The sequence below is a fragment of the Erigeron canadensis genome, chromosome 5 (assembly GCF_010389155.1).
Source record: "Erigeron canadensis isolate Cc75 chromosome 5, C_canadensis_v1, whole genome shotgun sequence".
NCBI lineage: Eukaryota > Viridiplantae > Streptophyta > Magnoliopsida > Asterales > Asteraceae > Erigeron > Erigeron canadensis.
In genome coordinates, this window is record NC_057765.1 from 26,992,229 (window position 1) to 27,134,575 (window position 142,347).

General features: G+C 31.8%; 10 protein-coding genes across 11 annotated transcripts; 6 read left to right on the forward strand and 4 right to left on the reverse strand.

The window, feature by feature from the left end:
* The first annotated feature begins 5,251 nt into the window (after nucleotides 1–5,251).
* LOC122601462 lies at nucleotides 5,252–5,844 on the forward strand. The gene is made up of 2 exons (XM_043774220.1): nucleotides 5,252–5,654; nucleotides 5,738–5,844. The coding sequence occupies exons 1-2, from the start codon at nucleotides 5,252–5,254 to the stop codon at nucleotides 5,842–5,844; spliced, it is 510 nt and encodes a 169-aa protein (XP_043630155.1).
* Nucleotides 5,845–17,838: 11,994 nt separating this feature from the next.
* Nucleotides 17,839–25,557, forward strand: LOC122600932 (ceramide synthase LOH2). Its single transcript, XM_043773710.1, has 6 exons — nucleotides 17,839–18,163; nucleotides 19,500–19,708; nucleotides 19,790–19,945; nucleotides 24,513–24,698; nucleotides 24,779–24,957; nucleotides 25,342–25,557. Exons 1-6 carry the CDS (start codon nucleotides 18,047–18,049, stop codon nucleotides 25,359–25,361), a joined length of 867 nt encoding a protein of 288 aa, XP_043629645.1. The 5' UTR covers nucleotides 17,839–18,046; the 3' UTR covers nucleotides 25,362–25,557.
* Nucleotides 25,558–70,926: 45,369 nt separating this feature from the next.
* Nucleotides 70,927–71,939, forward strand: LOC122601978 (ethylene-responsive transcription factor ERF109-like). Its single transcript, XM_043774710.1, has one exon. The coding sequence runs from the start codon at nucleotides 70,958–70,960 to the stop codon at nucleotides 71,810–71,812; it is 855 nt and encodes a 284-aa protein (XP_043630645.1). The 5' UTR covers nucleotides 70,927–70,957; the 3' UTR covers nucleotides 71,813–71,939.
* A 10,093-nt stretch (nucleotides 71,940–82,032) lies between these two features.
* On the forward strand, nucleotides 82,033–83,501 carry LOC122601463 (pentatricopeptide repeat-containing protein At2g15690, mitochondrial-like). Its single transcript, XM_043774221.1, is given in 3 exon segments — nucleotides 82,033–82,063; nucleotides 82,275–82,769; nucleotides 82,772–83,501. Coding segments are annotated over 3 exon segments (1,119 nt in total). The 3' UTR covers nucleotides 83,365–83,501.
* A 936-nt stretch (nucleotides 83,502–84,437) lies between these two features.
* On the reverse strand, nucleotides 84,438–85,982 carry LOC122602169 (protein disulfide-isomerase SCO2). The gene is made up of 3 exons (XM_043774890.1): nucleotides 85,431–85,982; nucleotides 85,185–85,311; nucleotides 84,438–84,756 (listed from the first exon to the last, which is right to left on the reverse strand). The coding sequence occupies exons 1-3, from the start codon at nucleotides 85,803–85,805 to the stop codon at nucleotides 84,683–84,685; spliced, it is 576 nt and encodes a 191-aa protein (XP_043630825.1). The 5' UTR covers nucleotides 85,806–85,982; the 3' UTR covers nucleotides 84,438–84,682.
* An 8,705-nt stretch (nucleotides 85,983–94,687) lies between these two features.
* Nucleotides 94,688–96,947, forward strand: LOC122601464 (GDSL esterase/lipase At5g45960-like). Its single transcript, XM_043774222.1, has 3 exons — nucleotides 94,688–94,963; nucleotides 96,437–96,567; nucleotides 96,933–96,947. Exons 1-3 carry the CDS (start codon nucleotides 94,717–94,719, stop codon nucleotides 96,945–96,947), a joined length of 393 nt encoding a protein of 130 aa, XP_043630157.1. The 5' UTR covers nucleotides 94,688–94,716.
* A 169-nt stretch (nucleotides 96,948–97,116) lies between these two features.
* On the forward strand, nucleotides 97,117–98,583 carry LOC122601465 (GDSL esterase/lipase At5g45960-like). The gene is made up of 4 exons (XM_043774223.1): nucleotides 97,117–97,123; nucleotides 97,525–97,775; nucleotides 97,870–98,128; nucleotides 98,293–98,583. The coding sequence occupies exons 1-4, from the start codon at nucleotides 97,117–97,119 to the stop codon at nucleotides 98,481–98,483; spliced, it is 708 nt and encodes a 235-aa protein (XP_043630158.1). The 3' UTR covers nucleotides 98,484–98,583.
* A 1,005-nt stretch (nucleotides 98,584–99,588) lies between these two features.
* LOC122601466 (protein disulfide-isomerase SCO2-like) lies at nucleotides 99,589–99,957 on the reverse strand. The gene has a single exon (XM_043774224.1). It carries the CDS (start codon nucleotides 99,955–99,957, stop codon nucleotides 99,589–99,591), a length of 369 nt encoding a protein of 122 aa, XP_043630159.1.
* Nucleotides 99,958–110,213: 10,256 nt separating this feature from the next.
* On the reverse strand, nucleotides 110,214–112,376 carry LOC122599720 (pentatricopeptide repeat-containing protein At2g15690, mitochondrial-like). Its single transcript, XM_043772272.1, has one exon. The coding sequence runs from the start codon at nucleotides 112,294–112,296 to the stop codon at nucleotides 110,560–110,562; it is 1,737 nt and encodes a 578-aa protein (XP_043628207.1). The 5' UTR covers nucleotides 112,297–112,376; the 3' UTR covers nucleotides 110,214–110,559.
* A 20,306-nt stretch (nucleotides 112,377–132,682) lies between these two features.
* LOC122599079 (autophagy-related protein 2) lies at nucleotides 132,683–140,859 on the reverse strand. Of its 2 annotated transcripts, XM_043771534.1 has the most exons (13): nucleotides 140,530–140,851; nucleotides 138,677–139,740; nucleotides 138,439–138,587; nucleotides 138,193–138,338; nucleotides 135,342–138,113; nucleotides 135,128–135,240; nucleotides 134,837–135,032; nucleotides 134,639–134,752; nucleotides 134,419–134,526; nucleotides 134,207–134,339; nucleotides 133,929–134,125; nucleotides 133,627–133,823; nucleotides 132,683–133,154 (listed from the first exon to the last, which is right to left on the reverse strand). In XM_043771534.1, exons 1-13 carry the CDS (start codon nucleotides 140,731–140,733, stop codon nucleotides 133,085–133,087), a joined length of 5,463 nt encoding a protein of 1,820 aa, XP_043627469.1. In that variant the 5' UTR covers nucleotides 140,734–140,851; the 3' UTR covers nucleotides 132,683–133,084. The 2 variants fall into 2 exon arrangements, with proteins under 2 accessions (XP_043627469.1, XP_043627470.1); XM_043771535.1 differs by lacking the exon at nucleotides 133,627–133,823 and having other exon boundaries at nucleotides 133,069–133,154; nucleotides 140,530–140,859.
* Between the last annotated feature and the right edge of the window lie 1,488 nt (nucleotides 140,860–142,347).

Here is a 142,347-nt window from a genome sequence, read left to right on the forward strand (position 1 = left end):
TTGCAAGTGAGTGAAGAAAATGTAGATTTTGTTTATGTTTCTATATTTTTACCCTATAGTTATTAAAGTGTTTTACTTTTAGCCTTTGAGTAAAACAATTATATGGTTAAAATGAAAATCTAATCATCTACAAAAATCTTAATTAAAACCAAACATCACACTGCATAAAAAAGAGGTTTATATTTTTTTTTATCTAATAAAAGTTATAAGTGAATGATAATTTATACAACAATTAATAAATTTTTACATCAAAATGTATATGTTAACAATTGCAAAAATATACATTTGGGATAATGTGTAATTAAATGGGGTAAAAATAATAATCGAAAATTCAAAAACGCTATATATAAGTAAAAGAAAATATCTTTTTTCTAAAAGATGTGGATCATTTGCTCGCAACAGGGTATCTAGCTTACGTTGTCTTAACTGGGTCCGTGCTAGAGAGTCCCCTCATCTTCAATACCTTGTCAAGGGAGAAATCTCTCAATTAAACTGCTTAAAAACACAACTTTTTAATTGGGTAGTCATAGCAAATATGGACTTTGTAAAAATAGTTGTGGCAAAAGACATATTTGTTGACAACAAAGATATAGGAAGTAGAAATAAAATTGATTCTACAATAGTGTCGGTTTATGTTTTTATGTTTGTATTTGTGACTTTATTGGTTGACCCAACCCATACTTTTTTTTTTTTTTGTCAACTAAGTTATCAGATTCAAGTATTAAAGACCCACATAAGTTATAATCCTGGATCTGTCACTGTCTAAAAATGTTCTTATAGCAGATAACAAAATTTGGATTTCATCAAATTATTGTTAGATTATGAAATAATCTAAATTGAAATACATATTGGAATTCAGTTATAAATATAAAGTCCTTTCCTATCAATTTAAAAATTGTAAGCTTCATTTAACAGCAAAAACCCACACCTCTTTAATATTCACAAACCTATGCGACTTTAACAAAGCCCATATACTACTGCCCACCCATTAATTCGAACTAACAAAGCCCATATACTACTATATATATCCACCATCCACCCCTTTATAAAGACTTCTGTCACATGAACTACTGATAAAATAATTTTTGTGAAATATCCAAATACATATAAACTAATACGGCGGACAGCAACTGATGGTAATGGTGGTGGCTAAATTGTGTATGTAATTGATATGAAGATTTTTTATTTAAATGGGGTAGTAGATGTATTTTACATTATAAGATACTGATGATGTAATATAATATTAAGGTTGGTAGTAATTTAATTCATTAAAGGTAGTTTGGTCAATTTTTATGTCCCATTTTTTTTAATTTTTAACATGTGGCTATAACTTCTATATAGTAGTGTAGATGTATAGTTTAGTATACCGGTCTCCGATGGACGGGTGATTCTAGTCGAATAACTTATAGATTTGGTTTCATTATATTTATATAAAAGCGAAGAAGTAAACTTAAAGACCAAATGATGATTTTTAATAGTAAATGACAAATACTTATAGTCTTAAGACATAATCAACTAATTTATTTTTTTACATATATAGATAATCTGAAACAAAAGCTACATATAAGCATAATATACCATAACTTGTTTAACACCTCCAATTAACTAGGAATTTGAAATGATGATATTAAGAAACACTACTAGAAAACTGGACTTCATTGATGGTAAAATCCCTCGGTAAAAACTATTTCCGACGTAATAAATCCATAGGTAAAAAACTCGTAGGTAATATTTTCCTATAGAATTAGCGACAGAACTCAAATGTTGAAAGGAAACATAGACATCTTCTTAATGTTGTTAGGTCTCTTATATTTTCTGGGAAGAATTCCTTTATATTTATAGAGTAAATGCATTCTAACTACTACTTATCTTATTAATAAAACTCCTTCATTTGTGTTACATGGTTTGACTCCTTATGAAAAATTGTTTGGTTTTGAACCTTCTTTGAAACACTTAAAGGTGTTTGGATGTTTAGGATTTGCAACTGTTTTGAATAGTGATGATAAATTCAGTTCTAGAGTTGAAAAATGTGTGTTTATTGGATATTCAAATATTAAAAAAGGTTATAAACTTTATAGTCTTGAAAGAAAGACATTTATTTTCTCAAGAGATGTCAAGTTTTATGAGAATATTTTTCCATTTAAAATGAACTCTGAAATTCATAATAAAAATATATCCTCTTTAAATCGATTAAAATTTTTTAACTTGTTTGATAATGAGGATAATACCATGTATCAAAGTCCCAATGATGAAGAGGAAGACAAGAATCATTCTTTTAACAAGTGAGGGTAACCCTCTTGTACAAACTGGCAGTCCAACAGTTTCTACCCTAGATTTATCTTCTGATGGTAGACCAAATGTGACTACTAGCAGTACAAGAGAGGATGCAACCTTGTTAGAAAACATGAATGAACATATAAACTCTGAGGGCACTTCTGATATTAATAATGATGGTCTAAGAAGGTATACTAGACATATAACTCTTTCAAAAAGACTTGTTGATTATGAATTGGAAGTAAAGGTTAAATATCCTCTTAATATAGCGGTTAACTATGCTCATCTTACACCTGATCTATTCTGTTTTGCTACAAATTTGAACAAAAGTGTCGAACCTAAAACCTGTTTTGAAGCTGTGAAAGATATAAACTGGGTAAATGCATGCAATGAATGAAGAAATGAAGGCTTTAAATAGAAATAACACTTGGACTTTAACCACTTTAGCTCAAGATAGAGAACCCATAGGGTGTAAATGGATTTTTAAGATTAAGTATAAGGCTAATGGGGAAATAGAAAGATATAAGGCAAGATTGGTTGCCAAAGGGTTTAATCAAAGAGTTGGTATATATTTTGATGAGACTTTTTCACCTGTTGTGAAAATGGTGATTGTTAGATCTTTATTAACTATTGCAGTGAATAATAATTGGCTTTTGTATCAATTAGATGTGAATAATGCTTTCTTATATGGTGATTTGTGTGAAGATGTTTATATGGATATTCCACAAGGATATTCAAGTGGAAATAATTCTTTGGTTTGTAAGCTTAATAAGTCTTTATATGAGCTTAAGCAAGCTCCTAGAAAGTGGAACTCAAAACTGTCTAGTGCTTTTTTTGAATGTGGTTTTAATCAGACTATATCTGATTATTCTTTGTTTACTAGAATGGTTGATGGAAATTTTGTTGCTCTTTTAGTATATGTGGATGATATAATCATTATTGGAAATTGTGTTAAAGAAATTGAACAAGTAAAATCTTTTCTAAGTTCCAAATTCAAGATCAAAGATCTTGGTAAGTTCAAGTATTTTTTGGGTATTGAAGTTTTGAAAAATAACAGTGGTTTGTGTCTTTCTCAAAGAAAGTATTGCTTGGAATTATTAAATGATTTTGGTATGCTTGGATGTAAACCAATGCGTACTCCTCTTGAAATGAATAAAACTGTACAACCTTTTACTAAAGATGGTAAAATGATTGACAATATCAAACCATATCAAAAGTTGATTGGGAAATTGATCTATTTGACCTTAACCAAACTAGATATTAGTTATTCTGTTTAGTGTCTTTCTCAGTTTATGCATGCACCTTCACAAGAACATTTTATCTTGGTTTAAGGATTCTTAGATATCTAAAAAAAGGCACCAGGTAAGGGTTTGCATATACAGAAAGGTAATAACAGTCTACTTACTAGATTTGTTGAATCAGACTGGGCAAGGTGTGTTACTTCAAGGAAATCTATCTCAGGTTTATCTGTTTATTTTGGAAATACATTAGTGTCCTGGAAAAGCAAAAAACAATCCATTGTTGCCAAGTCCTCAGCAGAAGCTGAATATAGGGCTTTGGCAACAGTGACTTGTGAAATTATTTGGCTTAAAACTTGTTACTTGATTTTGGTATTACTTATTCTATTTCTGTTGATGCTCATTGTGATAGTAAGGCAACTATTCAAATATCACCAAACCCAACGTTTCATGAAAAAATCAAGCATTTTGAAATTGACTTCCATTTTGTGAGAGAAAAAATTTCTGCAGGTTTTTTAAATACTGTTAAGGTATAGTCTGAATTAAATGTGACTGATATCTTTACAAAAAGTTTAGGCTTAAATTAACATAATTTTTTATATGAAAAGTTGGGAATGATTGACATGTTTAAGAATAAATTTGAGGGGAGATGTTAAGTTATCAAATTTATACTTAAACATTTTCTTATTGTATGATTAGTATTTGTGTAGGATATGTCAAGTTATAAAGATGGAGGACTAAATCTGTACATTTAGAAAGATGAAAGTTTTGGGAAGAAATTGTCAAAGGTGAAAGTTGAATGTTCATTCTGCATTTAAAGATTCATATATAAAAAAGATGATGGAGAGGATTAGGGTTAAGAAACCCTATTATTTCACACACTTATTCTGTTTTCTCTCTCGATCGATATATAATTTCTGTATATATATATATTGTGCATCACTTTGATATACAACATTATTTTCTATTACTAATCATCATCTGGCTGATTATTCTGTTCGTTTAATCATTCAATTTGGTTGTAATAATTTGAAAAATAATTCTGAATAATAATTCACTTTTGGATAATATTTGTGTTGATTGTTGGTAATCTTTCATATTGGAATGTAAACATTTCATTAAATGATGGAATCTCCATTCCTTGGGGTTATTGGATGGATTTTCATTTTTTCCTTCTCTTGAAATTAAAAAAAAAAAAAAAAACATTCCATCAATTTCCATTCATTTAGCATCTAATTCCGTTGACAGATTTCATTCCTTACAAAAACATTCTGTGAATTAAATTTGCCCTTAGAGTTTATTTGAAAGCTAGTCTGAGTTTAGTTTTAAACATTTGAGGTACTTTAAAAGTATGAGAAATATAGTTAATCGTTAAAAATAGGCGAAATAAAAAACGAAGCCCTAAGGGCTTTCGTTAAGGTGCATTAATTAGTTGTACACTTACCATAAAATTCAGGGGTGAACTTTTAATATAAAAATGTATAATCTTTTTATACATGTTAAGTAAAACCCTAAAAGCTTTGTTTAATATTTTCCTAAAATGAAACCTATAAATTGTCAAACAGTAAAAAAACGTACCAAAAATAGTAGGAAGCTCAATAAAAGAATGACCCACACTACCACATTATTATACTCCGTATGAGGTTTCAATGTTTATTACTTGTTCATTTAGGCCCACTCACTCTAGCCAAAACTCTATATCATTCGATCGTCCTTCTCAACAGGTGGTTTGCACGATCATGGCTAACTCAAAGAACATAAAAACATTTCCAATTATGTTCAAGAACCACTCATGGTCACCATATATCGACCACGATAAAGAATGGGAAAAACTTAAGGTGAAACAGAACCGCAGACACCACTTGCATGGTTGTAGCAAGAGCTTAGATCACGGTGATCATTATGAATTTGATGTCACTAGTGATGATATCAAAGAGCTACGAGGTTGCTTTGATTTAGGTTTCGGGTTTGATCCATGTAACGAATTGGATCCAAAGCTATCAAGTGTTTTTCCTGCACTTGAGTTGTACAATACTATTGTGAATCGACAAATTAATAACCGTGATCTATCTAGTTCTTCTTTCATTGAATCTAATTTTTCTGTTGCCTCCCTTGCTTCTTTGATCTTCGTTACTGATACAAGTAGGTTTTTTTTTAATAATGTCTTTTGAAGTTGGTTTAATAATACGAGTATAATTGTTAAATTTGTATGTGTTTTTTCATAGATGACGAACCAAATGTCACGAAGATGAGACTGAGGCAATGGGCGCAAGTTGTTGCGTATTCTAGTCATGAAGCTTGTAGGCAACCTAAAACAAAAGTTGCAAAATAGAAATGGAATGAGTTCGGAACTTAGAGTGGAGAGATATCAACTTTAGATTCCATCACATTTTAGAATTTAGCCTAATCAATAGTTACATATAATTATATAAAATTGTTGTCCCCCAAAAGTTCAAGTAGTCTAGCAATAATTGTACGTGTTTTTGTTTCTTGAAATATTTGAAATCACTTCGATCGATCGATTGTTATCAAAACCTAAATGATGTACGGAGTAATACTCTTCCATTTTTATGCCCCTATTGCCCCCCTGTGTCACTGTGTGTGATGCATTTCTTTCATAGTTTTTCCGTGCTCGATTGGTTTGAAATCAAGAGATGTTTCTTTGAGAGAGATATTGACTTTGTATTTAACTACATCATGTCGTCGCAAAGAATATATTTGATGTTTTGCAAGAGGTTTTTGGGAGGCTTAGAGCCCAATTATTGGGCCCAAAAAACGTTATTAATTGTGAAATTTTTAAGGGAAATATTCATAAAAAGGTAACTTTTTTACTGAAAATTTTTAAAAATGAGAACCTATTTAGTTTTCGTCTATTAAAAGGATCTCATTTTTTAAAATTTCACAATAAAAATAACATCGATAATTTTTAACACCAGACCTTCATTAAAAGCCACATCACCTTGACAGGTCACTTAAAAAAGCTGACTTGTATATCTACCAGCGATAATACCCCTTTTTATACCACCTCAAAAAACAAAACAAACACACCCAACCATCATAACCCTCTCTCTCGTCTCTTCTTTTGAATAATCCGGCCACCGCCGCCGCCGCCCTGTTGCCGCCGCCTGTTCATTGCCGGAAAATCTTCATAACAGTACCAACAGCCGTCATCTTCGACCTCTCTCTCTCTAAAAACTCTAAAGAACAACACTCTCTTTTCCTTTTTCTTTCCTATTCGCGACGGCCACCACCCACCGCCGTCGTTGCCCTCTCACCGGAGCACAACCTAAGACATCCCTTCCCCGCCACCAGTCACTACCATCAGTAACCATCAATAACCATCAGTAAACCTAGATGAGATTTTCGGACCTTAATGAACCAAGAAAACCCTCAGTTACGTTTTTTTCCGATGGCCCTCTTTCACCGTTTTTGTTGGCGAACGGCTGGTGGGTTTGTCTATTTCCCGATGAACCAGAATAGAAAGAAAGAAGAAAAGGGTTCGAGAGATGCTTTTCCATTTCCCGGCGAGATATTGCCAGTTGTCTATTTTCCGGCGAGATATTTGCCGGTTCGAGAGATGCTTTTCCATTTTATGACCTATCACCCAGATCATCTCACCGCCGCAAAGCGCGAGCACTTACTCTCGTATATCAATTACTCTTGTACTGTTGGGTTATTAATTGTACAAGTTTTTAAAGTTCAAACTATTATTACTTTTGGTTGGTAGATTAGTTATATATGTGTTTATATATTTTGGTTACAGTTCTTAGACCAAAAAGTAAGGTGGGTTTGGGCAGATTTAAAGATGAAGGATTGTGGTTGACCGGATGTGCGACGGACTGATCTGTAAATATATCTATTTTGAGGTGGTGAAACATTATTCATTTTTTATTTGTTTGTATTTTGAGGTGGTGAAAAATAAATAAAGGGTATTATCTGGTTAGATGTCCAAGTCAACCTTTGTTTAGTGACATGACAAGCTGATGTGGTATTTAACGGAGTTCTGATGTTAAAAGTTAACGATATTACCTTTTTAATTTGAGAAATTTTAAAAAATGAAATCCTTTTAATAGACGAAAACTAAATAGGTTCTTCCTTTTTAGGAGTTTCCAGTAAAAATATTACTTTTTTATGAATTTTTCTAATTTTTAAAAATAAACTCCTTTAAAAATAATAATAAAATGTCCTATTGTGTTTTTTCTTGTAGTGGTTAGGAAAAAACGTTACTAATTATGAATTGTAATAAATACTTTCATATAATTACGAATCTTATAATCGCAACCTTTGTATTTTTAACAACAATGTCAAATAATCTTTTCTTTTGTTAAATAAAGGTCATCGAAGAAGTTGAAACAAGAATGGAATAGAAGGGTTTTTCAAAAAAAGTTGACTTGAAGCATTTCCAGGGATTATGAGATTGTAGTTAGGGTGTCAATGTGAGAAGCGTTATGGTGCGTTGGGTGTTAAATTGCAAAGTGTAAGGAGTGTTTGGGGGTAAGTGTGTGTTTTGGTTTTTATTTTGATTCTTTGATGTTATGAATTGTCGAGAGAATTGATACAGACCGGAAGTTAGAGTGGGAATAATTTTTCAATTATGATGATTGAATAACATAAGATAAGGGTACGTTCTATATATATTTATACTCACTGTATAAACAAACTATTTCTCTTCAAATTAAACACTCTATTTTTAAATTCTGTACTAGATTTTAGACCCGTGTCAAATACATGGGTTATATATAATCAATATAAAATTTAGCATATGAAATAAAAAAAAATATATTTATATGTTAAATGTAAACATATAGTTAAAAAGAATTGAGATATTTATATATAAATACTGAATGCTAAATCATATGAAGGTTGATAGTATAGCTGGGTTTGTTTTATACATACTCATCCAGGGAAGCAATATCTTTACTTGATTATACAATTGTCCGAGTTCTCATTGATGTCTTACAAAAAAATAATTCTATTTTCATTAGTCAGAGTTGTTAAAGAACAATAAAATATTTTTAGCTATATATTTTTATTAGACAGACATTATACAATAAAATATTAATTATTTTTAAATTGGGTTAACGTGTAAATTGGTAATGAAAAACTAATTAGTGTAAATTAATTTAGACATTTGTTAATTTAATTAATTTTAAAAAATTAAGGGTTGTGATTGGTTAATTGAGGACAGCTTTAGACTCGTATCAAATACAGGGAACACATATTAGAGATAATATTTTAGTACATTTAAAAAAAAAAAAACCCTAGTAATATAAATTGTAAAAATATATGAAGAAGCTGAACATTAAGAAAATTTATATAATTATTATGGTTTCATGTGTTTCGCCTCCTTTCGTGTATTTTGACTATTGTGTTTTCTAGTAATTTGTTAATTATATGCTACATTTATATAAAATTTGAACTGAACTATAACAAAATTCCGGGAATAAAAGTTTGATTTAGATTTAGCTTTGCAATAAAAAAAGAAAAAAAGGATTTTGCAATTAGATAAGACCCGTAATTTTATTATCGAGTATGTATGGATATATTATAATTTTTATATTTATATCTATTTTATATGCATATCTTTGAGTCTTTGATTGATTATATATTACTTAATTACTATTTATTTTGATTAAAATATCGTTTTTGATTACATATAATATTACATCCATTGATTTTATTTTACTTAAATAATATATATCCTCAAATTTAGTTCTAGCATGCATATGATCGACATTATTATTAATAATTAATTTATTTTAGTAGACATAAAAAACAGCTTAATATTTGAGTTTAATATTTTAGTCACATGTTTAATTGCAAAAATTAAAAAAATTGAGAGTAATGATTGGTCAATTGAAGTTTGGTCAGTTGCCTTTTAGTATATATTAAGATTAAGATTAAGATAAGATTAAGATTTTACTCTTTTAATTTACACTACCACCAACCACTTTAATCCTGAAATATCGAAAATACCCTTAAGAAAACCTTACGCCCAATTTGTCTTCCTTCCCTTCCCCTGAAGCAAACACACTCATACATCCCCCCCCCCCCCCCAAAGAACAAAAGATACACATACATCCCCTCATAACAGCCTCCTTTTAAAACACATTAGCCACCGCCCCCCAAAACCGTTGTCGTCTGCGCCGTCTAAAACACACATAGCCATAGGTACGGTGATCTGGTAATCGCGTGGGTACCGCTAATTAACCAGCTTTTTTTTCTATGCGCCGCCGCATCGCGCGGGTACAAAGCTAGTATATATTCTAAGAACAATTTCAATGAAAATAATTACACGTTAACCTCCATAACTTAAATGCTTTTAAACACAATTACTAGAAACAAATGGTATATAGGTGCAACGAGACAACCATACATACAATAAATGTAACTAGAAATTTGACCCGCGCTTCGCTGCGGGGTATTGTGCGGAGGGGTGCGTTAAATTAGGGACTTTTTATTTTAGGGACTGTTAGAGACCCGATTTAGACCGTTCATTTTCATCAGATCTAATCACAACTGATTATCTCCGGCCACATTCATCTCCGGCGAGATTTACACATGTATAAGTACAACTTCCACATGTGTAAGTTGAATAAAAATTATGATTCGGAGCGGGCTTCGCCTTTAAGCATGTTCATAAACCAAAGCTGGTGGGGGTGATAGGTCATTGAGGGTGATAGGTCATAGTGTGATAGGTCATACAGGGTGATAGTTCATATGGGCTGACCGGTGATGGGTGATCTACCTAAAAAAAATTGTACTTAAAACATGTGTAAGTTACTTACATATGTGTAAGTCTCGCCAGAGGATCATGGTGGTGGTCGGAGATGATCATGGTGGTGGTGGTCAGAGATGATGGTGGTGGTGGTCGGAGAAGGAGTTAGAAGGAGTCTCTAACAGTCCCTAATATAAGGAGTCTCTAATTTAACTTTTCCCATTGTGTGGATTCATTAATACGGAGTAACATTTTATATAACGTTTGTCTTAGACATATTTTCATCGAAAAACCAATCTAAAAATTGTTTCGTTTTTGATGTGTCATAAACCAAATGAAAAGTAAAAGTTAAGTGAAATCATGACCCAAAAAAAAGTCAATAAAAATATGGAAAAAACAATGACTAAAAAGCTACAGTTATATACATAAACGATTATTGTTATCATATGCTTGCGACGGGATTTAATTTATTTTTTGTAAAATATGTAATATATATTTGTACAAAATGTTCGGTACATGTTTTGAAAAAGAGAATTTTCATTATCTAATAGTGATTCGTCAATATTATGTAAGATAAATTACGTCGATTATTAATAAAAAGTATTTGCATCTTAAAAAAAAATAATAATAATAATAATAAAATAAAATATTTCACACCATGCAAGACTTTCAATCTTGAATACCCTCATTTTCAATATGTAGAGTGACATATGTCCATACGTGTCCTAAATTACCTGTTTCATATTACAGTATCTTTTTACTATCTAAACATCTCCTACACCACATACTCTCGTAGTCTCACCCACAAGACCGGCCACCAACTACATACGAGTAGTATTTTACATTATATATGTGTATCTATATATTTTCCTAGTTCTTGTACTAACAAAATCTTCAAACGGAAGGTGTGTTGTTGGGTTGGTGATTACAAAGGTGATTATGAAATGTCATTGTTGCTCTTGTTTGTTAATAAACGGAAGATGACGGTGGTTAATGGCTGCTGCTTTTCCCGACCATTTTATCCGACGATGGTCAAATCGTAGTTGTTATTTTTAGATTTGCTGTTCTGTAAAAATTTTTGTATATCAGTATATGAATATTTTTTGTATAGCAGTAGTATGTTTATATGTTTTCTAGCTTTCTATTTGGGCATAGATATCATGCTAATTACACTACTGCCATCATGAGTAAGAGAAATATAAAGAAAAATTAGAAGAGGAGAGAGGAAAACAAAACGTCAAATGTTAGGGGTCCCACAAAAATATTAAAATAAAAAAAGAATGTGAGAAGGCGCACAAACCATCGCACGGTTTTTAATCTATATATAGGAATTTATTTTTTAAGTGGTATGTCACATAACCATTGTCTATCACCAAGTTGAACTTTTTGGAATGAAACATTTCGAGCACTGTCGATAAATAAAGGTTAAAAGATAATCATAGAAAAATCTTAATCAAAATATATACATTCAAGCTAATAAGTTGGTGGCTCATTGGTAATATTTTTGACCTTGAAAAAATCCAGCAGGATTCGAATCTCAGTTCTTACATTTGTAGGACTAGATTAGCATACAGTACGTTAAATGTCATTATGGTGTCTCAAATGCTAACTACTGACTACTAATGCATTGGTATTAAGTCTAGTTTCACAAATAAAACACAAATTTGATATTATATAGTGTGTGACAATTCCATTACAAACGAATGCATTCTTCCTCTTTATATCATTTTACCATGTATTCAAATTCTGTGAAAACTTTATCTGCTACTGAGGTAACCAATCTTGAGTCCAGTTTCTCCATGGAAGAAATTAAAGAAGCTATATGGAGTTGTGGGGGTGATAAAGCCCCTGGTCCTTACGGATTTTCCTTTGCTTTTGTGAAAAAACATTGGAATACGCTGAAGGATGATGTCGTCAACATGGTTTCAGAATTCCATACCTGAGCTTTTATTCCTGTTGGGTGCAATTCTTCCTTTATTACTCTCATTCCTAAGGTTAGTAACCCGGTTCTCATGTCTGATTATAGACCTATCAGCCTCATCGGTATTCAATACAAAATCATTGCCAAACTCCTTGCTAACCGCCTTGCTAAGGTTATTAATTCTATTGTTAGTATTGAACAAATGACATTCATTAAAGGTAGACAAATTTTGGATGGTCCCTATTTGCTTAATGAGGTGGTTGATTGGTACAAAGGAAAAAATAAGAAAATGATGTTGTTCAAGATTGATTTTGCTAAAGCTTATGATTCCTTATCTTGGGATTTTCTTTTATATATGCTTGAAGTTGTGGGTTTTGGTAATAAATGGGTTTCTTGGATAAAGGCCTGCCTTTTCTCGGCTAGATCTTCAGTATTAGTTAATGGGAGCCCCACGGAAGAGTTCCTTATTCAACGTGGTTTACGTCAAGGAGACCCCATGGCACCATTTCTCTTCATTATTGCTATGGAAAGGCTTCACATTGCTATTGATAATTTAGTCAGAAATGGCCTGTTCTCTGGTGTTACCATTAATCAAGTCTCGCTCTCTCACTTATTCTATGTCGATGATGTTATTGTCCTGGGTGAATGGTCTGAAGTCAAGTTGATTAATATCTCTGATGCTTTAAGAGTCTTCTATGGTATCTCAAGTCTTAATATTAATTTTCAAAAATCTTCGATTATCGGTGTGGGAGTGTCCAAGGAGGCGGTCGATCAACTTGCTAGTAGGATTGGTTGCAAAGCTGAAAGTCTTTCTTTTAAATACCTGGGAATACCTATGGGTGGTAGTCCTAAGCGGATCTCATTCTGGGAGCCCATCGTCAATAAATTCAAAAACCGTCTATCGGGCTGGAAAGCTAATATTCTTTCCATTGGAGGCAGGACTACATTAATTAAAGCGGTTCTTGGTTCATTAGGTAACTATTTCTTGTCTATCTTTCATATGCCTAAAACTGTTAATAAGATTCTTGAAGCTTTAAGATCTTCGTTTTTTTGGGGAGGCTCTATGGAGAAAAGGAAAATACATTGGGTAAAATGGGGTTCGGTGTTGGCTGATTTAGAGTATGGTGGGATTGGTATTGGCAGTTTGAAAGCGATAAACCCGTCTCTTTTGTATAAATGGAGATGGCGCGCCCTTAATAATCAACATAGTCTTTGGGCCCGAGTTGTTGCTGATATTCACGGTAGTGAGTGTTTCATTAACATGTCTGCTAAAACTAAGGGTACATGGAATAAGATTATTTCGGCTGCAAAAAGTGTACACGAATTATTCTCTTTCCCTAATGATGTGATCACTCAAAAGGTTGGTGATGGTCGGAATACGAGGTTCTGGAAGGACATGTGGTGTGGGAAGCAAACCCTTGCTGCTAGATTTACACGTCTTTATGCTCTTGAACTAGATAAAGATTGTACAGTGTTTGATAGATACTCCAACTCGATTTGGATTTCGAACTGGCGCAGGGATATAAGAGAAGGGAACAAGCAGGTACAACTTGACAACATGCTGACTCTCTTACCTAATGACAACTCAAATGGTGATGATTCTTGGACATGGAACCTTAATGGTAATGGTCATTTTTCTGTTGCTTGCGTTCGAAAATTCATAGACCACAAAATTCTACCAATTATTGATGCTCAATATAAATGGAATAAATGGGTTCCTAAAAAGATTAATATCTTTGTGTGACGCCTTCTGCGTAATAACCTTCCCACGCTTGTCAACCTGTTTGGTCGTGGGATTGATGTAACAACGGTACGCTGCAATTTATGTGATAATGGCATTGACGACATTAGTCATGCTTTTCATACCTGTTCATTTATGAGTGAAATTAGAGGCATGATTAGTCAATCGGTGCAACTCACCATTCCTGGAGATAACCCTTCTGAGATGGCAAAGTGGTATAAAAATCTGCAGCTCACAAGTTATAAAAGAGGGGTGCTTGAAGCTATCATATTTGCATGGTGGTGGCACATTTGGAAGGAGAGGAACAACGCCCTCCATAATGGCAATCATACGTCCCCAACCAAATGTTACTTTTAATTCGATTGTTTCTCTTGATTTTATTTGGATATCTAACCGTGATAGGAAGCATACATACTTATGGAATGCGTGGCTAGTGAATCCCTTGGAGGTTGGATGATTTAGTGCATTTGTTTTTGGACTGCAAGCAGCTACAGGCACACTAGGCTTGTACTTTGTTTCTCCAACATCATAGTTTTAGCTAAATTTGTTATAGCGCTGCTTAAAATTATAGTTTTTGACATGTTATCGATTGGATAGTACCCCGTGACATGGTTGGGATCCCATCAAAAACACCACGAGGTAAAAACCGGTGGCTTGGCCCTCGTTGGTTGGGAGCTTTTCTCGGGTCTTAATTGACACGAGTTTTTTTCACTCCTCTTGGAATCCTCGCAGTTAATGTCTCGGGACGAGTCTAGAGTTAGTTGTTTTGTTTTATTTCTAGATTGTAACTAAAATTGTATTTGTATCCTTGGCAACTAGCACCTTGCTAGTTTGCTCTTTTGTTTAATAAAATCATATTTTTGCCGTTCAAAAAAAAAAATTATCTATCTTTATAAAAATTAAAATAATCTAAAGTTATTAAATTTTGATATGCTAAATACCTGTTTTACCCTTTTAACTTTGCCTACGAATTGAACATCTCTCAAGTCTAAGTACCAATCCAGTATCCTTTTTTAGTTTTTAGGTAACAAATTAACATATTTTATTATCAATGCATATTTACTATATAATCTAATTCAATGTTTTGTTATTTTTACAATATAATCTTAATCTTAATCTTAATATATACTATAAGACAGTTGAACTAATGACTTATTAACTAATCACATCACTCAATTTCATCAAATTAACTTTTGATGATGTCATCATTTAGATAAACTACAAATTAAAAATCTCGATAATCATTATCCAAATATATTATTATATTGATATTTATATTAATTTGTAGAAAAAGTCTCATTAATTTACACTTTTTTGTTTTTCATCAATAATTTACACTTTTAGCCCTGAATACTTAATCTATATATATTTTTAGCCATCAACTTGAGAGAATTCTTTAAAATTTGCAATCATTTAATTAATTAAAAAAAGTTCAACATATGAAATATTGTCTACAAAAATTTATTTCAAAACCTAATGACTTATTAACAAATATTAAATTAGACTTTTATAAATTATAAATATTAATATTTAGTTTAATATTTAATATAAACATAAATTAAACTCTAGATTAGGGATGGTTTTTGGTACGGAACCGTACTGAAACCGACTAATACCGATACCAAAACTAACCCAAGGTGAAAACCGAATACCGTACCGATTATATAGGTACGGTACCGGTTCCGGTTTTTCGGTACCAAAACCGTATAATACTGAAATTCTAGAAACTAATTCGCAAAAATAGTAAATAGTATGACAAATCTGAATTAAAAGTGTATTGATTAAATAAATTTTAGTCTTTTATCAAATGTGGCCGACTATAGCAAAATAATTGATATTTAGCATAAATATCAAAAGTTCAAGATATGTTATGAGGCATGTTGGAGATAAACCTCCTCTGTTTTCAAGTTAAGTACTAAAACCGTCCAAATAATTGCAAAACGATTTATACTTCATTTAAGATTAGATTAGTTTTAAAATTGAGAGATGTATATAATAACCACTTTTATGACATTAGAGAATAGATGTTTTTGAATATATGCTGGGAAACTATCTTTCAAATAGCATCATATATAACAATAGCAGAGTCAAAACTCATGCCATGATGAGGCAGCAACGCCAAAACAACAGAATATGGTGTTTTTGAAAGGCTATAACCAATTTGTGTGTAAGGAATGTGTGGAGTATAATAAGACAGTAACATGTTTTAAAGAAACTATATTTTCGGTACTAATAACCGGTTTCCCCGTAATGAACCGGTACCGAACCGATTAGTACCGAAACCGATTTAACCAAATCTTTAAAACCGATACTGAAACCGAATCCCTATTGGTACCGGTTTGGTTTCGGTATTTCGGTAATCTTGCTCATCCCTACTCTAGATACATATCCTAAACATAATAACAGATGACGATATATAACGTCATCATTTTAAACACAATAGGAATTACAAAACATTTGACGATCACAGAACAAAACACGATTTAGAACAGAGCGTTACTTGAATACTAAATCCAAATCAATATGAACTCCATTCAAGATTTATTTTATCTCTCAATCGAGAATGTACATAATTTTCTCCTTTTTTATATATTAGTTTTGCGTATTCATGTTTAAAGTTACAATTGTCACTCAAATCAAGAGTCCTAATTGTAATCAAAGAATATAAAAAACAATTCTAATTGTTATGGAGTTATTATAGGACATGTGATTGAAAATAAACCTATGCGTGTTATGGGTCCGCATCATGATCAAATACATATATGAATGTCAAATACAGAATCACAAGTATGTTTATATTTTAATTCTTAAATATTTTTCATAATAATATCACATTATGAGTACACATGGTTTCAAAATATTTTATAATAGAGAAATTATTATATATAACATGTGCCTTGTGGAATGACTACGGCAAACATATCAATCAATATGTCTAGGCTAATAATGACAGTGACGAACCTATAACTATTGTACTGCAACTTGCAAAATATAACACTTAAAACCGTATTCCTACAAAATTATAATTTATGACTTAAACGTATGAAGATTTAATATTGATAATATTGTAAATCCCGAGTCCAGTGTTGGATACGGGTCTAAAATCTAGTACGTTTCTGTAAATCATCTAATAATATTGTCTTTATAAATTAATCATATGTTAGAAAAATAAAACGATTCACGACTATCATCATCCATTATTAACCCAAGCTGTTCAGTATGTTATATTGTGCAGTTACATGAAATCCAAATCAAATCTTTGTAAAAGAAGCTATCGTATTCATTCAAATCGAATGTCTTTCTCGTCAACGGAGCTGGTGGCCCATTGTTAAGGTCTTTGACCCTGGGAGGATCCATCTAGGTTCGAGTCTTACTTCCTACATTTATGGGGTGGATTAATAAGGGTTTTCAAGAGTCCTTATTTCTAGGCATATGTGTAATTTAGAAGGAAAAATAGGATAAAATGTCGTTAAAAAAATTCGAATGTTTCTTTGTAATATTGTATCCCATTGTGATACCGGGGCTAGGGTTTCCTCATTAAACTCTTTTTTTTTTTTTTTCTTCATGCTACCTAGTCTATGTCTTTAGAAAGTGAGCTATCTTATTAGTTCAAGCTGAAAGTTTACATTATACGGTTACATGCTATCTAATTTAAGCATCTATGAAAATGTGCTACTTATTAGTTCAAGTCGAATGTCTATATGTTTTATTGAGAGTGGGCTGCCTTATTTATTCGAAGCCGAATGTCTAAAGTCTATATCTATACAATAATAATACATCACTTTCAAGTCGAATGTCTAAAGTCTATATCTATACAATAATAACACATCACTTTCCTGATTACCATCAATTAATTTTCATATTCTTTTTTCTCCCTATATAAAAAAACTATACAATTCCTCATTCATTTTATCTAAACAATCCACACATCACCATCTTCTTCTATATAATCAAACTTAACAAATTTACCTCCCAATTTCAAACCTAATATTAATAATAATCATAATAATAACAACATTTTCTCACTTTTTATTCAAATTCATTTTATCAATTAGTATTTTATTTTGTTAATATATAAGTATAAATAATAAATATAAATATAAACACATAAATGCATGGTTTAGCATTGAGGAACTTAGATTAAAAAAACCAAAATGGAGTCGATCTGGAATCAAAATGTGTTTCCGACTCCTGCTCGCTTTACTTACGTTCTTTACTTCGCTTTTACTTCTTTTTTCGCCAGGTTTTTGCTCGATAGATATATATTTCAAGTAAGTATAAGTATCATTATCATTATCATTATTATTAATTACTCTTATTATTAACTAATTACTATTATGTGTTTGTGTTTATTATAATTGTTGTTATTATCATTATTATTTGAATTAGTTATTGTAGTGTAGTTGTAAGTAGTGTGTGTGCAGGTTAGGTTTTTAGATATTTGATTACTAATGTACAGTAACATTTTGGATTTGAACTGTATAGAGTGATTATACGCGTTTTTCGGTGCGGAAAGTGTATTTGTGTGTGTAGGATGTGAAATTGGATGAACATAAGATTTATGAGTTAATGTACAAAATGATAGAAAGAAATGTTATGTGAGGAATTTTAGATTGATATGATGCCCTAGCGTTTGGATATCCGATAAGAGGATGTTATACTCGAGGTCTAGGATTTTGATCGGTTGAATGGGCGTTAGATAAGGTAGGAATAACGATGTCAATTGCAAAGGCATTTTTCTGTAGTGTTATTTGTCGCACCGTAAGGAACTTAGGAGTGATATGTAGTTTTGAACATAAATACCGGTGATTATTAATTTGTTTTTCATAGTAGTGATTTAACTAATTGAACCAAGAATAATTGGATCATAAATTGGCACTCGTATGTGATACTTGTTTGTTAGTCTTCTTTTGGACTAATATGTGGGTGGATAAGCGTTGTTCAACTTTATTACGTATCCAACTTATAAGGTTTATATTGTCTGTATTGAACTTTCAAGTATTTATCCTTCTTTTTCATAAACTGAAAATATATGTGGAGTTTTCCGGATAATATGGCAAATACTACTTTTTTGTGTATCAATTGGTATTTCTGTTGACGACTTGACGCGACTTTCATATAGTTTGCCACGTATACAAAAAATTACTACGGAATACAATAACAGTTTTTGAAAGTTGGATACACACAATAGCAACATTTAAAGTTGGATACATATTGCATAGTTTTTGAAAGTTGGATACTATATACATGTTGTTATCATTGACTTCATATTTCTTTATTTCATGACATAATGATCTTAATGCAATTGGAATGCCAGAGTAGAGCTGACATATGTGTCTAAAATGTCAAAGGTTTATGTAATTAAAAACAGTTACTAGGAAAGCATGGTTTCCATAGTATATATGCTATAGACCCACTTTTTCTCTGTTTGATTTCCAACCATACTCTTATTAAGCGAACAGTATGTGAATATTCTATTCGGGTTTGTAATAAAGATTGAACAGAAGAATTGTTTTTTGTAAGACGGTCCTTATAAATAAAATTTCACTTGATTATGAGTACACAACATTTGGAGTTCCAGTTGATCTGAATTTTATGTTTTGTCAGAAAGTGTCAATATGGTTGCTAAGGAAACGGGATAGTCCCATGAAGATAAATAAAGCTACAAAAGCAAAGATTGCCAAGATCACAGAATCCATGTGGAAGCTTACGTATTATGCGACTGTGGAATTTTGTGTTCTGGCGATTACTTATCGTGAGCCCTGGTTTAGAGACATAACAAAATGTTTTAAAGGCTGGCCAAATCAAGAGCTAAAGTGAGTATTTTATTTTGGAATCTGCAGAGATGTTTTTGTGGACTCTCCCTTTTATGTAGTCTTACAAATTTCTTGTTTCAGGTTTTCTTTAGAGCTTGTGTATATGTGCCAATGTGGGTTTTACATCTATAGCATTGCTGCTCTGCTTCTGTGGGAAACTCGAAGAAAAGATTTTGCTGTGATGATGTCTCATCATATAATCACTGTTTTCTTAATTGGTCACTCCTACATCACAAGGTATCTTTGTACTCATGAATATTATTTGATGGGTATATGCTGCCATGTCGTTATAGATGCATATATTTTGGTTACTTATGGTCCAACCTAGCTCGTGTTTTCTTTTTTATTCAAGACTAGGCTGGCTTTTAATTCAAGCATCCCCTCCATGACAAGAGCTTTGCTCCTTTATGAGCCCACTAGCAGTAATCTTAATTTGGCCCTCCTGTTTTGTTACGAAGTTGCAAGTCATTATATCTATGTGTGGGTGTTTGCTGCACTGAGATGTGTAGCATAAGGGTATATAATTGCTTTGATTGAGACAACTAGTGCCTATGAAAGATAAAACTGTTCAAAATTAGGTGATCAATATGTAATGCTATCATCATTCGAGTTATAGGAGAGATTTCATATCCGTTATAATGCTTATGCCTACCCATATTAGGGATCTCATCCAAGATGTTATAAAAGAAGGGAGTTCTACGATAAGTGCTGATAGATCTATTTGAAGTGGATGCTATTTCTAGCTATATTAAATTATAGTAGTTCGTTTTTTGTTTCCTTTGATCATTTTTTGATGTATTCAATAGAGGAGTAACAAGGACATGCAGTGATGCAGAATGCCGGAACCCTAAAAATGATTGGAGAGTTGTGTAATTTGTGAACCCGGTGAATGTCGCAAATCCAAATATTACTTTCATGACCAATAAGAACGATTGACCAAGTTGCAACAACGCATAGAGTCTGGGATGCATTTAAATGCTTACATTATGAAATCTGATCTATATATGGCTGTTCAATGAAGATGTTGTTAAAATTAATTATCTTCTTTACCTGCCAACAAGGTGATGACTGATTCCAACAGAAAGAAGTCACTTTCTGGTAGTCCCCATCCATGATAGCTTCACTGAGTGTTGCTTGTATCCAGTGCTAGTTAGAACCTGCATATGTCCCGAGACTCCTGTAGAATAAGGAATGGAATGTCGAGACATAAGAACTTGCTTAGTTAGCATGTCCCATAACCAATTCTCTCTCTCTCTCTCTCTATTCTTTTTTTTTTGGAACAGCAGCCATAACCAATTCTTAGAGTAGAAGACATTTAAGCCAATCTCTCATTGACCACATTTTAGAGGCTTTTGCATACTTGCATGTTATTGGCATTCGACAGTTCTTATTTGGTTTATTCAAACACAAGTTTGTAGAGGTACATTGCTTAATGTGTATGTGGGTGGTAAAGGTACTCGAGACTGAATCATATACTCTGGTGTGAGTGACTGTTAGTCTGTTAGTAATGAATTTAGCCGTTTACCCACTAAGCTCAGTGGTCAGTGTCTCTCACAGCGCTGCAGTGTGATGGTATATGAAACTTGTAATTGTTATTGTATTGTAATTAAGAAGGTTTACAAGAGGCTATATTTATAAAGTAACCTAAGCTAATATATGGAAACTAATATATGGTAACTAAATATATAGATGCTAATATATGTCTAATAGAATACCACAAAAAAAGATCTGGTTTAGGGGACGAGGGTCTCTAAGATCAAATTGGCATCTTGAATCCTTTACGTTTTCAGTAATTTTCAGATGCTGGTGTACATTTAGTAAAGTTTATCCTAGATTGGCCTGTGGTTGTTCATATGTTTTAAGTAAAGATAAAGAAAGCATATATAATGACAAATATCAGAGCCAGTTACTGATTAATAATCCAAGTATTCAGGCAACGGTGAAAATCTTGAAGTACTGACTTACAAGTATTCAAGGTTGCTGATTAAGTCTTTATCTCTTTGTATTCAGTTCTTTTGTATTTGATTAATGTATAGTGTCTCACTAGGTTTTGGTTGTTGCACTTAGTGCATGGTTTGTAAAAGTCAATCTAGTACTCAACTAGATTGCCTGCACTTTATTTGATATATATATATATATATATATTATAGCCAGGGGTGACGGCCTTTTACTGAAAAAAGGTTGCGGAAGTTGCTAGACGCTCCCAGGTCGGCTAACTAGTACGTTGTGAGTACTCGGGTCAATGCGGTGAGTACTCGGGAGGTCAAAGCGGCCAATCGGGGAGTACTCTGGTCGACTCGGCGCCTTGCCTTGTAGCGAGTACTCGGATTGACTCGGTGAGTTTTACAATAGTGCAAGTAGCCAAGTATTACATGAAAGCGTATTTTAAATAAAAGGCAAGGAAGTACATAACAGCCTGGATTTGCTACATGACTTGGTCTACCTTTACAAAATAACTCTAAGGTACTTGCGCACCTTTCTGGGTCTTTGGAGGATTGTATTCACATCAGCAAAACGGTTGCAACTTGTTTGACAAGCTGCTTACTGGAATCAGTCCTGTTCCAGTCTTCACTTTGAATGTTGATCTTCACTTTGGCAAGCAAGTGATGGTAAAGAAAGAACAAGTGTGTTTCTAGTTTCTTAGTCTGGTCCTTAGACTAATTAAGGAGTCGGTGTTGGAGTTGAGGATGGTTGATAGTAACCAAATAATGGTGATGATTTTTTCTATTTGGAGTGCATGAGAGGTCTTGGTCTCTGAGGGTCTTAACTTGTTCTTGAGTTAAGACTTCTGAACATATTCATGAGGCTCAATCAAGCTGAGAGTGTTGAAGTGAAGCAAAAGGCAGGGTGACAGGGAAGAAACATAGGAAATTGCTGCCTCATGGAATCCCCAGGGTAGGGTTCTGAAATAAACACTAGGCATGAAGTGATACTTGGAGCAGGTAGTACAAATACATAACAAGGAATACCTGGACGGGGGATTGTGAATGGATTAGACACTTTAAACTTGTCTCTTTCGGGGACAGAGGAAAACTACATAATGCATTGGTCAAGTAAAAGAAGCTTATTCTTGAGATGGTTTGGTTACCTTTCATCCTTTCCCATGATGAGCTGAGGTTTCGGGATTCTCTGTCTTACTGTTAAAATAGAGGGGCGGGGTTGCAAACTAAGCAAGTTAATCATAATGAAAGACCGATAGCTCTTGTTTTTTTGCCTTTTGGTTCATGAAATTTCTGAGATGAAAAGGGGTCAATTTTGGAACAGTAAAATTTGACGAACTTTTAAGCTAAATTTTATCCTGTCGTTCATATAAAGGTGTTTAGGTTTTCCGTAAGACATATTTTGTACCATCAAATAGGTGATGATGAGTGGTTTACACGAAACCTCTTATCCATCAATGGAGACGCTATTCTAATGGTCATACCTTAGGATTCCAACTTACTAACCTTTTAGGACAAAAGTTTGGATGAAACACTTATGCTGTCCTTGGCAGTGGGAGCCTTTTGCTCTTATTGGAATCAGTGAACTGACTAGTAGGCTCCGACTTGAGGTAGTACAACAAGCTCATCCCGTCAGTGATATCTTGGTGGGTTTGGTTTGAAATTCGAAATGGTTCTTTAACTTCTTGGATTATATAAAAGTCGGAAACTACGTGTTAATCTCAGAATGCGGCCTCACCATAATGGGCAGCCTATATGGTTACTTTCAGGCAGATTACATACACTAGAAAAGCATGGCTGGTCTTTCTATTATTGTTCTTTTATGGTTAGGAAAGTAAGAGATGAGGAAGGAGTAAGCTTTCCTCTGTTGGAGATTTGCCAGAGTCAGAACAGAATGCTTCTAGAACATTTCAAAGAGTAGTGGATGTAACTTGGGCAACATGAACAACACAAGTAACCGGGAATGAATGTGATCAGAATTTAGAAACAAAAGATATTTTATTTGAATCTGACAGTTTTTACATATATATTTGTCAAAATTTTTACACACTACACTATAAGTTGTAGTCAAAGCTATTCAAAAAAAAAAAAAAACAAATCATAGTAAAAAAAGTTTACACTTCTATACTTGCATGGTAGCCTTGTAGGATATAAAGACCAACTAACTGTACGGTGGCATTATATGAAAGAACTTTAGAGTAGAGCAATATCAGTAGTGTTAGTAGCATTATCAAAACTAGTAGTTCATCTTTTTAATTTTTAATCATGTATGTTTGAAGTGATTAATTGATAAGTTACCGTTTGACATTTCTAAATTTTAAGTGTGAAACAACCCATTCACAGATGCTACAAATATAAGAAAGACTAAATACTACTCATACTTGCCTTCAGAGCGCTGAAATTCATTCTTGATGACTCCTAGCTTTCATGATGCAATTCTACTTGCCCTTCGATATTTCAATTTCAAGTCTTGTTCAATGTCATATGTCATCATTTCCTCACGTCAAAGGTGTTGAAAGAAAGCCCTTCATTTGCAAATGCTGGGCCAATAGAGCTTGACGTGTGTTCCCACATGTCATGACTTATAATGTAGAATCATTACGAGTTACTAGAAGCTTATTATAGCTGTGAAATTCCTTTTAATTTATATACACCTTCCTTGAAACCACCAGTTTTACCTATCCTTAATTGTAGTTGTCCCATGTACCACCCACTATACCTTGATGATATTCTTCACTAAGAATCTTTTGCGGGATGGATGAAAATTATAAAACTCATGGAGGGACTATTTTGCTGACGGTTTTGCTTCATTATCTTTTTGGCAGTGCATTCAAATTTTAATCATAATGTCTTGATTTTGACAGGTTTTTCCGAATTGGGTCCTTGGTACTTGCAGTACATGATGCAAGTGATGTATTTCTTGAAGGAGCAAAAATTTTGAAATACTCTGGCAAGGAACTTGGTGCAAGTGTGTTGTTTGGAATGTTTGCTTTGTCATGGCTTATACTTAGACTTATTATCTTTCCATTTTGGATCATAAGAGCCACGAGGTTAGCTTTGTTTCCATATTTTCAGAATTTCATATCTTTTCATCAACAACAATAATATACGTTGGGTTTCGTGCTGGCAGCAACCATCTTCTGGATGCTTTAAATCCATCAGAAATATATGATATGACCTTATACTACATATACAATGCTATGTTGTTGAATCTACTCGTCTTCCATATCTACTGGTGGATTCTGATCTTCAACATGATTATGAGACAACTCAAGAATAGAGGACAGCTTGGAGAAGATATCCGATCTGGTAATTCCTTGCTTTTTTAACCTTTATCATTTTGGGCCTTTTCTTGCATACGATCCAATTCACTTCTGTAAATGCAAATAAGAAAAGGAAAAGAAGTTATTTGTGTATATGTATATATATATATATATATATATAGAGAGAGAGAGAGAGAGAGGGAGTACTACAGTATACATTTGCATTTAGGCAAATAACTAAGATCATTTGCAAATGCCTTTTTTTTTTCTAAGTAATTAGCTTTTTGTTACACAAAAAGGTTTGTGCATTAAATCAATCCTTCTTGCATACCCACATCTTTTTTTATGCAAATTTCAACACCTAATATTCTTATATGATTTTATTATGCACCACATTTTAACTGTATTGTTTGAACTAAACGGAGTACAGATTCTGAAGATGACGATTAGTTTGGAAGATTTTGATGAAACAAGGCTAAAGTTTAGAAGGTTATAGTTTTATAGAGCAGTGCAGCTATGATGTATGTACTTGAGGTCTTTGAAAATAGGGGGTTTGATCCATATATCCTTCCAAATCAAAGATTAGTTTCTTCTATTCTTTCAACTCTTTTGGTAATAGAAAAAGGCTACAAACTAAATTTTTACACTTCTTTCATCATCATTTTCCTTTTTATCTTAGTTTTAATATGTATTAAAAAGTCACCAGTGTCGGAGTATCTTGTCCTGTAATGGAGGCGAGACATATTTCCTGTCTTTTAATTCCCTATGGGGCATGGGATTTGCAATGCGGTTCACGTGGCTGCTTTCGTATTATTAAGGCATGGTTTTCACTTTTCTAACGATTCATTGTAATTGTATTGTAATATATATATATATAATATCATTAACGGTGGTGCTAATGAACAGTGTCACCACCACGTGGCACTGTTCTATTAACCCACGTATACTACGCGTTAATATTCGGATTTTGTCGCATCGGATCCTGTTTGATTTTTTTTTTTTTCGGTATTTTTTGGTTTCTTGCAAAAAAAAGTTTGCTTTTGTGCTTTTTTCTATTCATCCGTCTTATAACCCAACATCATCATTTGGATTTTGCCATATCAGATCCTGTTTGTAGTTTTTTCCTTTCGGATTGATATTTTTTCTTTTCGGTTTTCTTGGTTTCTTGCAAAAAAAAATTTTTTTTTGCTTTTGTGTGCTTCTCTATTGGTTCGTCTTATAACCCTACATTATTATTTAGATTTTTTCTTTCAGTTTCGGACTTTGTCATATCTGATCCCGTTCGGGTTTTTTTCCTCGTTTTTCTTGGTTTCATGCATAAATTTTTTGTCTTTTGTGTTCTTTTTTATTGAGTTATTTTATATCCCGCATCACTATTTGGATTTTGTCATATTGGATTCCGTTTAGTTTTTTTTTTTTCCTTTTTGTTTTTTCTTCATTTTTTTCATAGTTTTTTTTTTCCTTTTTGTTCTCAACCACCGCTAAGTTACATTTTTCTACACACTCCGCGTTACTACTCAAATTTTGCCATATCGGATCCCGTTCATTTTTTTTCTTTCGGTTTTGCTTAATTTGTTGTACAATTTTTTTGCTTTTGTGTTCTATTCTGTTGTTTCATCATATATTTCACATCACTGTCATATCGGATTCCATTTGGGGTTTTTTTCATTCGGTTTTTTCTTGGTTTTTTACATAGTTTTCTTACTTTTGTGTTCTCAGGTAGACTATAAATATAAACCCGCGTTAACACTACAATTGAAGCCCCGCAAAGCGGGGCAAACCTCACTAGTTGAAAACAAAAAAGAAAGATGATCATAATGATAAACAGATTAACAATCTGAGAACGTAGTTTTTAGTAGTCTTGATCTGATTAGTGGACATGTCAATTTGAACTTGTTAGAACACATTAATCAGGGTCATATTTTATTTGATAACATGTAAAACAGTAAAAATATCTTATTAAAAATATTAGTTTGGCGAGATAACTTTGACAAACTAATTAACTGTTGGTTTTTTGTTTGATGGATTCCACAATTTGATTAAATGATCATTAAATTACTCTCCCATCATTTTCATTTCTTCCGTGTCTTTAACAGCGGTCACTAAATCCCACACTTAAATTGTAGGATCAAACTTCACGTGAATTAGATAATTATAATTCATATATGATTAGCGACTTTTCTGGATTATATACATGAGTAAAATAGAATTAGAGCTTGATTTCAAGAAAAAACATTAATCTGAGATATGATTGCAAAGAATTTTTTTATGCAACTCAATTCTCTATGTTTCTCTTTCCTCTTCTTAATAGGGGCACATGAGGCCGTTGATTCCTTTCATAAACAAAATCTATTCACAATTGTACATGCTTATGACTTAAATAAATGTTTATATCACATAAGAGCATTCACAGTTGTAGACACTCATCCTCCAAGAACTAGTCTTTGTTAGCACCATATCAGCTCCATATCAGCCCAAGGACTAACCAAAGACTAATCCCTCAAAATACTCACAATGCAAGGACTAGTCTAAGACCCACCATTCATTTATTTTTAAACAACTAAAAATACAATATATACATATACATATATATATATAAACTTAGAAAAATCATTCAATTAATTAAAAAAACATACTTCATTCATAAAATTTAAACAAAATATATAAAAAAAACTTAGAAAAAAAAATTACAACACACATTAAACTAGAAAATTAAAACGAAATTGTTCGATACATAATAATAATTAAAACCACATATTAAACCAACTAAAAAACCATCTAAACACCGCGGGGACCTCGGACTAACGGTGTATACTCTGCCATGAGCTTCTTCTTTGCGTCCTTGATGAACATCTTCTCCTCTTCGTCCAACTCGGTCGTTCCCATGAAAGAAAGTGCCGAATACATCGCCCTTTTTGTTTCTTCCTCGCGTATCCAAGCTAGTGACTCCTTCTAGGACTCCATAATCTCCTGTCGGGTGCTACAATGCCTCTCTAGTCGTGCTACGATGTCTGATGCTGATGAGCGAGCTGAACCTGCATCGGAAGAGGCGCAAGTGCGGGGAGTCTTTGATTTAGCTGGACGCGCATACGGCTGGGGCCCAAAGAGTTCGTTTTCTGTTCCAAGATCGACGGGTTCATAGGCAGGAACATCCTCTTCACTTTCAACATCCACAACTCCCGGTCTTCGGTTTTTCATGTTACGACCCAAAACATCCACGGCGGAAGGCGTGAGAATCAACGTCTTATCCTTCAAAAGTAACCAACAATCATACATGTTAAACGGGGCTCCAACTTCGTCTTTGTAGTCTTGTCGCGCCTCTTCCATCACTTGGGCATTGTTTTCTCCGCTAATTCGGTTATCATCAAATGGCATTGAACTTGGCAACTTGGGCTCGAATCTTCCTCCATTTCGACGTCATTTGATTCTTGTTTCTTTGATATTCCACTTGTGCATTGTAGTTCTCAATCACTGTGTCCCAAAAAATATCACCCTTTCTATCGGTCCCAAAATCTGGATCTTCAGACGCATCGAGCCAACACTCGGTCAAAATCTTCATCTCCAACTCGGTCCAAGCTTTCTTCGTCTCGGGTGGGTCGACTACAGCTCCCTTTTTGCGACTCGCCATGCGTTTAACTTTCCTTTTTGGGATGGATGACTCTGGTATATCAACTGGTGGTGGCTGTGGTGCGACTGGTGGTGGCTGTGGTTGTGGTTGGACCGCGACTTGCGGTGGAAGTTGGGGGTTGAGGGTTGTTGTTGTTGGGATAACCATTGTTGATAGTGTAGCCATTGTTGGTATTGATAATCGTTTGGTGATGGTATGTAGGGTGGATATTGTGGTGTGGATAGTGAGTTGTGAGATACTTGAGATGGAGCGGAGGAGTTGATGGGCGAGAAGTTAAGCGCCGCGTTATAGAAGTCGTCACCCCTTTGGTTGCTAAAGTTTCTAGACATTTTGATGGGTGTTGTTTTGGAAAAATGGGTGTTGTTGGTTGCTAAATGATGGCCGGCGTGTATGGTTTATATGTATATATATGTGTTTGGGGAAGACAATGTATATATGGCCGTTGTTGCATGCATGGGTCGGTCAACATGACCGTTGCTTTTCTAACGTATAATTTTTTTGAATTTAGCTTTCAATTAAAAAAAAAAACAACTAGAAATCCATTCGTCTCTGTGGGAACAAGCTGTTCTAGAACGAACCATGGACGAGTGAAACCTAACGGTGTGTACTCGTCCTAGTTGTAAGAACGAGCGTGGAACGAGGTGGAACGTATCCACTGTGAATGCTCTAACCGCTTTTTAACTGAAACATTATATGGATATGGCGAGTAAGTATGCCAATATCGTATATTCTGCCTCTAGCGCCTTGCTAGTGGCCTATATATAATATCTGTCTATTACGCCCTTAGAAAAAAAAAAGTTATCCCAATATATCATGAAAAGGTAATTCGGTCACCCGCTGTCAAGTCTAGTCAAGTTTTCAAGTTTGGGTGACTTTGCCCAATAAACCATCTACCAATAAACTAAAACACGATTGAGATGTTCTTAAAACGACACGTGTCGTAATCTTTGATCGACATGTGTCCTTTTAATTTATCTATTTTTTTTAATTAGTTTTTTTAATTGTATACAGATTCAATTTTTTACTAAATTTAGAATTAAAAACTAACTTTTAACTTATATATACAAGTTACATTATAACCTTCTTTGATTGATCGTTTTCACATTAATAAAATTATTTTATTAAATTAGTTTTTTTTTTATTGTATATAGATTCAATTTCTTTATTAAATTTAGAATTAAAAACTAACTCTTAGCTTATATATACAAGATACATTATAACTTTCTTTGATTGATCGTTTTCACATTAATAAAATTGTCTATTTTCCTTTCCCAATTCATCAACTTCTATTACTTATAATAGAAATTATAAGTTAATAAGATGAAGATTTAAAAAAAAATGAGTTTAAGATCCGAAATCACAAGGCTATTTGTCGTCATCCTCTATGCTTACAATTTTCGATTTTGATGTGATTTTATAAATTTAAGGTAAATCTATATATTATATTTATCATTACTGTTTATTATAACTTAGCTTCAATCACCGGCTAACTTTAACCACAATTTATTTCATACTCACAAATCATGTATGAGTCATATTCGAATTTCTTTCAAATACAATATATATAGCTACCATACATTGTACGGGTAGCAGGACTAGTTGGGTTTATATACAAGTTATGCCCGTAATATCATGCAAGGATTCGGTCACCTCAAGTCCTCCAACTCTAGCAAAGTATGGTAACTTTACCCAATTATGCTTGGCAAAATTATTTGAATGTTGATAACTATTAGCTAAGAACTAGTCACAATTATATTTGATAAAACCAACTAAAAGCTGATAACTATTAGCTAATAATTGATAGTTGAAAGCTAGTGGCAACTTGGTACAGTTCATCCTATAGTTTACTTCATATAAAAAAAAATGGTAATTGGAAGGGAACCACTTAGCCCCTTGTACCCTTTGGTACCATGTCACACTACCGTATATTGGCATCCCGGTGACTTCCCCAGAGAATAGGTGGAAATAACGAATAGTAGGTTGCGCCAAGATTCGAACATGTGCCTTACAAACTCCTAGATCCCTTGTGAAGGGGACGGTGGCCACTGGGCTATCAACCCAGTGGTTAGTTTACTTCATATATGATCATAATAATAAGGATCTTAAAGTGTTGGCAATTTCAACTTATTAGAAGTTAGAACACCTTGATTTAAATTTGGGTTATATACTTATATATTATAGATCACATGTTAAGAGCAAAATATTTTAATTGGACGATGTTCGTTTGAAGGCAACAATATATTCACAATATAATTTTGTCATTTATAACAAGTATGATCGTGTTATCGCACAATAAAAAAACATATTAAGATGTTTGGTTTAAAGCTAGAATTCACAACCATTTTAAATAATTTTCTAAATAGAAATGTATTTCGTATACCTATCAAAAGGTGGAGGATTTTAAGTTTTACTAATATAGTGGATTTGATTTTTAACTCCTAGCGAAATATGTGTGTGTGGGGGGTGGGGTGGGGTGGGGAGAGGGATTCGAGGCCCCTTGGACTTAGGGTGAGGGAGTGATTCACCGTCTCTCCTTGCTTTTTCTCTTCCTCTCCGCCGACTCCCTAAATGCACGAAATATTTCTCCGCCCCTCCCCACCCTTTTATATCAAATTTATTTTCTATTTGTTTTAACCAACTAAATAAATTAAAACTTTTAACTAAATTAAAAATACAACTAAAACACATACTTTTTTATTCAAACATACAAAACAACTAAAACATACAACTTAAACATATAAAATGAGGCATCGGCCATCCGTGTTTCTCATAAATGGCGCGTTTCTGCACCAACACCGTCTCCAACATCGACTCGGTGAGGTGATCGTGCGGCCTAATGATGAAGTCCATATCGTTGTGCAACTATTGACTTTGAGCCATACGTGTCATCTCTTCCTCCCGTGCTTTCCTAGCCTCATCCGCCGCCATATAACTATCCATCATCGTTTTCTGAATCTGAAGCTTCTCCTCCTAAGCTCATTTTTTATCCTCATTGTTGCATTCTAACTTGGTGACCATCTTTAAGAACTCTTCAGATGTAGTGGAGGCGGATGTAGCAGCCTGCTTAACTCTAGGTCTACGTCGGGGAGGCCACACGGGTCTAGTAAGCCGTGGTGGTGCATCAACGTCGTTCCCAGCTACATCTTCTTCATCACCCTGTTCCTCGTTCAAGTCAATATAGATCGACGCCTCCCCGGATGAACGGACATTCACATTTAACCCTTCCGTTCGTGCCATTTTGCTACCCGAATCCTCCATCCCCTCCAAGGTAAGAACTTCCGCCCATTTGGGCGCGTTTCTCAAAACTTGCCATGCCACATGTGGAAACCCGGACATGTTATTGTATTTTCGCATGTACACCGCCACTACCGCCTTAAACACATCCTCATCGTTTTGGCCACTCTACATCTTACTCTTCTTAGCATTATAAATACCACAAAACCTCGGAACCTTATGCTTCAAATCCTTCCATTTCGACCGAATCATTTCCACTCCATGGTTCGAATCACGCTTCAAGTGTTTTTCCATCTCATGCTTAACCTTCCTCCAAAACAAGTTGCCCGTTTGGGCGTTTCTGGTGTACAGATCCTCAGAAACGTTTAACCAAGCTTTTGCCAAACACGTCTCCTCATCTTTCCCCCAATTTTAACATTCTCTTTTTCCTTTAACCGGGACTTGTGTTTCCGATATTGCTTCTTCTTCCTCCTATTCGGCTTCTTCTTCTTCTTCTTCTTCTTCTTCGACATCATCGTATTGTTGTTGTTATGAACAACCACCCACAATTTGTGAAAACCCGGGTAGACTTTCATTCGCATATTGTGAAAACCCGGGTGTTTCGAAAAACGCGGGATCCATCTGACTTAAGAAATCATCAGCGTGTTGCGGTTTGTAAACATTTTCAGTGGTGTTTTGTGGCGGAGGAGGAGGTGGCATTGAATCACGATTGTTTGGGGGCGGTGGGTTTTGTGACGTTTGGAAAGTTGAGAGAACAGTGGATCTTTTCGTTTTTGATTACCCAGTCCTCGATTCATTTTTTGTGATTTATGTAATTTTGTTGTTTGGTTGTTTAATTGGAAACAAAGAAAAAGAAAGAAAAAAAATGGCAGAATCGGCTGAAGAAGAAGAAAAGAATAAAGAAAAAGAAAAAAAAAAAAGAAACGGGGGAGAGGAGAGAGAGAGAGAGTCGCACGTTAGGTGGGCCCTGCTTCTGCTTTTTTTTTTTAATGTAACAGTCATATTTTACGAGACCGGGCTTGTGACCACACTCTCGATTTCACCCACGGCCCAACCGGTACCGATACCTCGGGGCGGTGTTCCCTCCGGTGCCGGACCAGTACCGGTTGGTGCCTAAACGACTCCGTCCACCCTTAAAGAAGATTTGCCCATGCTTAACAACATGGTATTCACTTTCTTCTAATATATACATCATCGGTTCCACTAAGTATGATATTTTTTAAATGTTCAAAGTCTAACTTTTTCAACTTTGACTTCCAATAATTTTCTTTATATTAAATAGTACTTGATGAAAGTTATATAAATTGATTTAAATGGCAAATTTGGATCACTGACGGGTCAATGGATATGAGAAAACTCAATAAATATGAGAAAACATCGTTACACCAAAGTACCATCCGATCATATCTCAATTATGCAATAATGTCAATACATCAGTTTAGAAAGAAACTTAATAAATTTAAAAATGAAAAAAAAAAAAAAAAAAAACCTTTTGTGGGATTCAAATCCATAACCTTATGGTCTCTCGGTTTTATCCCATCATTATAATGTCAGTATGTCACTAGTCTATTAAGCAATTGATAATTGGTTGTGTTTTAGAAGTTTTTCATTGGTATATTTTTTATTAAATTTTTTATAGCAAAAGAATATATATTTAATATTAGAGTTGAAAATTAAAAATTAAAAATATTAAAATAAAACAAACGGAGGATTTTTTTGAAAAAGTACACCGACCGGAAATGAATAAATCAAAGCCGTGGACATACCGTAGTCCGTAGACACCAAGACAGTTCAGTTCTACAGCTGTGGCCCTTATTTTCCTTGACCTTCTAAATGATACGTATTTAAATTGATTGGCTACTGTTTGACTTTCTTCCTTTGACCTTTAAAAGACTTGTTATATATACAAACTTTGTGCATCATGTACACACAAGCACGTCACTTATTATATCATCACATTATTGCATCTGCAAACGAGCTGATGTCCATGCAAGTATCTTTCGAATTAATTACTTTATACCTATATTTTTGGGGACCGTTTCTTGTTTTCGGAGGTTTCATACAATAATACAAAATTTATACTTTAAAGTCTCTAAAAATGTATGAAATAAGCTTTAAAATTTGTCTTTTTTCTTTTATAAAAAATGTTCAAGATCTTTATTAGATTACTTAGATTTTAGATACACACAATATCTAATATACCCTTCAAATGTATATTAATCTTTTATTAAGTGTTCATCTTTTCATCATTAAAAAAAACACAATCACAATTAGTATTATTATTTGGAATATTCTTACTTGATTTTTGGCCTCAAAAAAGTGAAAGTGTTGTGCGATTACTTCGATCACTTGCATATCCTCTAATACGGCCATGCATGCCCGTATGACATCTTTTGACGTTTTATATCATTATCATTATATAGATATGATTATATAGTGTATTTTGTTTCTTTTTAAGTGTACATTTTAGTAACTAGCGTCTTGCTAGCTTACTTGTCTTAGTAAAATTATGTCGTTCCAAAAAATAAAAAATGATTATATAAATAATATTTAGAAACTTAGGTAGAATTTGATATCTCGTGTAATAGTTTTATTATATTTTAGGGATCAATTATGGGAAGATCAATGTACTTTTCTATTTGTACACGGTTGCCCATTATACATTTTTATTGATGAGATTTACTCACAAACTTTTTTTTTGTACACTGCTGTTGACCGATAGTTGACCGGTGTACCGGTTATAGTCGGTTAATGAAGCTGACATGGATTCACAACAACAGGTTTAATCTTTGGATGACTAATGTACTTTTCTTTTTGTACATGCTTGGTCATTGAACTTTTTTAATTGATGTGTATAACCAACAAATTCTTAAATTTATACATGGTTAACCCAAATCTTCAAAACTGATTCTTTCTCATACTCAAATCTTCAAAACTGATTTTCTCTCTAAAAAGAAAACCCATAAATTTTAATTAAAAAAAAACAAAAAGATTTTCTAAAAATAATTCCAACAATTATATACATGTAGTAGAAAACGTTTGATTAGAAATTTGTCCCATTTGGTTGACAATCTGGTTGGATAATCAGAGATTTGTCAAACGAATAGTTGACTAATTCGACATTTACATTATCAATTTCAAACTCACATTCATAAGTCAGATAAAAAATATCTTATACACTCACCTTTGTTAGCCTGCAAAAATTCAAACATCTCGCCAGAAAACTCAAAACCGACATTTTCTCTCTCGTTTCTTCGAATTGAAACTCGAAATTTGTACCAAAACACTCGAAATTAAAATCCGCACAAACCCTAACCAACAGAAATACGAATTAAAATTTTTCGGTGACTGAGCGATTAGCGGTTGGAATTTTTTTTAGAAAAATCCTTTGTTGTTTTTATTAAAATTTATGATTTTTCTTTTTAGAGAAAGAAACAATTTTGAAGATTTAAGTATGAGAGAGAACCAGCTTTGAATATTTGGGTCAACCATGTACAAATTTTAAGAGTTTGTTGGTAATACACATCAATAAAAAAAAAGTTCAATGAGAAATCATGTACAAAAGGAAAAATACATTAGTCATTCAGTGATTAAACTTGTCATTGTGAATCCATGTTATCTTCATTAAACGTCCACGTGGTTGTCACGTCATTAAAAAGAGTGATTACCGGTAATATGGGTGAACCGTGTACAAAAAAAAAAGTTTGTGGGTAAACCTCATCAATAAAAAAGTATACTAGACAACCATGTACAAATGAGAAAGTACGTTGGTTTTTCCGTGATTAATCCCTATATTTTAAGACTTATTTTTTTTTCTAGTTAATATAAACATGGTGATTGGTGATTGGTGGGTGCTACAAACAAAAGTACAAAACTTTTTTTTTTTTTTTTATTCATTTGCTGTCCCCCGCCAGTTGTGTAATTACAACAAATAAGCTTTAAAGAAATGGCTTAAAGCTCTAATTAAAAAAATGCTCTAATCGTTTTATGTATGCATACGCTTTTGGATAATCTATTTTATATTCATGAATTTTGATTTCAACATAAAAACAACGTTAAAGTTAAACGTCATACCTTTCATTAAAAAATGACTTCAATTCTTCAAAGATTTAAAGAACAAACTTAAGATAAAGATTAAAAAAATGTCTACACGTGTGAACTTGTTTTTAAGATAAATTATTTTGAGTGGAATATTAAAAATTAGGTATTACAATATGATCAAGTGAGGAGCAAGGGTGTAGTGGCAAGAAATTGACAGGCAAGTTTTTGATTTTAACTTGACACTACAAAAAGTACAAGGATTTTAACTTACGTAGGTCCTTGATTTTAACTTGACAACTTAGTTCAAGCAGCGAAAATAAATTAAATAAGGTTGAGGCAACTTATCTGCTCACAAATACATATATAAACATGAATTCGATTTAGGGGCGCTATTATATTGTTAATTATGCATACATACATAGCTGTTAAACTCTTGCGAATCACGAGTTGACTCTTACGAGTCGAGTCAATTTACACCGAAAAGAGTCAACTCGTTAGGTGACTCATTTTGTCCAGACTTTTACGAGTTGCTATGTAAATTTGGACCGAGTCACGAGTCGCAAATTTATAATTATTTTAAACTTATATAAACTTATCGTGTCACACAATTTTTCTTTTACATTTTTACTTTAAAATATGCCAAAAAAAGAAGTTATATTGCATATATTATTGTAAAACGAAAGAAACAGAAAAATAAAGAAGACAAGAGAAGTAGAGACAATGGAAAATCTATTATTAACATCACCAATACATATGTTTATATAGATACAAATGAAGAGTCTTCTCCAAGAAACAAATCTCTAAATACAATACAAATATCTAGTTACCATATATGGACATCCATATAATATTTATTCATAATACTCTCTTTTGGACGTCCATCGACTAAAGACATTATGCCTCGTTAAAACCTTACTAGATAAAACCCAATAAGACAAAATTCTAGTGAAGGGAAAAGAGTACATAATTCTTTTGATACGTTTGGGGATGTTGCCTCGTTAAAAACCTTGACAGGAAAACCCAGTGGGACAAAGCCTTGCTCAAGGAAAAAAGAGTGCAACGCGTATCTTCTCCCCCTCATGATCACATCGCTTAAAAAATCTCATTATTACCAAATGTTTTCAATGCTTGACATATGAAGTATCTTAACAATATAAATTTAATTGCTTCTCGTACAAATGAAATCCTCAAATATTATTCTCTTCACATATATTCACATACCATGTTTGAGGATTAGTAATACATCATGCATCTCATTTAAGTACATCCTCGTACTTCACAAGTTACACATTGCCAATAAACTTAATGTAAATGATGTATAATCCATGTTTGAACTGCGAGAATAATTAGTGTTTCAATGACACTTCTAAACCAATAATGTGATCATTATCTAAAAAGTCATAAAAGGGGCATTTTAAGCATCATGTGACCTCATATTCATGAGCGTCATTCATTATCAATATCAAGTATATTTATTATCTTTCTCTCTTATTTGTCATAATGCACATTGATTCATTCTTAAGATATTAAAATTCATAAATCAAGACAAATCTTGTCTTTCATCTCCCATTCACTCATTCAATCACCATTGGACACTCCATCAGAGTTCCATCAAAATTGCATGAAATTTATATCATATCCAAATACGTATTTCTTTATAAATTTCAACCATAACAATTTCATCGACAGACAATATTCTTGAGAATTTTCCACACGCGTTTCAATCATTTTTAATCACGAGACATGCTTCATGCATTTTATATCCCTCATGGAATCTCAATATCAAATGAGCTCTAATTTTATACTCTAGACGCGAATCAATACTTTCTCATTTTTGCCAGACTTTTAATTTAGTTGCTTCCACCATATAATTTATGCACTTTCAAGTGCTTGGACTCCATGTCCCAAACTACTAGCGTCTTTTCATCTTGGTCAATCATTCAAACATATCAATTTATGTGCATGCATGCTTTCAAGATCCTCACCATTATACATACTCTTAGCGCTATCATATTCAATCAATCTCGATGTCGTTTTTATTTATATTTCGATTCCACAATTCTCTAGACATGATACACTCATTGAGATCTCATTATTTCCGGGTACCCAGGGTTTATCAAAAACCTCCATGTCTAGTTTCTCATCATCAATATCTTTTGGGGACTTTCTACCTCGACTTTGACCATCTAAATTTTATGCTCCTTTTATTTCGAGGCTTTATTTTGGAATCGACTTTTCTATCACTCATTATCAATCGGAGCATAAGCAGCTTTTTTGGTCAGTTAACATTGCTGGCAATTACTAAATATTTTGAATGAATTATCCCACAAATTTTAAGTTTATATTCATTGGTGTGAGGATCTTTGATAATTCATTCTTATTTCATTAGCTACTTTCCACTTTCCCTAATGTTGGGAACATCCCCCCTATTGTTGGGAAAACTAAATTTTGTCAATGAAAAACTTAAGCCATAAACAAATATTACAATGATGGCTTTATTGAATACGTACACCTCTTTCATGTTTCAACTCATACCCAAAACAGTCATACTAATGTCTAGTGTAATCAAACCATTTCGAACTGAATCAAAGCATGAGCCTAAACACTTCCAAGGCACGTCTATTTTCCCAACATTATTTCCAACATTCTTCGAAGTCTCATCTTTGTGCATTGTGGTGGAACAACTTAATCATATATTGCACATTCAAAAAATTTATGAGACATATGTGGTTTCTGACCATAAACCAATTTTAATGGGGATGAACACTATTGGCATGATGCGAGTTCATATTATTGCATGTTAAATAACATGACCCCAATCTATAGTCATTCATTTGCTCTCAATAATCATTATTGCCAATATAATATGGAACATGCTCCAAATTTTACAAGATGAACAATTAATTACGCAAACATCATGTTGCGACTTTGGTGACCCATTTTGACGATGCATCGATTTCAAAACACTAAATGGTCAATATGGACGATGTATAGGCCTACTTAAATCTCCTTTGCATGTGTTCCATTAATTTAAAATGATTTAATCATTATCTTTTCCTGGCATATACTTTCTTATGGAGCAAATGACCTCAATTCAAATAATCACTTTGAAACATCTTTTCACTTTACAATATATTTCGCATCATTATTGACCCAGGATGGTCCAACCGGTCATGTCAATCAATCAAACAATGACTTTCAACTTTCGTTTTAAGCTCACGTGAGCTTTTTACACGCCATATGTGTTATCAAATCTCTAAGGCATATCTTTCTCATGAGAGATATATGTTATCTTCAATAGATCATTTATATAGAATGATATATTCACATACAGTATCCATCTTGGCATATAACACATTATGAAATTACACATACAAAAACAATCTTAAAATAACAGATTATAAATGCATATAATGTATTTTATCTAATCTTCTTTTTAATGAACATATATTCTCATGCAAAAATATCATTATTTATATTGCCAAATTTGCAAAAATATATATATATCTATATATATATTCAGATAATATAAGATTCATGCTCATATACATGTTTCAGTTAAACAAAATAACAATTTGTATATCAATTTTCATCGAACTAATATAACTCCAAATTCATGTTATATACTCGAAAGTCTAAACAAAGCATTGATTTGTATGCAATCACAACTAGTAGTATATATTAAGAGAAATGTATTAGTACCACACTTTTTAATTAATATACCATTAAATATAATATATGTAGCATACTGTACAAGTCAGTAATGCAATGTTGTGATAAAAACATCAAAACAATTGGTACGATTATCACTCGCCATATATTAAGCATAAATAGGATGAACTATAACTGCACCTATTAGTATAGTTTTAAACCATCATAAAACTCTACAAATTAAAGTACAAACTCCATAAAAAAAAAATAATGGAACACTTACTGTTTAGCTGACTTTCCTTGCGTCATCATAACAACGTACAACCCAATCGACTTAAAGTGATGATTAATCCATCTTACACATCTCTTTCTCGGTTTCAAGCTTTAATAAATTTGATAATATTTCCTTATTCATATCAACTACTAATGCATATACATATATGATATAACTTAATATATAATTAATATAATGGATCAGAAGTTTTCTTCAAAGTTACTGAGATCGAAACAATATATAAAAATTATCGTACCCAATTAAATCATAGTTAATCTCTCTTTAAACTAAGAAGATAACATATATATCGGAATTTTGTCACAAAAATACCAATATTAAAGATTCGATGTGGTTGTGGTATATCCCGTAAACCTCAGAGCAAAATCAGACATCTCCTCGTCTCGAAGATATATATCTGCATATTTGATATATGGAACTTTTTCTCTCTTTGCAATTTATAAAATTGAAACAGAAAGCTAAAAAAAAAACATAATATAATTGATCAATCTATCATCATAATAATAAACCGTAAATATTAAAGACAATATGTATGATCAAGTTTAAATATTATTACTAATACATGATGGCTCATCAATTAGATAACAAAATTGTTTTCCAAAAAATTTAAATCATGATCGAGTTTAAATCTGATTTGGCCGTATAAATATTGTAATTAACAATTAATATAACACGTAAGAACCGAAAAATTGAATCTTAAAATCAATAGAATCTAATCGGTTGAGTGACGGTGTAACACAAGTGTGCATAGAATTTTTTTTCAAAGATTTAAATACATAGACAATAAACCATGAGGTGTTACACATGTTGAATTTGTAGTATAATAGATAAAACTGTTAGAACGCCGAAAAGGATAGTAATCAAAATAAATTTTCGACCGGAAAAAAAATTGTTTCAGGGTTAGAGACTCGTGCTGATAACGTGTTGTAAAACGAAAGAAACAGAAAAATAAAGAAGACAAGAGAAGTAGAGACAATAGAAAATCTATTATTAACATCACCAATACATATGTTTATATAGATACAAAGGAAGAGTCTTCTCCAAGAAACAAATCTCTAAATACAATACAAATATCTAGTTACCATATATGGACATCCATATAATATTTATTCATAATATATATATATATATTGAAACACTTTGAATGATATATATTCTGGTTATATTTTTAAAAAATAAGTTTGTGCTCAATGAAAATCTATGTTTTGAAAGAATTTATAAAGGATTCATATCCCACCCAAGTTATTTTGGTATTTAGACCACACCTATTATTTGCAGCGATAGTCGCTGCAAATAGTGCAGCCCCCCCTGTCTGTAATGGTAAATCTGGCAAAAATAGCGGCCCCCTGTCAGTAATCGCTGCAAATAGTAGGATATAGACAAAAACACTACTATTTGTAGCGATAATCGCTGCAAATAGTCTGGTTTAATTACTAAAAAAGTGGTTGGGATACCAACCGACAATTTATATAGTTGCTTGAATTATTAATGGTCAAATGTTATCCAAAATAGAAAAACAAATCTTGTTTCATACGAAGTATTTAATCAGACTTGTTCAAATAAGACTTGTACTTTTTGTTAAGAAACATATACATTACAAGTTGTTAAGCAAATGGATAAAAAAGCATTGGATGGACAATTTTACATTTTAATTAATTTTAATTAAAAAAAAAGAAAATGTTAAATGAAACCCTTAGGGGTTCACTTAACGTGCATAAAAAGGTTGTACGTTTCTATATCAAAATCCCACTTCCTGATTTTTATGGTAAATATACAACTATTTAATGCACTTTAACGAAAGCCCTTAGGACTTCGTTTAGCAAAACCCAAAAATAAAAAGGTATGATAGTACTCTTGGTTTTTGGAGTGACAAGTGCTTCACTAGCATTAAATAAATACTTAGGGTGTGTATAATTACACAGAATGATTTAGCGCTGAATGATTTCAAAATCTGAATGGTTCGTTAACTCTGAATGAATATAAAATATTATGTTTGATACATACTTTAAATCAGTAATCTGAATGGTATACAATTACTATTTTACCCTTGTGGATAAAGGGTAAAATATCAAGTATTTTACAATAATTGAATCTTGCAGCCTTATAGGCACTATCATCTTGTAAAACAAACTGTAAACCAACATCAAATTAAAAAAAAACCCACATCAAATATTCCACTTTCTAAGAACAATCTTTACTCCCAAAAAGATTACTCGATCGGTTATCTTTAAACAAGGATTGTCACCGATTATATAGGAGAAAAGAAAACATAAATTAATCTTAAAAAAAACAGATTAATGAATTCATAAACATATATATTTTATACAGTATATATTATATATATATATTCTCCACTTCCTCCTGATAAAGCCAAAATATTGATCTAGATGTTGACCCATTTGTTTTCAATAACTACATATATGCCTTCGTATTAAAGAAACAAATAAGAGAAGGAGTAATTAAAGAATGCACAAGCTTTCAAGTTACAATGAGAAACAAAGAAGAAGAAGAATTATAAAGAAAAATAGGATGAATGTTTTCTTGTTTACATGGGTAAAGAAGCGGGGAAAAGAGGGATCTGAGATTATGCGGGAAAAAAAAAATGTGTGTAAGGAGGGCTATTAAGGTAAAAGTTTAGATGCTGAATGGTTAAGGAAGGCTTTTGAGGTTAAATGGTTCAGAATTTTTTTTTGCTCATTCAGTGTTCAGTTTTACAAATCAAAAACATAGAATGCTGACCGATTCAATATCCAGTGCTGAACAACTACATTCAGATGCAATCAAACATAGCCTTAGTTCCAAAAAGTATTTCATCTTCCTCTTTAGACACTTTTACAATCGCCGGAAATTAATTTTTTTTTTATCCTTTTCTCACCATTAAGTCTGAATGTTTATACAAAAATAAGATGTCAAGGTAGGTCCTGACCAGATTTGTTGGTAGATCCTTGAACAAATTATCACATAACCTCTAAACTTTTTTCAAAACTTAGGTAGGTCCTAGGACCCACCTTCTTGTATGTTGCGTCTGCCCTTGGAGATAGCCAATAAGAGGGAGCCACATGTTTTAGTCAATACTAGCCAAAATATAGCCAATTTTGATGGTGTAGTGCCTCATTTTGTCAATTGAAAAAGTTTCAAAAACAACCCTAAAGTTTCATTGAAATTAAAAACACGATACAAATACAAACTAAAAACATTACAACTAAAACAAATTATTACATGGCCACCCGTATTTTTCCGCGATGTCGCTTTTGCGTTGCACTTCAATCATAGGTACTTCAATCTTTCGAAGAGCATCGACAGTAGCCGTCCACCCATTAGGCCACTTCCAGCGAGTTTCCTTCAACTCATCCTATCAGCTACGTACAACCCCATCTAATGGTCCCTCTTTGCACCATTTATCATACCATACCAAAATCATATCTTACTGTAATTAGTTGTTTTTTGTTTCTTGATCAAATGTTATTCATATACTTAACAAAATCTTAGAATTTCATGTTTAATATTGGACTCTTTGTTTCAAGGTTGAATGATCATCACTGGTAGTGGTAGAAATGAAATCTTAATAAAATCATCACTAATTCTCGGCGTATTGATTTTAGGTCTCAAATTGAAGAAAACTCATCCAGTTTATTGTAAATTGACTAACTTACCTCGCCGGATTATCCATCACTCAAGGTTTATTGTAAATTGACTAACTAAACTAAATTATCCATCACTTGTAGTTCTTTTTTTGTTTCTTTTTATTTTTTTACTGTAATTTGAATTAAGCGCATCTTTCTTCCCGTGTTTTGTCCCGCTCGTAGCCTTTTATCAAATCGTAGGCCAAACAATCATACGACTCCGTCCCAATTTAAATATCATAGTTTGACATTTTGTTTTTTTTTTTTTTGCTTAACTTTGACCGTCTAGATTTTTATTAGTATTATGTAATACTTTATGTAAAATATATTAATCGATTGAGTTTTAAATGTATTTTACAATGATATAACTTTCATCAAGTATTATAAAACACAAACAATAATATTTATAGTCAAAGTTGCGAAATAATAACTTGGACAATCAAACTTTAAATTTTAAATTGGGACGGAGGGAGCCAATGAGGTTGGTGACTCATTGGTAAGGTGTTTGACCTTGGGGGAATCCACCTGGGTTCGAGTCTCACCATCCACATTTGTGGGGATGGATTAATAGGGATTTTTCGAAAGTCCTGGTTTCATCCTAGGCATGCGTATAATTTAGGAGTACGAGTAGATTAAAATGTTGTTCTAAAAAAAAATGAGACGGAGGGAGTATGAACTTACACTAGTGGTTTAAAGGTAAAGAAAATAAAGCAAGGGCTTTAGGCCCTCAAATTTTAAAGACCTCTTATTTTTATAATTTTATACATAAAATTGGATACAAACTAGAATTAAAAAAAGTTTTAAACAAACAAGAAACATAACATTATGTGTTACGTGATATGTTTACTTATATATATAGGAAAGTTATTTTTAGTACAAGGGTTTAAAAAAGTACAAAAAGTACAAGGTATTTCCTCCTTTTTCTTCCTTCTTCCTTCCATCTCCGACCACCACCACCACCACCATGATCATCTCCGACCACCACCATGATCCTCCGGCGACAGCGACCATCTCCGGCGAGAGTTACACATGTGTAACTAACTTACACATGTGTAAGTACAACTTTTTTTTAGCATTTTAGGGTCTAAAATTTCTAGGTTTTTTCCTTCGCGAGACAATCACCACCAGCCACCATCATCTCCGACCACCCCAACCACGGCGCCGGCGCCGGCATCAAGGGCTTAGCCCGTACCGTAGCAAACCGTCACCATCTCTTGAATCGCCGCCCATCAAATCCATACGATTCCCATATGCGTCCCTTGACGGTCAGCTTAGAACGGATGAGGGCCTCTGGCCCGTACCGTATCTACCCGAAAACGAACTTGATTCTCGCCGGAAAGTTAACTTACACATGTGTAAGTTGTAGTTACACATGTGTAAGTCTCGCCGGAGATGGTCGCCGTCGCCGGAGAATCATGGTGGTGGTCGAAGATGATCATGGTGGTGGTGGTGGTGGTCGGAGATGGAAGGAACAAGCATGTGTAAGTTAACTTAGACATGTACTTTTTGTACTTTTTTAAATGCTTGTACTATAAATAACCCACCCCTATATATATAAAAGTTATTTGTAGTATATTTACTTTTTATAGTACATGTGTAACCTAACTTACACACTTCTTCTTTCTTCTTCTTTCCATCTCCGACCACTCCCACCACCACCATGATCCTCCGGCGACGGCGACCATCTCCGGCGAGACTTACACATGTGTAAGTACAACTTCTTTTTAGCATTTTAGCGTTTAAAATTTTTAGGTTTTTTCCTTCGCGAGACAACCACCACTAGCCACCATCATCTCCGACCACCCAGCGATGGCGCCGGCGACTGCGCCTGCGCCGGCAGCAAGGGCGGAGCCCGTACCGTAACACACCGCCACTATCTCTTGGATCGCCGCCCATCAAATCCATACGATTCCCATATGCGTCCCTTGACGGTTAAGTTTAGAACGGATAAGGGCCTCTGGCCCGTACCGTAAACACCCTAAAAACGAACCTGATTCTCGCCGGAAAGTTAACTTACACATGTGTAACTCTCGCCGGAGATGGTCGCCGTCGCCGGAGTATCATGGCGGTAGTCGGAGATGATCATGGTGGTGGTCGAAGATGGAAGGAAGAAGGAAGAAGAAGTGTGTAAGTTAAGTTACACATGTTACACATGTACTATAAAAAGTACATGTACTACAAATAACCCACCCCTATATATTATATATATATATATATATATATGTGTGTGTGTGTGAATAAATCAAGAGTAATAGTTGAAAACTTGTTAATGCAATCGTAAAATCAATTATATAAAGTATGAAAAATTATTTAATCTGAAAGGCCCCAAATAAAAACTCATTTTAGGCCACTATTAGATTGAATTTTTTTTAAATCATGGATATATACATTGCAATCCCTCCGTTTGGAGTAGTTATTCACTTTACAATATCAAAGAATTAAGATACTCTAAAATAATGAATGGAAAATTATTTAAAACATTAGTAGAGTTAGTTGACAATTTAAACCGTTTAGAACACATCAGTTTGGGTTATATACAGAGAATTGTGGGATTATTAATTCGGAATAATTTTACGTGAATTGTCATAGTGTATAACTGTATATCCAATTTCATTTACGTGCATTGTGTGTAATAAACTTTCAAATTTTGTGCATTATATATATTCAACCATTAAAAAACTTATTTTTTTATAACGGCAAAATATATTAAATAAAAGCATCTAACAAAACACTAAATGCTTATAACTTTTTTTTTGAAAGGCAGTAGTATATATTAACAATAAACAAAGTGCTAGCAAGTTGCTAGAAAGATACAAATGCGCAGACAATAAATATAAGATTGGAGCTATCTACACTTACACGCCTTACACCTGACCATAACCACCATAAGACCTTATCTAAAACACCATAAATGACCGGATCTTAACTGCGAGAGAACTAAAATGGATGAAAAAAACCTGAGGTAACCCAGGAAAAAACCCCGAGACTAGGGGCCGAGCCACTGGTTTTCACCCTAGCTCGTTTTTGGTAATTCCCCAAACAGACCCGATCGACCATTACACCCCAATAAAAACTAAAAATAAAAAATGCTTATAATAGTACAAGGAAATACAATTACACATACAATATCTAGAAACTAAAATAACTCAGTTCCTAGAAACTTTTTTAGGCTTGAACTTATAATGGCACCTTATATAGAATATAGTTTTCACATATATTTAGATACATACAATGAATGGACATGTTTTAAAAATTTTTTATATAAAATACACAAGATTGAAGTAGTATACATTCAATGTCGTCTTTCACGGGTTTTAGATCTCAATACCCCGAAGGTACATGAGGAAGGTTAAGATGTAAACAGTCTTACCCTTATCACGACGTAGAGAGGTTCTTTTTACGAGAGATAAAGATAGAACTCTTGACTTTAAGGTAAGGATATCAATTACTTATCAACCTTTAACGATGTTAATTTCATAGAAACGTTTATTATATGTTCCAAAAGTTATGATAGTCGTGGACATACCCGTGGACATACCCGTGAAAATAATTAAATTGACTTTGTTTCTGTATGTTCCAAAAGTTATTATAATAAATAATTAAATGGACTTTAGTAGACTGACTGGAAATGAATAAATCAAACCCGTGGACATACCGTGGACAGTTTGATAGTCGTGGTCCCTATTTTCTCTTGTGATCAAGTATATTTATTGATAATTGGCTACTCTTTGACTTCCTTCCTTTGACATTGAAAATTCTTCTATATACTAAGTTTTGTGTATCTTTGTCACTCTGTGTGTACAAACACAAAGAAATTATGTTGGTTTAAATGGTTGATATGGTGAAATGTTTTCTGAAACCATTATTTTACTGGCAAAAAAAATACACACAAACACGTCATATATTATTATCTCATTATTGCATCTGCAAACAACTTGATGATCATACAAGTCTCTTTCGAATCAGTTTGTACCTATATCTTTCTGTACACTAAATCGAAATTTTATATTAACTTTTATTCTATTTAATTAAATTATTCGACCGGTATTAATGTATTGTGAACCGATTTAATCCCGTGACCATCACGGGATTGGTAAATAGCATAGGACCATAATGGGTATGTTCTTTTGCTCTTAGACTTCAAATAGATCATGTAACACCCCAACAAAGCGGAAGTACGAGGTATTAATAAAAAAGCTCAGCGTGACATAGAAATTATGTAGAGACAACTAAATGCATTAAAGGATTTGAGCAATCCATACATAATTCAAGCAATATTACTAGTATCAAATCAATAAATGCACAAGGAGCACAACACCATCAATAGTTTACAAAATAGATCAAATAATGTCTAACGATCCTAAGCATAACCCATGAACGGGTGCAATGAATCACGGATCCACAAAAGTCCAAGCTCAATCTTATCACATGCGATGCAATCATCCGTCACGTCTTTGATTCACTTGATTAGCTGAAAAGTGGACTAAAATGCATTAACAATAAAGTTGGTGAGTTCGTAGGTTTTGACTATAAGTAGTAAGTGTCGGGATAACAACCGTTTATTCTTGATTAACATCATAACGATCACATAACGTTGATTAGATCATTAATGATTATATAACCTTAAAACCTAGATTTGGATCAATAAACAATCCCAAAACCTTGAAACCTTGATTGAGTCATTAAATGATCTCATAGTATGGATCGATAAACGATCACAAAACCTTGAAACCTTGATTGGATCATTTAATGAACCTCATAACCTTGATACGAACATATAACTATCATACAACTTTTAACACTAATTAAATGAACATATGACCTTGATAAATAGCTAAATAATCATATAATCTTGATTACGCACATAAACAAACATATAACTTGATAAAATAGTCAATCGATCATATAACCTTGATTTCTTAAATAAACGAACGCATAATGATCAAACAACGAAGACACACGTTGTACACTTTTCACCCCAAAATCATGTAAGGAAAGGGGCTACGAACTCACCTTGGTGGGCAACGAAAAGCTATTATCGAGTTACAAATGATTTGTCAACGTCAAATGATCACCTCGTTCTCAATACCCATCATTATATGTTTAACACATATATCAATATACCTTTCACCTCACTTTTAATCTCATTTGAAACTCGAATTGAGTCCCCAACTTTAGACGATGATGGTGACGTAAGTATGACACTTGAAAAACCAAGGAAAAACTCAAAATATAGTTGGGCTCAATGCTAGAAAGGTAGAATTAAAGTTAGGAACAATTTGGAAAAACAGCCCCTTACACAGCACCGTAACCTATGGTTCCAACCACCGTAAGCTACGGTGGTCCAATTTAGTCCGGCGTAAGCTACGGCCAAACCACCGTAAGCTGTGGTGGCTTGGATCTTCAGGTTTTAGCGTCTCGACTTCAGTTTTTAACGTAAACAAAAGAAATGTGGCGTAAGATAAAAATGACACTTGTAGGGCACTGTACATTACGGCCAAGGGACCGTATGATACGCCGCCATGCAACAACCACTGTACCCTACGCCCCTTCCTAGCGTCCCATACGCCCAGCCAAGCACAACCCAGCATAGAAGACGCCAAAGCTGGCGTACTAGACGCCACATCTGGGCCAGTTTGGACAACAGCAGTTCAAGCAACAAGAAAACGACCCATTTCAATTTAAAACCCTAATTTGCGTCCCAAAACGTCTTGGAAAGGTTTATATTCAGTTTTGAAATATAAGTGACTATTGTTAAACATAAATACACGTAATTTGTTCCATCATTTCATTCCATAACATCAAAATCGTTGTTAAAATCGGCCAAGAACAATCAAGAACACCAAACCCTAGAATTTGACCTAAAAATTGTTTTTGTGAGTTTCCATGCTCATTTTGACCGTAAAAGACCATTACTAGCATGAACAAACATAACCCATATCATAATTTCTATCCATACCTCTAATTCCTTGCAAAAAACCGTTTTTGACCCATTTCACCTTTGACTCAAATTTGACCAATAAAGCTCTTGCAAGTTGACTTTAAAACATGTTTATTACATAAAGTGATGAATTTGAACAAATTTCACTTACCAAGCTCTTCCACCAAAGTGATGTACCCGCATTTGACTCGATTTGAGTGAATTTCCTTGCACTATGAAGCTCAACTTTTGATATGTTGAAGAAATGATGATGATAATGAAAAACCCTATGAAAATATTGCTTGAAACATTTAATTTGGTGTATTGATGTTAGAGAGTGAGTGAGAAGTAAGAAAACTCTTGCATTTAAGAGTGTGAGAGAGAAAGAGAAATGTAAGAATAAATGGGTGGATGAAGAGTGTAAGAATGTGAGTGGAGGATAAGGTTGGGTCAACCAAATGGGTCATGGATCAAGAACCATGCCCATGGATAGTCAATCTCCACAATTCTAATAAATTAATCACCACTACTTATCGAACGTTCAATTAAATCGATCACTTAACGTCAAGTAGCACACGAACATAATCAAAGTAAAACGGTCATCAAATCATATATGCACCTTGAACTAGATTAAATCACGAATAACTCAATCATATATTACTTAATTAACATTAATTAGTCAAACGTACATATAATTAACGGGTCAAATTAAGTCAAAATTTACAAATGTTACAGATCATGGGTTTAATAAAATACTTTTCCTAATATCACACGAGATGATAGGTTGATGACATATATAATTCATTAATTTGTTTTATCCTCATATCGATTGATGACTTATATAATTCATTAATTTGTTACAGATCATGGGTTTAATAAAATACTTTTCCTAATATATGATAACTTTTACAATATATATTAGTCTTACCATAATACGGTAGTTATTATATATGGTGCACAGCTCTCTAGCTAGTGTTTTATACTTTTATTAGATTAAAAACAAAAAAAAATTAAATAAATAATTAACCCATATATATATATATACTAGATCATTGTCCCGCGTAATACGCGAGAAAACCTATTTAATTAATGACATATTATAATCGTATCGTAAAGTGATATAGATAAAGAAATGTTAAAAATGGATTAGACTATTGCATTTATAATCAAAGTTAAGATAAAAACATAAAATTTCATGATTTTATATTTCTATAATAAAACTTAAAAGTAATGGATCAAGTGATAACTTGAAATTTAAAATAACAATATTTGTTTAGCTAAATATAATTAAGAACTAAATATGGATTTGACTTCTTCTCAAGTGATGTAACTATATTTTTTTTTTTTTACAATCTTTCACGTAGTTTAATGCCTTATATAAATATACACATAGAGGAAAATCAACAAAAATAAATAAACTTATATAAAATATCAAAGCATCATAGTAATATATAACCACTACACTAACATCTAATATTCATCTGATTATCGCTCAAGCGAGCTTATAAATACCATATACTCTGAATAGATAAATACCATGTTTTTGAAAGGCAGTAAACGTATATCAATTTTTTAATTAGAATTATATATATTTTTCAAATCTTTTTAAAAATTCAATTTTAAATGTTTGTTCTTAAGGTTTTAGCCTCCAAAAATTTATTATTTGTGTTTATAGTTACTTTTTTAAGAATTTTAATTTTACATCAATATATTAAGATTTTCAGATTATATATTTATAGTTAATGTTTTAGAATTTTTGAATTTTGAATGATACAAACAATTCTGTGGTAATATTCTTTTAACATATAATATAATTATTAAATATTTCATTTTAAACTATATTAATAAACTTGATAGATAGATACCAACAATTAAACTTTGAATTTTTATTAGACTATTATTTTAATACCCATGAAGATGATATCTAATAATATTATTATATATTTGGTATACTAAAAGGGTATTTAGAATTGCATTGTGTAAAGATTATATAATTAGTGTGTTTGCATAGCACAAATAATAATTAAAAAAAAAGGTATTTATGAAAAAAGATTAATTATTTGAATTTTCATATAGACAAAACACAGCTAATTAGAGTATTATAAAAGTCACACTTGGTACGCTAAAAACATGTTTGGTACTTCATATTGAAAAGATTATCAAATTATTGTATTTGCAAAACGCAAATAATGAAGAAAAAAAATGTGTTTAGTAAAACGTTGATTATTAGATTTTCCATATAGAAAAAACGCAGTTTTGGAAAAGTACGTTGAATATGTTCTTTCAGAATGCATTTTTTTATTCACAAAATCTATTTTACAAACACAACTCCAAACACCCGCTATATAAGTATTAGTTACGTTATAATGAAAACTAATGTTGCACTGTGTATTAGGCGGGAAAAGTTATTTATAGTTTAAAAATAAGACATTATTATCATTCATGTTTATCGAGATGATCCTATAAAATGAAGTTGCAAGATTGTTATCAAATTGCAATGTATTAAGGACATAAGACACTTTGTATAATATAGATAAATAAGGTCATATTTTGTCTAAATATATTAAGTAGAAGGACTAATTTGTTTTTTTTTTTTTGGAACGACATTCTCTTCTACTCCTACTACTAAATTATACGTATGCCTGGAAACCAGGACTCTCGAAAAACCCCAATTAATCCACCCCCACAAATGTGGGATGTGGGACTCAAACCCAGGTAGATCCTTCCAAGGTCAAAGACCTTACCAATGGGCCACCAACCCCATTGGCAGAAGAAGGACTAATTTGTGTTTACTACATTTGTCTATACGTTTGATATTAGTGGCGGAAGTACATGGTGGTCAAAAGTGGTTGTACCTAATAATGTTTATAAAAGTATGATTTTTTTTTTATTTACTAATTTTATGTATTACAGTAGTTTACCACGAGTACAAAATTAAATCGTCTTTACAAAACATATACCTAAAATCTCATAGGAGTACAACCCAACCCAACATTTCTGAAAATTACATCTTTTGTTCATAAATCTTGTAATTTAGTTTTACACTTTTAAAAGTGTCATTGACCTACCGTGTATTTGATATGAGACTAAGGCTTGTTTTATCTTTTATTTAATAGGCTTAATAATTAAGTAAGAACTTACATTCAGTCAAATCTTATGTTTCTATTTTGACTTAATAAACAAAAATAAACGTCAACTTACCTATTTTTTACTCAATATATATAAACATTATTTATATATCCAGCCACATAATACACTCAACATTTAATGACCATAAAAAAAAATTTTAAAAAAATCAAAGACTAAGACACTTTAAATACTTAAAATTTTAAGGTTTTATTTTGTCTAAATACATTAAGTAGAGGGACTAATGGTGTTTACTACATTTGTCTATAACTTTGATACAAATGTCGGCGCTACATAGTGGTCAAAAGTGGCTATATCTCATAATGTTTATAAAAATCTGAATTTTTTATACTATTTCATCACCCAACAAAACATATAACTAAAATCTCATACAACACAACCCAACTGTTCTGAATTAATTACATAGTCATTTGTTCCTAAATTTGTAATTTACTTTTATGCTTTTAAAAATGTCATTGACCTTCGGTGTATTTGATATAAATCTAAGGGCCTGTTTGTTTTTTAACCATTAAATGACTGAATTAATTAAGTGGATGAATGGATAAATAATGTCTGTATGGATTAAATCAATACAGTTTTTTGTTTGTTAAGTTAAGAAAACAAACACTTTTGATGACTTAATGGATTAAGTATTTTTGATTAAGTCATGACTTAATTCATGAAGTCGAAAACAAACACCACCTAAGGCTTGTTTCCTTTTTATTTAATAAACATAATTATTAAGAACTTTATATATCCAGCCAAATTTAATGTTTCTATTTTTTAATTACCTATTTTTTACTTAATATAAACAGACATTATCTATACATTTAACCATTTAATACACTTACTTAATGATTTAAAAAAGCCAAGACTTTAGGTATTTAAAAATTATACTATTAAATAAATTCTTATAGCTAGTCTTAAGATTTTTTTCTTTCTAACGTAGTAAGAAAAGTGAAAACCAAAAATATTGGTTTTCCTTTTGTGAAGTCGATGCCTCGCCGGTAAAAACAATACTAAATATTAAGTTAAATATATTAAGTTCAATGATATAAAATATAACGACTAATGTTGTGTTTTTTCAAAACTAAATTTGGTAATGATGTTATTATTTTGATCTAAAGGTTGTAATTAAAAGTTTAAACTCATCTAACGGTTTTTATTTTTTCATAAAAGAATTTAGAACCTTGTTATATATATATATTGGTAGATACTAGTGTTCAGACCCGTCAATTGAATGGGTAGTCTCAAGATATATAATTCTTATAATTGTGAAACAAAAAGTATATAGGTTGGTATTTTTTTAGTAAATAAATATTAAAAAAATTGAGAATTAATGAGGAGGGAATATTAGGCTAAAGGAGTGGGATTAGGGATGCCGAGTGTAAGATATATGAGACCCTTATTTTGAGAACCCATTTTTTTGTAAGAACCTTGAAAACTCTAAAATTTTGTATTGGATCACATGTTTTTTTTGTTCATTCACATGTGAAACATTATAAAAATATATGTTTCAGAAGAAAGTTTTTTTTCAAACCTTATATATACCCATTTGTTAACAAGTGAACGAAAACATGAACATATTTATTTATAAGTTCACAAGGTTATTTTGAAGGTTTTTAAAAAAAGTTTCTTTTATAACATACTTTTTTATATCATTTCACATGTGAATAAACAAAAAAAATCATGTGATCCAATACATAATTTGAGAGTTCTCACGATTTTTACAAAAAAAAATTGTTCTCAAAATAAGGAAAGTATATATATATATATATGGATGAAAATATAAGGCTGTCGAGTATCTAAGCTTAGGGTGGAACACTCACATATTGTTTTTTTAATCCATAAAAATCATGGGGGCCCATGCATTTATTCATTAAATAAGAAATAATAAAATATTAGTATGTGAGGGGTTACACGCCTAAGCTTAGGTGCCGGACAACCTTATAATCCCTTTTTCCTATTTATATATGTATATATATACGAGTATTAGTTATAAGTGGTGTGATATATACTGTGATTTTTGTTCATGGAAAACTATAAAGTTTTAGTACTTAATGTATACCGTTAATACATATATTCAGTAGCGGAGCCATAATTTTTATTCTGTGGTCGTCAAACAGTTTTCATTTTACTAATAAGTGTGAGTTTAAACTACAGAATTCAACTACACTAGTCTAGGGTTGTCAATTACCTTAAAACTGAAAAAATACTTAGAAAGAGTGCTAAAACTATAGAGTTTTACAAAAAGTGTGAGGTTGTTATGGCTACAACATAGCTCCTCCACTGCATATATTGGACAATCCTCGAAAGCATTTCAAATGACATACGCAATTGCGATCAAGAATTAAGATTATGCATGCATAGATGTAGAGGCGGTCTCAAGGAAAAAAAAAATTTCGAGGGGGCAAAATTAAAAAAATTATAAAAATTAATTTAAAAGGGGACAAAATGTAAAAAACTTATCGTGCATTTTTAAAAATCTATGAAAAATTTTAAAAGACATGTCAAAATCTAAACTTAGAAGGGAGCTGCCTCCCTTGCCCTCAGTTATCGTCTCTACATGGATGACATCTTTTGACGTTTTATTATTTATTATATTATTAACCAACTATTTGGAAACTCACGCAGCATTAGAGGTGTCATGTGTTATAGTTTTATTAACTTTTAATAAAAAATGATTAATTCTTTTAAAATGTTTTAGCTTAAAAATCGGTTTAAAACTTAACTATATAAATGTGACAAGTGGATTTTATTATTTAATCTCTCTCATAATTTTACACTTTAAAATTTCACATGTCACCACCTTATGAATTAAGAGAATTCTAGACTAATGAATTAAAAGGGTTAATCACTCTTTATTTTTAATTAATAAAAAAATAGCGAAGTGTGTACTACAAACAAAACATTATATTTGATGCTTTCATTTGCTGTCCCCCCACCGTTGTATAATAACAACCAATAAGCTTTAAGAAACTAAGCCAGTAAGCCGGCTTAAAGCTCTACTTAAAAAATTGCTCTACATGTAAAAGAATCGTTTTATGTCTACACACCCTTTTGGATAATCTAATTTATATATAATAAATTTGGTTGACAACATTAATATTTAGATTTCTTTTGCTTTACTATAGGAAAAAGCTTCAAAGGTTTAGAAAACAAGCTTTAAGTTGACATTAAAAAAATGTTTACACGTGTGAACTTGTTTTAATTAAAGTTTTTGGAAGAAGAAAAATAAGCTTAGTTGTTATATAAGTATCGCTAGCAGTAGAAATACTTCATTCATTTCTCTATACTACAATATAGCAATAGAACTAATATTTGTTGATCATGATCCTTTGAAGCTTTTTCAAATCTCAAAGTTTTATAATGTGCTTGCTTTTAGTATTTTTTCTTTTTTATATATACATTATCTATTTAGTGCTTAGTTCAAAGTGAGAAATGGGAAAGGGAATGCAATGAAATACTAGGAAATACTAACATTGTATTGATACTGCTTGATTGACATAAAAAAATTATTATCATTCCCATTGATATTGTTTGGTTCTAATAAAATACAATACAATAAAATATAAGCTTATTTTTCTTAACTCCTTAACAAAACACATATTCATAACATTTATACGAGTAGTATACATATAATTATAATTTATATTTATACAAGTAATATACATATTTTTACCAACAATTTCAGTTTCAGCCTAAAGAATATTGCATTTTTTTCCAATTCCAGTTTGAAAATCATCAATCAATTATATATAAAAAGTTTATATATAAGAACAAGTACAATATATGTAAAATATACAGAAAGTATGTAAACATAAAATATATATATATATATATGTATATTATTGTAACCGTGATTATAGTGGAAAATCAAATTCACTGTATGTAAAATATAAAATATTTATAAAAAAAGTAGTTAACCAAGCTTTTTAAAGCCCCCTTGCAATCTAAAACTATATTGAAAAAATGCCATATAGAATTTTATCCTATGTGTCAACTCCATATTTTTTTCAAAAATAAACTATATATTTAGAAAAAAAATGAACTTATATATATATATTAATTAATAAATAAATAAATAAATATATTGTAGAAATCTAAGATTTTCTCATTAGATAAAATGATATCTTCTCTTTAACTAAAAAATCACGTCTATACCTAATGATATTTCATTATCTTTTTTATTTAACATTACATAAAGTTCTTTTCCTTTTTTTCTTATGATGATTATATGGAAGTTTTCAAAACTATATGAATATACAAAAATAAAACAAATAAATAAAACAAATTAAGTGTAAAAAATAGATTTAATTAGTTAAAAGATAACATCGAAACTCATAAATCTTAACATTATATTAACTACACCTTGAATATATGTTTCAAATTTTAAATTTTTGTTTTAATAAATAATATCCGCTTTTAAGTATAAAAACTACCTTGGTGTATACCTTCTTCTTTGTCAATAGCCGGTAAGTACAAATAAGATGAGTTTTATGGTAAACGTACAACTAATCAATACACTTTAACAAAAACCCTTAGGGTTTCATTTAGCAAAACCAAAAAAAAAATTGAGTCATATAAATTCAAGTAATTGTAAATCACCCGGAGTCCGAAACCTACCCCACCTTTAAACCAAATTCTACATCCTAATTTTCTTTTTCTTCCTCTTTTGGAACAGCACGTTCTACCTCTTCTGGATTAGTCAATTAGATTAAACAAAAATTAAAACACCATAGTGTTGATAATCCATTTCTAAAAATCGCAGCAACACCTTCAAATGAATATAACTGTTTTACTTTTTGGATGTTAAGAAGAACATTCAACACATAAGGCATAGTCAAATTATCCTCTTTGATTTATATATCCAGCCAATTGTAATTTTTCATGTGACTTTTAACTTTTTTGGAGAGAATTGTAGTGGAATTGTCACTTTACATTAAGGATCAAATTGTATGTCTTTGAGTTCTGTTGTAACAAGACGACTACATGATACATGTTCTAGATGTAGATCATTTATTGGTAACAAAAGACAAATTACTAGAATTACTAGAAGAAAAACATATTACTAAATTCTTAATGATAATTTAAAGTATAGCTTAATAGCTTAAATCCTTCTATCTCTTTAAGGTCATATTTTGTCAAGCTTTTGGTTGAATCTATTTCTGTTCAACCATATGTTTATATGTTACTAAACTATTTATATAGTTCACATCACGTAATTCTAATGAAATATGTTCGCTATCGTTTCTTCATATATAAAATGTATTATATAGTTTTTTATACAGCTCGCGCATCGCGCGGGTCAAAAACCTAGTATAATATATATGTTTTAAGAATCAAGAAAGAAGAGACAACTATAACGTACCTTAATGTTGATATGTAGTTTTATATGTATATAATAATATATCATGGTAGTTCGTGTCTTATTTTGTTGATGAGGAAGCAAAAAAGAGAAAGAGTGATAACATAAAAGAAGAGAAGAGACCGTTGAGGCGTGGATCAGTAGATGATTATTGGGGTAGGAAAAAGTAGGTATTGATAATCATTCCCTCTAAATTACTCTATAATGGGCCATTACTCATTTTTAAGATTGATTAACCTCTTTTTATCTAACCAAGCATTGTTATTGATTACCTTACTCATTCCTCACCCCCAAATACATATAACCAGACACTCCCTTAGTTTTGAAATTTGGAATCAACTTAACTTGTTTATTAAATTTGTTTAGAACTATTTTTGGATATATTTATTTCAGTAGTCCGAAAAAGATCTCAACGAATATCAGGAAACAAAGGAGTGGTGGTAGTTTTGTAAACAAGGTCACTAGGTCAGTCACGTTGTAATATGAAAGCCAAAGTGTGGCTGTGGTTTCCACATATTATATCTTTACTTATGTATTAATTTAGTACCAAATAATTGATCATCTAATAAAATATGCACTTAAATAATAGATTATTAAAGTCTTAGAAAGTATTTGGTACAGTGAAATGAAAAAAAATAAAGATATAGAGAAAATTTTTATTCGTTTAATTGCACCAAGAAATTAAATTGAGAATGAAAAAATGGAATAATTTTCATTCACCCTATTCTTTACAAATGGTAGAAAATGAGTGAGAATGAATTATTATTATTTTAAGATTGTTATATGTGTTAATTTTAATTATTAATTAACATCTTCTATGCTTTTTATATTTATTCTTTGTTTAAATAATTTAAATTTTTTTTAAGACGGTGGTGGTGTGTTGGATTATGATATTTGTATGTGGATAAGTCAAAGCCGTGGAAATTATATACTGCTGTGTAGACAGTCTATTGTTTTATTTTTTTCTTTGGATCTAAGATAAATCTAAGTATTCTATTACTTTAACTGTCCACATCCCTTGACTTTCCTCTATTGACCCCTGAAAATATCATGTATCCACAATGTCGACGCCGACTCCTTCGGAGTTCGGACTGTATCATTATTACTACAATTAAAATATGCATAAAAGATATGATTTTTATTATTGTATAATCATAATATAAAATAATTTGATTTGATGTGTACTTGTTAAAAAAAAATATAAAAAAAATAAAAATTGATTTGATGTGTGTATATTACCATACCTTAAAAGGGACGAAATTCGCCCCTTTTGACTTGAAAATTCGCCCCTTCTGCTAGTAACAGTCAACCTTTATTCAACGTCATTAATTAATTTTGACTTTTACCTTGGGCAGAAGGGGCGAAATATCTTGAGCAGAAGGGATGAAATTCGCCCCTTTTGAGTATATATTTAAATTCCTAATCCAAACATGCTAGAGGTGCGCAAAAACCGATCCGAAAAACCAAAAACAGAAATAAAGATAAAACCGAACCAAGAAACCGAAAACCAAATAAAGGATTGGTTTGGTTTTGGTCTTCTAGAAACCGAAAGGATCGGTTCGGGTTTCGGTTTCATATATAAAACCGAAACGAACGGAAATCATATATGACTTAACTTATTATATATTTAGTACATGGTCTTATGGTTCATTCAAACATTAAAGAAGAAGATGTGGAAGTATCAATATACTCACTCATGATATACCCATACGGAGCTTTAGCTCCGTAACCGAAGCAGAATACGAAGTCATCTTCGTACAGGTAAAAACACTTATACCCATAACGGAGCTCGATCTCCGCTTAACATGACTACCCCGGAGCCCCAAAGGTAACGAATACCCAGCTCCGAGGAGATATACAAGAAAGATCGGATAAAGATCTTTCCCATGATAATCTTATTAAACATATATCGAAGCTCCGATATACTCGGACACAATTTGGTAACAAGATTACCACAAATCTCCTCAAGAAGGAAACAAGATATTCACAAAGGAGGAAAAGATTTACCCTAATTCTCTTACCATCCTCTCCAAGTAATTTACCTTCTATATAAATAGAGGATGAAGCCTCACGGCAAAAATATAATCAACAATACATTCGATATACAAAACCCTACAAATCATTCATAGTTTATTCGACCTTCGTATAAATCCTAAACAAAACCCACAAACCCTAAGTCGAACATAACGACTTAGGACCAATAAATCATTGGCGTAAAGCGGTCTTCGACCCTCTAACCGTAAGGGAATCGCCGATAAACACCAACAACCACACTCACACATCTGGTTGGACCATAGTGCGATTATTTGATCAAACACTCATTATGTTTGAAAACGAGAACATGATTATAATAACCTTATTCATGCAATCTTCTTTCACTGTTGTTAATATCTTTGAAAGTATATTCTGGTTGTTTAGATTAACGTAGCCATTATGGTTCTTTTATCATCAATACTCTTATTTATACTATCTCCGATTTGAAAAACCAAAAACTGAATCAACAGATTAGTTTGTTTTGGTCTTCTAGAAACCAAATGGATCGGTTCGGCTTCAATTTCATATATAAAAACCAATGGTAAAAACCAAACCGACTTAACTAATACTATGTCCTTACGTGTTCTTCTTCAGCCGGAGATGAACGTCTAGCAAACGCATGACCATTCACATCATCTGTGTCATAATTATGTCTTTGAATAATGACCATGCAACTTGAAAGGACAATTACATTTTTTCAATAAAACTTTTTTTGATGCTCGTCCTCCTCTTACGGTATACTCTACCACCATCACACATGAATAATACCATAGATATATCATCGGCTGCTTTTTTGTTTGATCTACCCTTGACTAGGAAATAAAACAACATTTTATATAGTTATGAGGTATGACACTATTACACAAATGTAAATAGGACACCCTAAATAAAATCCGTTATTCTTATTGACTGGAACATATTAAGGCCACCTAAATAGAACCCCCCAAATGGAGCCCGCTATCCTTATTAATTAGGTCATATTAAGGCCACCTAAATAGAACACCCTAAATAGAACCCGTTTTTCTTATTAACCGGGACATATTAAAGGCACCTAAACAATAACCCTAAATAAAACCTGCTTTTTTCAACACCGGTCATATTAAAAACACTTTTAGGAATCCTAATGAAACCCCAAGTTAAATAGAATTTGATTTTTGGTGTAAGACCATGGCCAACGTCCCAACCTAATTCTTCTTAAATTTTTTTAAACATTGATCTCCCTCCCTCAAATTAGATTTTCTCAAAATCAAAATCATGCCCTAAAAAAAATCAAAATCATACAGACTAGCTATCTCTATCTTCCTTGACTCCTTTTAACCCCATTGAATTAAAAGGTCTCGTTGAGCGTTCTCTCACAATCATGTATGTCTTTTTATCTTTTTCAAATTAGCCTCCACTAATTATTAGGGCTGATATTGTCAGATAAAAAAGACGAATCTGTGAATGTCTTTCGTCCTTTCTGCCCTTACATTGTCGGATAAAAGTGACATACAGGTATTAGGGGTATGAGAAAAATTGTTGAAATTGTGTGAAATTTCGTTGACCCGACTAACCATATGTCTTTGGATCTTTGAGCCTGTAGGGTCATACACAATTGAACATATATAATATTTAACCATAAAGCTACAAAATGATATTTGATCATTTACGCATTTAATTAAATAGTTTTAATTAATTTATACGTTTACAAATTAACGCGAGTTAATTGAGGATAAACGGATAAAACGACAACTGTTATTTATAGTACTCGATTAAAGTTAGTTTTAATTGATTGATAAATAACTTATTATTTAAATGAGTTTAATTAATTAATTGAGTTAACAGGTTGGATAATTAATAAATGTCCATATTTAATTAATAGTTAATTAATTAAATAAGGAAAGTCCGGTCCGACCCACATATCCCCATGGGGCGGTTCTAGATCAATCCTAGGAGGGGGAGGATGGAATTTGCAAGGGATTTTTAGGGTTTTTGGTTTCATAATTTGATTAGAATACTTCCCTATAAATACCTTAAGAAATCCCTAATTAATTCATTTATTCATAAATCCCTAACACACACATAAAGGTGAAAATCTCATTTCTCCCTTTTGTGTGTGTCAAACAAAACATCCCAAAATAAGAAGAAACCCCAAAATTGTTTTACCTATAGGGGTTCGAATTCCACTAGGTGGAATTGTAAGGGTTTCGTATGTTGCGGTCGTAAGCTTCAAGGTGTCTAGCAGATCCTTCGTTAAGACATTGTTCGTGTATGCACTTACGGAGGGTTCTACACTTGGAATCTCGTTTCCGAAATCTTCCACATCACGAAGGATCTTGTCTACCGCAACGAGGTCAGTTTTGTATTTATTAAGTCACTTATATTGCATTGCATGGTGATCTTGGTCCGAGATATTAGAACTATTAAATGTCTCTTAAGATATTACCACACGTTTTTAATAGCTGCTAACAGTTTATTAACACGCTTCCGCTTAGCAATTTGATTTGTATTTTAAAATTTGTTTTAAAACTGGGTCGTTACCCGACCCCATTTATGTTACCCGGTTAATGAAATCCCAACAACAGTGTGGGGTCAGATGGGGCAAATTTCGCCCCTTTTGCTTATAAATTCGCCCCTTCTGCTCAAAATTTTTCCCATTCTGCTCTGACATATCAGGTTGAAGTGACGTAAAGTTGACAACATTAAAATAAAAAATGTCAGGTCAGATGGGGCGAAATTCGCCCCTTCTGAGGGGTGTCAATAGATAAAAAAAGTGTGTCAATAGGAAGCCCCAACTTAAATTAATGTTATATCATGGGATGGTGTTTATATTGAACCAACCGAAACTATATAAATGTAAACATGATTAAAATAGAATCAACCAATCAAATACGAGTAAATAATAACCCACATACTACATTTTCTTTCTAAAAGTTATCAGTTATTTTTTTTAAGACTGCATAAAATAAATAGTTTGTTCTCCATGTGTTAAATAAGTATATGGTTTTTAAGACGCACTCAACACATTTACATGTGACATTTGTTATTCACTTTATTTATAAATTATTTGTAAATTAATTAATTTACAAATATGAATAAATGTAAACATGATTAAAATAGAATCAAGTAATCAATCAATCAAATAAATAATAACCCACGTCCTACATTTTTTTTCTAAAAAATTATCAGTTATTTTTTTAAAAGACAGTAGAAATTATGGTTTGCCCTCCATGTGTTAAATAAGTATAACGTTTTTAAAACCCACTCAACACATTTGCATGTGACATTTGTTATTCACTTTATTCGTAAATTATTTGTAAATTAATTAATTTGCAGTGGTTTGTTCTTCATGTGTTAGATGGGTATAACATTTTTAAATCCCACTAACCACATTTGCATGTGATATTTCTTTCTTTTTTTGAAAGGTTAATTTCGCTTGAAACTTCGTGTTACGATTCGACAACGAGAGGTCTAACATACGTTGTCTTAACTGGGTACGCACTAGAGAGCTCCCTCGAAGTAGAATTCTTATTTCAAATACCCAATGAGGGAAAACTCCATACTAATTCGCCCGAAAACACGATGATTTATAGAGGTAAACCCTAAGTCAAACTCTCATAGAAGGACTACCTATATCTCAAAGTAGACTGAATAAGGATTCGAACCGAAGACCTATAGGTCACCAACGGAACTCCAAACCATTACACCAACTCATTATCGATCATGTGATATTTGTTATTTACTTTTTTGTAAATTATTTGTAAATTAATTAATCTGCAAATACCTTCATCATAGAAACTATATATCTAGAATAATAGTGAACGCTAACTATTGTAAGATTTTTCATTTTTTTTTCTTTTAGTCTATTTGCACATTTCTGTACGTCTTAGCTAGAAACTGTATTCTGGTTCATATATGCATAATAGTTTTGTTCTTCAATACTTGTAGGGCCGGTCTACAACGGGGCAAAGTGGGCGACGGGCCGAGGCCCGGTTTTTTAGGGGGCCCGATTATTTTTATATTATATATATAATTAAAATTTATACCGGCTTTATAAATAAATAAAAAACTACGCAGTCAACTCAATTCGACAATTCTCAAGCAGTCAAATGGTGCTTTGTGCCCCTGTCAAAGTGATCACATCATCTGATCATCACACAAATTGTCTTTTGTCCCTACTTTGTTTTTAAGTTGCAAGTAATATTTGTATTTTATGGAGATAATAATTAATTAACCTTATTAATGTTTAACTTTATTAATTATTTAATATTTTATAAGAAAAAGGTTTAATATTTTATACAATTAGCCTATGGGCCTTTTTTGATGCTCGACCAATACCTATGAATCTTCAGTGACGGTATCAATACTCATTCACTAAAAATAATTATAGATAGTTTAAATTTACTACATCAGAAATCTGTTTAGAAGTTTGGGAGAATTTTGGTGAATATATAGATATTGTGACTATATATGTTTAACAAAAGTAAATAAGAATATTCTGGAATAAATTGCAATACCGGCCATTTCATAATTTTTCTTTACGTTACATTTAAATATATTAGTCTTTTCGAAAATGTATGTGATTTTAATAATTTCACATGTAAAACATTGGGTTAATAACTGAAAGTCCCTTTCCATATTGTGGTATAGAATTAGACAAGAGTACAAGACAAACAAATGAAAGCAAAAGGTTTTATTTGTTATTTGTTGGCACTTGGCAGCATATGTTCCATTATTAAAATTAAAATGTTTTTATGTATATAGGCATCAAAATAAAAGTAGCATATCATAAGAATAACGGCTTATAATAAATAATATATAATTTTTATTTAGTAGACATTTTAATCTACTCCTACTTTTAAATTTCACGCATACCAAGATAAAATATGTGGGAAATGGGACTCGAACCCAGATGGATCCCCCCAAGGTCAAAGATCTTACTAATGAGCCAACAACCCCATTGGCAAATAATATATACTTTTATATAGTTTAATCTCTTTTGGTTTATGATTATAATAATATGTTAAACCAATAATTGTAATCAATTAATAAGTTAGTTACATGCAATGAATTGCAATAGAGAAATGATATTCCTAAAACAAATTTTAGCCATATACAACAATACCTGCATCATGCAGTTGTGTTCTGTGCATAAAAATTTATACAATCTTTTATTATTACTCATTGCAATACAGTCCATAATATGACCTTTTATACAATAAAAAATATGAACTTTTAGAGAATCACACCATTTTTAGTGTGTATAAATTTTTACATATTTTTTGTTAAACATAACTTTAGACACACATAAAAGTGTGAATAAATTAAAAATTTGTTTATCAAAAATGTGGATAATTGTATTATTATTTGTAGTGTATCGGTTATATACTTACATGGCACGTGAGGTGTATATATGTGCTTATAATTAAACTCGAATGTCGCAAAGCATTATGGCAAAGAAGAATGTGCACACTTATTAGGCAAAACTTTTCTCATATTTATTCATTAACCTATCATTGATAAAAACATGAACCAAATCAATATTACCATTAGTAATCTCACAATCGACACCTTATAAGTTTATTGTAATTAAAAGTTCATAATTTTTATGACGTAATTTTGGAACGTTTGCTATCTTCGTCATCACTATTTTTGCTTCATCATTACTATATTTATGATTTTATCATTTGTCTTTTGTAAGTTTTAGGTAGTCGAGGAACACCTTCAAGGCTTACGATGACGATTATAGTTAATGATTGTAAGACCCAAACTCTTTTAATCGAAAACCGTAAAAAAAAATTTTTTTACAATGGATCCTCACTGTGACGCAGTGGGGTTAACACTTCCCACTGCAGCGCAGTGGAAAGTTGCGTCCCAGATCGACCAAAAGTCCCCACTGCAGCATAGTGAGAGAAATCTGCACAACACTTTTCTTCCAAAATCAGATTTCAACATATTCCTCAATTCTACATACATCAATACAACCTTTCATTTTTCAACCAAACATTTGACATCAAAATTTCTACTCATACACATCTTTGTTACCAAAATCATTGTATGACCCACTAATGGGTTAACCAAGTTACAACGAAATGAGTCGCTTACCCGAATCATTAATCTACTACTTATTTACATAACCATATATAATTCAAAGAACCCAAAAGCTGGACATTTACAAAATTTTTATACCAAATTGACTTGTTTATCAAAAAAGTAAGTATCAAGAACCAACATGGTTAAGAAGGGATCATCTATCACAATTATCCAAGATGCCTACCTTTTGAGAGCTAAACCTTCAACTCTAACTTCTTTCAATCACCTCCTTGCTTTTGCTACTACCATTTCCTATAAAATTAAAACAACTAAAATATAAGCGATTGTTTAGTGAATACATATATGTATGATCAATATAGCTATATCATTTTAAATGCATATAAACAACTTGAGCCATTCATTCAACAACCAAGACAACAACAAACAATTCATGATCCTGTATATTCTACTTGGCCAAGGATATATGTTAGTAGGTATCTCATCATCTACTAGTCTAACACAAAATCAATATATGCTAGTAGGTATCTCATCAATAACTAGACACTCAATATATGCTAGTAGGTACATCATCATCTACTAGTCTTATACAAAATCAATACACAATTGGGTCATAGGAATTTACCCACCTATGTCCTCCATATAACAACACTATGAACATATAAATATGCACACACCTTGATTTTAGTTATTAGGCTCTACTTGGTTACTATGCATAATATGGCTACTAGACTTAACAAGATGCTCTTCACCGCCTACACAATATATAATGTATAGCTATGAGTTCTATAAACTCATTTAATTCGCAATCATCTAACTAAATTCACCATGACCTCAATCACTATGGTGTTTGGCTACACAAGATCTTTCATCATAAGTTCCACAATAAATTTCATAATTTAATTTTAGCCAAACACCAAAAATACATAGCTTATCACTATGAAGTCTTACCATAAAGACTTTATTTTCATTACCCCCAAATTCTTCCTTTTTAAATTTTCATTAGGGTTCATCAAAATCCCCTCCCCTAGCCACATTTTCTTTTAAATTTTTGTTGGTATAATACCTACTATCCATTAAAGTTCCAACTAAACAATCCTCTTATTTCAAAACAAAATACTAGGAAATTAATTTAATGTTAAAACTATAAAAAAAAAAAAAGTTAATTTTCTATTACCTTAAAATATTGGGGTGTTATAATGATTAACTATAAATTGCATTTACTTTATAAGTTTGCTATAAATGTTTAGCTAAGGCGTCGAATTTCTTCTTTATAAAATCAATTTATCCTACTCCTATATATATTTACTTCAAAATTTATGATCAATAAGGCCTAATCAACTTACTATTGTTTGCAGATTAGCTAGTGTGGAAGCATGAGAGGTTTTTATTCACACGAAGATGTATATGGCTGGATCTTAAGGGTTTTTTTTTACCATAGACATCAATGCTATAAGTTTCCAAAATGTTGTCTATGAGTTTGCGACCCTAAGGGTTTGGCAAATGAAGCTAGCTCAACTGGCAGATGCATCCCTGGTTTTTTCCTCAGGTCTTAGGTTCAGCTCTTAGGAGTGACAAGTCTGTGGACTTTTCCTTGACTCACCTGTAACGACTTATGGTCTAAATCTCGTAATCTAGAGTACGTACAGGGCTTCACCATTATATGGTAAGGTATTCCCTGATATCGAATATTGAATAAATGTTCAAAAATAATTTGACTTTTATGTTTGGTAAAAATTCTGACGTATCAAGTTTATATGTACAAAAAAGCAATGCAACAAATGTATGTTTGTATAATTTTTAGTAAAAAATTAAACAAACAACTTGTCAGACAACTATAAACAAAATTAAAATTAAAATTGACAGATAAGAAGCTACTCAATGCTAGAGACTGATCCCTCAAGTACTAGTCCCTGTCAACGCCACATCAGCAAAAAACACTCCAATGACTAATCTCCCAAAAACATACCTAATGCACTCATCACTCAAGTACTAGTCTTTGACCTACCAATTATTTAATTCTACCATTTTATCTAAACTTTACACTTTTAACCCTTTAAAATAATAAAAATAATAATAATAATAATAATAATAATAATAATAATAATAATAAATCATGATAAATAATAATAATAATAATAGGAAAAATGATCCGTACTGTAGAATTTACCTAAGCTTATCAATTGTCACTTTAAAAAAAGTTACAAATTAAACCTTTAAATTTGATAAACATACATAGCCCCCCTGAATTTACATAATCCCCCTACTTTACCTAAGATAAATACTGCATGTTTTACCTAACTTTTCCCCATAATAATAATAACAATAACAAAAGAGCAAAAAAACAAAAGCCTAGGGTAAAATTTGAAAATTAATAAAAATATTACTTAAAAGACAAAAAAAATATAAGTCCCCTGTTCATCTTCTTCCTTGAACTTCCTGCTGCTCCATTTGTCGGATCCCACTTTCTGTTGTTCATTTCCTGCTACTCCAGTTTTCTTTACAAGTTAAACACAAACACATATATCTATCTGTATCTGTATCTATATATATATATATATGAGAAAGAAAAAAAAAAGAAAACGCAAAACAACTCATCCCTGCCGGAACGAATGTGATGAACGAGCCAGGCACGAGTCCCACCCAATGGTGTGGACTCGTCCCTCTACACCAGACGAGTCCAAGAACAAATGCATTGGGCACCCTCTAAATATATATATATATATATATATGTGAGAAAATAGAGTATGTGGCTGTTAGACACCCAAGCTTGGGTGTAAAACCCCTCACGTACTAACTTTTTAATATATCTATAAATGCTTGACCCCATGCTTTTTATGGATTAAAAAAACAAGATATGAGGGGTTCTACACCCAAACTTGAGTGTCTAACAGCCACATTTATCCTAACATATATATATATATATATATATATACACACATTTGTTATGTTTAATAGCTGATTATTAGTTCGAGAAAGGTGAAATACTTATTTTTAGATCAATGCAACTAGGAAATTTCCGGCCCCGCAACATTAATTGTCATGTTAAAACGATTGTGTTATTTAGTATACATGCGTTGAATTAACAAACATTCTGTCATGGATAGGTTTGTTTAAAGTTTATCATATCAAATATATATTTAATATATTTATTTAAAGGCAAAATACGATAGTTTCCGTCTACGCGTTGCGCGGTTTTAATTAGTACGATTACTTTTTGTTATTGATGATTAATGTTTCTAAAAACTTTGACATATAAAATATATATTTATTCAAAGACAATACCACAAAAAAATTAACAAAAGTTTTTAATATATTGTTTTGGAAACCTGAAAACGATTATGTTTTGTTATTGATGAGGTGCCGCTATATATGTTTGTTAAAATCTTTGACATATGAAATGATATTTATTCAAATGCAATACCTCAAAAAAAGTAGTTTTGATATACTATTTGAAAACCCAAAAGAATAAATATATATAAGAAACCACGAAATAACCCGTAAAATTAAACCTGAAAGGGATTCAATGTGGTAAAATCTGAATATAGTTACAAAAAAAAAATAAACTTTTTCAATATAATTATTTGAAAACCCAAAAGGAAAAACATTTAGAAAAAATCAAGAAGTAACCCGTATTAGAAACCTTGAACCGAATGCGATTTGACAAAATCCGAAAAATGGTGTAGGTTAGAACATGGACGAATAGTAACTCGCCATGCAAGCGAGTTACTATTCACAACATATTCACTAATTATTGTATACAATTATAGGTAGTACTCAGACCCGTCCAATGGATGAGTAGTTTTAAAATATATTAATCAAAGCTAATATAATTCGAGAAACCATCAATATGACCAATATCACAACTTAATCAATACGAAAGCTAAAGAAGAAACATATGAAAATTAACTCCATATAAATATTGATTCCAGTTTACCTTTTTTTTTTCAAATTTAGTTAAATAAAAAATTTGCAACAAAGTATAATAACTTGAAAAATATATATCAATTGATCAACAAAGACCATCTCGAACGTTTTGATTTTTTTTTTGTTTCATTCTGAAACAGTCAATACATGCACAACACGGAGTGGTAGATGATGGTTAATATGTGTTGTATTAAGATCTTCAAGATGAACTACTGTGTCTTATTTTTTGTTATCGAAGAAGAAGCCATAACGAACCTATAATGAAAAACAAAATGAATTAAAAGACATAACAATAACAATAACATAAGAATTAAATGTTAAATAATAATAATAATAACTAAATATGAACAAAGTATATAAATAAAAAACCTTTTTGTTAATCGATCGTAGGTTTTTTTTTGCCATAGTTTTTTTTTTTCTTTTTTGAGAATATGTGAGGGTTTTTTTCTAAGTTGTATATATAGATAAATAATTTTTAGGAGAATTTTAAGGATAATTTTTTTTTAATTAATAATAAGGTCGGCCATTTAATAATTAAATAAAATATTACAAAATAAAAGATTAATGAGAAGAGATGATTAGGCTCAAAGAGGATGATTAAGGGTGACAAATGTACCTCCAATCTGCTATTTTAGTTATATTATAGATAGATATCTTTTTCCCCCTAACTAATATATGCTCGCATGCCAGTACACTTAAAATGTAATTAGTTTACTAAATACTTTATTGAAATGTTTAAGAAACATTTTGCATCTTATTAATTGTACTTTTAGAGCATAATTTTAAACAACCAAAATATATATAATCAGCCGACTCATACCCTTCTTCTACTAGAAGTGTAAGTGTGTTACATATATGCTTACAAAGTTAAAATGGATTATGACGTTGACACGCCACTTTTCTAAGAAAAAAATGAAGAAAAAGGAAACATTAAACTAAAGTCCAAGAAACCGTGTGAACGCAGTACAGCTCACCACCTCACTCTCTCAATAACCACGTGCGCTTATCTCTTCAGGAGATTCTTTCTCTCTCTATATTCAAATGCGTGTCCCAACAGTGTCCAGCTGGCATCCACGTCAACACTCTTTCCATATAAATACTTTGACTTCCTTCATTTTCAATTCAAACTCCACCAAAACATTTTATACGACTTTCTCTCTAACAAAAAAAACATGCAAAGGATGCTGATGATCAATAGACCAAAACAAGAAACTACAACAACAAACATCATTAACAACCATCAAAAACAACCGATGTTGCCGTGGCGACGACTAACGAACGACGAAGAAGCCTCGGTCATGGTCAACGCTCTGAAAAGTGTCATCCTAGGAAGTCCAGAAAATGTTTTTAATGAACAATATCATCATTCAAGGATGACGTCATCTCCATTCGAGTACTCGGGATTTCCTGTTCCAAGTACTACTACTACTACTACTAATTCTTCGTCTGGTTCTGGAGTTGGTGTTGTTGCTGATTGTCCTGTTTGCAAAATAAAAGGATGTCTTGGATGCAACTATTTCGCGGATGATATGAATTTAAATTTAAATTCAAATAATGGCAGGAAAGCTTTATTGGGCTCAGGTGGCCCAATAAAGAAAAAGAAAAAAAATTATAGAGGAGTGAGACAAAGACCATGGGGAAAATGGGCCGCGGAAATAAGAGATCCAAGAAAAGCTGCCCGAGTATGGTTAGGGACGTTTGAGACGGCCGAGGCGGCTGCTAGAGCGTACGATAAAGCCGCTATCGAGTTTAGAGGACCAAGAGCGAAGCTCAACTTTGCGTTTACGGATTACTTGAGTACGACGTCAACGTCGGTGGAAGGTGATGGTGATCAGAAAGTGGTGCCACGGAAGGAAAATGTGGTTACTAGAAAGAAGGTTGAAAAGAAGAAGGCGGCGGATGTCATGGAGAGTGATTTCTTGGAAGGGATAGGGGAACAAGATATACAAGAATGGATGAATATTATGATGGATTTTAATGGTGATTCTTCTGATTCTACTTTTAGTGGAAATGTTCATAGTGTTTGAGTGAATTTATATAATGCAACGTAGCTAGCTAGTGTGATAATATGTAGGTAATTTTGTATGTTTCAAAAACATATATACATTATTAATGAAATTTCTCCCACTTTTACGAATGGAGATTGAAATTAAACTTAGATTTTTCATTTTTATTTAAAAATAATATATTATAAATAACGATCAAATAGCAAGGTGCATGCTAACAAAACTCAAGAGTACACCTACACCGATATCAAGACATAAAACCAATTACACAATCTGTTGTAAGTTGTACGATTTAATTTGTAATTTGGAAATGTGGAAATTTTCAAGTTCTATTACTTGCCGCCATCATGCTATCTATCTTTAGTGAATATGGATAGTAAATAGAGTATACACGTAGTAGTTCCAATCCACAAAAATATATAAGCATGTTTTTAACAAGAAGAGATATTATCTAAAGTATAGTGATGAAAAGGAGAATATATAAGTGCAACGTAAACGAGTACAATCAACAATCAAAACAAAGTAAATTTATATCCATTATGATAATGCATCTATCACTAACTTAAAAAAGTTCGAATAATAATAATTGAATAGTAGGAACGATATACCATGGTTTTCACATGCATAAAATGCAATTTGAGATGTTACAAATTAAGAGGTGTTTAGAATTAAATAGATTTTGCATTTTTACAATTGCGTTTTAAACAATTAAGTTCTTTTTCTCTATAAATTTAAATGCAGCACTAAAGAATATTTTATTTTATATTTTTATTTTTTTTGTTAATTGTGTTTTCGAACACATTAGTTAAATGATCTCTAAAACTTAATATATACTATTCTATAAAACAAATTATCTCCTCCCTCTTTAGGTTATTAAGATCTTGAAATGACCATATTACTCAGCTTCTTTATTTATTAATTTAAATATTTTCACCTATTTACCTATAATACTCTTAATAAAATAAACTACCATATTGATAATCCTCTAACCTTTAAAGAACCATATGAAACCCTCTTACATCACTTAATTTACATTTACCACCATGGCACCATCACCGTCACAGCCGCACATCGTTGCCCACTGTTGCCGTCATCACACCTTTTTCGCTACCACCATTACCGTCACATCTCGCGAGCATCTGTCTAGTCTAATAAAATAAATCAACATTTTCTCTTAAACTTTCAGCCTTTAAAAAACAAAAATATCCCTCTCTTTTATTCATTAATTTAAACATCTCTACCTAATATACCAATAATACCTTTAACTAAAAAATTTACAATATAGATCTCTCAACCCTTTAAATAACTACACTATCACCTTTAACATCAATTACTTTTATATTCACCACCATCGCCGCCCCCCTGCCGACCTACCACTGTCACCACTCACCACCACCATCTCCGCCACCTGTCGACGCCACCGTATTGTACGGACATAAGTCTAGTATTGACAAATACCTCTTAATACAATATTATCAAAAAAATTTAACATGAGGTTTATCTAATTTGGCATGTGGTACATTTAAATTAAAACATGTGTTTCTATTAAAGAAACATAGTTGTACGATCCAATAGGACTCCATTCATGTCAATTTCAGATTTTGTTCTATTATTAGTAGGCTGATGGGGCCAAACTGATCAAATCTCAACTATCCCTTTTCACTATTGTTTATAGGTAATCATATTTCGTTGTTTTATGGTGTAAACCATAGCATCCAATATTCCAATCCAACAGAATATTAGAATATCTAGCTAGATATTAAATTTTTGTGAACTGAACAAAAAACAGGCCAAAATACAGCATCCATAGATTATATATGAGGAATGGAATAAAAAGGTACAAAGACAGACCTTTAGCATAATTGGCAATGTCCAATTTTGGTTTTCCCTTTCAAACATCTTTCATTTCGTACTTTAAAATCTCCTTTAAATGGCACTGTATAGTCGTATATGGACTCGTTCATGTAACGAAATTGCTCACATATCCGAGTGCACGTGCACCTCCCGAATGTATAACGACATGCGTGCTTGAGTGTTTCGTTTGGACTTTTAAAATTAAATGCAAGAGCAGCAATATATATGCTTAATTGATGGTTTCAGACGCAAATAAATAAATAAAAAAAAAACGAGAATGGTACCCGCACAATGCGGCAACAGTAGTGGAAAAGATGGTCTGTTAGAGATTTTGGGTGGTTACATAAAGAAAAAAAACAAAAAAGTCCAAGGACAAATCTGGTAATTCAAAAACAGAATTACCTAATATAGAATATGTCATTTTTTTTATAAGGTATTATAGATAGTCACAAAGTATCAGATTGATTAGGAATTTAGATATATTGGATTTTATCATTAGTTAATCTTCTTTTTCACTTCCAGAATGCGGAAAGTTATGAGAGTTACAATAGTTGTGTGCTATATATATATTTTGTTAATTAATACTTTGCTCACAAATACACTAGTTAATTAACTTTTATCTAATAATTTTGGGAAATAAGCATGTTTTTCACAAGCATAAATTAGGGAGTATATACTACAAACAATATTGCATTTGTTCACACTTTTAGGTAGGCGTGAATAAATTAAAAATTTTGTCATACTTTTTAGTGTGTAGAAATATATTGAATTAAAAGTGTATGGAAAATTTTACACACTAAAAAGTGTGTAGATTTAAAAGTTCACGCTTTTTAGTGTGTAAAAATTTCCACACACTTTTAATTCAATATATTTTTACACACTAAAAAGCGTGACAAAAATTTTAATTTGTTCACACTCACCTAAAAATGTGAACAAATGCAATATGATTTATAGTGATAGATAGAGTGATACAAAGTGGGAAAAAAAAGAGAGATATCTTAATAAACTACTATGTTAACACAACAATTATATGTATAACGAGGTCTAATGTAGTAAAATCTGAATATATAGTGGTAAAAAAAAAGTTTTCAATTTAATTATTTGAAAACCCAAAAAAAGTTAAAATATGCAAGAAACCAAGAAGTAACCCACAGCTGAAAACCTGAGCGGGATGTGATTTGGCAAAATTCGAATAGTGATATGCGGTGTGAAATGGTTGTGAATAATAACTCGCTCATAATGTTATCTTACTGTATTTGCGTTGAAATTTTAATCGCCTAGTTAACAATCGTTCTTTTATGGATAGATTTATTACATGTAAGAAACCAAGAAGTAACCCACAATTTAATACCCAAACGGGATTCAATGTGGTAACATCCGAATAGTGATACAAAAATAGAATAGAAGTTTTCCATATAATTATTTGGAAACCCGAACGCGAAGTGATTTGGCAAAATTCGAATAGTGATACTGGGTGTGAAATAAACAGATAGTAACTCGCCACGCGAGAGTTACTATTCACAACCATTTTTCTTAATATAATGTATAATATAATATAATTTGCTAGTAAAAAACTAATAATATGATAAACTAATCAAAACTTATGATATATAGAGATATGTTATTAGATTATTATCTCGTGTAATATGCGAATATATATATAGGGAAAAAAGAATATAAGGTTGTCCGACACCTAAGCTTAGGTGTGGAACCCCTCACATACTAATATTTTATTATTTCTTGTTTAATGAATAAATGCATGGGCCCCCATGATTTTTATAGATTATAAAACAATATGTGAGTGCTCCACACCTAAGCTTAGATACCCGACAACCTTATATTCACATCCCCATATATATATATATATATATATATATATTAAAACGACAGAAATATATTAATATGTAAAGGCAACTAGCAAGACGCTAGTTACACAAAAGTACAGATACAACACTACTAGAAAACTGACTTTCAGCGATGAAATTATAAACTTACAACATGTACAAAGACTAGAACCCTGCAAAGATTACAAAAGAGCTGAGATGAAAAAACTCATTGCCTTTACGTAAGACATGAGAGAAATCCCTATCAATAGAGACCGAGCCACCGGTTTTCACTATGTGATGCTTTTGGTATGATCCCATAAGGAAAACAACATCATGCTAACATCTAGAGTACAAGCCAGTAAGCCACAAGCAACATCCAAATCAAAACCACGTAGCAAATTGTGTGGCAAACTAAGATAGGGAAGAAATCAAGTGTTCTTCAATGGGTTCGCGGTCCAGTCGTTCTAACGGTAATGTCTCTTCCTGTCATGATTGGAAATCCAAAGAAAAGAGAGAGAAATGATGGAGTTAAAATAAATATATATAATTAAAAACATGTTAAATTTTTATAATATCGTAATTTAACAACATAAATAAAAGATGTTGAAAATGGTGATGTACTGATGTGTCATTTTTACAACTTTTTATAGTATTTTTTTATTATTCTACGCACCATATACATATTGATTATACTTTTTATATAATTATATCATAATATACAAACGATGTAAAACTGAATACTTATAAACAACATTTATTACGTTATATTATATAAAAAAAACTCTATATAAAGGACAAGGATGTAGTCAGCTAAAACCATCGGCAAATTCGGCAAATCGGCAAAACTATAGCACGTGAATCGGCAAGTTTCGGCAAGCACAATCGGCAAGTTTGGCAAGCAAGATCGGCTAGTTTTGGCTGATGCATATGAACGTTGGAAGCGTATGAAAGTGGCTGTTTTTTTTTTGTTTTTTGTGGAGTGAACGTTGGGAGCGTCTGTAATGTTTTTTTTTTTTTTTCCCTTTTCAACTTCTATATATACATACACATATTTATCACATATTTACTATCTCAAATAACAAACATCTATACTATCATCAAACACCAAACTGTCAAATTTCATAAGGCAAAATGTTTGACGATGAAGTACCCGTGTATATAATTCCTGAATTCTTGTCGTCGTCGTCATCTAGATATCGATGTTTAGTGATCTTGTTTTTTTATTTTCAAGTATTTGTGTGTTTTATGTTTTCAATAAATGTAATGTTTTAATTAGTTGTATTGTGGTTTCTAAGTTTAATAAATGTAATGTTTTAAATAAAGGTTTGTTTTGTAAAATTTTTTCAATTGACAAATTGGCAAAAATTGGCACTATAGCATGCACTTTGGCAATATTTGGCTAAAATTGGCTTGGACACGTGGCGGCTCCTTATTGGTTGATTCTTTGCCAAATTGCCACAACTTTGACACTACATCCTTACCCCTAAGAGCATTATTTTATAACAGCGTACCACATAAACTAAAAGGAAAAGTTATACATAAAAAAAAAAAAAAGTGACTTTGAAAAAGATAATTTAAAATTTATGAATTATTTTGTATAATTATATTATTAAAGTAATTAATATATATAATTATAAAATGTGAGAATTACTTTTCATAGTTAACAATATCATTTATTAAATTAAAATTAAATATTAAAAAGTTAAAAAGATATATGACATTATTATTTTGATCTAATTACTATAAAATAAAATTTAACACTGCCTCGTGTAGTTAAATTAAAAGAGTGAATTATTATGGTTTTCAACTTAAATTTCATAAGCATAAAATACACTTTTACATTTACAGTATATGCTCAAACATGAGTGAGTACATGGCTCATGATTGTGGTGCATTTAGATTTGAAACGGTCTCTGTTAAGTAAACTACAAAGTAGTCGACAAGGACCCCGATGTCAATTAGGCCAATGGGCCACATATCTCAATTGGCTTTTCACTTTTCCTTATAATAATTCTCCCATTGGTAATAGAGAAATGATAAACTGAACTTAAAAAAACGCTTAATTATCAACTTAATGTATCACATGATTGACATATAAGTTATGATTTTTTAAGCTGATGTTAATAATGATTCTATTAATAATTTTTTTTTATTTTGCATTTATAAAATGTTATACCCATCTTTCAATGGTGATAAACATTTCTTTGTTAAAACCCCTAAGGTTTTTTTTAATAACTTTTGATTATATTTTTAAACCTTATAAAACAAGGGGAAATGTTAGGTAAAACATGCAATACCTATCTTAGGTAAAGCAGGGCTGGATATGTAAAATTCAGGGAGAGATTATGTAAAATTCAAGGGGTATGTATGTTTATCAAATTCAAAGGTTTAATTTATAACTTTTTTTTAAAGTAACAGTACCTAAGCTTAGGTAAAGTCTGCAATACGAATCATTTTCCCAAAGGACTTTATTTTTCCTTTAAGCTTTAAGCCATTAAAAAGTCAAAAATACCCCCAATTTTATTAAAATGTTGAAAAATCATTATAGTTGTTGTAAGCAAGACTCGAACAAAGGATATATGACATTAGAACAACCATCTTACCACTAACTATTGTTGGTTTGTTAAATTTCTTTCCATTAAATATATAGCCTTACTTCCTTTGAATATAATTAAAAACATTCACCTAAACCATAATGAAATTATTTACAATATATATTCTTCAACTCTTAAAATAACTACATTACCCTTTTACATCAATAACTTTTACATTAACAACCACACCACTGCAGACAACGCCGTTACCATCACCCGTTTTCGCTGCCTCATTGCACAGGTATCATTTCAGATTTCTACTAATCTCAACAAGTTCCTTTAACATAACCAGATCTAAAATTTTTGCTGAAGAGATCAAGATATCTTATCATCATGTCACCGGGAGGTAGTTTATCGTTATCATAATAATGATCTAAACTTAATTATGATTTTTTTCGGAACCCAACATATAATTTTGCAAGTTAATTACATACAATGAACTTGATAAAGTTAATTTTCACATAATAAGAAAAGTATACCAGTTACATATATCCCAAATATTTAACCCTATATTATATTATATAAAAAAATCTAGAATATGAAACTAATCTTTATATATAATAAAGAAAGATTGTATTTTAAAAGTATTTTTAAAAAGATTATAATGTGTCAAGATCACACAATTTTTAAAACATTGTTTCTTTCATTTATGATGTCATACCTGGAAAGAAAAAAAAACTCACTAAATGCTTATTTAAAATTCCTAATCTTTTATTTCAAACAAAGAAATTTTTAATTTTTTTATATATAATATTATGGAATAGCTTTTTATACTTTGTTAACGCAATAAATACTTTTATGTATCATTGTGTTCGATTCACTATCTTTATATCAAAGTTATAATATATTGATAACAAAATTTACATACATTCTTTTACATTTTTTTGGTTTTAAAATTTTAATTACAATGCTCAGGTTGAACCCAGATTGCTTAGCTAGTTAAATACACATGAATAATCTTCACCAGCTAAATACTTTTTCATAACAATTAATTATTTTGGATTAATGACATAATAAAAGAATATAATCATTAATGGTATCACCTGATTATATTTCAAAACCATATGAAAATATTTCTTAACCTAATATTTTAAGAAACCTATTTTTTTTAACCACATCGAACTTGAACTTATAGCCTTCACATATCCAAATCAGTGGACGATTCACCATTACTACCTAAACCGATAGTCATTGAACACAAGCTAATAACTTGGCTTGAAATATAGAGAAATGATTCCTTAAAAATAAAGAAAATGACATAATTTGAGGATGCTACATTATCCACATAATTGTGCACCATTTTTCACGTGCGTTTATTGTATTCAACATGTTTTTATTTAGGGGTTTGCTAAATACAGCCCTAAGTATTTAAGGTGCATAAATTATTTATATATATATACCATAAAATTTAAGGGGTGAGTTTTTAATATGAAAAGTACAAGTTTTTATACACGTTAAATACAACCTTATTTATTAAAGTAATTATATGTCATTTTGTAGGAGACGAGTTGGTGCCCGAACGGCGGTATATATTCATGAAACTTTCACTTTACTTTTACTTTACTCTACATGCGGAGATGTCGGTTTCTAAATAAAATATATAGGTTTTGCAACTGCCTTAATAGCGCAGTGGCATCCCTGTGTTGTAATGAAGGTTTGGGCCTGAGAGACCAGGGTTCGAATCCGAGCAATCAAAGGTTTTTCCTCAATTTACCGTCGTGCCTTCTGTAGCGGTTAAATTAGTGTGGTTTTCCCTCCCCTGTGGTTCCCTGACTCGTGGATCGGTCGCTAGTGACTGCCTGCCCAATTGGATGTAACGGCTAGCCGTCCCGTGACATGAATATTCAAATATATATATATATATATATATATAGGTTTTTTTTACCTAAATAAAAATATATTTAGGTTTTTTTTATCGTATTAATTTTTAAAAACAACAGTATTAAAAACATAATATTAATTAATAATAATAATAATAATAATAATAATAATAATAAAAACATCTTTTGGATTTCTAATAAAGTAAAAACATTAATAATAATAATAATAATAATAATAATAATAATAATAATAATAATAATAATAATACATGATGGCATGATGGCATGGTTTCATAAATCATGAATTTTAGTAAAAAAAAAATGCTTAATGTGTAAAAAAAAAAGAAAAAGAAAAAGAAAAAGTAAGCCTAAACATGTGTTTAATAATGAATGATTGATACATGGCACCAAAAAAAAAAATATAAAGATTAAAAAAATTATGTAAATATATTTTTAGGTATATTTTTAGAAACCAACATCCGCATATTTTGTTAAGTTTAAAATAAAAAGTAAATGTGTAATTCATGTTTTTTTCTTTAGGTCGTTTCAGTCTCTAATAAGGAATAATTGACGCATTATTAAATCAATGATAAAAATTAAAAAATAAATAAATATATAATTCATATTTAAATATTAATAATTAAATGAATTTTTTTTCCGAACATTCAGTCGGCATACGATATCAGGGAAACCTCACCGTATAATGGTGAAGCCTTGCATTTACCTTAGACAATGAGATGTTGACTATGGGTCATTACAAGTATTCAGAAGGATTAACCCCAAGATTTTGCCATCTTTAAGGATCGAACTCAAGACCTTGGGTAAAATCAGGAATATCTCTGACCAGTTAGACTGACCTTAATAGCCTAATAGGCATACATTTAAACTATTTTTTAAGGCTATTTATTACTGAATCTTTAGTGAATGATGTATTTGTTCACTTAATGGGTGGATTAGGAATTTGGTATGGGCTATATACATTGTGCTGTAGCTGGATATGGGCCAACTATACGAAGATCCAACATATTGTATTTTTTTAATGAGTTTAGAGGAGTTAATTGTTATATATTGAGGAGCTAAATGTTAAATGTTTTTTTTATACTGGGATGACCATTATCAAGTAAAATTAATGCTTTGGCATCCAAAATCGCGGTCTAGTTGTATTATGTCAAGTCTGTATATACGAGAGATGAGAATATAAGGCTGTTAGGTATTTAAGTTGGGTGAAAAATCTCTCACATATATTTTTTAAAATCATAAAAATCATGGGGCCCATACATTTGTTCAAAATATTAAAAAATTAATATGTGAGAGGTTTTTCATCCAAGTTGAGTGCATAACAGCCTCATACTCACATATTGTTTTTTTAATCCATAAAAATCAAGGAGGTCATGTGTTTTAATTAAAATTCAACAAATATTAAAAAATTAGTATGTAAAAGATTTCACACCTAAACTTAAGTAGTTAGGTGCCAGACAGTCTTATATTCACTTTTCTCATACATATATTATAAAACCCGCAACAAAGTGCGGACTGTGGATAGATATATGCAACAAAGTGCGGACTGTGGATAGATATATTTTTGTACCAAGTCATTGCCCCACGGGTTGATCTTTTCTAGACACTTTTTTTTTCTTTTTTTTTTTTAAAATTACATACATGAAAACAAGAAAAAGAAGAACAAATCATTGATGTCGAACAACATTAAATGCGTCCCACCCGAAACAAAGTTAGTTGAGCAACTAGATGCAACTCTAAATATCTCTAAACCTTAAACGGAACAATCAAAATACACAACTATTCGAACAATCTCATACAAATAGGTAAATGGTTTGTTGCGAGATTTTTGGGTAGTATGATTATTCAGATAAACTAAATCAAAATCAGAATATTCCTTTTATTTGGGTGATCCTACATGGTTTTTCGATCAAACCCGATTTGGACCATGGGTTTTTACTGCCTTTTTGTTTAAGGCTAGGGCTGGAAATAGCCTAAAAACAAACTCATAAAACCCTCATCGGGCCGGACTCGTTTAACAAAGTCTGAACTCTGAAGTCTAACCCGGCCCGGTCTGAAAGTGTACTAGTATTATCTTGAAATAAACACGGTTTTCTATGATTACACTGATAAACTCAAAACCCAAAACAATGGCGTCTCTGATGACCATTCGCAGAGCCAGTCTCACATTTTCATCACTTAAGGTATATACATGTTTACACTCTCATGTTTACATCTTCAACGAAAAACCACTTTCCACATTTACTGCCCCAAATAAGCAAAACTTTTACACAAACAACCCTACCCACATGCATAGTCATCCCCCACAAAATTACCCACCACACCAAAATTTCTACCCACAAAAACCCATTCACTGTCAGAGTTTATTGAGTGTATGCAAAGAGGGAAAACTTAAAGAAGTTATCTGAGTTATTGCGAAAAGGCAAGGTTGCTAATGCGGATTGTTTTAGTCTTTTATTTGGGTTATGTGGGAAACTTGAGAAACTTGAAGTGGCTAAGAAAGTGCATGATTACTTTTTGAGGTCTAGTTATAGAGGTGATGTTGGGTTAGTTCATCAAGTTATTGATATGTATTGCAAATGTGGAAGCATGGTTGATGCGCGTCGGGTTTTTGATCATATGAATGATAAGAATATGGATTCTTGGCATTTGGTTATTAATGGGTATGCCAAAAATGGGTTAGGTGACGACGGGTTGGAAATGTATGAGAAAATGAGGAAACTTTGGTTACGCCCGAATGAAGAAACGTTTGTTGCTGTTCTGGAGGCGTGTGCTGCTGCTGATGCTGTTGAAGAAGGGTTTATACATTTTGATGCTATGAAGAACGAGTATGGGATTGTTCCAAAGATGGAACACTATTTGGGGGTTTTGGGAAACCGGGACATTTGGTTCAGGCGTTGGAGTACGTTGAGAAACTTCCATTTGAACCCACAATAGAAATATGGGAGGGTTTGATGAACTATGCTCGAATTCATGGAGCTATTGATCTTGAGGACAGGGCGGAGGAGATGTTGATTGGTTTTGATCCTTTGAAAGTGGACCCCAAGAAAATCCCGACACCAGTTCCTAAGAAGTTTACTGCTATTAGTATGCTCGAGAGTAAGAACAAGGTGGGTGAGTTTAGAAACCCTACGCTTTACAAAGACGAAGAGAAGTTTAGAGCTGCGAATAAAGAGCAAAGCTATGTCCCGGATACTAAATATGTTTATCATGATATCGATCAAGAAGCTAAAGAGCAGGCTTTGCTTTATCATAGTGAACGTTTGGCAATTGCATATGGACTGATTTCTACACCTGCAAGGACACCTTTAAGGATCTTTAAGAACCTACGTATTTGTGGTGATTGTCATAATGCTGTCAGTATTATGTCAAAGATTGTGGGTCCGGAACTGATCCTTAGAGACATTAAAAGGTTTCATCATTTCAAAGATGGAAAATGTTCTTGTGGAGGTTATTACTGAAACTGGAATTGTTTTCTTTACTTTTTCTTTGACATGTTCTGGGAAATCTAAGAATGTTTGCTGACATTTATATATGTAAAGATCATTATTCTGGTGACAAAGATGTGCCTAATGATGTTTTGGGGCTTTTTTAAGTATAATTTGAATGCATTGCCATATTTCAATCATTTTCATGCCAGGAATGGGTTATGCTTAAACTGTATTTTTGGTGCATATGTAACCTATAAATCCCTAATCAGATTGTTACTACAATAATACAGATTGTCTGTTTCGACCCAAAACGAACTTGCTGATTTCGCCATTTTGTCACTTTTGGTCAAAGCTATGGTAATATGAAATCAATATACAAAGTTGAATTCTATCAGAGTTGTTCTTTTTGTTGGCTAAAACGATTTAAAGCACCAGATTAACTTTTTTTTTAAATCACGTTATAGTAATATGTTATTTGATCTATATGACTATAGTTTAGTCGATTTTATTTTGTTCAGTTAATAAATTTCTTTTAGAAGGAAAAAGATGGATGGCTCTCAGTTACATTTTCAGGTGATGGAGAAAGGTTTTCCCTCTTTAGGTTACTGAGAAAAGACAAATTCTTGACTCAAGTGTAAGCTGCCTAACCCGAATATCCCCGTGACCATATCAAAACTTTCCTTACCTCAAGGTGTTTACCTGCAGAGTTTCGAACCTGGGACTTGTTGTATCACTAATAGATGTGAAAACATATATAAGTAATGAAACTAATGTGGTAGTCTGGTATATTTGGTACAACATACCAGCCCAAGTATAAAATGGGTTCAAAACCTATATAAGATGGGCTGGGCATTTTAAGTCACAACTAGGCCCATAAGGACCAGTAACCTGGGTTTGATCTTTTTGCATATATAAAAATGAAAGGAAAAAATGCACTGTCTCTAGAAATTTCATTTTTCAAATACATAATTTTGAAATCAACGTTTTGATATCTACACTTCCAAAAATCAACATGTTAGTACCCAAGTTGATCGTTGTCAAGTCAGCAGCAAAGGTCACAGCTGAACTTACAACCCTCACCAAGCTTTAGCACATACATAAAATAAAGAACGATCAAAAATCTATATATTAACCTTTATTTTTTTCATAATGTTAAAATAAATACATGTCCTGATTCTATCCCAACATTTTCTGTAACTGGGTTTTCTACGATCTGAAATCACCAGTCTTTTCTTGTTCAAGTTTAACAAAATATATGGTTGCTCGAAAATTAGAACAATAAGCCGTGGATTAATGAAGAAACAGTAAGCTCACCAAAACCCAAACACAATAGGATGCAAGCTTTGAGTCAAGGTGGTTTTCCATTATCCAGATCCTCCATAAGATTCATGTCTGTGCGTGCTGTAATCTTCTGGACATAACCTGAAAAAGGATAACTGAAGGTGAGATATTTCATTCAAATATTTGGTCATACTAAATGATATCACTTGTGTTTCCTTTTTCCTAATTGTCTTTATGATATAGCAAAATAGAAAGTCAAAATGGATTACAGTGATCAGCATCAAGAGCTAACAGCTGAATAAGACCAAAAATGAACTCGTGACACTCTGTAAATTAAGGTTACAGAACTAACTATTTCATTCCAGAACTTCTATTCACGAAAAAAAGAGTTCTTTTTTGGTAAATATTGTTTCTAAATTGTTCTAAGCCTAGTTCAGGAGACTAATAGAATTGTTACCTGCTTGTTGTAGGAAACAATTAGCGACTTCACAAGGGCACAAGCTTTGATTATAGAACAATACGAAAACTACTCATGGGATAAATTAAACACAACATCAACAACATTATACCTATTCCCTGGCATGGTATGCATTTGCAGGCAACTTCTTTTCCCCTTTTGTTATAATAACTGACGAATCCTGATCCCTGGCAACTACGGCATTTTCCAGTCCATTCATAAACTATTGGCTTACAATCCTACATAAAAATTGCACAGATCAGTAGCCTACCAACAATATCATATACCAAAAATAATAACTTAATATAACAATTCCAATTATATATATAACAAGCAATGAACACAAACAAGCAAACACCTCAATCAAAGGATCGCAACGTAACCGTTTATCGATAACATCGGGCGAAACCGGGCAAGTATCCGGATACGTCATAGGTAACGGCAAAGCATCGTCATCGTCAGTCAAGTAACTCTCTCTGTCACGTGACCATCTCTCTTTTGCATTTACCTTAACATTTCCGTTATTATACTCATTACCTAAATTCCGGTTACGGTTTTTGTCAACGGCGAAGTCGTTTCCGGAAGCGGAAGAGGAATTGGCTACGGCGGATAGATTGGTTGGAAAGATAAGGTTGTCGGAGGTAGCACGGAGGCGGAGGACGGTGGCCGGAAGTGGTAGGTATGGTGTGGATAAGGGTTTGGTGAAGATAGAATTAGGGTTTATAGAAAACATTCAATTCAATTGGATTGGATTGTAAAGTGTGTGTGTGTGGCGGAAGGTTACGACGGCGGATATGAACGGCGATGGTGGATCCGGATAGCGAAATGAAGCGGGTAAAAAATTGTGGGGAATCCGAAAATTTGGCAGGAAATGTGGAGTTTGTAATAATAAATAAATATAATACTTAATCGAAATAAAGAGAAGCCAGAGGAAAATGTGACTTTTTATGGGATTTTTTTAGTGATAAAAAATTAAAAATAACTACAATGTCCACGCAATCATCAACGATGGGTAGTAATGGCGGAGGTGTTGGTGGTGATTGTGGTGGGGGCGGCAGTGAGGACGGTGATGGCGACGATATTGGTTAATGTAAAAGTAATTGATGTTAAAGGTGGTATTGTAATTATTTTAAATACTGTGGGATCTATGATGTAACTTATTTCATTAAATGTATTATAAATATATATTATATAGAGATGTTTAAATTAGTAAATAAAGAATAATGATATTTTTTGTTTTTCAAAGGCAGAAAGTTTAAGAAAAAAGAGATGGTTTGTTTTATTAGATAATATAGATAGTGACTCCTTTAAGTTTCGTGTATATATATGTATATATATGAACAATGTTAAAGTAATAATAATGCTAACAACAACCGAATTATTGTAGAGTTGTTAAGAAATATATAGTCTTGTCTCTGTAAGTAGAGACGGTTTACATAAAACCTCCAACCAAACAAGTAAATAGCAAAAATAACGTGAAGAGTTTAGTAAGCATATCTTTCAGCCAAATACTATCTGTTATATTAAAGTTAGAGAAAAGTAGAATACATACAACGTAATTTGTGTATAGCGACAAAATACAAATCATTCGTGTATAGTAATATCTTGTTTAACGTAATTTCTCCAATGATTATTGAAAAGTAAAGTTAAAATATCATATTTAATAACATCAATGTTATAAAATAAAAAAATAGGCAATAAAAATAACAAATTGAAAAGTAGAAATTAAAAACGGAAAACTAACTCTGAAATTATATTATTTACAATAAAGTTAAAATATCATATTTAATAACATCAATGTTATAAGATAAAAAAATAGGCAATAAAAATAACAAATTGAAAAGTAGAAATTAAAAACGGAAAACTAACTCTGAAATTTTATTATTTACTTTTAAAAAATAGGTTACTGTCATTTGTTTGGGAAATACAAGGTTATTGTTAGGTTTAGACTTTTAAGTAAAATTTTTAATAGAAAAATGATTATTTAGTTAAATTTATTGAAAAATGGAGTTATTTAGATTAAAAATTTAAAGCACATGGTAGGTTTAGAGGAGGAGCAAACTCAATTTCACGCTTTCGCATATTTCACACTACCACAAAAATTTGAAAATTATACATACATATATATATATATATATTTTCTTATTGTGAGAACCATTTTATTTGTAAAAACTATGAGAACTCCTAAATAATATATTTATTCACAGGATTTTTTTATTTATTCACATATAAAATGATATAAAAAAGTATGTTGTTGAATAAACTTTTTTAAAAAACCTTCAAAATAGCATTTTGTGAACATGTGAATGAATATGTTCACGTTTTCATTCACATGTTAACAAATGGTATATATAAGGTTTTGAAAAAAACTTTCTTCTACAACATGTATTTTTATAACGTTTCACATGTGAATGAACAAAAAAAATATGTGATCCAATACATAATTTAAGAATTCTCAAGGTTCTTACAAAAAAATGGGTTATCAAAATAAGACTCTTATATATATATATATATATATATGGGGACAATCAAATAAGAACAGTTTTAAAATAAGAACGGTGAGAACACTTAAAAAACATCATTTTGATGCATTGAAAGTCCATAAAACTAACATAGTGCTTAACTAATTATCATTATTTAAGTGTTTAATAACACATTGATCCGTCAAAATCAAAAAATTCACGTTTTTTGGTGGATGCATTATTTTGAAGAATATGCATCCAAGATGGATGCACAAAAAAAAAAACATGATTTTCTTGATTTTGACAGGCCAATGTGTTGTTATACACTTAAATAATGATAATTAGTTAAGCACTATGTTAGTTTTATGGACTTTTAATGTATCAAAATGATGTTTTTTAAGTGTTCTCACCGTTCTTATTTTAAGACTGTTCTCACTGGAGTGTTAATATATATATATATATATATATACATATATATGGAAAAGTGAATATAAGGTTGTTTGGCATCTAAGCTTAGGTGTGGAACCCCTCACATACAAATATTTAATATTTCTTGATTAATGAATAAATGATTGGGCCCCATGAATTTTATGGATTATAAAAACAATATGTAAGTGTTCCACGCCTAAGCTTAGGTACCTAACAGCCTTACATAGTTTCCTTATTTTGAGAACCATTTTTTTTGTAAGAACTAGATTATTTTCACGCGTAATACGCGGGATAAAAACATTAAGTTTTTATCATAATATTATTAATAATTATAAATCAAACATATTGAGATTTAATGATATTATTATTCAAAAATGTTTTGTAGAGGTAAACCTTGCTCCCTAACCTGAGTATGTCAAAATTAAACCCTCATACAAGGACTACCTATATCTAAACCACCATCATTAATAATTACTAACTCTTTTTTTAAAAAAATAAATTCTAAACTATCATTTAACTATTTAAATACACCAAATAAACACCATTGTCAAAGTTTGAAAACTTGGTTTTCTCCACAATAGGCCAAAGACTCTACCACCCAATTACTAACTATTTATTTGTATTGTTTTGACGATTCTTTCGTTTATGTTTATCTTAATTCATTTTAATTACTAACTGTATTAATATTGGTTTATCTCTACTATCTCTATCTCTATTACATTATAAATTATTTGTTCCCTACAAAATTTGTCAACTTTTCAACAATGTACTACTATTAATGCATAATGTACAATATATCTATATATATCTCAACCACTCATTTCTCTCTTCTCCAAAAATCATTTTATTCATCTAATTCATTCAAAATCTTTGATCTCAAAAACCGTGCATCGATAGTTTATAAAATTTATATGGGTGTTCTTAAAATTCTTTTATTAGATATGTCGTTCGATATACTTTCGACGAATTTTTCTGAGGGCGGAGCCCGTACGACTAAGGCATTTGACTATCACACTCTATGACATATAACCTCCTATGTCCTATTACACTCTATGACCTATTACCCTCATCATCATATCGCGGTAACTTGCAAGTACTTTCTCTCATATATTATGGTTCATATACTACCAAGTAGGTAACTATCCATGTGGTAGTTTTATCCTCAAATTGCCATATGATTATGACGAGTTATTTATCAGAACTTAATATGTGGATTACGATATTCTTCTGAATATTAATACATATTTATATGCATTGCAAAAGATATTTGTTTATAAAGTGGCCAAAAATGCTTCAAATTTGGTAATATATCATTCGTGGCAATGTATTGATGTGAAAAAAAAAACTTTACAGTTTTTGTGTGTTAAATTTAAAAGTATGGTTTTTTCATATGTCGGGTATTAGGTTTTTAAATACTTTCAATTTAGTAATAAATAGCCAATTAACTAAAAATTCAGCCAATAATGTCTTTGGAGTTAGCCATCAATACATACATGCATTAAATATCATTAAACGTAAATATGTAATATAATTTAGTATTTACTAATTTAGCATATTAATAATTTAGTATATTAATCTAAATATGGTAGATAATGTAAGCAATATAATCCAAAGGTTAAAATTCAATTTTGCTTTTCATCTAATGGTTGTGATTTTTTCAAAAATGATTTTAAGGTCCTCTTTTATTATTATTGGGAGATTATGAGAACTCTTAAATAATATATTTGTTCACATGTTTTTTTGTTCATTCACATGTGAATTGATATAAAAAAGTATGTTGTAGAAAAAAAATTTTTAAAAAACTTTCAAAATAGTCTTTTGTGAACTTGTAAATAAATATGTTCACGTTTTCGTTCACATGTTAATAAATGGATATATATAAGGTTTTGAAAAAAAATTTCTTCTACAACATGTATTTTTATAACGTTCCACATGTGAATGAACAGAAAAAACATGTAATCCAGTCTATAATTTAAGAGTTCTCAAGGTTTTTACAAAAAATGGGTTCTCAAAATAAGGCTCTCATATATATATATATATATATACATATATGAGACAATCAAATAAAAACATCCTTAAAGTAAGAAAACGATGACAACACTTAAAACTACATTTTGATGCATTAAAATTTCATAAACTAACATAGTATATAAGTAATTATCATTATTTAAGTATTTAACAACACATTGATTTGTCAAAATCAAAAAACTCATGTGCTTTTGTTTTGTGCATCCATCTTAAAGATATATATATATATATTATAAATTCGAAACAACTAATTAATTAATTTGCTATAAAGAATATCCGTAAAGTTTTATATTATTATTTTGTTATTATTTTGTCATGTACTAGATCATATCTCGTATTAATACACGAGATACATTTAAGTCACATTTTTTACTTTAAAATGAAAATAAATAAGAAAATATAAAGCTATATGAACAAAATTTAATATTAATTAGATATTATAATGTTTCATAAGAAACTAGATGGACGATATTATATGGATAACAAAACTTGTTAATTGGACTTTGTTTTTTTTTCAAATACATAATATCAATATTTTTTTTCATAATAGACACACATTGCATCCTAAAGTGTAATTATCATTATGTGGAAAATGGTATGTCTCACAATTTTTTCTAAGAAATAAATAAAAATAAGTGATGTGTATGTATTTTAGAGAAGAAATTAATAAAATAATTAATTTAAGAAGTTAATAAAAATAAAATTGAAATTAAAGTAAAGGGTGTTAATTTAAAACTTAAAGGAGTAAATTGCAATTAAAGTCAATTTTTTTTTCTATTTTCATTTTTATCTTTTTTCAAAAAAACCTTGTTATTAACAAATTATCCAAAATCCAATCTATTACATTTATTATCACTAAAATTATTTTTTCTATCGATTAATTGCTTTATTTTTTTTATATTCGTAATCTTACTATCAATATTATTTTTGTATAAATCTACCAAAACAAATTCATTCTTTTAATATATAGAAAATTTGCAAATAGTAATTATCTAATATTTAAATATTCTAATCATTTTTTCGTACAAATAACTATAAATTATGAAAAGTAAAACTGGCTAAAAAACGATTATGGTTATAATTCAGGTAAAGTTTATTCTTATATACATTTGATTGTGTTGCAAATTTTTGATATTAATTTTATTATATCGGTTTAAAAAAACATTTTTTCATGTATAATCGTATAAGGTTTTTTTCAAAATGATAATTTATTTATCGATATGATTTGCTTATGTAGTATAAAGAAAGTTGATTTTTTAATTCTTTATGTGATTTTGATTTAACATTTGCTTTTAGTTAAAAGTTCAAGTTATTCTTTATAATTATACTTGATGTTTTTTAGATACACATATATACTGTTTGATTAAATGTAAATTTTTACACACGTATAATAATATATCTATACTATATTATAAAGCAAATCTCCCTTGTCTACATTTTAAGTTTCAACATTTACTTTCCCAAAATGTCCATATATCAATTCTATATCTACATAATACCTTTTCTCTCTCCTCAAATCTCAACCAATCATTTTTTTTCTCTCTTCCCCATAAATCATTTATTCTTCCAATTTATTCAAAATCTTTTATCTCAAAAACCGTACATCAATAAATTATAAAAATTAGAGTAAATTACATTTTTCGTCCTTAAAGTTGACACGTTTTTCACTTTTCATCCTTAAAAGTTTAAAAATTACAATTTTGACCTTAAACTTGACCAATTTTTCCAATAATTGTCTTTTGGCCTAACGCCTTGAGTTTCAGTCCGTTAATGCTCACATGTGACAAACATGTGAGGGTATTTTCGTCTTTACACATCCTTCTTCTTCTTCTCAAACACCCCTTCTTCCCTCTCAAACATCCGGCCACCACCATTCTGACCCACCACCGCACCACCACCACCTATTCTCGCCGGAAAATAGTACGACCATCATGTCTTCTTAGATTTTACACAACCAAATACAATTAAGATCCATTTATTAGCCATATTCAGAATAACTAATAAAATTCAAATCTAAACTAAATCTAAACTAAAATATTTCACCTGGATCTAAACCAAAATTAAACCAAAAATTCACCCATATCAACCATCATTATAATAACGATATACATACAAATCCACTTATTTTCAGATTTTGCACAACCAAATACAACTAATCATCATGTATCTATAATAACTTAATAAGCTTCCAATTGATGGTAGCAGCATAAGACAAAGACATATTCAAACAAATCCTTTCGATTCACTCGTGGGATCCGGGCGAATCTATTTTTTACGAATATAATCAAATCTTTACTATATAAAAGCATGATGAGAGCTACTGAAGCAACAAAGATAATTTCATCAAGCAACTTCTAAAGTAATATCCCAATAATAATAATAATAATAAAATAATAATAATAATATCAATTACAAAACCGATTTATACCCTAAAAAAGACAGGGACTGAATCTCGTAGTTTACGTTGTCGGTATCGGTCAAGACTCCGGTTCCTTCTCTGACAGCTTCTTCGCCGGAAATTAAAGTGTTTTTGTTTTATTTTGTTTCAAGATCTATATTTATTTTGTATAGATTTGTGAAGACTTAAGATGGGTTTGGAAAAGTGTTTATATATTATAAAGATCTATAAATGGAAGGCTGATGTGATTCTTTGGTGGTGATGTTTATCATTTGATACTCAAGATCTATGAACTTGGAAATGGCCGGTTGGGTGGTGGTTGTCGGAGTTGAGTGAATATGGATATTAAGTTTATCAACATTATGAATAAATATGTATATGTATATAGAGAACTTGTTGATATAGATATAGTTGGATAGTTGGATTTGGGAATCAAGTGTTTATATGATTGGGATAAGGAAGAAGATGCAAAGGATTGAAAATGAAAGGTATGAATACTATGAGGGACGAAAATTATGATTAACTTGGTATATTAGGATGTTGTTAAGATGAAATGACCACTTTACCCTCACGTGTTTGGCATGAGCGCTCGTTAACGGCCATTTTTTAACACCGTATGACCAAATGACGATTATTGAAAAAATTAGCCAAGTTTAAGGTCAAAATTGTAATTTTTAAACTTTAGGGATGAAAAGTGAAAAATGTGCCAACTTCAGGGACGAAAAATGTAATTTACTCTAAAAATTATATGGGTGTTCTTAAAATTTCATGTTCTTTCATTAGAGATGTCATTCAATATACTTTCGACGAATTTTTAAATCCGAGGGCGGAGCCCGTACGGCTAAGGTATTTGGCTATCACACTCTATGACCTATCAACCCCACCATCTCACCGCCGCAACGCGCGGATACTTACTCTCGTATATATATATATATATATATATATTACCAAAGTTTTTCTTTATATTATTCATTGTTTATATTTGTTTGATTTTTCTTTTTAATTGAATAACAGATAGAGTAATATTTTTTTCATCATTATATTTTGATATTAAATACTTTTAAACATGTTATGATATAAGTGTTTTTATGTTATCAATTGCGAAGTTCTGTAATTTATTATAAAATTTCAAAACATATTGAAACGAAAATATACAAGACATATATATGTTCTAAATCCACCCATCAATCTGTCGAGACTGAAGACTATTTTGTCATATATTAAGGTCGGTGTCTTCTTATCCAATTCTTAGTATATATAGTTTTGAGAGAATTTCAAATTTCCCTTCCCTAAACTATACAAATATCATATATATCCAATTTAAATAACTAATATCATATTTCCTTCCTTAAGTCATATAAATATCATATATACCCAATTTATCAATCTTGTATATAAATTTTTTATAACAATTGTTATTTATTTTTAATCCATTAGGAATTATTACATTCATTTTTCAACTATATGTTGGTACCATCTATGCAAATGAGCAACCACAATCAAATCATAATGCATTCAGATCAGTAAAAAAATCTAATATGCATAAAATATTAGTTTCAACTTTCAACCTATATAAACAAATTTGCACGGACGTCTAAAAAAACATGCAAGTATCGATCATATGTCAATTTTTTGCATGCTGGCCTATCAACACAAAAAAAAAAGATTTATATCGTTTATGTATTTTACTGTGAATGCAAGTTTTTTTAATTGCATTAATACATAGGTTGGCATTTTACTTGAAAAAAATATGATTATAAACATATTTTAAAGTAATATTTAATTGTTCTAGATATTTAAATTTAATTACAGTTAATTTTCAATTGGATACAAATGATAATTTCATATTCAAAGAGGGGAAATATGATATTATTCTTTTAAGTTGGACATACATGATATTATTCTTTTAAGTTGGACATACATGATATTTTAATATTTATGGAAGTGAAATATGATATTTTGTTTCTAAATTGGATATATATGATATTTGTATGGTTTAGGGAGGAGAAATATGAAATTTACTCTATAGTTTTTATAGCTTTTACATATTCTAATAATCTTTTTCAAAATAATAAAAGTTTGATCATTTATACAAAACAAGTAAAGTGTCAATTTCAAATTATTTACCATTAAGTTCAATTAACATCTCTTTAAACGGCAATTTAGAATGCACAAGCAAACATTAGACGTTTATTCGAATGACATATCAATGATACCATAAACCTTATACTTCAAATATAAATAACATTAAAACAAACGATAATAATAATAATAATCACTCTAGATATACATTATAGAATGTATTATAAAAATCAATAACTCTAAACATGGTTACTAAAATCTCTCTTCATTTGCCTCTAGCAATCGTTATTCTATTATCATTGCAACATTCCTATGCCCGTGAGAGCAAAGTCTCGGCTGTATTTGTATTTGGAGATTCTACGGTTGATCCCGGAAACAACAACTACCTTCCCACTATCGCAAGAGGAAACTATCCACCATACGGCAAAGATTTTCATGATCACGTCGCAACTGGAAGGTTCAGCAATGGTAGACTTGTCACTGATTTTATTGGTATATATGAAGTTTTTTTTTTTATTTTACTTATCTTTCCATAAGTTAGTTAGGCGTTACTCGGGATATATCTCTTGGTGTTTTCTTTGAGGTTTGAAGGAAATTTTGACATATTTTTATCTTTGTATATAGTTACACCAATAACGTTTTTATGAACTTTGTTTGGTCTAGTTTCAGTTGCACATTGAGCTTTTTCAACTATATAAATGTGGTATTATATTAAAGAGTCACTTGTAAAACAGCTAAAATCATTAAGAAATAAAATTCACAAACAACCCAATACAACATTAAGTATACAAATCATAATAAAAATAATATTTAAATAATTTTATAACAAACAATGAAAAATCCGAAAAACCTAGACTGTTTAACTTATAGCCCGTTTAACTAATAGCCCAGGCCTAACTAAATCGGCTAATACATCGGGTACGAATTATACTGGTCGGTTTAAACCGGTCTTTAAAAAATAAGTAACTACCAATGATGTAAGCTTTTACCAGTAGATTATTTGGAGAAGTAACTTTTAATTTATTATATTTCTCTTGTATAATTTTGTATCGATAACAATTTGCGCGTTGTGTAGTTGTCCACCTCGCTCAGGCCCAATTCCAAGTCTGGTTATATTTAACCAAGTCACAAAATAGTTTTCCAACTTTCAACACCTATGGTCCTTAAACGTAAAAATCTTATATTTTCATTGGATCGTGGCCCCGTTGTTACTCAAGTGATCTCCACCTTTAAGTTATTATTATTTGGAATTTATACGAATTGCAACAAAAACATGACGAAATGAAAACTGATGGTTTGGTTTTCGTTCATGAAGTCGTAAACGACTAAACAATATAAGTTTTTCAACCCTTACAACTTTAGCAGTTAAAATTTCAAGATGAATTTAGATTGTGTATATATTTTTAGATTTTGTATCTTGATCATCGATACCTTGCTAGTGATCCTCATTAATTTTAATAAATATTCTTTTTCGACTGATAAAAAAAAGCACAAGTTGATAAAAGTTGACATAAAAGTTTGTACAACTTAAAGAATTTTGAAACTTTTTTTAGTCCTCTAGTTTGACAACATCTTGAGCATATGTTCATTATGACTTCAGGATCTCTATAAAAAAAAATTTCTTTGTTTTTTTTTAAAAACAACATGCTATACTACTCTTACTATAATTAAAGTTAAACGAATAGCTGAAATGGAACTAAAGAGACTAAAAAAACCCTATTAATATACCCTATAAATATAGGAAGTGAGACTCGAAATATGCATATCAACATATGCATATTACTTGTAACACTTGTTGGTAGATTGATCTATTTTCAAGTATCAAGTACAAGAATATACATAGGAAAAACTCTATCTGTGTGTTGTAAAGAGTCATATTATTTAGCTTTCTTCAAATTAATTAATGGGTAATTATCATGAATATTTGTATAATAAGCTCGCATTTGTATGTCATATATGTTTCAGGTGAATTTATGGGGATGAAAGAGAATTTGCCACCTTACTTGGATCCAAACTTAACCATTGTAGATCTCATGACTGGTGTTAGTTTTGCCTCTTCTGCTAATGGTTATGATGCATTTACTTGTCATTTTACGGTAATCTTTTCTTTATTATCCGTCTTAATTACTGGTGTTAGTTTTGCCTCTTCTGCTAATGGTTATGATGCATTTACTTGTCATTTTACGGTAATCTTTTCTTTATTATCCGTCTTAATTTGGTCTTTCGATTAGAAGAATAGTTCAATCTCCAACATGCTCAAGAAATGTATGATTGCGTGTGTTTTGTAATTCAATCATTCATCCAAATTTATCTAAACATGACTTAAAGCAACTCGATTTATATGCATGATGATCCTGACATTAATAAATATATATAGAAATGGATGCTTTAAGTGAACGTGTTGTCTATGCTAACTATTAATATAGTCTCCTTTGCTAATTTCAGCTTCTAACTTGATCAGGTTGATGGGCATTAATGAATACGGAGTATTACGTATCGTTTTGAAATTGGTTACTTTTTAATATTTAATCAAATTTTTATTTTTACAACTTACTCATCATATATCTGTAATATTATAAAAAGGACAATGATAGATTCTCTTAATTCATCCTCCTAATAATCCTCTTAAAGCATCAATCAACTTCATGCCAAGTATAACCCATTAAATCTTTCTTTTAATCTCATTCTTTGATTGTGTTATATGTCATGATCATATTTTTATAAGAGGATTAATCATTTTTTTTTAATTAATACTTATTTTTTATATTTAGTCAAACTTTTCATTACAATTAACTCATTTGATTTATTTTAATCTATATATATATAATTTAATTTTATTTATGAAAATAACAAATAATATGTCTTACAAGACATATACTCATACATTTTACAGTTATAATTAACAACTAGATTAATAACGAATTCTTACACGACATATTTACCAAGTCTTTGACTAATATACATACGTTAGAAATTCGTTAAAAATAACAGCTTCCAAAAATACGATGATTATATATTTCTCTTGTGCTTCAATGTAACCTGTTTTTTATGAGCTCCTTTGCAGGGTGCACTTACATTCTTGCAGCAACTAGACTTGTTCAAAGACTATAAGCAAAAACTTGATGTGGCAATAGGAAAAGAAAAGACGAATGATTTGATTACGAATGCATCGTACCTTATTAGCTCTGGTACCAACGATTTCACCTTAAACTACTACGGACCCATACCTGTTCGCCAGTTGACTTATCCTAACATTTCCGGATTTCAACAGTTCATGTGGCAGAACATTCAACAATTCATACAAGTGAGTTTTCTTTAAAGATCTCTGAAGATCGACATGTTTCTTTCTTAATTGGAATTATCATCCTTAACCGATCAAATGCAATAATGCTTATCAGGAATTGATGGACGAGGGTGCGAAAAAGATAGGATTGGTGGGTGTACCACCAATCGGATGCCTCCCTGCCATGATTACTCTTCACTCGAAGCATCCCATCTTAAACCGCGAATGTATTGAAAATCTTAATGCTATATCAAAGATGTTCAATCAAATGTTACAAGATAATCTTGATGGCCTTAGAAGACCAGACATAAAGATCATGTATCTGGATATATACACACCTATTTTAGACATGGTTGAGCAAAAGACATCATATGGTACATCCATCAAACACTACCTCTCTTATCTTACCCTTTTTAGATAAGAAAAAAATGATTGATCAAAGCACATATAATAATAATAATGGATAGTAAAGATTTACTAAATACCTGTGTCCATTGCCCCAACGCTTGTTCATATCTCTTTGTGATTGTTGTAATAGGATTCGAAGAAGTACACAAGGGTTGTTGTGGAACTGGGTTAATCGAAGCAGGCTTCTTCTGCAACTCCAACTCTCTGATATGCGATGATGTCTCAAAGTACATTTTCTGGGATTCATTTCATCCAACTGAAAAGGCTTACCGCATTATCTTCGATTCCTTACAGTCCCATTTGTTAGAGAATATATTATGAATCTCATCTCAATCACATATGTTGTTCACTTATGTCTTTCCATTGGTTGTATTTTCTGTTCCCGCTAGTGTGATGTAAATATTTAAAATTGAAGCATACTTGCTCATATGTATTAAAGAAATTTACTAAGATTACTTGTGATAGCAAAAAGAAATTTACTACTGCCTTACAATCCCACATAAAAATTGCACAAATCAGTAGCTGACCAATATTATCCACCCTTCTAATCAAGTGATAGTCAAATAACAACAAACTGAAGTTTCACACTAACTTTCAAATAGAGTGCTTCAACACTAAACAAATTTAACATTAGGAAAAGATGATATTCTTAATTTTGTCAAGCTTTGTGTTCTTCAAATGCCAAAAACTTATGGAAGTCCAATGCAACCATCACCAAGGGACGACCAAACTACTAGCTAAGGAGTGATCGAAAGATTGCGTACTGTCAAGTACTTATGATGTTTTTTGCATATTTTGTACTGAAAGAAACATTTTTTGAGAACCAATTTAAGATTCTAATTCTACATGCACATTCAAAAATAAACATCTTTAGAATATGCAACCCCAAACAACCTCTAAAGTCTAGATACAAACCACTTTCCATCCACCTACCAGACACTCATGGTAATATGACTAATATCATCTATTCATCACAAGTGTGCAATTCAACTCTAGGTTTCTAAGTTATTTTAAGCAAGCTACACCAACTTTGGAATGCATATATATATATAATACTGATTCACGCAAAATCATAAGAAATACTCCTAAACTCTAAACTTTACAAAGTGCTACACATTCTAAATTCTAAAACAAGAAAACGTTGGACTGTACCGTTCTAACCATTGGCGTTGGTTCCATCGAGATAACCAACCAGCCAACGTACATTCATTACCGTAATAACCAAACATCACAGGCAGCAAGGATAATCAACAAACATATACTTTCATGCATTCTTGTCAATAACAACTCGATCTTTTTCATTACATTTATAGCATTAGCCGATTAACTAACCCGTCTACGCATTGCTTCAACTATTAAAACACCCATTTCCTAAATAGTACTACTAACTCAATATATCTATATCTATATATATACACACACATATCTATAAAATAACAAGCAATGAACACAAACAAGCAAACACCTCAATCAAAGGATCGCAACGTAACCGTTTATCGATAACATCAGGCGAAACCGGGGAAGTATTCGGATACGTCATAGGTAACGGCGAAGCATCGTCATCGTCAGTCAAGTAACTCTCTCTGTCACGTGACCATCTTTCTTTGTCAACGGCGGTCGGAGCTCCGCCGAAGTCGTTTCCGGAAGCGGAAGAGGAATTGGATACGGCGGAGAGATTGGATGGAAAGTTAAGGTTGTCGGAGGTAGCATGGAGGCGGAGGACGGTGGCCGGAAGTGGTAGGTATGGTGTGGATAAGGGTTTGGTGAAGATAGAATTAGGGTTTATAGAAAACATTCAATTCAATTGGATTGGATTGTAAAGTGTGTGTGTGTGGCGGAAGGTTACGACGGCGGAGAGGAACGGCGGTGGTGGATCCGGATAGCGAAATGAAGCGGGTAAAAAATTGCGGGGAATCCGAAATTTGGTAGGAAGTGAGTTTGTAATAATAAATAAATGTCTATATCTATATCAATATCTATATTATATTATAAAGCAAAAAGTCTCTAAATTTTCAATATTTAACTTAAAATTTCAATATTGATTTTAAGTATTTCCTAAAAATGTCCTTCTTATCTATTCTATATTTACCTAAAATAACTATAATATCCTTTCTCTCTTATCAAATCTCAACCATTCATCTTTTTTCTCTCTCCTCCACCAATTATTTATTCTTTCAATTCATTCAAAATCTTTCATCTCAAAAACCGTATGTCGATAAATTATAAAATTTTTATGGGTGTTCTTAAAATTTCATGCTCTTTCATTAGAGATGTCATTCGATATATTTTCAACGAATTTTTAAATCCGAGGGCGGAGCCCGTACGGCTAAGACATTTGACTACCATACTCTATGACATACTCCTATGTCCTATCACACTCTATGACCTAGCTATCACCTCCACCATCTCACCCTCGTAACGCGCGAATACTTACTCTCGTAATAATTAATCGAAATAAAGAGAAGCTAGAGGAAAATGTGACTTTTATTGGATTTTTAGTGATAAAAATAATAGTGACTCCTTCAAATTTCGTGTATACATAAAACAATGTTAAACTAATAATAATACAAATAATGTGTCATAGAGTGTAATATAAAAACAATGTTAAACTAATACGAGTAATAATACAAATAATATGTCATAAAGTGTAATATTTCAAAACTAGCCAAATGCCCATGTGGTACGATGATAAGATGGTGAAGGTGATATGTCATAGAGTGTAATATTTCATAACAGGTGATCGATCATAGACGGTGATAGGTGATGGGGTGATCAACCTGACAGACTCCGCCTTCGGTTTTAAAAATTCGTCGAAAATATATCGAATGACATCTTTAATGATGAAAAAGCATGAGATAAGATTACGTGATAGGTGATGAGGTGATCTACCAAAATATTCAGAAAATAAAAACAATTGCATATAATTCTCATTTCAAACGGTTGAAATGAACAAAATTTTGTTAGGAAAATCATTGTGCATTATCATTTTGATCTTTGTTTCTGATAATCGTCAGTTCTTTTATTTAGCATAATTGAGCAACACGCACGTATATCTATATACACACTCATGCATTTATTTATCACCTTATAACTTACATGTTTACATACAACGCAATGTTAAATTATAAATGATTTTTTTTTAATTTTTAACAGTTAAGACGCAGTTCTACTCTTTGAGTATGCTATTCATAACATGTGAAGTTGATATTGATTGTCGCTCTATGTCGTGTCCTCGAAACATGATTGGTTTATGCTATCGCCATCTTTGAGTTTGCTATTCATAACATGTGAAGTTGATATTGATTGTCGCTCTATGTCGTGTCCTCCAAACGTGATTGGTTTATGCTATCGTCATTTTTGTAATTGTGGTCATCGACAAGATTCAAGTGTCGAGCCACCTTATACACATGTGGATAACATAAATAATATTGTTTAAATAAGCTTCTTTAAATGATCAATTAATGTTAAAATTCTTGATGATTAAAGAAAGAAAATATTACTGAAACTTTTTCTATTCTATGCAATGAGAAGAAGTAGTATAAATTAGAAAAATATGGTCACGCTTCGCTGAAACTTTACACGGGAGTCTATTCAATTTTGTTAGATTTCGATGTAATAATGAATGATAGTTTAAATTGTAAACTATTATAATAGATGTGATTTATACTACTGTTAAAAAGTGTTAATATGTTATTTAATCAATCTTTTTATTGTGTAATATTACAAATTATATGCACAACCAACACATGTCCGTTTACATAGTGGCTGACTGGTCATATTATTCAGCCGATCATCCTTTTTTTTTTATTGACTGTATTAAAATAAAATAATCACTTTACAATAAATTAAAAATTAAAGAGTATAAGAGAGGCGTTTGAAATTACAATATAAACGAGATATGTCACCCGGGTGTTGCCCTGAGAGACATTACATTTGTTAAAGATTTAATAAAAAATACAGTATTATTCAAGAGATAATATTCCATAAACTTTTTGAAGAAAACATGTATTATTCAAATTATTAAAAACTGACATTTGTCAGTTAAAAAATGAACTGTAAAAGTTTTGTGTGAAAGTGAAAGTCGTTCGCGTAAAAGTTTAGTGCTAAAAGTGTAAGAGACTTAAATGTTGTGGTGAAAATAAAAGAAAATCAAAAATTTTAAAAATTTAGTGCTAAAAGTATAAGAGGTTAGAATGTTGTGGTGAAAATAAAATGAATAGAAACTTTATTATTTTTTATAAGTTTTCCTATACATTTCTTTTTAATATGTGTTAAAAAGTTTGTTGCTAAAGTGTAAAAGGTTAAAATATAGTAGTTAAAATAAAAGATTATCAAAAAGTAAAAAAATTTAGTGTTAAAAGTGTAAGGAGTTAAGATATTGTGGTGAAAATAAAAACATTAAAAAGTTTACTAAAAATTATATAAGTTTTGTTCTAAAAGTGTAAAGAGTGAAACTATTATGGTGAAAATAAAAAATAAAATAAAAAGTTATACTATTCTATACACGCTTTCCCGTACCTTAAAATAAAAGAAAATTAAAAACTATGAAAGTTTAGTGCTAAAAGTGTAAAGAGTTAAAATATTTTGGTGAAAATAAAAAGAATACAAAGTTTACTAAAAAATATTATAGTTTAGTGCTAAAAATGTAAATATTGAAAGGTTTGTGTTGAAAATAAAAAGAATAAAAAGTTTACTCAAAAGTATTATAGTTTAATGCTAAAAGTGTAAAGATTGAAACTTCTGTGGTGAGAGTAAAAAGAAAAAAAAAGTATACTATTACTAAAAAAATATTATAGTTTAGTGCTAAAAGTGTAAAGATTGAAAGTTTTGTGATGAAAATAAATAGAACAAAAGTTTACTAAAAAGTATTATAGTTTAGTGCTAAAAATGTAAAGATTGAAACTTATGTAGTGAAAAAAAAAAAAAAAAGTATACTATTTTTTACACGCTTTTGAGATTTTGTTTTTAATATATATTATAATATAATATGAGTTTTAGATTATTGTGGTTTGGTAAAGTATAAAATCAATTAAAGGTGTTCGGGAAAAAAATGGTATAAAAACAATCATTTACGCAATGTTTTAAATACCGGTAAATACCGGCCGGTATTACCGGTACCGGAGACTACGCCGGTATTTTAAGTCCGGTATTTTTCCGGTAAATTCACTATTCAATACCGGCCGGTATTTCCGGTATTTTTCGGTATTACCATACCGGTATTTCTGGTATTTTCAAAAAATAAATTTTGATTTTTTAAAAAAATTATTTTTATGATACTTTAATGTTATTTTTTGTTATTTGTGAACTTTAAAACCTATATTTTGTTATAAAATACATATTTGGTATTATTTTTGAGTAAATTATAATTGCATTTTGACTATTTTTGTTAAATTGTAACTAGTTTTGTAAGATTTTTACACAAAAAAATATAATAAATTAAAAATAGTCGTACCGGCCGGTATTTCAGGTATTACCGGAAAATTTTTCCACGCCGGTATAACTAAAATACTGGTTTTTAAAACATTGCATTTACGTTATGATGGTTGCAAAACGCCATTTTGAGAAAGTAGCACATGACACCCCATGCTGCAACAACACGCATTATCACATTTTTCCTTAAACTTACGAATATACCCCTAGACAATTATATATAACAACTAAAAATCAAGGTCGGCTACTGAGGGGATGTTATTGTAGCTAAAAGTACACCCCCTCATGCAGGAGGTACAACTTGCAATAGCACAACTAACAAACTAACGGACTTAACAACCGTTAAGTCAGATTTAATGACCGTTAAGTGTTGGTTGAATAATTAACGGTAGTTACAAAAGAGTATTTAACGGAGTTTCTTTTCAACTTTAAGTATTTTAATATTTGTCAGTAAAGTTTTGATTTAGTTACTTTTTGCCACATAACTTTTAGTTTCTAAGTTTTTCCCATGAAAAGTTTATTTTTTTCTTATTTTTACCACATAACTTTTACTATTTAAACTTTCGCCACTAAAACTTTTTTTTTTTTTTATTACATTTCCTCTTTTACTTTTTGCTAAATAACTTTTGTTTTTTAAACTTGCGCCACAAAAATTTTGTTTTCAAGTTTAAGTTTCTTTCACTTTTCTAATTGTTCTCACATAACTTTGTCTTTTTTAACTCCTTTATCACATAACTTTTGGTTTTTAAATTTTGTTACCAAAATTTTGTTTTCTTCACTTTTGATCACAACTATTGTTTTTCTTAACTTTTGTCACGTAAATTTCGTTTTTCAGCTTATTATTATTACCCGGGGCAACGCCCGAATAAAATACTAGTTCTACGGTTCTACCTAAATACTACTAGTAATGTAAGCGATACCCAACAACTAAATACTACAGTAGTAACTCAAACAATGTCAAAAACAATCTTATTTGAAATATGATAAAAATAAATTTTCGTTATTACCAACTAGATATCTTTAATCCCTTATAAAGAGTATTGAATAAGACTTTAAGCATATTTTTTGTTCCCAAAATGCCCCTTTCAGCATCTTTATAGTTTCCAAAATGCCCCTTCACACACTACAACACTATTAAATATATGTATAAATATTATATTGGTTTGTTTTTTCTTAATTATATTAGTTCACTATTTTTGTTATCAATTTGTAATTGATTATAATTTAATTAACATTGATCTTTTTATATGGTTTTAAAACAATCGATGGAATCTCATAAAACACTCTCTATCCAATGTATTCATCGAAAAAAGTAGTTATAAAATTCCTCCGCAACACGTGAGTATTATGCTCGTATCGTATAACGTGAACACAACAGTTATTTTCAATCATTTGATGGCCTATTATTGCTCACGGCTACTTATTAATACACTATTATAGTTCTATTATGTTTTGTTTTTGGTTTTGCAACTTGTATTATTAGCTTAAAAGGGTATTAGGATAATTTATACATGGACCTCTCTCATAGATGTTGAATCAACTAAACTACTTCTAAAAAATACATTACATAATAAAAATTGCACATTAGAGTCATTTCACCTCTAGATTATAAATGTAACACCCCAACAAGACAGAATCATGAGGGTTACACCAATAGCATAACACGACATGAAAATTATGTAGAGCAAAGCTAAATGCATAAATAGGATTAAATAATCCATACAAAACATCCAAGATTACCAGTATCGGTTCATACATAAACATAACCCTTAATCGGGATAATAAATCACGGATCCATGAAAAGGTCCAAGTCCAAACTAGCATGCAATGAAACATCCGATACATCTTTAATCCACATGCTTACCTGAAAAGTGTACTAAAATGCGTCAACATAAAGTTGGTGAGTTCGTAGGGACAAGTAATAGGAACAAGTGTCGGGATAACAACCGTTTAACCTTGATTAACATCATAACGATCACATAACCTTGATACAAACATATAACCTTGATTAGATCATAAATGATCATCTAACGAACTTGAAATCCTTGATTTAATATCAAACGATCATATATCAAACTTGTAACCTTGGTTAAATAACTAAACGAACATATCCCGAACTTGTAACCTTGGTTAAATAACCAAACTATCATATACAACGAGCATACCGAACATAACGAACATATAACAACATATCAATCACAACGAACATATAACCTTGAAACCTTGATTTGGATCATTTAAATGATCACATAAATTGGATCGATAAACGATCACAAACCTTGAAACCATGATTGGGTCATTAAAGGGACCTCATAACCTTGATACGAACACATAGCAATCATACATCCTTGATTGAATTGATAAACAATCCCATATCCATGATTTGACCAATAATTGATCATTTAATCTCGATACGAACATATAACGATCAAACAACCGAAGAAACACCATGTACCTACACTTCGTACGACTTTGCATTCAAAGAACCTTCGATGCTTATATATAGGGTCACCCGCAGCCTTCCCACCACATCTCCAATTCTTTGAATGCATCATTGTTTTCCATGTATGTACAACTATCCTAATCTCAACAAACATTCATAACCACAAGCATAATCAATCGAGCAACAAGTCTATACTTCAATCTAACAATCAATCAATCAATCAAATCAACAAACAAAGAAGGATGTACACTTTTCAGCCCGTATCTCAATTGAGTAGGGAAGGTTACGAAACTCACCTTGAGCGACTTCAACAATTAAGATTAAGCTACGAGCGTGCAATATTCGCCACACGATCACAACCTATCAATGTACATATCAATACAATCAAATTAAACTCTAATAACCCTAACAAGTTGGTCTAGCAAGTTTAAGTCGAGTCACAAACCCACTAACACTTAAACAACCTTCCCGAGTAAGCACAAGACATTTTCACAAGACATTTTTAGAAATGGAGCTTGATTCACTTTAAAAGGGTGATAGCATGATAAAGTAGACTCTCTCACGATTCTAACGATAGGTCATACGTCTAAAACAGACTTACGAATCAAAAGTTATAAGCGTTTGAAAGTGACATAGGTGAACTGACCAGAAAAATGCCACTGCGCCGCAGTGGGGTCTGACCTTTCCCACTGCGCCGCAGTGAGAAGAATCTGCACCCAGCAGCAGCAGCTCAACACCATAAACGACCCAAAAACACCCATTTTGACCCCATAGTCGACCAAGGAGGATCTAGGACCCGATTTTAAGCTTAAATCCACACATTTGGACATAAACAAACTCAAATGAACACAACCCATTCCAAGATTTCATATCAAAACATCAAATCAAACTTCAAATTCGCTTTGACCCATTACAAACCCTAATTCGACCTTTGTCTCAATTTGTGAACCAAAAACACTTAATTACGACTAGTATCAAGTTTATGAGTATGAAATGATGAGTTTCACTTACCAAATCTCCCACAATTGCGCAAACCCGAATATTGACCCAAAAGGATAATTCTTGCAACTTGAAACTCCAAGATTTTGATATGTTGTTAAGGTGATGCTAAAGATGAAAAACCCCAACACAATTTTGCTTGAAACATTTAATTTGGTGTATTTATGTTAGAGAGAGAGGGAAAAGAGTGTAAGAAAAACTCTTCCATTGAAGAGTGGGTGAGAGAAAGAAGGAAATGAATGAATGAATGGATAGAATGGATGGATGGGGAGAGGATAGGGTTGGGTCAAATATATGGGTATGGGTCAACTAGATGGGTCATGGGTTGACCCAAGGATACCCAAATACAACTACTAATTACATTATGCCTCGACTACCTTCGAACATTTAAATTAAATGATTAATTAACCTTGAGTAACGCCTTGAACACAACTTAACCCACGAATAACTCGATCATATATTATCAGTCACTTAATCACATCAAATCGAACACAAAGTTGACGGATCAACGTAAGTTAAAAGTCACAAATGTTACAATAAACATTTACAATTGGCAAACACTAAATACACTAATTATATAGTTATCATCATGATTTCAAAAAGTAAGGTCAAATCCAAACATCATCTTTTTACACCGCGTTTTGTTACAACTGATTTTCCGATTTTCCGATTCTAATTATATATAACACATAATTCGTAATACCAAACGCCCCCTAAATGACAATTCTAGAAACAAAACAATTACATTATCTAAACTTTTTCCATTTGAAAATTGCAACCAAAAAATGAATTAAAAATTACATATATTCTGGTTAATATAAACTTAGGGTATATTATGAATACTTTTCTAATTAACTTGCAGTGTTTAGTTTTCTATAGAATTGTCGTTTATGCAACTTGAAGGACCGACTTTGTACAATAAAGAAACTTAAGGATGAAAGTTGGATGTATAAAAGCTGGTAGATCGGGGAAGTGTCGCCTGAGCTTGAATTATTATTTATTTATCTATTTATATTTTTATGATTGTTATAATTTTTTTAACGACGAATTATCCTACTACTTTTAAACTAACTTGAATGTTTAGGATGAAATTAAAACTTCACGAAAACACTCGAAAATACCGCATCCCAAGTCTTAAATCCTGGTGAGAAACTCCAAGACACAAGTACCTTGGGGATCCAAGAGCAGTCGGAACTCTTTTCGAGTACATATATACTGCCCGGGTGAGTTATCAATAGAATTTTACTTTTAAAAAAAAATAAAAATAAATAAATAATAAAAAAAATTCCAACAGCAGTCATAACAAAAATAGAGAGAGTCAGAACAGCAATAGAGGGAGCTGATTCTACCCTAGTTTGCAGTTGCACTAATGCACGGGCGGATTTTCCACAACCATCTATCAGAATGGTCTTAAAAACCCATGATGTATCAGCATACTAAGTCTTTGTTATGGACTTGATGCAGAGGTGAATAAAAAATGAGAGAACGTACCGAAATGTAAAATTGTAATTCTACTCTTGATTACCGGCTGTACTTTTTATATGTAAAAATGTGACTAATTTGGTTCACATATGAACACTTCCATCTTACTACCCTGGCCACCCTGCCAAATCATTTCCACAATTCCATTCCACATACATTCTCTGTGACCTTTTTCACCCTAACATTCCAACCTCTTTTCTAAATACAGTGCAGATCCATATAACAAAACATTTAGCAATAACCAACACCTTGTTAATGCTTCAAATAACAACTAAGCAAATAATCGTTATATTCCTCATAAGAATCATGTCTGTAACAAACCACGTTGACACCTGAGGCTCCCACTACTACGTGACTTTTAGCTTCGGATTAATCATTCCTATACAATGGGCAACAATAAAAACCAGATACACTATCAAACCTGGTACTATCATCAATCTCCCATACTTTGTAACAAACACAAAACAAACAAATCACAAACAGTAGAACTCTGCCAGTCCTGCCACTCCCATATAACATCAACTCAAACTTGTACCACACAATCAATATATCAAGATTGTTTTCACATCTTACTAACATAGCAATCACAATCTGAGCCTGGAATTTTACCCAAAAACCGTCATACAAAAAATCCAAAATACATCTATTCCAACTACCCACACCAATCCAGTTACAAAAAAAAGATTGCATTTCACCACTGTGACCTTAATAAAACACTCCTGTACATAATTCCCAATCTATTAATGTGTGACTTAGTAGTCATCTGCACCTACATTTGGGGTACTCACAGAAAACACCTATTTCTTATCCATACATTCTTACCCAATCATCAACTCAAACTGGTCAGTAGTCTCACCAGTTTCGCAATTTTACACACATCCAACATACCTCTTGACACACAACCAACACCCAACACCATTCATTCTGTCTCAAATCAAAGAATCCGAAATACATATAGAATTTATACTTATTTCGCTGTCATTCTGCCATTCCATACTCCAAAAATGAAAAATCATCATCCCAACATCTACAACTCTAAAACCTAACCCCCTTTATAACTCCAGCCAACCCATCCTTCCAATACAACTAATAGTCTCAGTCTTCCACTTCATAAACACTTCCTTTTTACTAATAAAGTCAAATCATTTCCCCTTCAGTAGAGAAAGACTTCTTCATGACCCCAACTTAGGCATGGTATACTTATCCATACGGTTTATGTAAAAGCGCCCCTTAAGATATCGTGCAAATCTCCTTCTATACAGGCATGAAACTTGGGACTATTAAAAATATTTTGCACCTTGTTGCATCTTTGACGATTTAGAGATCGGTTTGATGATGACTCCACTAATATGAGATTACTTATATAACCATATCTTAATCTGATTTTGTTTACAACTACTAGTACAAAAAAAAACTCTTAATAGGTGTTGTCAAAATGATCATTAATTCTGTATAAGCATCTTGCTTAAATATTCAAATCCTGCCATATTAAAACATAACAGAAACACTTGTTTCTTAAGCATTTTGCCCAGCCATTCAAAGATTACCATAAAAATATATGAAATTTCTCATATTACCAATTACATACTAACACTTTACACAGAGGAATTAAATAAGGTAAACTTATGATACATGATCTACTACAAAGAATACGCTAACAAAATTTAATATCTCCGCAGAAAATGACATAACCCTGATTTACCAATAGTTCACCTTATAAGATGGACATAAATTATATAATATAAAAACAGGATAATCAATAATTTACAATAACTAAACTAGAATTCCATATGAAAATTATTAAACATAGATTCAATATGACAATGTATGTAGTCAGCAAAAAACCCCAAACATCATCATCATCTCCCTACTTTAGAGGCAAAATACCAAACTGTTGCTAGCACTAGAATGCTTCAAACATTCTTAGTTGACCTAGAGAAACATATATAAGATCTGAACATCGATATAACAAGGCCATAGATGATATATAAAGAGAAACCTGGTTGATGGTTATAACCCTATCATTATTAAATAATTGAAGCTTCACCAGTAATCTCCACAAGAACATTTTCCTTCGCTGAAATGATGAAACCTCTTATTGTCTCTAACAATCAGTTCCCGGCCCACAATCCTGGACATAATCTTGATAGCATTGTGACAGTCACCACAAACACGAAGATTTTTTATGATCCTTAATGGTGTCCTTGCAGGAGTAGATATAAGTCCATATGCAATCGCCAAACGTTCACTATGATAAAGCAAAGCCTGCTCTTTAGCTTCTTGATCAATATCATGAAGAACATATCTAGTATCCGGGACGTAAGTTTGTTCCTTATTTGCAGCCCTAAACTTCTCTTCGTCTTTGTAGAGCGTAGGGTTTCTAAACTCGCCCACCTTGTTCTTACCCTCGAGCATACTAATAAGATTAAACTTCTTAGCAAGTGGTGTTGGGATTTTCTTGGGGTCCACCTTTGACGAATCAAAACCAATCAAAATCTCCTCCGCCCTGTCCTCAAGATCAATATCTCCATGAGTTCGAGCATAGTTCATCAACGCCTCCCATATTTCCGCCGTAGGCTCAAACGGAAGTTTCTCAACATACTCCAACGCCTGGACCAAATGTCCAGGTTTCCCAAAAAGACCCAAAACTCCCAAATAATGTTCCATCTTCGGAACAATCCCGTACTCTGTCTGCATAGCATCAAAATGTATAAACCCTTCTTCAATAGCATCAGCAGCAGCACACGCCTCCAAAACAGCAACAAACGTTTCTTCATTCGGGCGTAACCCAAGTTTCCTCATTTCCTCATACATTTCCAACCCGTCATCACCTAACCCATTTCCGGCATACCCATTAATTATCAAATGCCAGACATCCATATTCTTATCATTCATATGATCGAAAACTCTCCGTGCATCGACCATACTTCCACATTTCGAATACATATCAATAACCCGATGAACCAACCCAACATCACCCCTATACCCAGACCTCAAAAAATAATCGTGCACTTTCTTAGCCTCGTCGAGCTTCTTCAACTTCCCACACAACCCAAACAAAACACTAAAACATTCGGCATCAGCAACCTCGCCATTCCCCAATAACTCAACAGCATCCTTAAGCTTCCCCTCTTTACATACAGTCAGCAAATCAACTTTCACCACAGCAGGCGGTACTTGCGGCGAATAATTCGTGTTTTGTTGCATAACATTTGGTCTCGGGGCTTGTGGCGTAAAACTATTATTATGTGGCGTAAAATTTGGTCTCGGAGCTTGTGGCGTAAAATTATTATTTTGTGGCGTAAAATTCGGTCTCGGGGCTTGTGGCGAAAAATTATTGTTTTGTCGAGTATAATTCGGTCTCGGCGCTTGTGGCGGATAATAATTTTGTCTTTGATCAGGGTTTTGCGGGTAGTAATTTTGTTGGCCTGCATTTTGGGTATTATTAACATTTTGTGAGTAACTATTTTGTTGCCTTACATTTTGGGGATAATTAGGGTTTTCCTGATAATTATGGTTTTCTGCATAATTAGGGTTTTGGGGGTAATTAGGGTTTTGTGGTGGGTAATTAGGGAAGCCTTGATTAGGTTGGTTGTTATTAAAGTGCGGTGGGTAATTAGGGTTTTGATGATGAGGAGGAGGAGGATAAAAATTTGGGGCAGATGAGGTTGACTTAAGACGGTAAAAAATGGAAGAAACAGAGCGTAGAGAAAAATTTACCTTGAGTGAAGAAGAAGAAGACGAGAGATTGGCTTTGCGGATCGTCAGAAGAGATGCCATTTTTTTGATGATTTTGTGGGTTTTGAGATTTTTATAAAATGTTAAACCCTAGTTTTGGAGTATTTGGTGAAATGAGGGAGGTCAGAGGTGGGGGATGATGGACAAAAAATATTGGGCTCATGGACACGGGGAGGTAATTGTTTTTTCCCTGCGGGTTTTTACTTCGTTACAAAAACAATTTATTTTGATATTTTTTTACCCTTATTAGTTGTTTTTCTTCTAATCACAGAATTGTTTTAAATAAATCAAATGACTATTTAGCAAAATGTAAGTAAGTAACTCCCAATGCTGTCTTTCACAGGTTTTGGGTCCCAATACCGTCTTCGACAGTGTATGTGGGAGGTTGATATGTTGACAGCCTTACCCCTACCAAAGGTAAAGAGGCTGCTTCCAGGTTCTACCAAAGGTACCGTCTTCGACGGTGTATGTGGGAGGTTGATATATAGACAGTCTTACCCCTACCAAAGGTAAAGAGGCTGCTTCCAGGTTCTACCAAAGGTAGAAAAGGACCTCCAGCCTTGCTGGGCACGAGGATCGAACCCATGACCTCTGTTTCCAGAGACAAGGGCTCCAACCACTGATCCAACCCAGCTGGTTTTTTATTTAGCAAAATGCAAGAAGCCAAATAGTACAAAAATCTAGAATTAACTAGTTACAAATAATAAATTTTTCAAGAAATTTTAATTGCTAAGACTGTAATATAAATAAAAATCTCACGCCGATTCAAGCACATCAAGACACGAGAAACTCTCTCACCAACAAAAATCGAACCGTTAGTTTTCGCTCTATGATGTTTTCACTCCATGTACCCTTAATAGTAATCGTTTTATTCATTCCTTTATTACTTAACCATACTTACTTGTCTTATTCCTTTCTCATTTTTGTCCTTCTACTTATCATGGGGGGCTTAGGCATAGGACATAGTGGACGACCGAGTCTAATTTTTCGGGGACCCATATTTTTAATTTTTATATATTGTATATACCTTTACTAATAAACGATTAGCATTTGGATTGATGGTTAAGACGTTAATTAGGTACAAATTAAACATATTTTGGTTTTTAGGTCCCTAGCTCAAATTCGTTGTTCTTAGCTTAGGGGCCTTCTTTTCAAGCTCGTCCTTGACCCAAATTTCCTTAGAGCCGGCCTTGCTACTTATATTGGCATAACAACTTTGTGTATATAAGGACCTATTATGGACTTGTGAGAGATACACAATAACACACAGAATTCGTATCACACACACATACTCTCTGAAACAGCATCCATCCATGTGTTTCGTTCTTCTTTCAGGAAAGTGATCAACGTCCGGCAGTCCGTTGCTTTCAACCGATGTACCCTGTGAACAGACGGCGAATCTGTTTAAGGGAATTATGTCAAACACAAGCCCGGTTGTATTTTGTTTTGTTACGTTTCTTTGTTTTGCAGGATCGGTTCGTGGTGCCAATTTTACTGACATCTATTTTCTTTTATGTTCTTGTTTAATTGCTTCAACATTATCTATCATTTTGTAATATATTTAAGGAATTACGTATTACCCCGAGTATTATTATACTGTTTATCCAACAAAATTAGGTCTATAACATGGACTTTTCATCAAGGTTCTATTACTTAACAAGTCTCTATATGCTTTTCTAACTATCAGATTTTACGCTGTTCATGGTTTCTGACTTTCTGTTTGGGAGGCAAGAAATTCACAACAATATGCAATGATATGCATCCTCATATTTGTACTATATCTTTCAAAAAGGGCTTCCTATTGACACCCTTTTTTGTCTATTGACACCCCTCAGAAGGGGCGAATTTTAGGAGCAGAAGGGGCGAATTTCGCCCCATTTGACCTGACATTTTTTATTTTAATGTTGTCAACTTTACGTCACTTCAACTCAATATGTCAGAGCAGAATGGGCAAAAATTTTGAGCAGAAAGGGCGAATTTATAAGCAAAAGGGGCGAAATTTGCCCCATCTGACCCCACACTTTTGTTGGGATTTCATTAACTGGCTAACATAAAAGGGGTCAGGTAACGACCCAGTTTTAAAGCAAATTTTAAATACAAATCAAATTGCTAAGCGGAAGCGTGTTAATAAACTGTTAGCAACTATTAAAAACGTGTGGTAATATTTTAAGAGACATTTAATAGTTCTAACATCTCGGACCAAGATCACCATGCAATGCAATATAAGTAACTTAATAAATACAAAACTGACCTCGTTGCGGTAGACAAGATACCTCGTGATGTGGAAGATTTCGGAAACGAGATTCCAAGTGTAGAACCCTCCGTAAGTGCATACACGAACAATGTCTTAACGAAGGATCTGCGAGACATCTTGAAGCTTACGACCGCAACAAACGAAACCCTTACAATTCCACCTAATGGAATTCGAACCCCTATAGCTAAATCAATTTTGGGGTTTTGCTTATTTTGGGATGTTTTGTTTGACACACACAAAAGGGAGAAATAAGATTTTCACCTTTATATGTGTGTGTTAGGGATTTATGAATAAATGAATTAATTAGGGATTTCTTAAGGTATTTATAGGGAAGTATTCTAATCAAATTATGAAACCAAAAACCCTAAAAATCCCTTGCAAATTTCATCCTCCCCCTCATAGGATTGATCTAGAACCGCCCCATGGGGATATGTGGGTCGGACCGACTTTCCTTATTTAATTAATTAACTATTAATTAAATATGGACATTTATTAATTATCCAACCTGTTAACTCAATTAATTAATTAAACTCATTTAATTAATAAGTTATTTATCAATCAATTAAAACTAACTTTAATCGACTACTATAAATAACGGTTGTCGTTTTATCGGTTTATCCTCAATTAACTCGTGTTAATTTATAAACGTATAAATTAATTAAAACTATTTAATTAAATGCGTAAATGATCAAATATCATTATGTAGCTTTATGGTTAAATATTATATATGTTCAATTGTGTATGACCCTACAGGCTAATTTGAAAAAATTTAACCATTTATTCTAATTTAAATTTTTTTATATAATTAAAATTAAGAGGATAATTTTATTCTTAATTGACCTACAAAGTTAATTGTCACATTGAATTTCTGATTATTTGTCATTTTATCACAATATTAAATTATATTTTTATGTCATGTATATAGTCATGTTATACTCATTAGTCAATTAATATAAAATTCTCTTTCTTTTATCAACATTTTATTCTTAAAAGTTTTTATTAAGTTAGTTTGAAAAAAAATTTTAGTAATTATTCTACCATAATATTTTATAATAAGTTTATTACATTATAGTCTTTAATGATATATATTATCTACTTATTGTGATATTACTTACACTAACGTTACCATCCATCCAAGAAACATGTTTAATCTACATATCTTACATAGTAAGTTTTCTCATATCTTGTATCCCATTTTATGTTTATCCCAAAACAAATAAATTCTCCCCTAATCTTTTATTCCTTTATCAATACCATTACATAAATTCATACATCATTATTGAAAATTTTGAAAAAGCAAATATAGAAAATGATAATTCAACTTTTAATAAATTATCTTCTAAAATATTTATATCACTCATTTTGATTAAATACATTTACATCAATTACGCCTTGCGCAAGGATCATTCTATCTCTTAAAATATTCATGAGTTACATTTAAATCAACCCACACCACTCGCCACAGCCACCGCCACCACCAATAGTTGCCGCCATCACCACCCGTCGCTGGCACCACCATGACGCCGTTATAACCACCATCGCCTCATTGTGCGAGTACCGTGCTAATCTTCATCTAGTATTTCTGGTGAGGTTTGTGTTTCTATTTCTGATTTTTCACTATTTTAAAATCGACAATGATTAGTTTTTTTTTATTCAAACATTTACTGGTTCTCTTGTTTATAAATCGACCAAATTTTTTGTTTGAAAATAACATACTTGATATATCTGCAAAAATAATAATTCAATGCATATGTCATTATAAATTTTACTTTTTCAGGATTATTATTTGTTTTAGTTATACTTTCAATTTTAATGTTAAATAACATACTTGATATATCTGTAAAAGTAACAATTTAAAGCATATGTTATTATAAATTTTACTTTTTCAGGATTATTATTTGTTTTAGTTATACCTTCAATTTTAATGTTTTCAAAATATTCTATTATTTTTATTTTAGTGTTTTATTTTTATTATTGGGAGAAGATTCTTTAAAGTTATCCAACATGACTAATCATGTTTGGAAACTATTGTCTTTGGATTAAAATCAAAGGTTAAGATTCAAAGATAATTTTGGCTTATAATTTTCATCAAAAGACCAAGATGTTTTCAACTTAATCTATCAAGTTAAAAAGAAGAGTTAAATGCATGAATGGTCCTCGTGGTTTGTCACTTTTTGCAATGGCAGTCACTCTCTTGATTTTTAGCAACCGTGGTCCCTGGGAATATGTTTCAGTTGCAACAGTGGTCCCTCACTCACGGAACCGAACCGTTAGTTAGTGTCGTTAAATTTTCCCATGTGAGTAGCACATGAGATGTATTAATGTCTGATGTGTATTTTCTAGTCTTAAATTTATAAACACGAAATACCTAGCTACTGACTACTACACACTTGCGGGCAGTGAACTCGTTCGTATGGAATATAGTTGACTTGGTAAACCGAGGTCGAACACAAGGACTTATTAAGCAAATGTTACAATAAAGTGATTCAGATTAAAAGAGAGTTTTGTGACCGAGTTGTCACTTTGCAAAAGTTAGTAGTAAGAGTTAGTAATCCCTCAGGATTAATCGAAAAGAGAATTTGGTATTTTTTTATGACAAAAGAGATTTAAAAGTCATCCATCTTGATTTTGCTCGACAACATATTCAGATTGCACAAAAATGAGGTCCAAATTCAATTAAGTTGACAAAGATAATCGTGACAAAATAAAGACACAAACTGGTATCCCCAACGTTTGTAAAATCATTTAAATCACCTAATCAATCAGTTCTTTTGTAAAAGCCGGTACCACCAATGCTTAAAACAATTTCCTAACAAACTAGTTTATTTGACTATCTAATTAACAATTGTACCTATGTGAAGATAACGTGGTACCACCAACCGTTACACAACACGTTGACAGAATAACTCCTTTTATTAAATGACATTCACTATCATACCATGAACTAGTGATAACTGTTTATAGACAAACAATTAATAGAAAATCACAAACGTATTCAACTAGTACCACTAACGAAGAACACATATGCCACCAATATCAAAATAATAATTAATAAGGAATTAAATCATCAAGATCACGACACAACAATAATTGAAATCAACTTAGAATTATAAAATTGTGCAATCCTACATATTGTCTCGCTACATCAAGATGGATGATAAAGAATTTAGCTACTAATAACAAGATAAATAACACTAACAATTATTAATATCCAATAGTCCATACTAATAATGTTTGCTAATAAAGTCTTGTATTAGTATAGCTAACAATTAAAAGAAAGAAAATTAAAAGGATCGGACGAGATTTGCTGCTGTTGTGATGTGATGATACGCGGCTGCTTCCCACCAATCAAAAACCAAAAGGCTTTTTTATTGATTGCGGCTACCTCTAATTCGACCTCCAATTAATTGTAACCTCCTCTTATTATTGAGCAACTTCCAAAATATATATACTTAGTTGATGTTGCTGTTGCGTACAAAAACAAAGGGGTCGTGCCCTCTTTTCCTTCTTTTGGGCCGGATGAACACAAGAACAGAACAAAGGGCCAAAGCCCATTTGCTTTTCTTTTACCTTGGGCCGCTGCTTCTTCTTTCTCTCGGCTGGAACAAGTGCACGAGACCACCACCACTTTTTTTACTTATATTTATAAGTCCATATTATTCGGTGCAGCCACTCCTTATCTAGTCTAGTCCAAAATACGCCATTTTATGTGAACATTTTAGCCTCGTCTTGCCGTCTTGTGTTTTGTAACTCTATGTAACCGAATCATCTTCTGTGAACCTCAAAAATGTCGTTTCTTCCAAAATTACGCTCAAGTACCTTTTTGTAACCTGAAACACTAACAAATACCATAAACGTATCAAATGTATACTAAAACAACTCGAAAACCATGCTAAATCAACTAAATACATTGTGGAATATAGGTATAAAATACGGCACATCAAATCCCCCCACACTTAATCTTTGCTTGTCCTCAAGCAAATTCAAACCTTAAAATCTTAAATTTCCAAAACACAAAATTATGTCAATATTAATTAAAGAAAACTTCACAAAAATTTCTATCAAGCGGTCTTGAATTCCACATGCATTTAAATAATATCTTTTTGAGAAAGCCTAAGACGAAATCAGAAATACATCTTAGCAAACAATCAATCAATCATAATTAAAATCAAATCCATACCCGTGCAAAACCTCTACCATTTCTATCTTTCCAATTAATATTAAGCTCACAATTTATTCGCATACTTGATTATTATGGGCGATTTAATTAACAATCCAAGACGATTACCGATATTGTTGTCCACTTAAACACTCGGCACTTCCGGGTATCCATAAGTACTTTCTACTTTGTAGATTTATAACGCACTCAAGTTTATAAGCTCACTTATGTGTCCCATAATTAGCCATACTCCCGCAATTGAGTCAAGCATTAAAACAAACACATACTAGAGACCTATACGGAAAATGTCTTTAAACAAACTAAACAACACTTTATTCAACTTCATTGCTTTCATTTGTACATTGTACTCTTTACGACTTTTAATTTGAATTTATTCCCCCTTGGGATGGCTTCATGGCCTTTAAATTTTACCCTTGTGATGGCTTCGTGGCCTTTAATGCTTTTTACTTTGTAGACATTTCCAGCATAAATTCCTAATACATGAAGTAACAACACTAGCTCTTTCGCAAGATTTAAGGACAAGATCAATTCACAAAGTGAAAAGCATGCATTCAAAGCCATATAACTAGTTATGTTCCCCACAAGAGTGGAACCGTGGTGCTTTGTGCCTACCGGTACATCACATGATGGAGTCATTAACTAATTCATATTTCAATTAAGTTCAATTAACACATGCATTTGTAATTTCCTAAATTATGTTGAAGTTCAAGACAAACCTACTATTAATTGGAAAGATGAAATGTCACGGGTAATAGATATATGAAAGCTAATAATGACTAATCTCATGTTTATGTTATTTTTCTAACATTTTAAATCCCACAAATTCATCACTTTTCGTCTTTAACTAAGCTAACTCAAAATTTTAAAATTTAAGCCAAATATGCATGTAAAGATAGAAACTTTCTCAAAAACATAATAATTCACTTTAAACCCAGTTTTTCTTATTTACATCTCCCCCACACTTAAGTTGTACAAGAAACTAATTAAAACTATGGGAAATAGGAAAAAGAAAATAAAAAGAGTAAAAGAAAGTGAAACTTCCCGGGTTTAATGTTTGCTCCATGATGCTCGGTTGATTCCAAAAATAAGCAAAAAACTTTATTTCAACCGCATGTGTCCTTAAAACTCACTTTTCTCATTATATATAAGCACGTACAGTATAGTACCAAAGAGTTAAAACTTTCTAATTGCATACTTGAAGAAATTGAAAATTGCTAACTAGAAATTTTGAGACTTCAATCCAGCCCATAAAACATTGACCGACCAAGTTGAGCAATAAATCCAAATTAGTTCTGTTTTAGATTTAGTTTTTAATTGGGGTGTTATATTGGTTAAGATGATGTTTTAGGAAGACCATAACTAAAAGGATAATCGTAAATCAACCTAATTGGTATATCTAAAGTTGTGCCTAATTGTAAGATGATGACATGTGGAAAAATTAGGGGGCAAGATTAGGAAAGAGAATTAGTGCATTCCACATGTCAAATTTCTAAGGTTTTAGGCATATCTTTAGGCACACTAATTAGGTTGATTAATCATTTTCCTAACTAAAAAGAAGTTATTGATGACATTAACTCACTAAAACAAATACGGATGAATCAAGTGAAAATTTTTCATACTTTAGACAGAAATGGAGTTTGCCCCCATATAAAATGACCATATGTCTTTCTGGAATCTTTATACCATAAATAATGGTTGTTATCTCATAGAAAACGAAATTAGTTGTAGTTACATTTACTCACTATCAGCTTCATTGTTATCTAATATGTTGTAAGATCTACAAATTGTTGGCTATTATATATAGCAATTTAAAACATCATGTTCTTTTTTTTTTACTTAATAGATTAATATTTAAAAATTAAGTTAAATTTTATGTTTTTTTTTAACTTAATAAACAAAAATGACTGTCAATTACCAATTTTTACTTAATACATTCAGTCTCTTAGTACATTCAGCATTTAACTATTTAAAAAAAACACGTGCCAAACTTTTAAGGTTTTTACTACCATTTAAGTTTTTGAGTTTCTAACTTAGACCACCAACCGTTACATATTAAATGAAAGTGGTATTGTTTTAGCAAGTAATAATAGCAGAGGGGTTCAAAATGTAATGTTTTGTTACAATCTGTTAATGAGTAGAAAATCCTTCTTTCTCTTTTCCATAGTTCTCTAACATTGTTATCAGAGCCACCGATTCTCCGGTCAAGCTCTTGATTCCGATCAAACATTCTGGTATCACATTTTGAAAGGTACAAACCAAGAATCTGAACTTTCTTATCTTGTGTAATGATTTACTAGATTGTGACAATGAAAACGATATGAATTCTGAGAAACATGATTAATGCATTTAAGATGTTTGATGAAATGCCAATGAATAACATTTTCAAACAAGATAGTGAAGAAGAATATTGTGTAATATGTGATCCTGTGTTAACTGAACCAAAGGATTTATTGGGGGAGACGGGCAACAACATTGAGTTGTTGGGTATTAAAAAGAATATCGGAAAAGGTACTTAAAAAGAAAAGATGTTGTTGAGAATTTAGAACCAAGAAAGGGTGAATTGTAATGGGGTTAGTCTTAAAACTCTAACTATGAAGTTGGGAATATCGACTTAGTCGATCCACCTACAGTTTGACTTAGCGTTGATTTGTTGAATAAGGATACTTTTGATTCATCAAAGATGAAAATTGGGCGTACGGGAATGGTATAAAAAGAAACTAGTCTATCCGTGTGAATTCTGAAATATGGAAATGGCCTAAAAGGAAAAACAAGTGTGCATATGTAACAGTAAGAGCTGTCGTTTCTGTTCTTGAAATGGGAATTACAAATCCACTTGAAAAGTTCAATATACTTGGTGAGGTTAGATATTTCATAACATTGAACAAAGAGATGATGTTTTTTTGATGCAATTAATTCCCACTTTTCCAATGCGAGTCATTTTGGACCCCAAACGGACGATCCTTCCTTTGCTCAATCCGTTTCAAAGTAAGTGACCTCCCTTTACTTGGCTGCCAGTAGCTAAACACAAGTATGTGCGAAAATGTTTGTAAAGATGAAATGTTGAGCATTCCCCTAACCAAGAACGGGTCAACCTCTAGATAAAACCCGAGTCAAAAGACGAAGCCGGGTTAACAGTGACCCTTGGATATCCCTCCCCTGTTCAGCGCTCTCTTTCTCTCCGTTCCCTTACTCACCAGCTATATCTCATGAGGATATGTGTAGGTGTGAGTATAGGTTGGCAAGCTACGATTGACATGACATATAAGAAAAAAGAAAGCCGGAAAAAAGGGAGGGCGTGCATCAATTAAATAAATATTATAAATGTATAAGTACTTTCATGTTTAGAAAAAGTGAAAAGGTTGATATATATTACACGTAAAGGACGTGTACATATATGTGTTACCCAAGTATCTAAATTATAAAAACCCAAGTATCTAAAAGGACAAAACATGCTATGTATGTGCAAAACTTCTAGATAAATTTAAGCCAAAATAATTAAAGAAGCTTGGTTAACACTTCAAGAACATCTTACTCATTAATTGAATGAGAGTATATACACTTCTCATTGGGAAGCAAAATACAAAATTACACCAAGGTGTGGTAAGTCTTAGAGTGGAGTAAGCCAAAGTAAGAATATAAAATTGGCTAAATGCTTAGAAACTTTTCATCCTTCTCATCCATTGAATGAAAGGATATGCACTTCTCATCGGAAAGTAGTATTATCAAAAGGGATTAAAGAGGTAATTACCTCAACACTCATGACTTTATTCATCCTTTACATTCATTGGGTGGAAGGATAAGCGCTTCTCATCGGGAAGCGGCACGCAAAAAGTAAAAATTAAAAATTTATTCATCGGATAAAAAGGTAAGCACTTCTTACCGGGAAGTGAAAATCCTCGCGAGTAATGAAATTTATAAGACCCAGACGTGGGCAAAGAAAATAATATTTAAATGCAAAGATACTAGCAAAAAGTCCTTTACATTTAAATTTAGGGGACTTGATATTGGAAAAGTCATTAATTGATAGCTAAAACATTGACAAGAAATAATGCGGGCATGGATTATGTTCCTCCATAATGAAGACGGGCATGGATATGTTCCTCCGTGATAATGAAGGCGGGCATGGATATGTTCCTCCGTGATAATGAAGGCGGGCATGGATATGTTCCTCCATGATAATGAAGGCGGGTATAGATTGTGTTCCTCCGTGAGAAGGCGAACATGGATTACGTTCTTTTGTGATGATGAAAGCGGACATGGATTATGTTCCACTATGATAAAAATGAAGAAAAACATTATGCTTCTCCATGGTCTATGTACCAATATATAATTTTCAAAATGTATATATGAGCCGATTAAAGAGGTTCCCGCTAATAAAGTGTCAATAAGGAAAAAAGTTCCATCAGCGGACAAAGTAGTTGTACAAGTGTAACTACGAAAATATTTGTAACCGTAGAAAAGGAAAAGAAAGACGGTTATAAGTTTAGACACAAACACACTATAGAAATTTCTTTATGTCTAAACTTGGGGGACTTGATCACGTATGTGATTACATTCATGTTATTAAGGCCTAAAGGCATAACAAGAGCCCCTTTGACCCGTCCTATTTACGTATACATTATATTGTTACAAATGAGTGGGTGACGGCTGTTATCGGATAGATACCTACTTACTCTTTTTGACTATAAATATTCCCCTGATAGGTGAATCACATAGGTGAATCACATTCACTTCCACATACATGCATACATGTGATTTTACATTCATTGCCATAATACACCAAATGACAAGTAGATTTTACCCACTCTCATTATTTTGCATATAAAATAAATGGGTGAATTACCTTACTACATATATTGGATATATTCCAGTTTTACTATACTACATAAGATTGAGTCTCTAATCCCTCACTCTCATATTTCTCATATACACAATACATTACACATCAAGTGTCCAAGGCACAAAAACAATATCAGGGGATCATATTCCCTCCTCACATCAATGTATAAGTAAATTACTATACATTTCACTAGAAATAAACTTTTCTGTCTCTATTACATCAGAAAATCAAAACAAGTGAATCATATTCACTTCACATTGCAATTCACACGTACAATATAAGTGACCGTTATACTCTTACTTACTCTTTATCCTTCTAGAATATCAAGAAACACTAGTTTCCTATTCTAGGAAAATCATCGCCATCTTAGGCTCGTTAAGGGCTTGTTAGATTCGCACCGTATATTCAAGAGATACGATGGTTTTCGCGGTCAAAACCGTATTGTCACTGAGCCTGTCATTTAGCTTGCTTTGGGAGAGTGTTTTTGCTTTCCCCGAGGCTTGTATAGGACTACATAAAAAATATCATGCAATGAAAACCAATGGCCGATCTCTATCGATGTGGATTTTTCTCATGTCCCGGTTAGTGTAAGCAGCGTTAAAGGAAATTTTTTAGATTTGTTGATGAAGTACTATTTTTTATGTTCTTGTTCAATTTCATAAACTTTAATTCATCATTGAAGGAAATTTGATACAAAATAGTTATTTATGACAATAGTAATTTAATCTTATGTATCTTTTTTTTACGATGACTTTGAAAAAAATACTATATTTTCTTTTTAAATTTTATATAAGTATTATATTATACATGGTAGTATATCAATAATAAATTGTATTTTACTAGATTTTAGACCTGTGTTCAATACTGGACACAGAGCTTATGACACGAGTTACGAATATAAGTTTGATGGTCCATGTCAATGTATTATGTTACATATAAAAATTACGACAATGTATTTTTTATTTTATAGTGAAATAATCTAGATGTGTACCTTTCAATATTATATTTTGTATCATATAATTCATTAAGATTTCATGTAATGATGAACCATTTTGTGGATTACCTTCTGTTACATCTACTACATGCTAATTAATTTTCGTTTTATGGGTTTCCATTTTTCATTAAAATTTCTTTAATTATTGTTCATATTGTTAATGAGTTTTGCTAATCAAGTTTCCCGTGTCTAATTTAATATCTTTAGAAATACATTTTATAGACAATATTTATTGTGTTAAAAAAAATATTCTCATGTTGATGGCTAAAAGTTGTAATAATTATAAATTAAGTATTTCGGGTTAAAAAGTGTAAATTATTAATGAAAAACAGAAAAGTATAAATTAGTAAGACTTTTTTTTAACGAATATTAATATAATATAATCTTAATTATCTATATACTAAAAACTTATATGATTTGTACAAGTCATTTTGCATTAGGTACAATTCTTTTTACCTTTGTTAATTTTGCTATTTTACCCGTAAGTTTTTAACTTTTGACTTTCACCCCATTATAATATAACTATAACAATTTTTGACTTTTGACTCATTTCATTTTTATCCCTCAAAAATTTTACTTTTTAACTTTTAGCCCTTATCAAAGATTTCGTTTCAATATTTGACACTAAACTTTTGATATCTTATGTTTCTATCCAAGTAATTTCACATATTTACGTTCTATTTTTTAGACATTTGGTTATATATAACGTTTTATATTATATTATATTATATTTTTCGTCATCTTACGTTATACATGCATGTAACATTAAAAGGAAGACATTATATTACATCACCGTTGTTAGAGTGTCATTATTTGCGTTAATATAATAATTATTTTTATTCTATGTTTTTATACGCCCTATAATTTTGTATTGTTCTTATATGTTACATTATTAGTGCTATCATTTTATTTGGCTGATGGTGCTTTAGCCCATTGACATAGGCATAGTCCTCCCATGAAGTAGACCCGGGTTCGAGTTTATGGAGGGGGCAGGGTTTTTCTCTTAATTAGCGTCGTGCCTTCGGGTGGCTAGATTAAGGGGTTTTTTCTCCTACTGGGTATTGGGGGCTGGTGAGGTGGTCACCTAACACCACCGTGTTCGACTTGGGTCGTCCATTAGCCTTTCAAAAAAAAAATATATTTCTTTTGCCTTTTTATAGATTTGGGTTTGAAGATTTAACATCAATGTATTTGCATTAAACTAATACTATTATAGCTAGCCTCCCAGCAAGCAATATGGTTAGGCGGAAGACTTTCTCCTCTAAACGAGGTCCGCGCAAACACGCCGGTCTATAAACTAGTATATACTAAAAGACAACTGACCTAAACTCAATTGACCAATCACAACCTTCAATTTCTCAAAATTAATTAAATCAGCACATGTCTAAATTAATTTACACTTTTTGGATTTCCATCATCAATTTACACTTTAACCCCAATTTAAAAGAATTAATTTACACTTTTTGTTTTCTAATCACCAATTTACACTTTAACCCAATTTTAATACACTTAATTTACACTTTTTAGTTTTTCATCACCAATTTACACTTTAACCTAATTTAAAAATAATTATTTTACAATTTTTGGTTTTTCCATCACCAATTTACACTTAAAAATAATTAATTTATACTTTTGGTTTTCCATCATCAAGTTACACTTTCACCCAATTTAAAAATAATTACTTTACACTTTTTGGTTTTATTGGTAATATAAATATATAACAAAATAGTGAACCAAGATATATGCAGACACACACAAACACTCCAAAAAAATCCTACACAAACGCTCCAACCAAATAATCATTAAAACTAATCTCCTTTTGTATATGCAGTAACGATTGTCTACATAAACACAAGAAGGTACAAACTCTCAATATCTTATCTAATTGTAATCAAACTAATCGTAATGTTGTTGTTAATGGTATTTGTAGTTGGACTATAATTAGCATAATTATTGTTGTTATTAGTGATTGGAATCAAACTATATTTAGGATATACAGATTCTTCTTACATAAACGGAACCCTAAAAATAAAATCACAACACACGAAATCATCAAACCCCACGAACCAACTACTACTTTTATTGTTCTTAAGAACCATAACTAACGAAAACAGATGTAATTTTTTGCAAGATATCGATGAGAACTCGGTCAATTATGTAAAAAAGGTTAAGATATTGTTTCTCTGGAAGAGTTTGTATATAAGAAACTCTATTACACCATCCGGCCTTGATATGATTTAGAATTTAATATTTACATTTGAATATCTCAATTATTTTTTAAGTATTTATTTACATGTTAACGTATAAGTTTTTTTTTTGTTTCATATACTAATTCTTATATTAATAATGTCGTAAACCCGTGTATTTGACACAGGTCTAATATCTAGTATATTTAGATAATGATTGTAAGAAAATTTAATTTATGATTAAACCAAATGATAACATAAACGAAAGTCAGTTTGATGAAATCGAACGATGTGATTGGTTAATAAGTTATTACTTCAACTGTGTCGTATAATATAATATATTAAAATTAAGATCAGGATAAGATTAAGATCAATAAATATAAATAAAGAATTTTAATTACTTTATTTTATTACTAGTGCTCAGGTCCGTCCATTAAACGGGTAGTTTCAAGATATATAAATCTTATAATAATTGTGAAATAATAAATGTATGACCAATATCACAACTTAATAAATACAAAAGCTAAAGAAGAAACATATGAAAATTAACTCAATATAAATATTGATTCCAGTTTACCCCTTTTTTCAACTTTAGTTAAATAAAAAGGGAAACAAAAAGTGTATGTGCAATATTACAGCTTAATCAATACGAAAACTAAAGAAGAAACATATGAAAATTAACTCCATATAAATATTGATTCCAGTTTACCCTTTTTTTTCAACTTTAGTTAAATAAAAGAGAAATAAAAAGTGTAGAGTATATAATTTGAAAAACACATACAAATTTATTAACAAAGACCATCTCGAACGTTTTGATTTTCTTCGGGTTGTTCCACTCCGAAACAGTCCATACATGCACAACATGGAGTCGTAGATGATGGTTAACAAGTGTTGGCTTAAGATCTTCAAGTTGAACTAATGTGGTCTTATTTTTTTGTTGTTGAAGAAGCCATAATAAATCTATAACGGACAACAAACTAAATTAAAAGAGATAATAATAACAATAACATAAGAATTTAATGTTAAATAATAATAATAATGATTAAATATGAACAAAGTATATAAATATAAAAAACCTTTTTGGTAGTCGATCGTAGTTCTTTTTTTTTGGCCGTAGGTTTTTTCTTACGGTTGAGAATATGTGAGAGTTTCTCTAGGTGGTATATATATAGTAATAAAAAGATTTTTTTATAAGATTTTTTTTTATAGGTCGGCCATTTTATATTAAATAAATATTAAAAAATAGAGGATTAATAAGGATGAAATATTAGGATAAAGGATGAGGATTAAGGGTGTCAAGTGTACTCCCAACCTCCTTTTTAGTTATATTTTATAGATTATATTCATAGCTTTTTTTTGTCGTAGGTTTTTTTCTTAGGGTTGAGAATATGTGAGGGTTTTTTTAGGTGGTATATATATAGATAATAATAATAATAATGGTTTTTTTATAAGATTTTTTTATTAAAGGTCGACCATCTTTTTTAAATAAATATTAAAAAATAGGAGATTAATAAGTAGAGAATATTAGACTAAAGGAGAGAGATTAATGATGCCTACCCCCAATCTCTTTTTTTAGTCATATTATTATAAATAGATGATGCAATTTCAAACGGTGAAGTTTGATCTAAAAGTAAAGAGAACATTATCGAATTGTATCATCATATGATACATCAAATTTGGATTTGTATTGGGATGATTTTTTACACAATAAACAAAACTCAACAAAAATAAATACTAAACTCAATAGCTCCAAAATTAAAGAATATCGTGGCATTAGGAAGAATTGGAAGAATTGTTTTTATAAATTAATAATTAAAAAAAATGGAAAAATAAAGGATTAATTAGGATAGAGAATTAGACTCAAGGAGGGGGATTAGGGGTGCCAAATTGTATCCCAACCCCCTCTTTTAGTTATATTACTAGTGTTCAGACTCGTCCAATGGACGGTAGTCTTAAAATATATTAATCAAAACTGAATAATTGGAATTCAAATATATTAAATGTTTATATCGAAATCAACTTGGAAATTTGCTAGCTTAATAGTCAATCCATCGGTCAAAATACTCTTAAAATTTTCCGTTGATTCACCATTGACCGAACCATGTATGATAGTGCTATGCAAATATAAAAAAAAAATGGAAAAAACTGGTGGTTCTGTTAGTGTGTTTCTATGTATTTAATCCAATTTAAAAAATAAACTCCAAACAAATTAACCATAAGAATCGAATAAATATCTTTGCATACGGATACAGGAAAATTATTCAGGATAAAAAAGGAACCCAACCAAGGACATTCCAAACGTCGATCAAATGATTTTAACGGCTAATGCAAGAAAGATAGGGAAACAAATTGTTGATAAAAAAAAAAAGAGTCGAGCCAAAACCTTGCAAAGCCATCTTCTGTTGTGTTAAATCCTAAACATAACGTGGATTAAAGGGTTCTATCTAAAGAAATTATTTAAAAATGATGAATTGTTCCATCATGTTTTTTATAAGATCCGAAGTATATCTGTCATACACAAACTAAAATGATGAATTGTTCCACCATGCTAAATAATCATACTAAAACTTTCAACATACTCTCAATATGTAGCATTTTCTCCTGATAGAATAACAGCGGCTAAAAAATTACACCATTAATGAGCTAGTTTCAAAACAGATTCAAAATAATCTTAGTCGATATATTAAAATAATCATAATCTTACTCATAGCAAAATTTAAATTTTTTATCTAAAAGCTTAAAGAAAGATATAATCTTAAATCTGAAGTATACACCATTAATGAGCTACTTTCAAAACGATATCAAAATAATCAAAGTCAATATATTAAAGTAATCAGAAACCTACTCATAGCAAATTTAGACTTTATATCTAAAAGGTTATAGAAAGATATAATCGTAAATCCTAAGAGTTAATATAGGTTACAAATACAAAATTTGATATATAATATTTAGATTAGTTAAGTCATATATCACAACTTAATCAATATGAAAATTAAAGAAGAAACATACGAAAATTAATTTCATATAAATATTGATTCCAGTTTATCTTTTTTTTTCAACTTGAGTTAAATAAAAAATTTACAGTTTCTTTTATTCTAAAAGTGTAAAGTATATAATTTGAAAAATACGTACCAATTCATCAACAAAGACTACTTGAACGTTTTGATTTTCTTTGGGTTGTTCCACTCCGAAACAGTCCATACATGCACAACACGGAGTCGTAAATGATGGTTAACATGTGTTGGCTTAAGATCTTCAAGATGAACTAATGTGGTCATATTTTTTGTTATTGAAGAAAAAGCCATAACGAACCTCAAACTAAATTAAAAGAAATAATAATAACAATAACATAATAACTCAATGTTAAAAAATAATAATAATAATTAATTATGTGCAAAGTATATAAAAAGAAAAAACTTTTTGTACTTGATCGTAGCTTTTTTTTTTGTCGTATGTGAGTTATTATATAGATTACCAATAAAACCGAAAAGTGTAAATTAATTATTTTTAAATTGGGTGCAATTGTAAATTGGTGATGGAAAACTAGATGGTGTAAATTAATTATTTTGGTGATGGAAAAACAAAAAGTATAATTAATTATTTTCAAATTGGGTTAAAGTGTAAATTGGTGATGAAAAACCAATTATTTTTAAATTGGGTTAAAGTGTAAATTGGTGATGAGAAACCAAAAAGTGTAAATTAATTGTTTTAGATTGGGGTTAAAGTGTAAATCGGTGATGAAAACCAAAAAGTGTAAACTAATTTAAATTAATATTAAAAAATTAGAAGATTAATAAGGATGGAGGATTAGGCTAAAGGATGGGGATTAAAGGTGTCAAGTGTACCCCTAACCCCCTCTTTTAATTATATCATTAAAAACATTAATTATTAATGTCTACAAACTTAAATAAGGAAATAATAATAATTTAAATTTATTAAAATAAAATTAAATCTAAAAAAGTTAAATTCGGTATATGTCATCAGCATTTAATCTAATGGCTCTAATTAAAAGTTAAACTCTATAACTCTATCTAAGGATTCATACTTCTCCAATTATGAATTAAAATTTATCTTTTATATATATTTAGAGATATATATAAAAGAGAAACCTTAAATCAAAAATAGAGAAATTTGGACCCTTGGATGAAGTTTAACCTTTAATTAGAACCATTAGATCAAAACGCTGATGTCATATACCTTTTTTAACTTTTTAGATTTAATTTTAATTTAATAAATTTAAATAATCATTATTTCCTTGTATAAAATTGTAGACAAAATAATTATTGTTATTTAATGATATAATTATGAAAACTAATATTTATTACTTTTTACATCATTTTTAAAATTTCATGTTTTAATGTAATACGTTTTTTTTAAATTATAACTTTTAGAATTTTTATCATATGACGTAATAAATAAATTTTGGTTATCAACATTTAGTTTTACGTCATTAGTATCTTATTATATTTAATTCAACGTTTTGAAAACCAAACAGATGCCAAACCGACCTTTTTACCATTTCACTGTTCGGTACGTTCGGATCAGTCGAGTCAGATTAAAAAACAGGATAATATAATATAATACACACACACACACACACACACTAGATTACGCCGGTGACGAATTTTATGTTAATCTCTATCTCTACTCCCTTATAAAGCAAAATGTCTCTTTTTAATTTTAGTAATTTCTGTCTTTGAATTACCAGAATTGCCCTTGACATTTATTTTAGTTATTAACACTTTAAGCCCTTATCTTTTAAATATTCCACTATCACATTTACATCAACCTACACCGTTTGAGACTTGACACCGCCACCACCAGAAATAATACCGTCACCAACAATACTAGACCGTCGTGCCCACTACCGCCGCCACATTGTGCGAATACCATGCTCATAAATAACTAACAAAACATATACGAAATTTATAGTAAACTATCAGATTTATAGATCAAAAGAATATTGTATGAAAATCGCAAATATATTATGAATAGATTAGCACAATATACGATGTATAGATTGATAATTAAATTGCTTAATAATTTTAGTGGATAACTAAATTATTCAAAGAAAACGTTAAAACACAAACACAATAACAATGCAGACATATTCGGATGCGTGAAAGACATCCAAACAAAACGGAAACCTTAGATAACGAGATCTTTAACGAAGACGTTTTCATTTTTCAATGGTGTGATCACTTTAAACCGGAATTTTAACGACCACCAATTTAACTTTAAGTTTTTTAGTGGTTCAATTACTATCGGCATAAATATTTGTCAACTTATGATATTATATAAATTTAACATGTCATTGATTATATATGTTTCCCACGTATTACGCGGATAATAATCTAGTTATAGATAATATTACATATACGTGTCATTGCAAGCAAATGTCACATGTCAGCTAAAAAATACTTCAATTTTAATTTATTGAAAGATAATCTGAGAAATTAGACATCGAAGGGTAAAACGGAAAAAAAATATAGTAGCGGGAATTAAAACGCCTAAATTCTTTCATAGATAATAAACAGCTCAGTTTTCCCTCCCATGATTTCAAAATCAACCAAAATTTCCTCTTTTTTTTTTTTCTCAACTTCTCTCTAATATAATCATAAGCAAGGTCCTTTACAAAAGGCATATGCATTTTCATACCATTTGAGGAACATGCTTTGGTGCTGAACACATTTGTGAGCAGGGCTTGAGTGATGTTTCCCATAGGATGGCTTATGTAATTGTACTTTGCACAATACATATGTCATAATACAACGCGGCCATGGAATATATGTCATAACACTAGGATCGGTAAAACAAATTACTGTATACATGAACGCAGATTCAGCATAGCAAAATACTTGACAGAACACATCAAGGAAAGAAAGGTAGGGGTCGTCATCAGATTCAGCGGAACATAGCCTAACAAGTTCATAATATATGTATAATGAATGAGGAATTTTATACAATTTCAGGCTTCCAAAATCCAAATTATAAGTATATAATATCTACAAAAACACCATTATAGTTCTAGCTTTACAGACCTGGCCCGAGCAATCACAAACAAATAGTTCTCACATATACACATTATCTAATTCTATCATCTTTACTTTAAAACGAATATCATCACCATCACCTATTATGTACACATTGAACCTAATAATGACATTGCACCCTTCATCACTGGGACGGTTTCCACTGCAGACAAACGCAATCGAGTACATTCACACGAGAGCTTTTGCAATGAGTCATGACATCCCACTTCCTGATACTGTCAATTCCTTGGGGGTGCTGTTCTGTTGCTATGAATTTGTCTTGCTTCTTGCTAAATGGGCTGCAAGTTTCACACTTGATGGGATTGGAGACCCTTTTACGTGAATTAACGTGGCTGAGGCCGATTTGACCCTAAGTATTTATCCATTGAATCTTTCTTGTGCTCGGGATCAAGGCTGCAAATTTCAGCCACTGTTAATATATATATTTCCATTTTACTTTTCTTTACAAATAAGGTAAGGATTATAGTCAAAGGTGGTTTTATTGGTGCATTACTTATGAATGGGTTTATTTAGGTTCTGTTCCATTCCATCTCATATGGGACAAGTCATAATATTTAGTTGGATAAAGAACGAGTCAATATTTGAAAGTCAGCAATAGCCTTTTATCTATGGGACCTAAATCATTTTTAATAGAAGATTTTGAGCAACTGAAATAATATAGTCTGTGTAAGCAAACTAAACGCATTAATTATGTGTATCAGTGTATGATCATAAAATGGACAAAACATATGGTAGGTCTATGTCTACCCTAACTAGCCCGACCCTTACTAAAAATGGCCTGTTACCCAACCTGATCAACCCACCTGCTCGCTACCTCTAACTATTGCTAGAATGTGAACGCGGACATATAAAGAAAGACACCAACCTATTTCTGACGCCAATAAGCGCAGAGTGCACTGCACGTGCAGCAGCAGAAGCGGGTGCTATAGCTGCTCCAGGTGCCGCCTGAACAGCTGTATATAAGGCGGACCCTACACCAGCCCCGCGCTGGTACTTTTTCAGGGGAGTTTGTACTAAAGCGGATGCGGATTTTCCAAAACCATCAGTGATGGTCTCAAAAGCCTATCAAGTTGATATTCGTGTTAATTTTTTTTTCCCTTGAGTGAGGCAGAAATAAACGAGAAAGGTATACGGTTGGAGATGCAAATGTATATTTATTCTTGATACCTGCTGTATTCCTTGGCGAGCATCTTTAGGTTGACCTGGTCTGGCATTAGAACTCCCTCTGTTTTGTAAAGGCGAGGTCGGTGGACTGGTTGAAATAATGTCTTCTGCTTGAAGGAGGATAGCATGGGCCCCAGCTGTAATATGTGCTCCAAGTCCAATAGCCTCAAGTGAGACACTCCTCAAGAATGCAATTGTACCTAGAAACAATATAGCTAATATGTGTGCTTCCTGATGTTTCAAAAAAATAATAATACAAGATAGCTTGATGAACATATTACCTCTTTGCATACCCTTCACTATTTTGCGATCTTTCTTGTAGTTCTTCACAGGTAGCGACACTAACTTTGCAGCACTAGATCCAACGGCAACCAGTGATCGAATGGGAGGAAGACCTTTCAGTAATTTATGAATCTGTAAAATGTACAACCTTAAAAATGTATTCATCTATTACGGTATTTAATTTAAAGTACAAAACTAATGCCAATCAAACCTGGTTCTGAGAAATATCTTCCAACCACTCGCCAATTATTGTCTCACATACACTACTCCAACCATAAACACCGACAGCTTGAACATGTTTCAGTTTTAGCTCTACCCCCTGAGAAAAAATAATAGCATGGTTATTGGTTTAAACAAATTTAACAACACATGAAAATTTGGATATTCCTATTGACATACAGATCCCATTTTAGCAATGGAATTAATTTTACCTTCCACTGAAAAAGATTAACAAGCTCAGCATATTTCCCGTGGCCTAATGCAGCTACGTCAACACGAGAAGGAATGTAGTCAACCCGAACAACAAAAGATGATATGCTGAACTTCTGAAACAAAGATATAACTAAGTATGAGAAGATAACAAGCTAGAACTTTAATCATAAAGAATAAGATATATAGATAAAACTTGCCTGAAAATAGGGAAGTAACGCCTCCTCTATTATCCTACAACCTCCTAGGCTGGTGTAGCTCTTTTGTGGTAACTCCAATTCAATAATATCCTGAACATGATCAGGAGACATATTTTTTCCTCCAAAAAAGCTGATCAGGAATTCAAGTTGGCTTTGATGAAGATGCAAACGCATAGGAAGTATTGCAACTTTTAGCCTGAAACACTCAACATTAGACGGAGCACAAACACAACAATCTAACAGCAATAGATAGAACGACATGAAGAGAAAAATAGAACTCTAAAATCTTACCGGTATTCCTCCAGAGGAGTTGAGGGATGCGGTCTAACGGATTCTAAATCTAGCTTGAATGCTTTAGAACGGGATTCTCTAGGACGATCTTTTGATTGATAACAACCAAGAACCTATCCCAAAAGAAAACCATAAATAAGCCACTTATAGCAGATGCTAAAAAAAATATATAAACCAAAAGAAAACAAGATTTTTTCAGATGGCTGGAAAGTACCTGTATCCAGGGTGCACCCTTGCTGACATCATTGATAGAAAAATCCTGAATTGACACCGAAAGTTTAGACACATATGTTTCACCATCAGGGAATATGTCACACAGGAGACCCATCTTCAACAGTGCGAATTCTAAACAAACAGCTTTATCCCTTGTATACTGCCAGTCAGAACCTGCATACAGTGTCCACCTTACATTAAGATTTTTCAGAACCACACAACCCTTAACATTCACATTCCCCGTCTGTGTGACAGAAGGCTTGGTTCCAATGACTTGTCTGGAATCGGTTTTTTCCGCAATACCCAAAACATGGTCTTCTACAATATTTAACAGTGAATCGCCATACCATCCATTTTCAACTTGAGCCCCCACCTCCTTTGGAGTTGCTGATTTGGTGCTCTGTGGTCGATAGTTTGAAGAGGATTCAGGTAGAAGGCGCATGTCAGATAAGAAGTAGCCGTCTATGAGCTCGGGCAAGGTAGCATGTGAGCACGATGTTTCATTGTCTTCCAACCCAAAAAACGGACCGGACACACGTTCATGATGAGCATCTAAGTTGAATGCTCCTTCAGAAATTTCGTCCATCAAGTTGGCTGTATAAATGTCCCCGTTTGTATCTGAATTAGACGAAGTTGAATAATTGCTTGAGCTTCGGCTTTTGTAACCTTCTAGTGCCACCTGGATATTATCCCACCGACTCTGTAAATGCACAATTGCTTCTTCAAAATCAGGGGCATATATTTGCTGAATCTGAGCTGCAAGACGAGCGAGTCCAAAGGTGGTATCTTGGCAAGTATCCAGCACAACGTGGGATTCAGAGCATTCTAATTCCCATTCGTGGCCGTTCTTGCAATTCATTCTTAAGACCGCTTCAACATGTGTTTCTTCTGCAACTTTAACATACCCAATCTGTCGTAGATTTTGATCACTGTAAGATCCATGAAGATTCCTGAGCCCAAACTCTTCACAAAGCAATACTCCCAAATCATGAGCTTTGATTTCATAATCGTTCTCTACACAATTAGCTGATGAAAACTTTGAGAGTTTCAAACCAGATGCTGCTAGAAGACCAGCAACACACTGTTCTTGAGAAGAACCTGGTTCGGCTTCCGCATTACTTGAGTAAGGTTCATAACTCAAAGCAATATCAATCAAGTTAAGCACAAACGAAGAGTCTTCTTTTTCTAAAACATCATCATTTACTTGGTTACTTTCACTTGAAATATGACTGAAAAATGATATAATTGTATCGAACCAATCTAAACGCCCACCTACTGCAACGACAGTGGCACACCTAATATTTATTGATACTTGACTTACAATATTCTCTGGGTCCCACATGTGTATGATATCAGACCCGGGAAACCTAGAAGAAAGTACATTTGAGCCTTCACCATTCCCGCGTCCCCTGGTGGAGTTATCACAAGATATAAGAACAAACTCATCATCAGGAACACCTGTAGTGGAACCGCGTAGATTTCCCTCACCATGGCCTACCCAGAGAAAACTGGCATCCAGGCTTCCACCAGTATTTGATACAGTTAACAACTCAAATTTGGTAACTTTTAATTTCAATTTACCCCAAGAGCCAGGAAGCTCATTCTGGATCGACCCTTTGATGTTTTCCGCTGGTGCTACACAAACAGAAACCTCCACATAATCACATTCTAATAGGATAGATGACTGAGATGACGAGGGATGTTTTTCAGAAGCTATGCATGACAACCAATCAGTCATATGATGTAAATGATCATGTAAGGTTTGATATAACGAACTGTCCAGATCGATAGTAGTAGGGGCAACATGGACATGAAGGAAGAATGAAGAGGTTGAAACCAACTCCTCTCGTGTTCGAGAATTGAAATCTTCCATATCTTTAGTGGTAGTTACATATGCAAACCCGTGGCCTTTCCCTGTAGATTTATTCCGGCCGGTGTTATGATCTGAATTAGCAAGAATCTTCACTCTCTTTGTGATCCAAGGACCCGTAACAGCATTATCCTGCCACAACATACTTATAACAGATGGATGGCCCTCTTTATCAGATGCAGACAAGACACGTTCTGCATAACATTTGAGCTGATAATCTGATTCAACAAAGTAGACCACAATGTTACCCACACTTAAATGCAACGACCGTGAGGTTGTCACACGAAATCTCTGACTTGACTGAACCCGCCTGTCTCTTAAAGTAGATGGAGAAGAAAGATCAATAACAATAAACTGATTCCAGGATAAGTAGCTCTTACAATCTTGACTTTTCTCACAAGGAAAACAAAAAACAATTCTTGCATCGAGAAGCGAAATATTGCATCTCAGAGTTTCCTTATGTGAAGTCATAAATTGAGGACTCGGACCCTTTGCAACGATGTCTTTTAAACCATATATTTTAAGGGAGTTCTCGATATCTTTCATAAGATCCAACACTGTGCTTATCAAATCAAGATTCACCCAGAAAATTAAAGATGGCAGATTCAAAGAAAAGGATCTGGGGCCTGTAACAGAAGGCACAGTGTATTGGCATCGTGTAACGGCATAAGTTTTGAGCAGCAAGACTTTGACCACATCATCCCTATAGATGTGATCCCTATAGTATCTCGAACGGCCAGCCAGTGGCGTCAAAGGAGGGCAAGCCTTTTCAACTGCAGCTTGCTTCTTTCTAATCAACAAACTCTGATCATTCGCACTTTGATTTTGAGATGGTAGACTGAAATAATCAGACACCTCAATATGTTTGACTGTTGCTTCAAAGTTTGATTCTTGAGGGCAGACCTGTGGACCTTATCAAATTTTAAACTTAGTTTAAAGGAAACTCTATTTGAAAATAAAATCCTACATGCACAATTATTACCTGCAAAAGCAGCTGCATGTCACGAAAATCTGCGTTTATATAATGGACATATGAAGCCTCATCTTGCTTGTCTTCATCCACAAAGGAAAATAGGATTACAATCTGTGTAATTGTTGCCTTGAGACTTGTTTCAACATGTTTCTGTTCTGCATCATAAATGACAAAAAGAATCACAAATATGCATATATGTAATCATATGCATAGAATTAACATGCCTTTTAAATGTCACAAACGGTAAAGACATACCAGGTGGAATATTAAGAGATCCTGAAGCAAGGTTGGATGCAGCAGTTATTGCACTAAACACAGAGCATGTCCAGTTCCACATCCCACTATTCCCCAATGCAGATTGTGAAGCTCTTAATTCATCAAAACACTCAAAGAATTGATCGACACTAAAAAAAGAGAGATACCATCTATACATCAGCAAAACTTACACATATCACATAATATTGTAAAAATATCAGTACGGAAGTATAAAAACCTGGCCCCAAATTCTGATTCTTCAGTTTTTAGTTCCTGGTTGCTGGTGATGGGTGATGCCATCCAGTCTGATATTAGATGTGAACTACGTAACAAAGCATCCAAGACCGAATCACTTCCAGCTGAAGAATGTGATTCAGGTGAAAATGCTACAGGTTTCTGAGAATAAAGACCAAAAGAACTTGAAGTTGATGAATAACCATGGGATGATGATACACTGTGGTATACAGATTCACTTGCTTTACTATGCATATAACTATTGCGGTCTTTGTTAAGTTCCTCAAAAACATGCATAAAATACATGAAATTTTTCAATGAGCTAGGTTGGAATCTTATTTCTAAAGGATCGACATATACATCAGCATCAAGTTTTCTGATATCTAGAGAGCCATTTTTCCATGGTATACTCAGCTTTATGGTACCCGAAAATCCACCTTTTTCTCCTGTAATGACTGGTGTAGTCGCATTGACTGAACAACATCCTGAAAACATTTCACCCCAAGTTTCTCCATCACCATCTAACCGAAGAAACTCAAGTATTGCTCCATCAAACTTCACAAAATTAGTCAACCTACTCAGCCCAAGAAAACCATCAACCGCCCCTTCACTATTAAGGTTAACATCTTCAGAAACTCCCGTACCACATTCCACTTCACCAAATCTCACAACCAACGTCCTGCAGTCCCCTTTTCCCTCCATATCTTCTGCAGACGGATCAAGAGCAACTATTAACTTTTTGATTCTCACATGGAAACTTGTAAGCAACCATTTAACCATCTTGGCAATAGTTTTCACTCCTTCATGAATATCCACAGAAGCGCCCGTTATAGTACTGTTACCCATTTCATTTTCATGTGCCATAAAGTCATAACTATTATACGTATTCCCATCTTGACCTGAAATAGAAGCTTCAGTTGCAAATCGACCACTTTCTTTTCGACCAAGGGCAAGTACAACCTCGAGTTCTTCCAACTCAATTTCACAGTTTCTATTCTTCCATGGAAGTCTAACGGTTAAAGACCCAATCGACCCTTCTTTCACAACCAAGATAGCTTCTTCACCAAACTGAAAACAGAGGAGTAATTCCATATACATCAAATCCTCCATGTTGTCGTCTAATTATAAGTAACGATTAATGCACTATATGTTCATCAATCTCTTTCAAAAAATCCACCTAGGTCATTATATAATACTATAATCTTTTAATACAAGATATTTGTACTAAACTACTAATGTATAACTTTAAATTTGATAACCCTAACATTTATACATAATCACTTACTCCCTTCCGAAAACTGGCAACCTGATACTACCCTGTTACCCTACCTTTAGAAAACGGATTAATGCACTATGTGATCAACATGCTCGCTCTTTCAAACAATTCACCTATATCATTGTACTATTTTAACTTCTTTTTTTTAAACTTGCCACATAGATAAATAGTTAGCACATCATCAACTTATCAACATTTAACTCGAGAATCCGGTTACAAACAACTTTAGTGACACAATTTTTTCAGAATGCAACAATCCTTTTTAAAATACAATGACCCGAGAGATGATCAACCCTTTAATCAACTAATCCAAATTTCGAAACTAAGGCAATTACAATAAAATTTCGATACCCGACCCGTGATTAGTCCCCACCGACTGGACTTGTCGTAAAACTATGGTTAAAGAGACATGGGTCCGGAACTTGAACCCTGAAACTCGAATTCTACGCTACTACGGGTCTATTTAAACTACAACAAATTTCTAAACTTTATAGCAAACATCAAACTAACCCTGAATCTATAACCACAAGAAAAACATGCAATCCAAAAATTAATTAAGAAAGACTAAAGAGAATACAAACCTTTTGATTAATAAAATCAACATTAAGTGCTAAATCAGAAAGCTGAATTATGCCACTACTTAATTGAACATCAAGCTGATTAACATCAATATCCCCCAATATAATTTGCCCTAATTTTTTCTTCAATAAAAACTTGCAAATCTTTTTTACAGCCAATCTTGAAAACATGGCCTCTGCAGATTTTGCAAAATTCCAAGAAAACATTTTTTTTTTTATTGAGATTCGAATTGGGATTTTAATTTTAGGGCAAAATTAAGGGTTTTTGGATTGTGGGTATTAATAAAGATTGAAACTTTGGCGTCCATAAAAGAAAGAAAGAAAGAAAGATTGGGATGAAAGTGTGTGTAATGATTGAAGTAAACAAAAATACAAATTTATGGATTTTGATTTTTGAATTGTTTATATTTATACATGTATCATGTATGTATGTATCTTGTAACTTGTTTGAAGCTTCCAAGTTTCTTACGGAATCTTTTATCTAAGCTTTTTATGCATAAAATTATAATTAAAATATAATATAATCGTGATGATAGATACAAATATACACGTAATACAAATACGATAGATATTTTTGTATTTGGGGAAATCTTTTCTTTAACTATGTTTGTTTATTGTCTCGTCTTTGAAAAGGTCTTATGATCCTAACTTTTCTCTTTTACATAAAAAGAGAACACATGTTTATACCATTTCTATTTATACACTATAAATTATAAATTTATCAAAAAATGTGATACAATTAGCACTTCGTTTTATATAAACTTTGATATACTATTTTTTTATATCACAAACGTAGTTCCTCGTACCTATGAAATTATCAAATTTACTACGAGTATTATATTATATGTTAAAAAAAAAATTATAATTAACAATTATTTAAAATTTTATGTATATCAAAATTTAGAAATAGAATTCTTAAAATTAAGTTAGTTCATGAACTAACGGTGATAATGATCAGGAACTCTAAGTTGTTTAATATACATACGACATACATATACAAATTATGTTTATTATGTGTTACATAGATATTTAGATAAATGATTGCATTATGTGTGTTATATAAATAAAAAGAAAGTTGATTTCGTAGCCGGTCAAAATCTTGACTAGTTGATTAGTGCTAGTGATAAGTTTATTGTGTCATTCATATAAAAAGAAAGAATGAAAGAAACCGCTTAATGCCGTTTTCTGTGGGTTTTGAGCCCTAATACCTCGACGGTGTATGAGGAAGGTTAAGATATATACAGACCTTACCGCTACTTACTTAAGTAGAGAGACTACTTCCAGTTTCTACCTAAATGGTAGAAAAGGCCCTCCAACTTTTGCATGGGATGAGGATCGAACCCATGACTTCTGTTTCCAGAGGGCTCCTAGGAAAATTTATAAGGCTAATATAATATAAAACTGGCTATTTTTCAATTTTAAATATTAAAATATTAAAACATATGTGTTATATTAATTTTAGGGATAGGGAACCAAATTATCACGCACATAATGGTAAGTAAATAAAACTCATACTAAATTCTGAACTTTTTAATATATTTGGGTTTGTTGGTCTTTCCCTTTCTGTACACATCGTTAGCCACCCTCACAATCAACACACTTGCAAAGATGTCGAGTATATCTCATCATGGACCATATATTTTGTTATCATTATCATCATTGTAGTCACAATCACGTACGAGCCATCCACTTGACTCTTTTTCCTTTTATTCTCATGGTTGCAATCAGCCACTTCCATAACTAAAAGTATAACATACTTTATTCCTTCAAGCACCACATGGGTATTTAAGTGACCCAAATTAAATGTTTGAAAAATTAAAT

Excerpts from the sequence above, each read along its gene's own strand:
- LOC122601978 (XM_043774710.1), top strand. The coding sequence starts at position 70,958 with ATGCAAAGGATGCTGATGATCAATAGACCAAAACAAGAAACTACAACA.
- LOC122601462 (XM_043774220.1), top strand. The coding sequence starts at position 5,252 with ATGGCTAACTCAAAGAACATAAAAACATTTCCAATTATGTTCAAGAAC. Across the intron at positions 5,655-5,737 it reads GATCTTCGTTACTGATACAA|ATGACGAACCAAATGTCACG; the intron begins GTAGGTTTTTTT and ends GTTTTTTCATAG.
- LOC122602169 (XM_043774890.1), bottom strand. The coding sequence starts at position 85,805 with ATGTTTTCTATAAACCCTAATTCTATCTTCACCAAACCCTTATCCACA. Across the intron at positions 85,312-85,430 it reads GTTGCGATCCTTTGATTGAG|GATTGTAAGCCAATAGTTTA; the intron begins GTGTTTGCTTGT and ends ATTTTTATGTAG. Across the intron at positions 84,757-85,184 it reads CATACCATGCCAGGGAATAG|GTTATGTCCAGAAGATTACA; the intron begins GTATAATGTTGT and ends ATCCTTTTTCAG.
- LOC122601464 (XM_043774222.1), top strand. The coding sequence starts at position 94,717 with ATGGTTACTAAAATCTCTCTTCATTTGCCTCTAGCAATCGTTATTCTA. Across the intron at positions 94,964-96,436 it reads ACTTGTCACTGATTTTATTG|GTGAATTTATGGGGATGAAA; the intron begins GTATATATGAAG and ends TATATGTTTCAG.
- LOC122599079 (XM_043771534.1), bottom strand. The coding sequence starts at position 140,733 with ATGTTTTCTTGGAATTTTGCAAAATCTGCAGAGGCCATGTTTTCAAGA. Across the intron at positions 139,741-140,529 it reads TTGATTTTATTAATCAAAAG|TTTGGTGAAGAAGCTATCTT; the intron begins GTTTGTATTCTC and ends CTCTGTTTTCAG. Across the intron at positions 134,753-134,836 it reads CGTTACTTCCCTATTTTCAG|AAGTTCAGCATATCATCTTT; the intron begins GCAAGTTTTATC and ends TCTTTGTTTCAG.
- LOC122599720 (XM_043772272.1), bottom strand. The coding sequence starts at position 112,296 with ATGGCATCTCTTCTGACGATCCGCAAAGCCAATCTCTCGTCTTCTTCT.
- LOC122601466 (XM_043774224.1), bottom strand. The coding sequence starts at position 99,957 with ATGTTTTCTATAAACCCTAATTCTATCTTCACCAAACCCTTATCCACA.
- LOC122600932 (XM_043773710.1), top strand. The coding sequence starts at position 18,047 with ATGGAGTCGATCTGGAATCAAAATGTGTTTCCGACTCCTGCTCGCTTT. Across the intron at positions 18,164-19,499 it reads TCGATAGATATATATTTCAA|AAAGTGTCAATATGGTTGCT; the intron begins GTAAGTATAAGT and ends ATGTTTTGTCAG. Across the intron at positions 19,946-24,512 it reads GGTCACTCCTACATCACAAG|GTTTTTCCGAATTGGGTCCT; the intron begins GTATCTTTGTAC and ends TGATTTTGACAG.
- LOC122601465 (XM_043774223.1), top strand. Across the intron at positions 97,776-97,869 it reads ACATTCAACAATTCATACAA|GAATTGATGGACGAGGGTGC; the intron begins GTGAGTTTTCTT and ends AATGCTTATCAG. Across the intron at positions 98,129-98,292 it reads TGAGCAAAAGACATCATATG|GATTCGAAGAAGTACACAAG; the intron begins GTACATCCATCA and ends TTGTTGTAATAG.